Genomic DNA, 108,931 nt, shown 5'->3' with positions numbered 1-108,931 from the left:
CTGCCCCTCCCCCCATACCATTCTAGAGTCTATTCTTACAAGCAAGAAGTCCAAGTAAGTAAAATAAATTAATGGATTGACTTCCTTCCATACTTTCACCACTTGTGAGGGAAATGATCCAGGAGTTTGCAAATGTTTAACAGCTAGCTCTCTGAAAACGCGTAGTGCACTTTAAGTTTAACCTGTATTATTTGGCATTTCCCTGGTCACTTTCTTTATGTTTAGACACTCAACAAAACAATAAACCAAGTCTTAAGCTTTACCAATGTAAGCATAAATGTTCATGGGCAGCTTGGTGGCAGTAGATGGATGGAGTCCTGGGCCTGAAGTGATGAGGACCTGGCACTAGCTGTTTAATGCTGGGCAAGTCACTTAACCCTCTCTGCCTCTGTCTCCTCATCTGCAAAATGTGATGGAGAAGGAAATGGCAAATCACTCCAGTACTTGTGCCAAGAAAACTCCAAACAGGGTCACAAAGTCAGGTGTGACTGAACAACAACAAATAAATATGCACAATGAAAATTTAACAATTAGCTCCCTCTGAAATTACAATGAGCATAGTTCTCTAAAGTTATAATTAGTGAAGACAATGAGTTTATTGGGCAGTATTCCATATTTGATTGCTTTTGGTCTTGTGAATCAATCTGGTACATTGATTTATCAACCAGTACCAAATATTTTGACTATTACTTTGTATTAAATTTTGAGATCAAGTAACTCTTTAGGCTCTTTTGTTTCTTTTGGTCTCTCTCTTAAATGCCTCTTTCCCTTTTTCTCGCTCCCCACCTATTTCCCTATCAAGTTTAATATATTTTTACACCAAACTTTAAAAAATAGCAACCATAATATCCAGGTTGTTGTTTTAGTCATAGTTTTCAGAGGTCAGTGGTTGATCCAGTTTTCATGCTGGTTGTTTTTGATAGTAGCCACTTTCTTCTATTCTTTTAATCTTTCATTTGAATTACTGTTTTATTTGCCCCTTTCTAATTTTCTAGGGAATCCTCTACTTGAGTAAGGTTTTCTACCTTTTATTTATTCTCTTTCCATTTTTTTCCTTTCCAAAATTATTTCATTACTGATTTCATTTAAAAAATCTCTTGAGCTTCCACACCTCTACTGCCAGTCCTGTGTTTATATTCCCACCAAGGATGGCTGTCAGGCAAAAAGCTGTCAGGTTCTTGGTTACAGCTGAAGCCTGCACATATCCTATAATCCTGATGAAGCCACAGAAGTAAGCCTATGATGTTACTATTTATATGGCTAATTAGACAGGAGGACTTTTTAAAATTTTATATTATAACATTTTTTTGACAGTACATAGGCATGGGTATTTTTTTTTTACATTATCCCTTGCACTCACTTTTGTTCCAATTTTTTCCTTCCTTCGTTACACCCCTTCTCCCAGATGGCAGGCAGTCTTATACATGTTAAATGTGTGATAGTATATCCTAGATATAATATATGTATAATATATGTGTGCAGAACCGAATTTCTTGTTGCACAGGAAGAATTGGATTCAAAAGGTAAAAATAACCTGGGAAGAAAAACAAAAATGAAAACAGTTTACACTCATCTCCCAGTGTTCCTTCTCTGAGTGTAGCTGATTCTGTCCATCATTCATCAATTGGAACTGAATTAGATCTTTGTCGAAGATATCCACTTCCATCAGACTACATTCTCATACAGTATCATTGTTGAAGTGTTTAATGATCTACTGGTTCTGTTCATTTCACTCAGCATCAGTTCATGTAAGTCTCTCCAAGCCTCTCTGTATTCCTCCTGCTGGTCATTTCTTACAGAACAGTAATATTCCATAACCTTCATATACCGTAATTTACTCAACCATTCTTCAATTGATGGGCATCCATTCATTTTCCAGTTTCTAGCCACCACGAAAAGAGCTGCCACAAACATTTTGGCACATACAGGTCCCTTTCCCCTCCTCAGTATTTCTTTGGGACATAAGCCCAGTAGTAGCACTCCTGGATCAAAGGGTATGCACAGTTTGATGACTTTTGGGGCATAATTCCAGATTGCTCTCCAGAATGGCTGGATTCTTTCACAACTCTGCCAACAATGTATCAGTGTCCCAGTTTTCTCACAGCCCCTCCAATATTCATCGTTATTTGTTCCTGTCATCTTAGCCAATCTGACAGGTGTGTAGTGGTATCTCAGAGCTGTCTTAATTTGCATTTCTCTGATCAATAGTGATTTGGAACACTCTTTCTATGAGTGGAAATAGTTTCAATTTCATCATCTGAAAATTGTTCATATCCTTTGACCATTTATCAATGGGAGAATGGCTTGATTTCTTAAAAGAACTCAGTTCTCGGTATATTTTGGAAATGAGACCTTTATCAGAACCTTTAACTGTAAAAATGTTTCCCCCCTCTGTTGCTTCCCTTCTAATCTTGTTTGCATTAGTTTTGTATGTACACAGGCTTTTTAATTTGATGTAATCAAAATCTTCTATTTTGTGATCAATAATGATCTCTAGTTCTCCTCGGTCATAAATTCCTTCCTCCTCCACAGGTCTGAGATGTAGACTATTCTCTGTTCCTGTAATCTATTTATGATCTCATTCTTTATGCCTAAGTCATGGACCCATTTTGATCTTATGTTGGTATATGGTGTTAAGTGTGGGTCCATGCCTAATTTCTGCCATACTAATTTCCAGTTTTCCCAGCAGTTTTTCAGACAGGAGGACTTTGAAGAAGCCAAGAAAAAGTCACTGAAGTTTAGGATGACAAAAGGTGTCAGTAAGGGATATGGAGTTCATCTGACCAGCTGTCTAATTCAGTGCCCTGAATAAGAATCACTATCTCCTGGACACCTTCTGTGCTAGATTTTATATTATCCACACACAGAAACTGGACTAAGAAGGGATAACCTATGAGTCCCACAAAGCTACAGGAAAGCAGAATGACCACATGTGGTTTAAGCTCACCTGTTTCTCCTTGGCCTTTCGGATTAACATTTTCACTCCTGGATGATGTCTAAATGAACATATGTCCAAAAGATAGAATCACCTGATGAGGTTTACCAAGAAACATGGAATATCTCATAGAGGTGTCCAGTGTCAAAGATGGCAAATCCCACTGTATATTACTAGAGTTCTTCCCCTCTCTGAAACTGTAGGCAGACATGGGGTTGGCCAAATTGACACCGTGAAGAATCACTTCATTAGGATGAAGTCTGGTAGGTATCAATAAGATTCCAGGGAAATGACCAAATATGATCATTTAGAAACTAAGGATTTCACAATTGGAAAACATAAAAAAATCACACAAGGCCTAAGCTTGGAGTTTTCTAAAATGTATTGTTTATTTCTGGCACAGTTCAGAAGGTGCCTTCATCTGTCACTTCACTGCCAAGTCCCAAGCAGGGGCTGAGGGAAAAGTCCAGGTTTCAGTCATCCTGGGCCAGGTATATATCTTGGGCTGGGAGCCTCCCCAGTCTCTGAACAATAAAGAGGTAGTGACCATGATTATGAGCCTTCTGATGTCACTGGCTTCATCAACATCAATTCCCACAAAGGAAGAGCATCAGCTGCAGGGCAGTTACTGCCAAACACATAAAGAAGTTGTCAATGCTGTGGCTCCTAGTCACTTGCTGATTTCTCCCGATAATATCATTTTGTAATTGTCTTTTTTTTCTTTTGGGCTGCAAACTAGATAGGCTTCATTTCATGCTCCTACTGTACTTAGCAGAAGTTGTGAATGAGGGTGATATGTGTACAAAGATGACAACAATTATAAAAGCATACCTCAGGGGAAAAATATCTTGTTAAAAATGTTTCTGGCATCCCTTTTGGAAGAGCAAAAAACTGGAAACTGAGTGGATGTCCATCAATTGGAGAATGGCTGAACAAATTGTGGTATATGAATGTTAAGGAATGTTATTGTTCTGTAAGAAATGACCAGCAGGATGAATACAGAGAGGCTTGGAGAGACTTACATGAACTGATGCTGAGTGAAATGAGCAGAACCAGATCATTATATATGACAACATCAATATTATACAATGATCACCAACAATGAAATGATTCAGACCAATTCTTGTGATGAAGTAATCTGCACCCAGAGAGTACAGTGAGAACTGAATGACCACAACATAGCGTTTTCACTCTTTTTTGTTGTTTGCTTGCATTTTGTTTTCTTTCTTATTTTCTTTCCTTTTGGGTTTTTCTTGTGCGACTTCTTCTGGCTTACTTTTTGGATTTCTTAATCTGTGGGATTTTTGTTTCTCACTTCCTGCATCAAGTTCTTGAATTAGAAATTGGCACCAACATCATTTTATCTGCAGGCACTCTTAGAAAAGTAGGAAAATAGGTAGGCCCTCTTGGATTTTGTATCCTCTGTTATCTGTATGCCACTATCTTTGGTGGGCTTCTAATTAGACTTTATCTCCCTCCTCATCAATACTTGTCCTATGTCTCCATGTTGATCCTATCAAGTTTTGTTTTCTTTCAGTAATTATACTGTCAGTGGGTTATATCTCCTAACAGTCCCAGTTGGATATAGGAGATTGCCTGCAAGTTCCCTTAGGGGACCAGGCAGAGTTTACTGTACCTTTTGCCATTCCTCTTAGTGTTCCAAGTGCACAACAAGGAAACTGAAAACTAAAGGGACTGGTTCTATTCCCTTTTGTCCTGACAAACCAGGTCTGAGATCTGGCTTCAGGCTCCAATGATCAGCTTGCATTGGTTTGTAATGCTACCGGAGCATCATTATTTCAAGTCCATTTACTTGCACTCACTTTGGCTTACCTGAGATTCCTCCTCTCTCAGCCTGCACTAGCCATTAGACATCTTTCAGTACACTTTTGGACAGATGGAGAAGTCTACTCCTATTTCTCAAAAATATATTGTGTCATTCCTAAGAGGCCCTTTTTCAATAGATCTGTAGCTATGTGGGAAATTAGGCCATAAGGTTCTTGAAGGCAAGAATTGTGTTGCTTTTGTATCTGCAGTACTTGCATACCAAGTACTTAGTAACTGCTTTTAAACTGAATTTGTATCAGCAAACATTTAAGTGACTACTGAATACAGCACTGTGCTATGAATAATGACTTGTAGTCCCCATCTCAAAATTGTTTTGTCTATTTAAGCTTAAATCTCCCTCTAAAATTTCTATTAAAGGCTATTTGTCCCACTCTTTGGGGCCAAATTATATACGCTTAAGCCTTTAGTTAACAGCATGTCCAATATTTGAGAATTAAGACCTTTTTATAATCCAGCTAGTAATTCAAAGAAATGACACAAATATTTACTTTACATGTTTATCATATTATAACAAAACTTTAAAGTACATCAGACTTTCCCCTATGTTTTCTACTCCCCCATCCCAACTCGCTTTATTCTAGGCCAATCACTTTCTTCTGCACTGCTAAAATCATGCCATTGCTCTACTTTAAAAGATAGGTTTACAGATTTAGAAATGAGACCTCTTAGAAGACATAATGTACAATTCCTCAACTTATAGATAAGAGAATTTAAATAAAAATTAAGTGCCTTGTTTACCTAAAGCCACAAAGGGAGTGACAGAGCTTGTTATTTGAACTCTGGCACTTTTGACTTTAAATCCAGAGCTATTTATCCAATATTCTGCTTCCTCTCAAAGTAGCTATTCTATTAAATTGAACCATCTTTTGTGAAAAACGCATTATTTTAAAAAGTCCTTGTATATTTTACAAATTTTAAGAGGTTGGAATGATAAGCAACTGAAAGTAGCATTTAAAACAAAATCACTCAAACTATGAACAGAAAAATCATATAACTGTACATGATTAATGTATATAGATTGTGTGCCAAAGAAAAAATGGTTAACATAGGAAGAAAGGAAATGTTGTGTGGTGAACCAAAGTAAAGTCATATCAACTGTGAGAAGAAAATGCAATCCAATGTTAATGGCCCTTTATAGAATATTTCTATTACACTAAGAACTTGCTGTTAAATTTTGGAAAGTTTAAAGTTTAGGGAGAAGCTGCTTTATTATACTGCAATAAGAGTGCCTGAAAACCACAGTCAGTGAAAGAGAGCAGTCCCAAAGCATCCTTTTCTATGTTTGGCCAACTCAGTGTCTTCCCCAGTAACAAAGTATACACTTGCTATATGGTTATATCAAGAGACCCTGAATCACAAATGAACAGGTTTTATTCTTGAAGTCAAGATTTTGAAAATCAATTTTCACAGAATTAATGTATATACAATCTATAAAATTTCATTTGTGTAAATGGCTGCTCTCTACTATGATATAAAACCAAATATAAAATCATTTTTGTCTATCCCTACAGTCAATAATCTAGGGAGCTCCTTGCAAAGGTATTATTGCACCAAAAAAGACCCCAAACCACTTAATACATGAAACGAATTGGAAAAAGACAAATATTGCTAAATACTAAATCAACAAAGCTCCCAGGAAGCTTGAACCTTTTCTTACATTTTTTGAGCACTTCTCAAAATATACAGTACAGTTAAGTACTCTCTAGAGGAGCTAATAAAGAATCAGTTTGAGATGAAAAAAGAAAGCAGCTATTTCTTTGGTAGCAAAATTCTATTGTCAACAACAGAGGTATTTTCTAATCTTATTCTCTTATTATTCAAGGTCACTTTAAGGATTACTAATAATATTTAAAAGTAAAATTTCATGCATAGGAATCCCTCAATATCAGGAATATTTTTAAGAAATATGACTTCACAGAACCAGGAGAACATTATACAGTGACAGCAAGATTGTCTGATGCTCAACTATGACAGACAACTCTTCTTAGCAATATAGTGACCCAAGATAGTTCCAATATACTTGGGATGGAAATGAGTGGAAAATGGCATCTGCATCCAGAGATTGAATGTGGATACTATTTTCACTTTCTTTTTCTTTCTTTCTCTGGTTTTTCCCTTTTGTTCTGATTTTTCTTTTACAACATGACTTATATGGACATATGTTCAAAATGATTGTATATGTATAATTTATGTCAGATTACTTATGTTGAGGAGAGAGGGGAAAAAGGAGAAAGAAAATAATTTGGAACTTAAAATTTAAAAAAAATGAACACTGAAAACTATCTTTACATGTAATTGGAAAAAAATACTATGAGTTTAGATTCATATATAAAAGACAGTTTTATATGTCTGAAATATACTTAACTGAAACCCACCAGTTTTCACTAAAGCCTTTGGCGGAGCACATGATCACATAATATTATTCTTTGGGTGATGTTTAAATCACCACTGTATAAACCATAGAATATTTAACACACTCATTCTAAATCAAAATTAAAAAGAACAAACAATAGTCATTGTATAAGATTCGATTTTTTTTTTAATCTGAACAGAAAGTAAATGAGAAGTAGATAATTTTCTAAGAGAAGTGGTAAAAACATTGTTATGTCTCATGGAATGAGTACATCAAGTTTCACTTTAGTAGCCAGTGATCTGCAGAATTATGCAGGAACAAATATATAAAATGCGTCTTTCTGAGCCCTGGTCTGGATAAACTGATTATGCTAATTATATTGATTATGCTCAGTTGAAGTTCTCATTAAGTTAATATTTGTAACTTAAGGGAAGTGTGCAGAAACGTTATTTGAGGGGCAATCAACTTCTACATCAGGATACAGTAATTAAACATAATGATCCAAATATAATAAAAAGGCATTCAGAATTCACACATGTAAACTAGACCCTAGGACGCGTATAATTTCTCCCATGCCCACACTGTTTTATGATAAAAGATCATTTTTTAAAACATGAAATCATGGTAAGAGAATGAGAGACCACATTACCTATTCAGTGCAATACCCTTACACAAGGCATTCATTCCTATGATACCTTGGATTTGAGATTACAGAATCACCAGACTTCTAAGGAATGGTTTACTAGGATACACAAATTTGTTCAATTCTTTTTTTAAAAAAATCTTGAATAGTGGAGCTTGATTTCTAAGGACCTTCCCAAATACTGAAAAGGTAAGGCAGGTAAATAACCTCCTTTGTGTACAAGACAAAGTAGATGTCCCTACATCTGTAAAAATAACCCCCAAACCAACTCAACACTGTAAAGGGAAGGGGCACATTTGTTGTTTAGAAAAGGAGAAGTCAGAGAGGCTTTCAAGAAGTCAAAAGCACTCTGAGACATGAGGAATGAGTGTAAATGTGGCAGCTAAAGAAATCTGTCACTGTGCAACTAACTGCTATTATGCGATGGTGTGAAAGATTTTCATAATACACTATGATTTTTTTTGTGTGTTCCCCAGTACCTTGGGATAGACAAAGAAAACCCAGGACTGTCTCATTAGAATAGGAAAGGTGATGACCCCAATTTTAAACAGGGCTCTTCACTGAAGGAAAAGGAAGGTCCACAAAAGTCAAATTAGCTGACTTCAAATGGTTTACATCCCAGGATGAATCAGGTTACACTGATTTAAGCCCAATTTAATTTAGGCAGGTTTTTAACCACAAGAATAAGGACATTCTTAGTACATATTAATAATTAAACCAACATATACACAATTAGCAATATCCTACATAATAGTAAATGTTTTTAACCGCTTGTTTTGGATTTTTCTATACCTACAATTAATTGTTTTTAAACAAGCTTAATAACTGTATTTTACAATGTACTTTGTATTTCCATGGGTACTCTGAACTTATTTCAAAAAAGCAGCTGTAATTCTTCACATTTTAAGAGCCAAACTCAATTGTGTCTTCAGTTATCTGCTTGAACTCATAATTGCCTCTCCCATCCATATGTAGGTAATACTGTAGGAAAGAAGGAAAATACATTAATTGGGATAAAGTCTCCCTTTTATTTGCAAATCTTTACTTATTACAATAAAATTCTTGCATATTTCATGTCACTACAATTCAAACTTTAGATGTAGATGATTCTGCAAGTTAAGTTTATACTGAGAAAGAGTGTACTGAAAAGAGAGAAAACTTTTTCAAGTCAACTTAATTACTGCTTTATCTTGAAGACAGTGCCAAAAACAAAGCAAATAAACAAACAAACAAAAAAAAAAAAACTCAAACCAACATTCAGATTTTGCCTCTAAGAAAGTAAAGGGAAAGTTCTCAAGAACAGTGGCAAAATAAAACAAAACAGATAGAAAGCTCATTTCTATTTTGAAATTTTAAATGTCCCCTACAGACAGGGCTACAAAAGAAATAAAAGAAGTATCAATAGGTAAGGAGATATTTGTTATGATTTGCAGTGTGTTTTGTTTATTTCTAAATGTAAAATAATAGATTACTAGATGAGAAACTAAAAGGGCTGAAGGAACATTTCTTTTGAGTAGATTAACAGTGTTTCTTGAAGGAATATAAGAAATTCTTCAAGGAAGAAATACAAATGACTGATAAATAGCAGAACCTATTAGAAAAGCAGTCTTACTTAATTTTTTTATTTTTCACGATCTCATATTTTGGTTAATTTTGATTTTTCAGGATCTTGGATTCTCTCCTCCCTTAATATTGCCTTGTCTTGCAAGTAATGTCTTACTTCATTACTCATTGAGAATCAGGGTGTGAAACTCCTTGGCCGTTCAATCTACAACTTATCTATTCCTTTTCTAAACCTTTCCCCCCATTAAAAAAAATTGCTTCTAATATTTATAAACTACAGGTATACACAAAGGTTTCAGTATATTTTACAGAAACTTTGATTTGAATAGTTCTCTCTTCAAGAAAAAAACAGACTTTACAATTCCATTATATGTAATAGAAATGTTTCATTTTTATCATGATATTCCCATCTCCTAGCACAGTGACTTATGCATAATATGAACTCTATGTTAACACAAATAAAGTAATGTGGGATTGTATATATAGTTTTTGTAGTTACTGTTTCCAAAAACACAAGATCACTAAAAAGAAAATCCACAGCATTTAATAAATAATAATGAAATGATTATATCTCAAGGAATTTTATAGAACATTTTAAAAGAATGAGAAAGGTGAAATAACTCAAAATATCTGAAACCATTTTTATTTGGAAACAAGAAATTAAACAAAAAATCCAAAGTGAACTAAAAACAAAAAATACAAACCTCATGATGTTTCCAAAGGGATTTTCTATGAGACACAGTAAAAAGAGTAATGCCAACCTAAAATCAAGAAAAACAAAATATTTATAAATGATATAACTTCATTAATAAATTACATCTGCACAGCGTCTGGATTTTGTAAGTATAAGCCTACTACCAGTTCAGCTCTCTGTGATATGGAGATCAAGCCAGACAATTTTTCTGGCCCTATAAAGTGAGGAAGTTGGATCAGACAATCTCAAGATCTCTTTCCAGCTCTCCTGTTGTACTGAAAACATAATCATAATAATATCTAACATCAATCCTAATGATACACAGATCTTTATAATTTATAAAATTTTTTCCTCAAAAGAATAAGTGATACGAATATTATTATTCCCATTTAACAGCTGAAAAAACAGGCCCAGGGAAATAAAGTGATGTATTCCAAGTCACAAGAGTCACTAAGGGGCCAGGGCTTGAACTTAAGTCATCAGATATACACACAATACCAATCTCTTTTCAGTTCACACTGACTATTGCTAAAAGTGACCCTCTCTTCCAATAAAACCTAAGGCCAAATAAATCCTAAAGTGTCAGGTCATAATCTAGTAAATGTAATAAGTCCTTTCTATTACATTTCTAAAGACCTCGTAAATAATTTTCACTGAAAAACAAACTTCAAATCCAGTTATTTTGTTTAAATCTTTTGAGAACTATTATTTCATCAGTGAAAATTCTTCCAACTGATACAAGCTTTATCCTTAATTTAAAAATACATCAAATTATGATTTCTCCGTTCAGTGTAATAAAGTATAAAAGCTATTAGCACGCCCTCCAACCCCTTCCCCTAAAACTTAAGTAGGATCATAGTTTAAAGTTGAAAGGGATCTTAAGAGATCACTTTAGTCCAATCCTTTTATTGTTTACAGATGAAGAAACTGAGGCCCAGAGAGAGACCGAGTAACATTCATAGAGAGGAGTAAGAATCCAAATCCAGAACCTCCAATAATACCAAATCCTGTGTTCTTTCCACCACATCATAAAAACAAATAAATACCTAAATAGTAACATAATATAGCCTACCTATGAATAACTGATTCCTTTGATATTAAAACTTTTTTTTAATAATAGTGGTAATGCATATACCTGTCATACTGTGTGGTGATAATGGAGTAAAAAAAAAATCTCAATGGATTTTAAAGTTAAAGGATCTGTGTTTGAAATTATGACTTTGTAACTTAGTATCTGTGAAACTAAAGGGCACATTTATACTGGAACTATAGAACTTGTATATATGGCTTTTATTAAACTCAGGGAATAGGGGCAGCTAAGTGACGCAGTGGACAGAGCACTAGCTCTGAAGTCAGGGAGACCTGAGTTCAAATCCAGTCTCAGACACTTAACACTTCCTAGCTGTGTGACCCTGGGAAAGTCACAACGCCAAATATCTCAGAAAAAAACAAATAAATACATAAGTGAATGAGTAAGTATGTAATTCAGGGAATAGAATAGAGATTTTAAAAGTTTTTCCTGAGACAGAGATATAAAAAACCAAGACTACTCTAAAGCAGTCAATAAGGAAGGAAGTGATATGGGTGAGAGGAAGAAGTTATTCATAATGACAATTTAAGGCAACTCTAAATTTTTCTCTGGTAATTAATCTTAATTTTTTTAAAAGAGTTCCCAAAAAAGTTCAGTTTAATAAGTTGAATATACAACTAAGGAGGTATGACATAAGGGCAAAAAATTTACAAATTTAAAGACATTAAGATAGCAAATCCTCTTTTTTTTATTCTTTTGTATGTGCTTTCTGTTAGAATTCTGATTAAGTCACCATCTTCTACATTCTACATATATAAAAAGATAGTCTGTCCTTTGGAGAGTAATTTTATTCCTGGTTATCTCCTCTTTGCATGCCTGGTGAGACATATCTGGAGGTAACCACCATCTGATGGCTCAATGGGCAGCAAACGATGAAGGGAAAGAAAGAAACTTTTCTAACTCACAGTCCTCACAGGCTAAAATCTCTGACCCACTTCTGGGGGTGAAGGCACAATGAGAGTACAAGGAACAGCCCAGTTCTCCCAATATTCCCCTCCTCTCAGCTTTCAATCGAATTCTAGGGTGGCAAAGCCACCAGAGGGCTGAGATGAGACCAGAGACCCAAAGGAAAGGTTTGTGATGAGGCTGGTGGCTAGCTTGGAGCCATGTAGTGGCAGCTTCAAGAGCTCTCAAGACAGAGACAGTGAAGGGATCAGGAAACTGGTAAGATTATAGGGCAGCAATGGCGTGGGACAGGGCGCTGTATGGCAACTCTGCTGCCCAGGCCCAATTTCTGGGTCATAGTTCTAGGGCAGAGAGGAACAGGGCTTTGAGGAACAGTATCACTTTCAGTCACAAGGAAACAGAGATCCAACCAGAGGGAAAGTATCACTTCTGGTCCCATAGGAACATGACCACAGCTCTCCCCACATCACACCACCTTGGAAGCACCAAAAACTTTAACATCTCTAGAACTTGCTCTGAAAACAGCAGTGCAAAAAAACCTGAATCTTGGAATAGTGTCCCTCCACTTTCAAGTAAGCAGAGCCCAATTTTAATATAAAGTTCAAAGTCAAGAACTAAATTGGGAAAATAAGCAAATAACAAATAAAGATTTGACCATAAAAAGCTACTACTACAGTGAATTCCTAGAATACAAAAATTCCTGAAATTACTAAAAAAAATCATTTTCAAAATAAAGACTGGCAGAGGAAAAATTGAGGGGGAAAATGAGAGATGCAAGAAAATTATGAAAAGACAATTAACAGCTTGGTAAAAAGAACAAAAGAATAGTCTGGAAAACTCAAGCTTTTGGAGCTACCAAGTTATAGGAGAAGAGAGTTTTGAATATTATATGCCAGAAGGCAAAGGAAAGGAAAGGAAAGGAAAGGAAAGGAAATTTTTTTAGGGTTATTACCAAGAATAACCTTTTCAGCAAAATTGAGTATAATCTTTATGGAGGAAAAATGAACATTTGATGAAATGAACAACTTCCAAGCATTCCTGAAAAAAAAGATCTGAGATGAACAGAAAATCTGACTTTCAAATACAAACTTCAAGAGAAGGATATAAAGATAAATATTAAAGAGAAGTTTTACAGGACTCAGTGTTTCCTTTCCTATATGGAAATATGATATATTTAACTCTTTATATCATTATTAGTACAGTTAGAAAGACTCTACATAGAGGGTACAGAAGTAAATTGATTATGATAAGAGGATCTTAAAAAATGGATGAGAAAGAGAGATGCTTTGTGAGAAGGGGGGAAAAGAGAGGAAGAATGGGGAAAATTATCTTACATAAAAGAGGTGTACAAGGAAGAGCTTTTTTACTGGAGGTGGGAGGGTAACACTTGAACCACAGTCTTATCTAATTAATTCAACACACTCAATTGGGGGTATAGCAATCTATCTTACCCCACCAGGGAAGTAGGAAGAGAAAGGAATAACAGATGGCGTACCCCATTTGGATATTTACAATATCATTCATGAGCTCTACAAAATTATCAACCTAAAGAACTCAAGCAGTGGAAAATTGCTGTAGTTTGTGGTTGCCTTGGAAGGGTAAGACCAAATGATATTGAGGGCCTTATATTATGCAGCCAGACAAAAGAAGGGGTAGAAAGGTTATAATAAAAGGGAGGGAAATTTAAGGGAGAGAGTATTCAGAAGTAAAATATAGTTTTTGAGAAGGGAAGGGGTAAAAAGAAGAAGAGAGAAGGAAGGACAAAACAGAAGAAAACAAAATATAGAAAAATGTACAGTAAGTATTCATAATTGTGAATGTGAATCAGATGAATTTATACACAAAACAGAGGCAGATAAAATGAATCAGAAATCAAATTCCAGCAATTTGTTGTTTACCAGAAATACACTAGAAATAGAGAGGCACATATAGTTTTAAAAAGGGGTTGGAGCAGATCTATTGTTTCAGCTGAATTCCATTCCGCTAAAGGCACCACAGACAAAGAAGTGATATCGATACTAAATATACATGTACCAAAAGGCATAGCATACAAATTCTTTAACCAAGAGCTTAATGAGCTACAGGAGAAAATAAACAGTAAACTATACTAGTGGGGGACTGCAACTTTTCTCCTCTCAAAGCAAGAGGAATCTAATCTCTCTCTCTCTCTCTCTCTCTCTCTCTCTCTCTCTCTCTCTCTCTCTCTCTCTCTCTCTCTCTCTCTCTCTCTCTCTCTCTCTCTCTCTCTCTCTCTCTCTCTCTCTCTCTCTCTCTCTCTCTCTCTCTCTCTCTCTCTGTGTGTGTGTGTCTCTCTCTCTCTTTCTCACACACACACACAAACACACACACAATGAAAAGAATTTTAGAAACATTAGATATGACAGACTTCAGGAGAGAAAGGAGCTTACATTTTTCTTGATATACATTACACCTTCACAGAAATGACCCATGCATTAGGGCAAAAAAACTTACAGAAAATAGAAGAAAATTTAACTGCACCCTTTTAAGGTCATAATACAATAAAAATAATATTGGAAACAAAGATAAAAATTTAATTGAAAAGAAAATAATCTAATCCTAAAGAATGAATGGGTCAAAGAATAAATCATAAAAACAATAAAAATTTCACCAAAGAAAATGACAACATTAAGACAACAATAACAAAATCTGTGAGATGTGAACAAAGCATACTTGTACTTGGGAAAAATTTATCTCTCTAAATGTGTATATTAATAAAAGAGAGAAAGGGCAGATCAATGAATTAAGACATGCAACTAAAAAAAACTAGAAAAAAATTTTAAATTCCAAATTAAATACAAAATTGAAAATCTTGAAAAATCAAAGGAGAGATCAATAAAAGTAAAAAATCAAATCAAATAATTGAACTAATGAATAAAATTAGGACCTAGTTTCATGGGAGGAAAAACAATAAAACAAATAAACCATTAGTTAATTTGATAAAACAAAACAAAAGAAATTATCATTATCAAAAATGAAAAAGGTAAATGTACCAGCAATGAAGATGAATTAAGGCAATCATTAAGAGTTGTTACCCAATTACATGGCAATATAAAACTGACAACCTAAGTGAATGAATATTTACAAAACTACAAACAAACCCAGAATAACAGAAGAAGAAATAGAATGCTTAAATAATTCAATCTTAGGAAAAGAAACAAGCTGTTAACAAGTTCCCTAAGAAAAAAATACCAGGTGAATTCACAAGTGAATTCTACCAAATTTATTCCAATAGTAAATAAACTACTTGAAAAAGTAATAAACTACTTGAAAAAGTAGGTAAAGAAGGAGCCCTATTAAATTCTTTCTATGACAACTACTGTTTTGATATCTAAACCAGGAAGAGCAAAAATAGAGAAAAAAAACAAACTACAGGTCCTTTTCTCTAATGAATACTAATATAAAATTTTAAAACAAAATTCTAGACAGGAGAGGCTGGTTCAGTATTAGGAGAACTATAAGCATAATTAACTACTGTAACAGCAAAAACAACAAAAATAATATGATTACATGAAAAAATGCAGAAGCTTTTCACAAAAAATACCCAAAGAAAAAAAAAGTATAGGAATCAACAGAATTTTTCTTAAAATTATAAGGAGTATCTATCTAAAACCAAGTGCAAGAAATCTTACCAAGATTAGGGTGAAGCAAAGATATACATTATAACCTACTGTTATTCAATATTGCATTAGAAATACTAGCTATAAAGGAAGGTAGGTGGCAGAGTGGATAGAATACCAGACTTGGAATCAGGAGTACTTGAGTTCAAATCTGACCTCAGACAGTTATTAGTTATATGACGCTAGACAAGTCATTTAAAAAGATTGCCTCAAAAAAAAAATTAACAGAGTCGCTAGCTATGGCAAGAACAAGAAGAAAAAAACTGAAGGAAAAAATAACTAATGTTCTTGTCAACATGATTAATATGGAAATGTTGTGTATGACTTTACATGTATAATACCATATTCCTTGCCTCCTCAAGGGATGAGAGGGAGGTAGGGGAAGGAAGAGAATTTGGAACTCAAAAAACAAAAACAAACAAAAAAAACACCCCCAAACTCTAAATCTTACCTTCCGGCAATGACTGTAAATGTAGCCTTCTACATCAACACTAACAGCACTAGTACATTCATCTAAAATGGCAAACTGAGGTTTATGATAAAATAATCTTGCCATCTGAAATAGAAAACAAAAATATTATCAGAAAAAAAATCTAAATTGTCACACCTTACAACAGTACAAAGTACACTTAGTTTAAGGTATTTAAATGTAATTACTTTTTAAAACAGACAACAGTAACACACATTTGTAAGATGTACCCCAAAAAAATGTTAATGGGACAGCTAAATGGCACAGTGGAGCAGCTAGATGGAACAGTAGATAGAATACTGGTTCTGCAATCAGGAAGACCTGAGTTCAAATTCAGCCTCAGACCCTTAATATTTACTTCATTTACTGGGTAAGTCACAACCCCAATTGCCTCACCAAAAAGAAAAAAAGTTATTTGTTTCCAAGAATTAAAGATAGGTGCTTTGGCACTGAACATGAATGCATTTTTTAAAAGCTTTTTATTTTCAAAACATATGCACAGATAATTTTTCAACACTGACCCTTGCACAGTCTTGTGCTTCAGATTTTCCCCTCCCCTAGATGGCAAGCAATGCAATATATGTTATACATATTAAATATATGTTAAATCCAATACATGTAAACATATTTTGGGGGATTTTTTTATTATAGCTTTTTATTTACAAGATATATTAATGGGTAATTTTTCAGCATTGACAATTGCAAAACCTTTTGTTCCAACTTCCCCCCCCCCCAATGGCAGGTTAACTAATACATGTTAAATATGTTAAAGTATAAGTTAAATACAATATATGTATACATGTCCATACAGTTATTTTGCTGTGCAAAAAGAATCATACTTTGAAAGAGTGTACAATTAGCCTGTGAAGGAAATCAAAAAATGCAGGTGGACAAAAATAGAGGCATTGGGAATTCTATGTAGTGGTTCATAGTCATCTCCCAGAGTTCTTTCCCTGGGTGTTGCTGGTTCAATTCATTACTGTTCTATTGGAACTGATTTGGTTCATCTCATTGCTGAAGAGAGCCACGTACATCAGAATTGATGTGTAAACATATTTATACAAATCTCTTGTTGCACAAGAATAATTAGCTCAAAAAGGAAAGAAAATGAGTACAAAAACAAAGTGTAAGCAAACAACATCAAAAAGAGTGACAATATTACAGTGTGATCCACATTCAGTTCCCACAGTCTTCTCTCTGGATATAGATGACTCTCTTCATCACAAAATCATTGGAACTGGCATCAATCATCTCATTGTTGGAAAGAGTCATTGAACATGAATATTTTTAAAGTAATATTTTATTACTTACCCATAGCATTTGAGGAGCCCTTTGTAAAGGGACAAATGCACAGTTTTTTCAAACATTTACCTACAGAATATCTCTGCAAATCAATTAAAATCTCAATTTGGGCTTAATTTAAAATTTATGATGACAGCATATTTATCACAAAGATAGTCTGCTTATTCAAATAATGATTACAACATTATAGCGCATTTCTTTAATCTGTTTTGAATGTTTTTAAAAATACTCCTTCGTTTCCTCATCTGTGAAATGGGGATCATACTACCTGACATATGTATATTTCAAAGTCTTATTATGAAATTTAAATGGGATCATGTATATAAAACACTATATGAACCCTAAATTCTATGTAAAATCAGCCACCACTACTTCAATTTGTGGAAGAAAGTCTTTGCAGAGATATTTTTAGCTTTGATCTAAGAAAATATATCTTAAAAATTAGAGCTTTCCCAAAGCAGAATAGGTTGCCTTGGGAAAACATGGCTTGCCCTCATTGGAAGATCTGCACAAAAAGTTTGAAAACCTTGTTGCCCTTGCTGTAGGGAGCACTTTGCTTCTAGTATGGGTTGGGTTAGATGGTCTCCAAGTTCCCTTCTAACATTCTATATAAAGGTTTAGAGACTGAGGTTGTAAATGGGAAGAATAATTGCTGGCTTTGCATTAAAGACTTCTCATGGAGAAGAGGGATGCTCACTGCTGCTAAGCACAAAACTGGAGGCAATGCATTGAAGTTAGAGGTAGGCATATATTGGCTACATATAAAGAAAACTTTGTTATAATAGCTCACATTTATAATGCTTTAAGGTTTAATTTAAAATTTTGTTTTTAAGCATTTTACTATCATCTTTCTAGAGCTGATACCCAGTAAAACTGTCCTTTTTGCCATTATTTATACAAGTCACGCTCTGTTTCCTAACTGTATTTTTACTGGCTATCCCCCATTCCTGAAATGCTAAGCACCTTCATCTCCATCCTTGCTTCCCTGATTCCTTTAAGTTTTGCCTAAAATCCAATCCTTTTCAAGAAGTCTCTCCCAGTTCTCTTTAATGCTAATGATTTGTCTGTTTCATATACCTCATTTGTCCTACATATGTATCTGTCTGTACAGAGCTGTTTCCATGCTGTGTCTTCCATTGGACTGTGACCTAGTTGAGAACTGGTCCTAATTTCTAACATAGTCTGGCATAGTATGCACTTAATAAATCTTTAAGGAACGGTTGATACTACTTCCCTCAAGCTTGAACCTGACATAAACATAGCTCACTGTGAATTTCTTTTACTATAGTATATGTCTGTATTTCTATCTCCAATCTGTTGTTCTCCCTTTTGCTTTTTTTTTGGAGGGACTCTGTTGTGGATTTCTACTCCTCTAATGATTGCTGGTCTGTAGAATGTAAAATTCTGCCATTTGTTTCCTCTTAACTTCTCTCAAGGTTTTGAAGTGTCTCCTGCACCATTCTAAGCCTTCCTTTTCTAGTTCGACTTACTCTAGGGAATCCAGTCTTTTGTGTTTCTTTCTTTAGTGAATATTTTTAGTGTGTTTTTCCCCTCTTATATTTCCTGTTGCATGCTTTCTGACTCTCTTCTTTGACAGTAGATTTATCCATGGGATGAACCTTAAAACTTGTCTCAGCCTCCTTCCACTATAAAGAATTTCCTTTCCACTGGCCTCGGTTCCAATTCTAAGCAATTTGTGGGAAGCAAGGCTTGGCTTCAATGGCAGTCTCTTTTCCCTCAAGTCTACTACAGCTCCATACAATAGCCCACTGTTAAAAGTTCCTTCTATTTCTTAGTTCTCTAGCTGAGGGTCTGCCACTTTTTTTCAGGGTTGGAGAAGCGTGGACTAGATAGTTTCCTAACATAGAGTTCCTTAACCTAGTTGCCACGCCAAGAAAAATCACAGTTATCTATCCCATTTTCTTAGTTCTTTCCTCTCCCCAGAATTAGCCAGGCAGAGTTGAGGTCTGCTGCTTTTTGCAACAATGTCAGGGCAAGGACACAGATTAAGGGCAGTGTGCTAGCAGATATTGCTGCAGAAGAGAAATACCTGAATATATCTCAAAACAGAAGCATATCAGTTGGTTTCTGCTCTCTGACTAAGCAACAGAGGCCAAAAGGAGGGGAAAAGAAGGGAACTGAATAAATGACAGAGATTAAGGTTCTCCACCATTAGGCTGTCACTTGTGTAGCACTCAGATTTTTTCCTGACTTGTGGATTCAGGGTAATCATTTGATCACTGGAATATAATTCTTTTTCTAAGTTTTTTGAGAGCTAGTGGGTACCAGAGGAAAATGTCTAGCTCTCCATCTTGTTGGTCATGTGACATCTGCCTTTTAGACATTTCAAAAGATGTCACAGAAACATCTTTTGTGGTTGTTCTGGAAGACTGAGTCTTCCTAGTCTCAAACTGACTTCTTTCAACTTTTAAGAACCTAAAGGAAAAAAAATACTTCACCACTCCCCAAATAAAATATATTCTCAGTTTACCCTATGTTATCTAGACATAGTTGGTTCTCATTTTCTATTTAAATTACAACTTTCACATCTTGGATTTTCTGCATTTCATTTTCTTTAACATTATTCATATTGTTATTATTCAGTTGTGACTGCACTTCAAGACCCTACTTGGGATTTTCCTGGCAGAGATCTAAAGTGGTTTGCCATTTCCTTCCCCAGTTCATTTTACAGATGAGGAAAGTGAGCCAACAGGAGTAAGTGACTTGCCCTAGGGTCACACAGCTAATAAGTGTCTGAGGACATTTTTGAACTCAGGGAGCTGAGTGGGCCTGACACCTTGCTTAGCACTCTATCCACACCATTCATTTTTAATTTGCTTTTATATGATGAAGTTACCTTTAAAACAAAATTAACAGACTTCTTTTTTCTTAAACCTAATAATCACATGTGAGTTAAAAATCTGTCCTCAGACACTTACATAGCTGTATGACCCTGGGCAAGTCACTTAATCTGCCTACTTCAGTTTCTTCATCTGTAAAATGGAGAAAATTATAGTTCCTCCCTCTTAGTACAGAAAATGCTTTATGAATATTGATTCTTTTTTCCTTCAGTTTGCCATCTAAAACCTAAGTTGCCTGTACCTGAGTGTTTTTTGGCACAATCAATCCACCAACAGGCCCTGTTACATGCATACATACATTTACATTCATTCTCTCCTTCCCCTCCCTCTCTTTTTTTTCCTTCTCTCCCTCCCTCTCCCCCCCTGTCCTTCCCCCGCCTTTGCTTAGAAGCATTTTTTGGAGTTTGATACATATGTAGTATTCAACACTGATATAAAATCTTTCTGCCTCTTAACAGATTCACCAAACTATTCATTGTAATAAATTCACATTTGGCAAAAGGCAAGCTTCTTTGACTTATCATTTCTATACTGGAACTTTAGATATTAAAATAAATAAATAAAAGAATCCACTAAATTCTGCACAGATTGTATCAGATTCTTTCTGTTTTTCCTCTGAGGCAATGGGGGTTAAGTGACTTGCCCAAGGTTACACAGTTAAGAAGTATTAAGTGTCTGAGACCAGATTTGAACTCAGGTCCTCCTGACATCAGGGATGGTGCTCTATCCACTGTGCCACATGGCTGCCCCGTGTATCATATTCTTTTAATTGTGATTATATGTGTCAAAAATTCAAACTCTTCTATACTGGACTGGGGGGGAAGAGGGGAATAGGGAAGGTTAAGATTTGTTTAGACTTGTGATTTCACTGGTGTGTGGAAACTCTTTCCAAATATGAAGATATGTAATTTTATCTTCTATCCGAGAATTCTCTGGAACATTGAGAGACTAAGTCACTACAGCTAGTTGTGTCAATGAGAAGACTGGAACTGGTTTCCCTTTTTTTCCAAAGCCCATATTATGTCCACTAAGAAATAATACCTCTAATTAGGATAAACTTTGGAAATGTTTATGTAGAGTACTAATATTAGATCTAGCAACAATAGGACTCACAGAAAAAAAAATGAAATTTGTAAGAGTAAGAAAAGAATAAAAGAACAACAATCAAATCCAAGGAGTGTAGGAAATCAGAAAAAAAAAAAAAACTGTGATTAACTTTCATTCTGGCTATTATAACACCATAATTATGTATATCTAGCCTACCTCCAACCTCCTCTAGCAATATTTTTAGAACATGATCCTATAAGATACTAGCCTCAAGACTGTTTCTCTTATTGTCTATGTTTTAGAATTCTCTATTTCAAACATGTAAACATTATTCATCAATGGGTACCAGTTATATTATATTCTTAACTTTATTAATAAAAATCTTTTAAAATAATTATTAAAACAAAATTATATTTTTGATCATAAAAATGTTTATTGCTGTGAAGTCTCGGTTAGCTCCCTGGAGGCCTCAGGATCAGCCAGAGTAAAAGTAAAAATCCTAGGTCTTTAGGGGGAGAAGTGAAAGAAGCAGGCAAACTCCCCCAAGCCTGGATTCTCCATTAAAGTCACCAACTTCTCACCTCCTGTCCAACAGCAAAGCCACTCTCTAGCCACTCTCTGGCCCCTCTCTTACCCCACCCTCAAATCTTAGCCTAAAATTATCTTAACACCAAACATTCAGTAAGCACCAAACAGTGAGAAGAGCCATTTATCCAAAGCATATGCTAATAGAGTCATCGTGGAATAGGTAATTAACCTTAAGTACTCCATTGTCTGATTCAAGCACACCTTTTTCAGAGTTTTCAGCCCTTTACTTATTGCAGTACAAACAGTAACTTTCAGAGAACAGCTAAGAGAACATTCATCCAATATTTTCTGGAAAAGAGACATACCGCCATTCTTTGTTTTTCTCCACCACTGAGTACGTCCATCCAGTCCTGAACACTGTCCCAGCCTCCTTCCCGTTCCAAGATGTGTCCCAACTGGACATTATCTAAGTAACCTTTCAACACCTTTGAAAAAAAATCATTATAGATTATACTTGCTATCCAATTGGTCTACTTCATCTTTCCCCTTTTAGAGGATGGAATAGGAGCACTCTTCTATTGCCAAAGATATCTTTAATTTTTAAAAAATACTTTCCATTTTATCTACTGTCACATCAAAAATATGTTAAGCAGCTTATAGAATAATGGAACAATATAATGCACAGTTAAATGAAGAGTAAGGGGATGAGAAAGCAAGGAGCAATAACATTTCTAGATAACCAATTTCAGAGTTAAAGCTAGAATATTAAAGTATAAAAAGGGTCACTTTTTAAAATAAAAAGCTTGCTCCCTGACAGAGATGACAAATTGGAATGAACTACTTAATGTCAAGAATGAAAAAAATAAAGCAAAGACTGTCAAGTACTCAAATTTTTGCCCTACTGAATATGCATGAGATAGGTAATTTGACCTCAGGACTACTGAAGCAATAACCAAATGAGACAAAGAATCAACAACATCATGTTTTTAAATAAGACTAGGATATAAACACAGTCTTATGAAGATGGCAGAGTAAAGGCAGGAACTCACCAAGCTCTCCCCCAAACTGCTCCAAATTTCTTTAAATAATGGAGCTAAACAAATTTCAGAGTGTCAGAACACACAAAAAGATGAAGTAGAACTATTTCCCAGCTGCAGACTACTTAGGTCAACGGGATAGGCATCCAGCATGCAGTCTCAGTGAAGGTTGTGCCAGCACAGCCCTGGCCCCAGGCCCACCCTGGACACCAGCAAAGCCCTCTAAGTTAATGGCACTACTGATGGCTTCCAGGCTTCTCAGCTCAGAGACCAAACACATGACTTGGGAAGATCAGCAGGAAAGATTGTCAGTAGGATGAGAGACACTTGGGAAACCAGCAAACTAAGAGAGGGCGTAGGTGGTGGTGAGAAGGCCTAACTCAAAGGTCTTTCTATTAGCACTACCAAAGGACTCCTCTGTTGCTTTAGCATATTAGAATGTACAGCTACAGTGAAGCAGGGACACTCCTCACAGTTCCAGGGCAGCAAGGAGGGCTTGTGGTCAGATTGTCCTGGAAGATCTCTGAGAATAGCTACACAAAAGCCCTGAAGCTTGGGACAATGCATCTCCTACCCTGGTAACAGAGCCTTATTTGAACCAAGAGTTAAAAGTCGAGTAGTAGGCTAAGAAAATGAATAGAAAACAGAAAAAGATTCTGCCCATAGAAAGTTACTATGGTGTCAAAGAAGCTCAAAATACACACTCAGGAGGAATCCAAAACCTCCAAGAAAAGTAAGAATTGATCTCAGACCATGGAAGAGCTCAAAGGGAATTTTGAAAATCAAGTAAGAGAGATAAAGGAAAAATTAGGAAGGGAATTGAGAGTAGAGTAGTATAAAGGAAATGCAAAAAGCTAATGAGAAGAATGCCTGAAAAAGCAAAATTGATTAAATGGAATAGGAGGTACAAAAACTCAATGAGGAACATAATTCCTTAAAAATAAGAATTGAGCAAATGAAAGCTAATGACTTTATGAGAAATCAAGATACAATAAAGCAAAGCAAAAAGAATGAAAAAATAGAAACAATGTGAGCTATTTCGTTGGAAAAACAATGGACCTGAAAAACAGATCCAGGAGGAATAATTTTAAAATTCTTGATCTACCTGAAAACTATGATCAAAAAAAAGGGCCTAGATATATATATTCTTTCAAAAAATCATCAAGGAAAACTGTCCTGATATTCTAGAATCAGAAAATAAAATAGAAATTTAAAGAATATGCTAATCACCTCCTAAAAGAACCCTCCAAAATACACATTCCCAGGAATAGTAAAGCCAAATTCTGAAAATCCCTGGTCAAGGAGAAAATATTATAAGCATACAGAAAGAAACAATCCTCACTCAGGATAAACACGTTCTTACCTGATCAGAAATCCCCTTCCTTTTCTGGTCCTCTTTTCCATCTGGATAAATCACCTGGTCTCGAAGTGTTCCAAGAGTCATATAAGGTCTCTGATTTATGGCAAAGGTCAACAGAAATAAGACAATTATTGCTTTTTTAAAGACCTTCAAATAACAGATTGAAATAACCCTAACAGGGTCTTACCTGGGGAACATAAAACAATTTTCCTCTTTCAGGTTTAGTTAGACGCCCACCAAAGAGAGGCCACAGCTAAAAAAGGAAGGAGAAAAAAGATTCAACCTTCTTTTTTTTAACAGTTTGGCAATCCAAGCCAAAACTCTTCATTTTGAACTTAAACTGAACTTACTTCACCAAGAACACGAAAAAGTGAACTTTTTCCACATCCATTTGGACCACAAATCAAAACATTTGCTCCAGATCGAACCTAAAGTACAAATTAGAGGGATGTCAGCACATTACCACAAAAACATAATCATCAGCTAATGTTTCCTTACTGTTGAATTTTAAGCAACTAATGAGTAAAGAGGATTATGTTTACCCCTTCATATTCACAGTTATGATGCCTAATTCACAGACTTTCTTCTATCTTATCCTCATTTACTTTTCTTTCTTTATCTCTTGTTCCCTTCTTTACAAAGAAGAGAATGTTGAAAAGTGTGCCCAATGCTAGTGATCTCTCTAATAATAACATAACATTCACATAGGTACTAAGGTTTACAATTAATTTTATGTATATTCCTTCATTTGTTCCTCAAAACAACCTCATGACGTTAATGCAATTTGATCCCATTCCCTTACTTCTCTCTATTCTTGGGTAGACTTTGGTATAGGCTCCCATTACCCTTGTACTCAGTAAACAACTGCAAACTTTTAAGTTTTTCTAGCTTGCAGTAGATCCATACGCTGGAAGGCTTCCATGAGCTGTGCTCTTGGAACTAGACTTTTCTATTTAAATCCCTTCCTGAGTAATCAGACTTTTATTTGAGCAGGCAAGACGAGTAATGTACTTCCTCCTTGAAATTCTTGAGGTAAAATATTATTTTCATCAGGATCAAACAACAATTTTGAATACTTCCCTAACTGAAATAAAATTTAGAGCTGGAAGGAGATTTACACATTTCTTCTCCAATTACCCCATTTTAGAGATAAGTAAAGTAGCTTAGAAAAAGAAATTAGTTTATTGTTTAAGATTATCTAGGTACTCTACAAGGAAGCAGAGTTGAAATTTGAGTCCAGATTATCTGACTCCAAATAGTTTTTCTATCTATATAATACACACCTTTCATAGAGGATTCTAAACTCAGTTTCTACAAAATTTATCTAATAATGATATATAGACTTTATCATTTAATACAAAAATGCTCCTGTAAATAATGCAAAAAAGTAATCCTTAAAATAGCCTGCCTTACTAGCCAATTATAATCTTGTAAATTTAGACACTAAATTTATAAACAAAACAAAGAATGTGTATTTTTCCCATTTAGCTGATAGAAAAAAAAATTCACCATTAAAATGAACTTGATATGGGATATCATGACTTTTTATTTATAATTTGTTATTTATAATGCAGTCTTGAGAGTCGTAACAAAAAATGTTGTGGGTGTTTGTTTTTTTAAAAAGGTTAGAACTAGTTGCCTGATAGAATTTTAGTAAAACAAAACTTCAAATGATACTTCAGTAAGCTCAAAAACCTGCCCAGAATCTCATCATGTGTCAGAGATAGAAAAATATAACAGATTTTATATTTATCTTCTAGTTTTCTATTTAATAGTACAAAACTTACTTCAAAATTAAGATCACGAATTAAGATGTCTCCATTTGGTGTTGCTAAAGGAACATGATCAAACCTAAAAAGAAAATTTACACATAAAGGAAAATTTTGTATAAAATACATTAATGTTCATTAAAAAGGAGACCATTATAAAGTTAGTTATGTAAAAGTTTCAATTAAGCTCTATGATGCTTAGTTTTTTGTACATACTTAATAACATTATCTAAATTGATGATTTCTCCTCCACCAGGGATCAAGGGAATGACTTGAGCTCCTTCAGCATCTTAAATGATAAATATCAAAGGTTAGTAATGGATCTTTAAGAACATGAAATTATACAAATGAACTAAATTTTTATTTACCTTTCTCATGTTGAGTCACCATTGTGCGTTCATATTTGCCATTATTCAAGTCCTTTAGTACTTGCATTAATTCTGTAATCCGAGCTGTGAAACTTAAGAAACAACACCACATTTTTAGATTTGTATAGTTCCATAAAATTTGGACAGCTTCACAAAAATAATCTGATTATGAATTGAAGAAAAAATTAAAAACTAAAAGTATTAAGTCAGTAAGTATGTTTATATGAAAAAGTCATGATTTTGGAGACAGAGGATCTGAGGTTTTACTACCTATGTGACCTGTGACAAACTGTTTAACCAACTGAGCTTCAGTTTACTCATTTCTAATATGGTCTGTGAAGTTTCTTTAACCTCTATAGTTATAATCCTATAATTCACTTCATTTTCTCTCCACGTGCCTTGCCACCAAAATTGGTGTTTAGGCTCCTGAGGCTTTACCCTTTCTCAATACCAGAAACTACTGGCCAGGGAGGGCCACAGTCCTAAATAGTGGTTGCTTCAATTCTTCTTCATCCCTACCTCCTGGATTCATTGGTTTCCTTTAACCAAAAATAAAAAGACTTTCCCAGTCATTAGCATCTCTCAATTTACCTTGCATATATACATACTGTTCTTGCACAGCTATTAGCACGTGGCCTCCCCATCAGACTGTAAGTTCTGTGACTTGTTTTTTATCTTTCTTTGTATCCCCAGTGCTTAATACTGTTCCTGGTGCATGGTAAGCATATAATAAATACTGGAGGATTGACCAAACAGCTGTGTATGAACAAAATGGCCCAAGTGATAGTGTTAGATTTTAACTATAGGTCCCCTGACTATACAATCTGACCTCTTTCCACTAGACTACACAGCCTGATTGTAGTTAACAGAGTGAAATGTTATAAAGATAAAATTTTACAAATGTAACTATTAATTAATACAATAATGATTAAGTGATCATATAGAGAGAACGGCATCTTTTCATGTCTGACCCCCACTGCCTTTCTCTGGACTTCTCCATGAGTTTCCAGAAATCTATTCTTTCAGTCCCCTCTAGGTCCACCCTCTGTCTCCTCCAAGAACCTCCGTTTTAAGGAGGTACCCAAGTTAGCCATGTCCTTATTTCCCCACCAGGCCACACTGCTCCAGACTTCATCATATAAGGTACTTTCCTCCCTGCCCCTTTCAGCTTCATTTTATATGCTGTCTCCTCCTTCAGAAGGAAAGCTGCTCATGGGCAGGGATTTTTTTCTTTTTGCTTGTATTTGTATTCCCATTGCTTAGCAGGGCCTAGAAGAAAGTATGTGCTTACTACTATGCCAGGCCATGTTAGAAATCTAAAGTTTAGACAAAGCTTAAGTTTCTGCCTTCGGGGGAGTAGGGAGGAGGCAGGGCAGTAGAGGACAAGAATTTATTAAGAGCCTTGCTAAGTGTTCTACAAATATTATCTTGTTTGCAACTTAAGTCCACAAGTTGATTAAACAGTATTTGGTAGAACATCAGATTTTATAATTAGGACACTTCTGACCTTTGTGAGAGAACATTCAGTACAGTATTAGAAATGACAAATAAGGACACAAAAGGTTGAAAAATGTGTTCATGAAAGGAAGTTGTGGCAATGAATATTCCCTACTCTGCAATAAATTTGCATATTTGTATAATTTGCTTTTTAGTTTTCAATTTCCTATATTACTTTTTGATACAATAGTTTTCTAAGATAGGGAGGTTAGATATTATCAATTGTATTTTACTGATGAGGACTCATAGGATTAGGAAGGGCAATTACCCTTCCCAAGGGAATCAAACTGGAAAATGGCAAGGCTGAAATTAGAACACTCCCTCTTTCCCTACAACACAGATGAGCTTTTTCTTGCCTCTCCCACTAAACTAAGCTACTTGAAGGCAGAAATATTTTTAACTTTTCTTGCATTCCCAGCACTTAACACTGTACCTGGCATGGAATAGGTACCTAATTAACACTTATTGATTGAATGACTATGGCTATTTTTCTTGCAAGGAAAGAGAAAAATTGTTATAACTTAGCAACATTCACTACCAATACAATGGTAAAAATAGATTAGCAAGAGAAATTGATAAAGGAAAATCTGTCTTTGGATAATCAATATTTAAATATTTCACTATGCATATGGAAGATTTGCCTTATTCTGCTTCTGAGTCATTTCTGGAGCTGCAGCCTCTTCATTTAGTGCCCAACCCTCCCCATCTTCACATTTAGAGATCCCAAGCATCCAGCAGACTGAAGCTCAAACCTTATTCTTACTTGTAGTCTTCCTTGATTCCCTGAGCTGGAAGTCATCACTTTCCCCTTTTAATTTCCATATCAATGTGTTTTAATAATTGATAAAGCATTTATCCAATCACTCATCTACTTATTTCTAAAAATGTGTTATACACTCCATTAGACTCAGTTTCTTGGCTTATATACACATTTTCCAATCCCTCAGTACGCTGGCAATCAACAAATATTTGCTGAATAAATTATCTAAATGTTATCAATAACAACATACAGGTAAAAAAAAATTCTGGTATTGTCCATTACGAAGTCCTTACCCAGCTAATCTGGTCATTTCACGACCAGCCAAGACTATTCTGCCCAGAGCTTGAGACATTCTCAGAAGCATTCTTCCACTTTGGTAGTAATCCTTAAGCAGAAACAAAAGTTTATTTTCACCTTCATTGTTTAATTAGATAGGATATAACATATGTTGGCTTACTTCACAAAGTATTTACCTCCAAAAGTTCTGAATGGGAACTCTTAAGATGTCGAGGATGTGATAAATCCAGAAAAGGACGACTAACAACCAAGTAACCAACCACAGTGGCCAGATCTGTAACATAATATTTATACTTAAAATGTTAAAAAATAAATACTTTATGTCTTATTTTATAAATCTCATTCTATCAAAAATTTTTTTCTTACAAATACTTACATTTGGCAATAATGCTATCAACGAATCCCATGGAGAATCGAAATAAGATGAAATTATGTAAGTGTTCCACCTGGCCAAGATAAAAGTGAAACAAACAATGATTATTAACATTTCCCATGTTTTTAAAAAAATGACATGAGATTTAAAACACATGAATAAACAGATATAAATGAGATCAATTCAAGCAAAAGAGAAGCTAAAAAATGGGGAGAAACATGCATCAATTATCTGACAAGGGCCTGATACTCAAGATATATATAAGTATTTAAAATCAAAAGTCATTTCCTTGAGGATTACTCAAAGAAAATGATCAAACAATTCTTAAAAGATGAGTAAGATGAACTTATTATTATTAGAATTTGTTCTATTATTGTTAGAAATTGTTCTAAATCACTACTAATAAGAAATACAAATCAAAACAATCAGAATGTTTACTTCACACTCAGGAAAATAGCAAAGATAATAAAAGATGGGAATAATCAATGTTATTAGGATTGTAAGAAGTCTACAATCTATAAGATATATTAATATCCTATTGGTGGAATCTATGAATTGATTCAACCATTCTGGAAAACAATTTGAAATTATGCTGAGAAAGAAACGAAAGCACCCATGCGATAGATTTAAGGAACACAAATTTAGTTCTAGAAAAAAATTTAAAAGCCATCAAATCTTTATGCCCAAAGAGTTTAAGATATTTGCCCAAGATCACAAAAGTAGGGACAAGGATAGAAACTGAACCCAAGTTCTAACTCCAAATCTAATGATCTCTATCTTATACTGGAACCTTTGCCCCCAAAACACCACTCTGAGGCATGTATTACAAGGAAGTAATAGAGAAAAAAACTCTATATAGACCAAAATATTTACAGCAGTGCTTCTTATAATAGTAGATGGTGATTAATTGAGGAATATCTAAAATCTGACATATGAAGATAGGAAATGATGATTGTGAAGCAAGCAGAGAAGCAGGAAAAGATATAAACTGATGCAAAATAATATAATAAGAAATAAGAAAATAACATCCACAATTACAGCATTGTAAACAGAAATGACCAAAAAACTCTGAAAGTTGTTATAATGACCAAAGTTTGCCCCAAAATAAAGATTTTTAAAAATGCATCTTCATGTTCTCTTTGTCCAGCTGGAAGGACAACCTGGGGAACACTGTATTGTGAGACTAAACTGTTTTATTTTGTTCAAGTGCCTATTTTTTTTCCTTTGTAACAAAGGGATGGCTGTCTGCATAAGAAGGATATGGTGATCTATTGGAAATGAAGAAGTAAATACAAAAGATCTCAATAAACCCAAGTAAGATCATAGTCACCTTGGATCGCCTTAATTTCCAAGACTGAGATCACATCTTCTAAGCATCTAAGTCTAAGGTATCCCAAATATTTTAGTGCACCTTAGCTTTTGATACACCTTGTATATCAAGCTGATAGGACTCAGTCACCCACCTATTTTTGGTACCATAAAACATTCAGCTTCCAAAATAACAAAACACAGCAGTCACAACTGGATCTAATTCATCCTCTATCCAGAATTACAAGAGAATCATTGACAAACTCCTCCAAAGAAGCTGGTGCTCTACCTTACTTCATTCCAAAAATGAAGGGACATAGGAAGGTAACTTCCCCACCAAGCCAACCTACTTTCCAATTATCTACTCCTCCTCCTTCCCCTTGTGCTCATCTTCCTCCCTTTTCATACTGGGCTGATCACATTGGAAGAATGGAAAGCCACAAAGATTCCTTGGGAGTACAGTTCAGTGAGAAAATGTATTTGTTTGGAGTCAGAACACTTGCCTTGAAATTCTGGCTCTTTGGCAGTTTACTTAACCTCATTAAGTTAGGTGCCAGGTCCCCGTTAATAAAAGGGAGAATGTCCGGGAGAATATTCATACCAAGTAACATTTAAAGAGTCTTCTAGTCTGAAATCTATAGATGATGCCTCATAGGCAAAACCAGAATGCTGGTTAATACATTGCTGAGAATTGTCTTAAGGAATTTGTTAGGTGAGATAGTTTCTAAGATTTCTTCCATTCCTGAAAATCTATGATTCTATTATATTCATGATCTGATTAAACAAAGATTACTGACTCAAGATTTATAACTTGTTATTTCTTCTCTATTAAAAAAATTAGTTGTCATGTTGTTTTGATATTCACCAGTTTAATGCCTGAAATTATTACTATACATACATACATACATACATCTGTGTGAATGCCTACATTTTGGATAAAGTAATTGGATAATGAACCAGAGAGTAGACTAGGATGAGTAGACTAGGATGCCCTAGAGATTAAAAGCATATTTTCAATTATTCCAAACTGTCTCCTTGAAACAATGGCCCATAGTTTTAACAAGATTCTATGTTGCTGTGTGATTTTGAGTTAAGGAATGTCACAATCTCTTGTACTGAAGTTGAAGATCACCAATAGAGAAAAGGAAAAGTAGAGAATAGGCTAAGTTAAGTTATAAATATATTATCAAAGAAGGATTCTGTGAGAAAAATTGCATAAAATATATCATCATAAAAATGTATGCCTGCAAAAGGAACACCAATCATGTACAGAGAATAAGGGATAATTGATGGGTGATGGGATTCCACCTGTATTCACACAATGTCAAGACACTTAAGAGGAAGACTCCAAATATTTTGGGGGGCTTTCCAATTACTAACCACAGATAATTTATGGGAGGATATGGACAATATATAGAATATGGTAGGATATAGATGGCTTGCAATCTCTATTGTTGGAAGGGCTAGCCACACTGCTGACTGCAGATCTACTGTACCATCAATGTATATCAGAACATATCTAAATTCTGTAATAAAATTTTTCTTTAATAAATTAATTATAGTTGTTTTTTTCCTTACCAGTTTACGGAAGACTGAATGAATTGTTTGCTTTTCTTTTTTATTTCCATTGTAAAAGGCAATTTCTTCACTATTAAAGAAAAAAGGAACATTAATATATATTTTAAATCTGAGAGAAAGCATAACATGAATGAATTCAAATGTACCTCTTCTAAGAAAGATCGATACAGTATGTGACTATCATAGCTTGATTCATTATTAACCTTTGAGAAAAATGACCCTACCTTTTTTTAATAAGTTCACAAAAATAACACATTTTTATATAACTATGGTCTGAAGTTCACCTAACAACAATCTGTACAATATTAGGGCAAAAGTCTTAATTTCTGGTTTATGAAAGCAGGTTCCCACTCATTGTGGCTGGCTTAAATTTATTTCAAAATAGCTACAAATGAAATATCACCACTGAAATGAATCTCAATCTATTTTTCCCCTTTTATCATAATATCATGGATATTAATAACATTTCATATCATTAAACCAAATTTTTACTTTGCAAAAAGGAGTGCTGATTGTAGCAATACAATTTTTTAATCAAAGTCTAATTAAAATTAGAAAATTATGCTACTTAAACATTGAATTAAGTTTCTAAGAAAAGTGTTCATTGTTTCTGAATTTACTTGGACATTCATTGCAGGCACCATATGAAATAATGTCAAGATAAATATTTTCCTCAAATTTTACCCACATATATTGTTTTCTATATTAAAACAGTTAAAAGTTGTGTTAAAACATTGTTACCAGCAGAGTCTTCACTAACCAAAATTAATTTTATGCATGCCAGAACAAAAAACTAATTTTAAAAAATTAGTTTAAATTTAAAAAGTTTAATTAAAAAACTTAGTTTAAACAATATGCTTATTTTAAACAATATGCTTATCTCCTTTCTTTTTCCCCTAGTATGCAAGGTAGTCTAAGTTCCCAATGTATCTCCAACTGTACATAGGTAAATATCTATATGATACTTATTCCATATGCCTAAATCAAAAAGTATTTGTTCCTCAAATTTAGACAAGCTGCTAATATAACAACCAAACACTTTGTAATTAACCTCCCTACCCAACCTCTTTCTCTTTTACAAAAAAAAAAAAAAAAAAAGAATTAAAATAATCTTTTATTTTCAAGGAAATTTTTTTTTAATAATGAAAAACAAAAGGAAAGCAATACTGAGATTTAGAATCTCAAAAATTAATTAAAATTGTCAAAACTTGTAGTAGATTGATATGCTCATGTAGTTTCCTCGTGCTTCATTTAGGGTCAAAATAAGCTGGAGGGGAGATGAAAATAAATTATTTAAGTTATGAAAAATTTTATTCTGAAAATAAAAAATAAGTCATGGATAAGACTAAGGAAAAAGCATTAAACATTTTCCTTGAAGAGTTAAGACAATTATAATTTGTTAGCTTCATATCCTTAGAATACTATCTCTATTATGCTATTACTAAGTTTATATATAATCTTAAGAATGGAAAAAGAACATAAAAAAAAGTTGAAACTGAATACTTCAAAATTATAAAGACCAAGTTTGCCCCCCCCCAAAATGATATGAGAATTCAATTCACCAATCTTCTTGCCACTATGCCTTTGCTGCCTTCCCACCTTGGAAGATCCCTCCCTCCCATTAGTTAGTTCACTTCTGAAAGTCAATCCTGAAGAATACATTAGGCCAGTTCTCCATTTCTCTCCTGTGTCCACTTGTGATTCTTTGGCCTTTGTCACCAGGCCCCTATTTAGGTATCTATTCCTCTAAATCCCCCAAATTCTTTCCAGCTCCCTATCTTCCATCATAATAACTCAAGTGCACTAAGGGACAGGACTGCTTTTCTTTCCATCTGTATTTATACCCCGTGTTTATGTTATAGTATAGTTGCTGGCAAATAGCAAGTATTTAATAATAGTACTTAGTAATTTGCTATGACTTAAATGAAAATCAATTTTAACTATGAAAAGATATGGAAGTCATCATCAGGGGCACTATATATTAAATAGTACTGGATTCTTTAAAAAGGTTCTCTAAAATTTCATTTGTTTTTGTTCTCAATAAGCAATTAATCTGTCATCTTTAATTTTGTTCTTTCCCAATAACATTTGCAAAGATGCATTCCTAAACTTCTCTTTCACTAAATTCTATTTACCTGTTGGTGATGAGCCGAGAATTGACATATCTATATTCTCCTTCATATTTCTGTTCAGTCATTGTCATCTTACCAATGGGTCTCCTGAGGCGGGTCAGGAAAAAGCCTGAGACAACCAAATAGGCCATCATACTAGCTGGTCCCTGTAATTGTCAGGAGAAAATGTAAATACTAAAAAAAAAATTGTGTTATTTTAACTAGAAGAAAACTACTACACAAATCTGAAATTAGCACCTACAAAAACATTAAATAAAAATGGTTATGTGATTTAGATAGAAAAGAGAAAATAATAAAAGAATAATGGTTAATTTTTATTGAAAACTAAAATCTTGAATTATCCATGTTTATGCTTTGCAAATTCAAATTAAAATCATATAAATACACGCAAAACTCATAGTTTTTATGCATGCATAGTCTTTAGTAACAATTTTTCAGATGCCCATTAATTGGGGACTGACTAACCAAATTGTGTTACTGGAAAAAAGTAGATTACTGTACTGCAAAAAACAATGAATATAAAGAAAACAAGAAGTACAGAAAGACCTATGATTGAATGCAAAATGAAATAAGTAGAACCAAGAAAATAGTAGAACACGGTGCCTACAATAATGTTACAATAAACTAATTGAAACAAAAAACTGGGAAATTATAATAAACAATGATCCCATAGAAGATATCTCCCCCTCACTTCTTTGCACAATGGTAAAAATCACATAGGTGGAAAAATATATATAACTTCAGATTATTTCAATATATTGGTTATTTGTGCTCAACTTTTTTTTCTTTCTTTTTAAATTTTTTTTATTATTAGGAATGGTTCTCAGAGAGAGACATTATGGGAAATATAGATAATGCAAAAATATAAAATAACATTAAAAATTTTAAATGGCTACAAAAAGTTCTCAAGTTGAAAGAAATTAAATATCATTTCCAGGGAAAGCAAGAAGTTAGAAACAAAAAGCAAAGGCTAAATAAGATTCAAGATTTCATTCCCAGTATTTCCTTGGCTGACAAACACACAAAGCAGTAAAATTTTATAAAATCTTTTAGTTTACTGGGGTTTTTTGGTAACTCTATACCATTAAACACAGAGCTAATTAAAGCTAACCTTTAAATGATGAATTCTTCAATGTTCAAAAAAGTATTCTACTGTACAGTACAAGACCAATGAGGTCAGACTAAATGTTTCTAATGTTTTGAAAGATTGAAAAACATTTGGAAATATTCAACATGTAATATTAAACATTCTGCATTTGAAATCCCATAAGTCATCCCAAAAATCTATATTCAGAAACTACTCTGAAAAGATAGCTTCTCTTATTCATAAGTATTCAAGGTTTCTATAAACTTGTAAAATTTAATCTTATATTTGACTTACCACCTTGTGGTACTAAAAGTTGAAATCGGAGAATTTTTATAACTACAGGACCACATGATTACTATTAGGATTTTAGCCCTATCATATTATAATTCCTGGATACAATCTAGGTTCTCTGATATGTACCTTCATTTATTAGAGTACTAAGGAATCTATAATAAAATAAAATAAGTGATATGTTAGGTTACAACTTAAACTTACCTGAGCTCCAATTGCACTTGTTAACTTGAAGATATACAAAACTATATCTAAAAATGGCTATAAGATAAAAAATATATATCATTAGAATTCATTATCTGTATCAGTAGCTGAATTATTAAATATTTACCTTTATTTAGCATTCAATGTGAAACTTTCAACATATACAGCAATCTAATATATATAAAATTATTTTGGTGAAATGTATAGAGCCTGTCCTATGAAAAGAACAATGTAATAAGAGAAGATAAAACAAGATATAGTAAAGATTTGAAAAAAAAGGTTAATATCCACAAACAGGAGAGAGGGAAAAGTACATTTATTAAGATATTTTTATTTATTATTTGACAGTTTGATAAGACATAAAAGTAGCATGGTGGAAACAGATTTAGCTTAATGCTGTATTCTTGAGTTTGAGTTCTGATTCTTGCCACTCTGAAACAAGTTATATGCTTCAATTTTACTGGAAAGAATTCTAGAACATAATGCTCAGATCTAGATTGCATTATTAAAATTTAAAAAGCTAATATCCATAAAAATAATAACCGAAGAGCTAGCATGGCCTAAACAAGAAAAGGTCATGCCAGACTGGACTTCTCTCTTTTTCTGACAGTTACTAGATTGTTAGATCAAGGAATTATATATAGTTTATCTACACTAGTAGCTGGTAGTATTTGACAAAGTCTCTCATAAGGAGATGTGAACTAGACAAAACGATAGTTGGGGGTATTCAGAACTGGATAAATGATCAAATAGACATATAGTCAACATGAAAAGCAGTATTTCATAGTGCCCTAGTGACTTATGCATGTCTCTTAAGCTGTTGAATATTTTTATCAATGATTTGCATAAAGGCATAGATGGTATACCTATTAAATCAGCAATTGGTACAAAATTGGTAGGAATAGCTAATGTGTATTAAATGACAGAAGTGGGATTCAAACATATCTTAATAAAATAGGCAGTGGAAGGAATCTAAAATGATGAAATTTAATAAGGATAAATAATATTACACTTGGGCTCAAAAAATCAATTTCACAAGTACAATATGAAAGAGGGATCTTAAGATATCAATTCATCTAAAAAAGGTTTCATAATTTTGGTGGATTACAAGCTCAATACAAGTCAAAAGTAAAATGTCAACCCCCCCCTCAAAAAAAAAACACACAAAAAAAAACCTAATGGCAAACCTGAAATAAAGAGAGGTACAATATTCAGAAAGAATGAAGCATACTGCAGTATAGCTTAATCAGACAAATTGGAAAAGGATGTAAATCAGCTGGATGGTATACAGCAATAAGAAACTGGGATGGAAAAATGTCTCAAAATCATGTGATATGATTTTGAAAATTACAACAAAAACTTATAGATGCTTAATTTGAGAAGAAATTACATAAGGACATGATAGGCAACTTTAAGTATTTGAAGGGATATCACAGGAGAGAAATTTATTCTGCTTTCCCATATATTAAAAAAAAAAAGTTATGTGACTATATTAGTCTACTAAAAGTTCTTCCCAGAAATAATCCAAGTGGTGACAAATGTTTAAAGAACAAGAACATATGAAGTCTGGCAACAATATGTATTACATACATACATGAACTACAGAAGAATACATGCGATCAAAGGAAGGAAGGATGAATTATTAGAGTATTTATAACACTAAAGTTTGAAGTCAGCTAGAAAATGTTTTGGAGGAGGCCAAATTCTGAGCAGATTTTGGCAAAGAGATGTGGTCCTAACAAGGAAAATATGTTATAAAGAGAGATTTAGAGATAAAAGTAGAGCATAGATAATGACAAACCAGTTTCAATTTATTCAGAGAGGTAATAGACTAGGACTGAAAGATGAGTGAGAATTGGTCATTTATGCTTTGACAAATATAATTTTTACCGTTAAGTGAAAGATAGAAAAATTAGACTAAAGAGAAATCTGCTCAAAGAAACTACTGTGTTATTGAAACTGAGACAATCAAGTCCTAAATTTGGTGTAGCTACAGGACAAAAAAGTAGGCAAACAGAAGTAAACATAGCTAATATTTATTATTTTATGGATAGCATATAATTTCAAGAACTTCATGAATCAAGCTGGGGGTAAAAATCTGTAAGAAGTAAAAATAACCTTAGATATCTTTACCAAAAAAGAAAAAAAAAACCCACAAACAACCTTCTATGAAAATGCTATTTTTAAAAATCAAAATGAAAGGACTAAACAATTGTTCAAATTTAATTTAAAATTCCTCATACAAATGATACACGAAAATATTAAATACCACTTTGCTGCTATAGAACAAATTCTCATTAAAACTATATAGCTTAACAAAAGAAATTACAAAGTTTAAAATTTATTTCAGAAACTTACCTTACTAAGGTTTGAGTAGAGATCAACTACACTATTACAAAATTTTTCCACATCTTGTGTAAGTAGTTGGTCTGGATTTGCTATTCTGTTGTCCAGATTTCCCATTTTATAATATGTGAAAGCTCTGAAAGAAGATGACAAATACTTAGCAAAAACAAAAAAGTGGAAAACTTTATTTTCTCAAACTTGAATATTACCAAAGAAAAACAAAATGCTAGAACTTGAGAAGGCCTTGAGTTTATCTAATCCAATCTAATAATTTTGTAGATAAGGAAAACTGAGGCCAAGAAAGGTAAATTAACTTGACCAAGGTCATACTGCTGGATAGGAGCAAAATGGATGCCCTCTTGACTCTTGGTACAATGCCAATGCAATGTAGTATTCTACATAATGCTGCTTCTGAGAAATTTTTTTCTTGAAAAATATAATAAAGCTAAATCTCAGTTGGTATGAAATAGACATAACTGCTCAATTTAATTGCATGGTAGTTTAAAAAAAGAAAAGGAGAAAAATAGGTTATCACTTACTGGAGATATTCCTCATAGAGGTATTTAGTGAGCCTTACTCGGAAGCACAGTTTAAGTTCATTTAACCCAAACTTCAAAAAGTTATTCACCAGAGAGATCTAAAACAAAAATATAAGTAATTAGTTTTATTTCATTTCTAATTATTAAAACATAACTAGATCCCTGTAATTTACTCCATCTCTAAATTTTAAACTTTTATAACTGAATAGCTGATTAAGACACTGTTCAAATCAACATAAACCAGTTTTCAAACTTGCAAATTATTCAAGAACTTAAATATTTTGAGAGTCCTTAAATGGTAAATCACTTGCCTATAGTCACACAAACATTATGAGTCAAAAAGTAAACCATGGACCTAGGTCTTTCTCATCTTGAAGTCAGTAGTCTATCTAATGTCACCCCCCCCTTGTGCAAATCAGTGAATTTTTATGTCATTAAATCCAAGATATAAAGTACACTGATAAAATTGTGAAAACAGCTACTGACATAATAACCGTTATATTTTGCTTAGACCTTTACTTCAACATATACTACCAATTACTCAACAGACATCTAGTTCCTTCCTCCCGGTTAAAATTTTGTCTCCTATTAATACTAATAAAATTGACAAACAAACCTGTCAAATTTCCACTGAGGATTCTCACAAATTATTCCTATATTGTGACTTGAAGGGCTTGTGATCTTATCAGTATGGAGAGCTATCCATACATTTCCATCCAAAGCCACTTATCTATATTCTTTCAATAATTCATCCTAGAGATCAACATATTTTGCTAGAGACCTTCCTTTTGTTCACTTAGAATCTTTAAGAAAGAAATAAAGAAAAAAAAATAAAAGAGAAATAATAAATAAATAAATGATATTTATTATTTGTAACAATAAATAAATATCATTTATTTATAATTAAATATAATTTATTTATGATTATTTATAAAATTTTCAATAAAGCATTTGGGCTATTTATTTATGATTTTTTTTTTTTTGCTGAGACAATTGTGGTTAAATGACTTGCCCAGGTTCACACAGCCAGGAGGTGTTAAGTGTCTGGGGCCAGATTTGAACTCAGGTCCTCCAAACTTCAGGGCTGGTGCTCTTTCTACTATATCAACTAGCTCCCTCTATTTATGGTGTTTTTATTCCTACTACATTAATATGGCTTTAATCTAAGAAATTACAAAATTTTAGAGCTAGAAGGGACTGAAAAATTCAACCCAATCTCTTGATTATGCAACTTAGGTTAATCCAAGTCATGATTACAATCTGTGTCTCCTAATTTTCAGACCAATGTTCTACTAAATTTAATTCAAGAAAACACTGAGGCCACATTGTGTATGAGACTTATGGGTAAGGAAATAAATCACACACACACACACACACACACACACACACACACACACACACACACACACACACATATATATAAATCCTATCATGCTGAATTTCCTATATAACTATAAATTTTATACTTTTTTCTGGTAAAATACTGCTTGCTTAGTATTTTCTGAGTAGGCAGAGGGGTTCACTTCACACATGCTCCAGAACATTGAATACTTCAGTTTTTAAATAAAAAGTATATAATAAGTATTTAAGGTAAAATAGGAAGGATAGGCTGAAATCAAAATGTGGAAAGCTTTATATATCCAGTTAAATACTTAGCATTGGAAATATTTCTGAGGTTAGTGTTGTAATCTATGAATCTGCAAATCAGGAAAATTAATGTGGGAGCTATGTGCAGAATCAATTTAAGGATGTAAGGAGTGGAGAGAGAAGGTAAAGATAAGGAAGAAGTACATTCTCCCATGCATGTGAGAAAATCTAAGGAAAACAATTGTGGCAAAAGGTGGAATACCAAGTTTGGGGAGCAGTAAGTAGAATAAAATGACTGGATAAATAAAGCCATAAAACTAGATAAGATTACTAAGAGAAACAGCATAAAGAAATAAAAGATAAGAGAATCAGGGAATGACTGCATTTATGTCACCAGAGAAGGTAATGGAAAAAGTGAAGAAAACCAAAAAAAAAAAAAAAAAAAAAAAGCATAAACTAGAAGAAAAGAGAAAAAGAAAGTCTAAAAAAGTAAGAAATTGGTCAATGATAATAGATACTACATAAGTGTCAAAGAGAAAGACTTCTGAGAAAAATCCACTAGGTTAAATTTTGCCTCAGTTTTCTCTCCCAAAAAATGATCTTCAAAATATTATTTTAAAAAAAGAAAGAAAAAAAAAGAAAAGTGAAAAGGAAGGAGAACTCAAGGTTAATTGAGAAAGAAAAGAAAACCCTACTAGACCTAAATTAGGTCAAGACATTGGGGTATAAACAAAAAAACATCCAAGGGCACTACTGAAAGAATTTGTACGCTGCTTAACTGAGATCAGTGATTCTGAGAAACTATAGTGAATGGGTGAGGTACTCTAAAACTGGAGAAAGGTAAATATTACCAGAATTTCAAAAAAGAGGGAAAGAAATATATAACATGAAAAGCTATAAAACAGTAAAACTGATATAAATTCCTGGTGAAATTCTAAGAGAAGAAAACAATGTTAAGGCAGGAGGGGACTAGCAGTTCCTTAAGAACAAGTTATGGAAAAATAATTTCCTTTTTTTTTTTTTTTTTTTAACAGAGTTAACTGTGGCTACTTGATGAGTGGATGGGACAAAGAATTTAACAGCTTATTTTAGTAACATTTTAAAGTTTATTTTAAAAAAACCACTTTACATATTACCTTAATTACTTCAACAATTAGATGTGGGGAATAATGTAGGTATATTCAAGAGAGGATAAATAATTTGTTCAAGGTCATAAAGTTATTAAATACCACATAGATTTGAAAACAAATTTTTGAGCTTTATATTCAGCCCTGTTTCCACTATATTTTAGTTATTTCAGCCAAAATAGCTAAGTCTTACATAATAATACTACTGACAACAAGATGGAGAGATGCAGATTAACCAACACTTCAATTATGCAGGTCAAAATTTTGTTGAATGTGAAGATTCTGGGAAGATGGCCTATTATATATCTCTAAAATAGATCTTACACACACACACACACACACACACACACACACACACACACACACACACACACACACACAAGACAAAATAGCACTTCAAGGAGAGCTTGGAGTGGATAAAAATAAACAAGAGATGGAGCCACTAGAGAAGCTTTAAAGATCCAAAGACAGATATCAGGACAGAAATTTGGCCTACAGCAAGTCAAAATGTCCCCAGGTTAGATCCCTAAAAGTAAGAAGCAAGCCCTGGGGTTATCTGAGTTGGGAGACAACCTCTGCCTAAGTCACAAGGATTTTCACCTCCCAGGCAGTGTAGGGAATCTGAATCTGAAAAAATTATGGGAACCTTTGCTGATAAGGATCAGGTCCAGTATCTGTGCTGCTGAGATGTGGACTAGATGAAAAGAAAACAGCACATACATGGTGAGTGCAGAAGCAGCAGACCAGGAGTTGCTGTTGAGTGTGGGTACTTACTTACAAGAGGGCAAAGTTCTTGGTTTGGGGTTCCAGGCCAAAGGGAAGGACTGAAGGGAGTACATGAGAGTAGAGATACCATCCTCCATACCCAGGTGAACACAACAGCTGCTATAAATGATAATTTTTATAAGTGAGTAGGCAAAGTAGAAAGAACATTCCCATAGAAAGTTACTATGGGAATAGAGAAGATCTGGTTTCATCTTCAGAGGAGGATAATAAAGCAAAAAAAAAAAGTCTCTCCTATCTCAAAGAGTAGCATCAAATGGTTCCCTGCCCCAAAAGAATTCAGAGAAGAACTCAAAAATACTTTAAAAATCAAATGAGATTAAGAAGATTAAAGAAAAATAAAAAATATTTTGAAAAGAAAGTCAACCAACTAAAAAAGATCAAGAATTTTAAGGAAAAAAATGACTCTTTGAAAATGAGAATTTGGCAAGGGGGAAACTAGCAAAGTTTTAAGAGACTAAGAAATAATAAAACAAAATTTAAAGAATGAACTGAAGAGAACGTGAAATAGATTGTAAGAACAACAACTGATTTGAAGAGCAGATCAAGAGAAAATATAAGAATACAGACTATCTGAAAGCTATGATCAAAAAAGAAACCTAATATAAGAAATAATTTTTTTAAAACTGTCCCTAAGTATCAGAAGAAGGGAAAATAGAAATAGAAAAAAACACACTGATTACCAAAAAGAGATCATATGAAAAAAACCTATCAGAATATCACAGACAATTTCTAAAACCCCAAGGCAAAGAGAAAATATTATGAGCAACAAGAAAAAAAAATACAACTGAACTATAATTAGAATTAAACAAGACCTATAATCACAGCTATATTAGAAGACCACAGGTCTTCTCGGAGCAAAAGACTAGGGGTGAGGCCAAAAATATCATATCCAGCAAAATTAAATATAATCTTGAATGGAAAAATGGACATTCAATGAATTACCAGATTTTAAGAATTTTATTGCAAAAAGACTGACATCAAAGACTAATTACATGGGACTCAATAAGAACAAACTATTTTTAGTATGTGAAAAATGTAAACCATGTGACTAAAATTGACATCAGGGATTGGATAGTTTAAAAGAATGGGGGAGAGCTAAGTATGATGTAATTCAAAAAAGCAAAACCATATAGGAAAAGATAAAAAAAATTAATTATACAAATGAGGTGTGAGAGGAAGAACTGACAGAGGAATTTGATTGGGAGAGTACTGGTAGTTCTGGGACTGGGTTAAAGAGGGAATAATAAATACATACATATCTAGAAGGGTATAAAACTTCTAAATTCAGAAAGAAATGAGAGTAAGGAAATAAGAAGGAGGAAAAGGATAAGGAAAGAAGCAAGGGGAAAGAATGGGAAGAGAAGTTAAGGGAGGGATTATTGAGGGAGGAGCAGGTAGATTAAGTAAAAGGAGGAAAAGGTAGTGGGTAGAAATAAAGTAGAAAATTCAGGAGGGACAGGAACTAAGACATACACACAGATATGAAACAAAGGGTAAAGCTAGAATTTATTATGTAAAAAATGCAAGGGTAGCAATCATGTTCTCAGGCAAAGGTAAAGCTAATACAGATTTAATCAAAAGAGAAAGATAGGTAAACATACTATACATCAGCCATATTAATCAATATTGCTTTAGACTATTTAAAATAAGACAATATAAAACTGGAATATTGTTGTGGTATAGGAAATGATAAGTTGGTGGAGTTAAAAAAATATTGAAAGACAGGCTTATGAAGAAAGATGTTATCCACCTTATGAGAAACAGAGGACACACACACACACACACAAGAACAAATGTATATATGTGTGTACGTAATTATAGACATCTAGGTATATGTATGTGTATATATGTATATATATATACACACATATCATCTGTGTTCAATTGTAGCCTTCTTGGGGGAGGGAAAAGAGAGAAAAAAGGAATAAAGTAAAAAATACACAACAGAAAAAAAGATAAATTACAAGGAAGCAAAGAAAATACAGAAAGTATTGAACAGAATGTGTAAAATTTTTGTATAGCATTTTTTGAAATCAAAATTTATTGCTGTGTATTTTGAATCCTCTATTATATTCTGTTGTGCAAATGGTAATTTTTTTCCTTTTTTATTTCATATTTAAGTTTAAAGGAAAAAATCTGTTAAATGACAAGTCTTAATCGTATTATTATACTGTAGTGTTTTTTTTTTCTTTTGTTGTACTCAACATTTTTGCAATAATACTATTTAGATGAATTTTGGATGTCATGAATGTGTATTTTCCCTACTCCATTTAAAACTGCAATTCCTTCCATGCTTTTGCGTCATTATTTTTATTCTTATATTTCTATAAATGCCCTTAATAGGGACCAATCCAAGAAACTGAAGACATTCTACTATTTCTTTTAAAATTTTATCCAAGTTTGTCCAATATAGCTTTTTTGGACTTTGCCCATCTGATCTCTCTTCAACACATAACTTTAACTAGTGTATCCCTTTTCTGCTAACATATGTCCTTGATATTTACTCTATGCCACTTCTTGAATGCAAGTCATTACTACTAATATGCTATAGCTTATATCTACACATTTCCATTTGCCTTTTTGTTTACTTATAAATTTGATTATGGGATCAGTGTTCTATTTCAGAGACATAAACTCATCATAAAAATATCAATGTTGAAACGAAGCCATTTGGGAACAGTGAAAATTCTAAATAATTTCAGTTAAAACTCCACTTCCAACCTAATTCCTGGCCCAACTTTTGTATCTTTAATCATTCAAGATAAACACTTTTAAGGGAATAAAAAATAAACCACTCATCTAGGCCTCACATCATACAGTTTGGGCTCTTGTGTTTGGTTAAATTGATTGCTATCTAATGACCAGATTGTTTCTGAGGATTTGGGATAATTACATACAAATAATACAATGATATCTATGAAAACAAACATTAAGAAAAACTCAATTTTAATAGGACATCCTTGTGTTTAGAATCTACAAAGGTCATAAGAATAGAAGGATAGACTCAGAGCAATCCTCTAATTCAGGTCCTCCAGCTCTGAATTTAATGTTGTTTCTAATACCGGAATTTCACTAAATTTCTTAAGAAATCAACGACATTTTATTTGCTACCTTCCTGATATTGCCAACACAATGGTGAAAAAGAATCACAATGGATCTCTTCAATATCCCCAAAATACAATAGATATCAGTGATTCAAAATTTGTAAAAAGCTCAAAAGACAAGAATCAGGTTGGACAAACTGCTTAAAGCAGCAAAATGTAAAAGACTATAGACTAGGCTATAGAAGACATTTAAGGAAAACTTCACATTAATTTCTCACATAAAAAGGCTGTGAATTTAAGGATGTAGCAGTCATGAAAATCATATATGGTGCTTTTTAGTAAAATGTAATTTCCTAACATATCTTCTTTAAAAAAAAAACAACAACAAATCTTATTCAGTATAACTTATTTAAAATAATGATTGCTAGTTCTGCTTTTAAAGTCCCATTAAAGAATCATTATTATGATTATATTATATTATGATTATGATTATATTATGACTATATTATATATAGTATTTCTATAACATTCAGTATATGGCAGGCACTGTGCCAAGTGCTTTACAAACATTATGTCACTTGATCCTTACCACAACCCTGGGAGGTAAGCAATATTATTAGCCCTATTCTACAGTTGAAGAAACAGAAGCAAAGGTTAAGTGATTTGCCCAAGGTCATATAACTAATAAGTGTCTGATGTTGAATTGCAGGATTAGAACTCAGGTCTTTATGAAACTGGCTCCAGTATTCTACATACCATGTTGCCTAGATTTTGCTACCTTTATTTTAAGGCTATGAATATATTTCAACAGCATTTCTTATAAATAACATACTCTACTAGTCTATTCTATAAGCCTTTCAATCCTGGATCCAATCCTGAATTTTATGGATCTATTCATCCTAATGGTATTTCACAGTTATGATTATGTACTTTTCTCCATCTTGCCCTCTTTATTTTTTCTTCTCTTTTAAATTATAAATTAGAGAAAGAGAATTTGCTTGATACAGGTGATCTTATTAAGTAAAATAGTCATTTCCTCGAAATTACAACCTTCCCCTTCTCTCACTGGAATCTTTTAAAAACCAACTAGAGATGCTCTAATCAGTTTCATCATTTCATCTTTATTCTGTTAATTTGCTTTTGATTTTTAACTTTGTTCTAATAAGTTGATAATCTTATCTGTCTCCTGATAGGCAAATTCATTGCCTTCAAAATGCATTCTTGAAGTCATTAAACATCAAGATAAAAGTTGACAATATGTAAAACTTTTTGAAATTCCTTTTTTTTACTTCTTAATTCTCTATATCCAATATTTATGCATATGTGCAAATTATTTGACATGAATAATTATTTTCATTGGTAATATTATATATTATATGACAGCAATGATTGTGCACATGTGCATCTGACATGAGATGACACACAATTTTTGACTTGAAATTGGTTTGATTTTGACCAGATGAGGATTAGGATGGTTTCCCACACTTTAATTAGTTCTTTGTCAGTTGAACTGGGAACCCTGGGAACACATAAATATAAAGAAAAGTCCCTGCCTTCCAGAAGATTATGTTCTAATAGAGAAAAACAACACAAGGAAGAATATTATAGTCAGAAAAAAATAATAGGGCAACTGACTTATGTCATTGTCAGGATTGGTAGTACTGAGGGAGAGGGAAGAAGAGAGGGAAAGGAAAAGGGAGAGGCAGAGAGAGACAGAAAAGAGAGAAAGGAAGAGAAAATGAAGAAGGGAGAGGGGAAAAAGGTAACAATGTAATCTCCTGCCATACTCTTGGTACAGAAAACTTTGTCACATAGTTCATTCTTAAAGTTTTCTCTGATTGGTGGCAACTTTGAGTTTTTGTTTTCTCGAAGAACCTAGATAAAGCTCCATGCCATGTTGAGAAGCACAACAGGAGTTTTGTGAAGAAATAATAGGAGTTAAAGTCATAGATAATAGGTATATGAAATAAGTCAATAACATAGCCAGAAAGAAAGCTAACATATTAGCTTTCTAATATGTTATTATTAGACAATTAAAGTGAACTAAAATTATCCTGACAGATGAATGGAGAACTGAAGGTAACAAGATGAAATTTAACAGAAATGAATACTTTACAAGGAATTTTAAAATAAAAATAAAAGTACTGAACAGAGGACAGGGAACAGGAATAGTTCCAAAAAATTGTGAGGTATGGCATACTACTGAGTAGATGAAATGAGAGAGGAAAATCAGTCTACAGTTCAAGGACCTTTGAAACCAGAGAATTGATGAAGTATTGATATAAAGTGACTAATGTCACCGAAGAGGATTGTCAGGGGTTAAGTTAAAAAGAAACACCTTCAGGTACTTAAGTCACTAAAAAGTAAATGTCTAAGAGATTGTGGACTGCTATGATTAGACTGAAAGTTGGCAGTATAACCAGAGGGCATTAATTTTTTAAAATAAAATTTTATTGACTTCTTTTTTTCCCTTCTCAACTATCCTATACAATAAAACATTTTTTTAAAAGACAAATAGATGAGGAAAAAAAAAAACCAACAAAACTGATCAACACTTGTAAAATTTCTGAAAATAGCTAAAATCCATATCCATGAACTTCCCACCTCTCCAAAGGAGGATATATTTTCTCACATCTCTTTAGAGCCATGCTTGCTCTATATTAATTTTGCAACATTCATTTTCAATAATTTTGTGACTGTTATTCTTTCCATTTATATTGTTGAAGTCACAATATACACCGATTTCTTGCTTCTGCTTTATTATGGATCATTTCATGCAGATTTTCCCATGTTTCTCTTTATCATATTTGTCCTTTTTTATATCATAGTCATGTTGCATTGCGTTGATGTACCACAATTTGTTTTTCAATTCTGCAGTCTACAGATATCTATGCTACTACCTTACACAAAAAAGCTACCTATAATTATTTTGGTGTACCTGGGGGCATTCTTCTTATTCCTAAGCTCTTTGTAGTATTTGTCTACTAAAAGAACCTCTAAGTCAAAGTCTACAAACATTTTAATAATTTTATTTGCAAAATATTTGTAATCTATAGGTCAAGTAACAATGCATTAGTGTGCCTAACTTCAGAGAACATGCAAAAAGATGATCCTCCTCCTCAGATTTGCATTCAACATTTATTAAACACCATGCACAAAAATAAATAAATAACAGAGGCCTAGATTTAAAGGAATTTACGATGATGCATAAGACATATATGGGAAATGCAAATAACTGAAATAAAATAGTAAATAAATTCATATAAAAAATGATGTCCTAAAAGAGAAAGATAATTTCTGGGTAGGGGATAAAGAAAAATGTCCCAGAGAAGGCAGCATTAAGTTGTATATAAAAATATTGGTATAATATTAACAGATGAAGCTGGAAAAATATAATTCTACATATCCAATTTTATTTTCATATTATTTTCAGTACAAATTATGAGAAGTGGTTCAAAGAAAAGATATAGAGAAAGAGATGGAAAAAGTAGATAGCACATAGCAAAATATGTCTCATAATATCCCCACATTTCTCTTGCCAGAGTAAACTGGCAATGCTATCACATTAATGCAATGTGAACCACAGTAAAATATTGAAATGTTTTACCAGTATCCAAGAAAGATGACAGCAAAATTCTATATAATATTTCTAGTATACCTATCAGCATCCCTGACACAAGAGGAAAATCTGATATAGTTTAAACTGAATTCCTCAAGGAAAAGATTAATATTTCACTGAAACTTAAGTTTCATAGATACTAGGTTCATTCCTATTTCATCATTCCACTAAAGTAAAATTCTATGTATCAAGTTATCTTATTATTAGAGGATACTTATATGTGCCTTTAAGATCTCCTTAAGAAAATTCTGTTTTTTACCATAAAATCTCTCAAATAAGGGTATAAATTTTAAAGATCAGTTTTCTGGCTGACCCTTCACCCTGAGATTAATAATGTCAATACTTCAACTTTTAAAATAATGGTCTAAAAATTATTCTATTCCCATTTACTTTTTAATCCCTACCAATTTTTACTAAATCTAGGTTTCTTACAATTTAAAACGTGACTTTAAAATGGATATTTTATAATGAGTCTTTGCTTTTACCCTCACTTGAATGTTAAAATTTTCCTAGCTAATACCACAGATGATTGTAATTTTTTGAGATGAAAATTCAGGCCACAAGTCTGAAAAGATTTGAAAAGTTCCATTTATAATACATCATTAAAAAAATATATATACATATACAGATCTGATTTTTTTTAAGTACACTTACGAGAGGCATGGCAGCGATGAAGTTGAACAAATACCGCTTGAAATCTTTTCTGCTGCGACCAATGATACCACTGCAAACCACCACATGCACAGTGTTAGTTGCAAATGAAGCAAATCATCATAGTAAGTAGTCTCTGTATATTGCTTAATTTACTTTGAGGAATTTTTAATTATTCAAAGAATCCACAAGTTAAAAAGATGTGAAAACATTTTCTTTAGGGGGAAAAATAACCTGGTCACAATTTTTAACATGTTAATATTTTATTCGAACAGTTGACAGAGTTCTTTACCTGAGGGGAAGATGGAAAAACAACTATAACAATAACAATAAAAATAGCTAGCATTTATATATGTTTCAAGGTTTGCAAAGCTTTAGAAATATCATCTCATTTGCTCTTTACAACAACCCTGCAAAATAAGTGCTATTATTACTCCCATTTTATAGATGAGGACACTAAGACAGAGATAAAGTAATTTGTCCAGGATTTGAAGTCAGGTATTCCTAAAACTAAATTCAAAGTTCTAACCAATGTACTACCTATATGATGGTCTACATAACAAGAATGACAACCTGTTATTCCCAACTTCTATTAGAGACTGTATAGAAGGAAATTAATATTATGCTACTTTATGAAGTATTCAGAGAGGAAAAAAATATCGAATTCTTAAGGAAAACACAGAACTAAGGGAAATTTTTTAGAAACATGAATGGAAACTACCTGTATGAAAGGCAGTAAAGTGAATTTAAGACGAAGTACCAGTATAAGATCCCTTCTACTTCTCTAAGTCAAAGAAGTGATAGAATTTTAGAATTAAAGAATTCATTTAGGGTGGTACCTAAGAAGTTTATTAGCCAAGAATAAAGTATAATTTATGTCTTACAAATTATTATGTATTTTAAAGAAAAATTATATTTAATGGATTCTTTGGAATCAAAAACTAAAACTCTCAAAGTCTTTATGAAAACAAAGTAACCAGAAAAAATTATAGTGCCAAGAAGATTAACAGGAATTCTTAGTTTAAAAATGTTTATCATCTAGAATCATCTAGACATTATACCAGAAGGTAAATTTTTGGGACTATGTTGTTAAACTTAAAAACTAAATTTTTAAAATGACTCCTCAAATAGTAAAATGCAAAAATACAAATACATTGACTGTGATGAAAGCCATAAGTAAAAATACAATGTTATTTACCTTAATAAAAAACATTAGGAACATGAAACACTGAAAACAACAAAAAACTTAACAATTTTGGCTGGAATTTATGTAAAGCAAAGTGTCTTAGTGATGCTCAAGCTGTGAAACACACATTATTATAAAATATAATAAATGCATGCTTTTTTTAAGCAATGGTTTACCAGTGGAGTGGCAGCTATAAACTTTACAAAGTGTTTCTTGAATAATATCTTATTTCTGCTTATAATTCCACTGCAAAAGAAAAAAAATAATTTCTTTAATTAAAAAATACTGCAGGTGTCCTAATAACCATTTTTAAAAGTATTAGTTCACTTCATAATAATGCCAAACTCTTTCAATATGTTAACTGTAAACTTTTGTTTTCCTTCTTTTTTATTTATTGTAAAAATTTCTCTCTGAAAAGGGGAAAAATACAAAATATAGGTAATGTAAAAAACAAATTATGCCAACAAAAAATTATTTTAAAACACATTTACTAGTTTGTTTTAAAAAATAATTTTGCTTTTAAAATGTTCCATAAATTTCAAAAGTAGTAGAGAATGCAATGTATTTTTCTGTAGTTTGAAAAGAATAAAAATTTATTTTTTTGAAAAAGATCCTTCCTAAATTACCTATAAAGCAAGAGTATTAGCAATGCTATTGACCAAACAACCCTAAAGATATATAGAATATGACATTAAAACAAGATATAACAAGAACCATGTCAAGTTCCTTTTAGAATTTTTGGGGGGGCATTTATAACTAGAACAAAATAATTTTCTTTGAGAGAGGAAAAAAAAATCACTAAAAGCATTTGTACTACTGTTTAAAATAACAGGAACCTTAACTTCCCACTTCTATTCCCCAAATAATTTGCTGCTCAGTATTCTAAATTCTCAAGTTTTTAAAATATGTAATGTTTAACAAAACCAAAATTCTGAAGTGGCAGAAGCCAGAAATCCAAAAGTAATTATGATAGCTATGGTTAAAAAAACAGCTGAATTAAAAATGACAATTATAAAAATTCAGAGAATATTTGAGAAGTGTCATTAAATCCTTAAAAAAAAAAAACTCACATGAAAAGGCTTTTTTAAGAAAAGTTCTGACATCTAATGTCTACAACTGGGGTCCCAGTAACTTTTTTACTGATCTCTAAACCTGACATAGTTTTTCTGCAAGCCAGTAACTGATACCCTATATTCAATTAGTACAACTGGCAGAGCAGTACCTGATACTGTAGCTCAAACTAAGAACATAATTCACAAATATTATATTTTTACAGGCTTACTGCCACAAAAACGTAAGAAAAAGAAACCTGGAAGATACTTAAATAAAAACTTAATGATAAATATAAGTAACTATTACCTCCTGAGAATCTTGGCAACTCCAACATATTCTCCCAAGATGTATGCAAATAGAAGTCTCATCCTCTAGTATATAGGTGGAAGAAGTTAACTAGGAATCATGAGTCCTGATTTCTAATACCATATCTATTACTAACAAACTGTGTAACCTTTTCCAAATGATTTCATTAACTCTCTGTACCTTAGTTCCCTTATTTGTAAAAACAAAGGGACTAAATATAGATTATCTTTTAAGGTTATTCTAACTTCAAAACTGTATGATAGAGGCAGCTAGGTGGAGAAGTGGATAGAGCACCAGCCCTGAATTCAGGAGGACCCGAATTCAAATGTGATTAATGTGACACTTAACACTTCCTAGCTGTGTGACCCTGGGCAAGTCACTTAACCCCAGCCTGGGGAGTGGGGGGGGGGGGGGAACTGTATGATACTATGCTAAAGGGAAAGAAGTAGAAAGCAAATAAAACTAGGGTTAAATCTGAAGACACATCTTAATTATTTTAGAAGAAAGCATACACTATATATTTAATAAATAGTAAGAAATGGGCAATGAACTGAAGGGAAAAAATTAACAAGATATAATTCAGTTTAAGCAAGACATGATTCAGGATATCTAAAGGATGTGATTATGACTAATTATACAGCAAAGCTGGAGAGGGACGGGGAACTAGTCTGTAAATAGTGGTAGAATAGGGTGACAACCTAAGGTACCAATGCAAAGTTGCCAAGTACCAAAAAACTCTCTTGGTTTTATATAACCTAGGATAAAAGTACCTCTGCAAAGTAATCCCTGTAATTGTGTGTGCACACCAATGTGCAAGGAAATAAACTGTGTACCTATGAACCCTGAGGAATAAAATTAGGCTAAAATATTTGCACCAAGGTCTTGGCCATTTCTGGTACAACTATCATATCCTGAAAGATACACATTCTTCTACCCTCACCTTCTAATATAAGATCTATTAATAACAAGTTATGTAGCCTTTGCCAAATAACTTAATTAGATCTTTCTTCATCCAAAAAATGATCTCCAAATATACCCAATAGCCACAACAGGCTATTCCAATTCATCCTCTCTATAAAGCTGGGGCAAGGGGGGGGGGGGAGAGGAGGGAGAGAATACAAGTAGTTAGGAAAAAAATCATTTACAAAAGTTTTGCTTAATCATTTTTTCTTTCCTTCAGTTTACTTTTTCAAAACTACATCAGATTTATTTTAAGATCCAGGCTTATGGATAGAAAAATTTCAGGAGTCTCCCTAACCATCAGCACTCAACCAAAGAAAGGAATTTCTAAAAAATTATACTTCTTGATGTCTGCGATTTCTTGGAAAGTTGACAAAATATTCTCAACACCAATGGAAATAAAATTTAAATTCAAATTCCTACTTAAGCTAACAAAAAATTTGATTTACATGAAAAATGTAAATCAAAAAAGTAAAAAATCATAAAACTTTATTTTAATTTTGAATTTTGATAAGATGGAACTATGGGCACCCAAAGTAAGGAAATAGGGGTAGCTAATACATAAGGTTGTGTTCCACAGTTGAAGAAGCTTTGCCCCAGCTCACACTTCCTTTTATAGACCATATATCACAGGTGTAGAGCTACAAATTTCCTCACAAGTGATCTGGTCTGTCCCTTTCATTCTGCAGAGGTAACTGAGAGTCAGTGACTTCAACGTCATGTAGATTATATAGGAGAGGCAGAATGTGAACTCAGGTCTTCTTGACTGCAAATGCAGCATTCCTTTCACTGCACCATGCTGCCTTAGCAGGACATGGACTTCCAAAAGATAAAGGACTTATCCTGGGGCACATATTTACTAAGCAGTGGAGTTGACTTGGAATTAAATAATCTGGTTTCAAGTCCAATATTGTTCTAATTAATATCATGCTGCTTCACAATGCCACAGAAAAACAATGTGATGTATATCAACACTGCTTCTTAAAACAAATAAAATATATGTAAACAAGATTATGAAAGAGTTTCATTCCCATATGATGACTTTAATTGAAATACCACTGCACTAGAAAGGAACAAGATGCAAAGATATTTTTAGGAAGGACAAAACAAAATAAATTTATGAAGATAATATTCCATAGTTCAAATAAATAAAAACTGAGAACAAATTAAATTTTTTCAATTTTTATCACATCCTACAAACAACACTCTACTATATATATGAAATGTTGTAAAAACATAAACAAGTATTATTCTGCATAAAAGCATTATAATTCATCTGTGTATATGACACTTCCCTTCTGTAGCTTTTGCTACATATTCCTGAAAATCACATTGTAAAGTAGATTTTGTTATTTCAAAGAACAATGTTTAAAATCAAGGGTTGGTTTATCCAAGGAAAGAGCATCAAATAAGTTACATGATACAGAAATAGTCATAAAAGCAAAGACACAACCATAAAAACATATGATAATTTAAAATAACATCCAGATCCTATAATAAGTATAAATGCCTAGATGTAGTGATCATCCAAGAAACCTTTCTAAAGTCATGCAAAAAGCATAATTCTATATTTCATAAAATTGATCGACCCCAAACTAAAAAAAATTCTAGGTACAATAAACAATTACTAATTTTGTATTGTTGGATCATAGCTCTAGACCTAGAAGGAACCAAAGATTCCTTCATTTTACAGCTGAAAAATCTAAGGTACAGAGGGAGTAGGTGACTTGTCTAAGAAAGCTAGTGGTGTAGGGAACAGAATCCAAGGCCCAGAGTCAAGAAGTTTGAGTTAAAATCAGATACCTACTACCTCTGAGACATTAGACAAGTCACTTAAACTCTATGTGTCTCTGTTTTCTCAACTGTAAAATGGGAATAATTATAGCACTTATCTCACAGGGTTGATGGATCAAATGATATTATACTATAGACAGCTCAGTCTAATGTCTGGCACAGAGTAGGTAGGCTCTTAAAAATGACTTGTTTCTTCCCAAGGTCACTGAAGTAATAAACATCAAATGTCACATTTGAATCCAGGTCCTTTTAACTGCAAAGTTAGATTTTTTCCCATTATATTAATCTGCTTGTCTTCTTAAAACTTGAAAGGGCTTTTCTGAGATGATTTGAATAGCCCATGTTAAAATAATTAAAATAACTGAGGTCTTTTTCTTTTCTTCATAAGGTTTTCTAGAAGCTTTTAGAATCATTCCACTGAATTTACAAGAGCACCTAAAGCTGAGAAAACAGAACCACTGACTTAAAGTTGAAAGAGACATCACCAGTTACCTAATCTAGCTACCTTATTTTATACATGAAGAAATAGAAAAATATGAAATGTGACTTGTCTATGTAAAGCAGACATGAAATCTGAGCCTGGGAAGTCAGGCCCTGCACACAAACCACACCCACATGTAATTGGTAATTCAATAAAGTTGAATTTGTAGCAAAGTAGTTTTGACATAATAGAAGTGAATGGAAAAATACCTTTCAATGAGTGTCCCATTTTGAATCATCCAAACATCACAATATGTGCGAGATACCAGCATTACAGCAATAAGTATCAAATAACCTGTCTAGAAGAAAATAAATACAATTAATCTAAAAATGTTTTAAAACCCTAAGCAATAAATAATCCTAAACTTTGTTTCCCTTTATTATAAAAATGCTAATTTTAAAAACTAATACTTCAACTGGCAACAAATACCATTATTATAATAATTCAAACATCTACCAATCTTAACTTACCTTAAGACTGACATGTTTTCTTAAGGTGGAATTTATATTAAAATATTTATATATTATTTATATAAAATCTGCTAATGATAGTATTTTAACAATGGAGCAATAATAATAATTCTGCCAGCAAAATACTTTTTTATATTAAATTTTATTTTTTTCAAAAAGTAACTGCCTTTTCTCTCCTTCCCCTGACCCCAAGCCCAATACAATATTCAACAGTCAAGAAGTAATGAATCTATCAATATTTGCCCAGCAATAGTTAATAGAGGTATAGTTACTATACTTGAAGAATTTACCTCAATTGGTGAACAAACAGTGGAAAAAGAATACTATCATGTGGTAGAAAGAGAACTGAACAAAATCAAGACATTTAGTTTCTAAGTCCCAGGGCAGTTTCTTCAATTGTAAAACAATCTCTTAACTTCCTTTTTCATTTTATCATTCCATTTTAATCCTAAAATTTCAAATACTCTAGAGTTAAAAGTATATTGATATAAACTCTTTGAGGGCTCTTAAGAATACAGAGAAGGAAAAGTTCAACACAGGCAAGAACGGGTTGGTTGTTTTTTAACTTTTTTCCAAAGGTAAAACTTGAAAAAAATCTTAAAGAGGAAGATAGGTGATATTATGAAAAGGATGCCCGACCTAATCTAGTCTGAGACACTTTCTAGCTGTGTGAACCTAAAGGCAAGTCACTTAACCCCGCATGTCTCAGTTTCCTCATCTACAAAATGAATTGGAGAAAAAAATGGCAAACCACTCTAGGATTTGTGCCAAGAAAACCCCAAATGGGGTCATGAAAGGTCACTTAACTGAAATAACTGAACCACCACAAGTAAGGAGTCTTAAAAGACAGGCAGGATCTGAAGGCGCAATTATTTAGTCAAAGGAAAATTGGATAGTTCCTCTGAGTATCAGATTCCCCATCTATAAAATGATTATAATATAATATAGTATGCTATACTATATTATACTATATATACTATATATAATATATATAAAATGGTTATAATGCAGTATATGTATATTATATTATATAGAGAGGATATATAAAGGAAAGGATATATAGAGGGATTAGAGAAAGTCTCTATAAATGTTAAGGTATTATTTAAATGAGTAGTTGTTATGAGACCATGAAAGGTTTACTATGATTAAAATAATGCCAGACTTCTCCACCAATTACTGTCTGCTTAAAGAATACATTTGGAAGACTTTAACAGAAGTGAGAGAAGCTATGAAAGAGAGTATTAGTTTTAAAGCACTTTTTATAATAGCAAAGAACTGAAAACAAAGTAGAGAATAATATGTGAATGTAATAGAATATCAGAGCACTATAAAATATGAGGAAAGATAAAAAAATTCCAAGAAGCATTGCACAATAGTCAATTTCGTTAAGAGACATAGAGGAAGACTCCAAGTTAAAAAAACCAAAAAAAAAAAAACCTGTCTAAAGGATATATCCAAGAATTATAATACAAGGTGAGATTAAAAACCTACAGGTTGTAACCTGAGCCACCAGGAATATCACCTATGTGGGACATCACAGATTCACTGAAGTACTAAAATAAGATAGGAACTAAAAGTAAAGGTACCTTGAGTTTTAAACTGTCAAGCTGAAAGCCTATCTAAAAGAAAGTCTAAGCTATTATCCTCCCTGCCCATCCCTTTTTTACTCTCCCTTGTTCATATATGTAAGAATATCAGTACCCATGGAACATTCCCCTAGCTGCTCACAGGGTAGGACAGGACTCTTGAGTATGGATAACTCAGGAGCTGAAGGGCAACATGGATTAAACTAATTTGAAAAAAAGATTTTGATTTATTCAATGTTGGTCTAAAAGGTGTTAGGTACAAAGAAATTGAATTCAGTTCAATATATAAAGAATCTTCTAACAACTAGATCTAAAAATGGATTAAGCTTCCTAGTCAATGAAAATATTTTAATAGAGGATGGATAACCACCTGAAAACAACGTTATAGAGGAAATTTCAATAATGAATCAGAGACATCAGAGACAGAGTCCCTTCAAGTCCTTAAGAATCTAAGACATTTTTATTTCAATTAGATCTATTCCTCCTCTGCCCCATCTTTTATTTTTTGTTTTCACAATTCTTTACCATTTGTTCTTTATTCACTACCATGTAAATCATATTTATCTGCTTATTGAAGATAATTCAACATTAATTTTCAATATAAAGGACAATTTTACTGGCCTAGTTTGGTTGTAAGCTGGTATATTCCAGCTGTGAACATTTTTTTCCAAATGAGAGAGTAAAAGAAATGGAACCTCAAAAACATGTATACAAGTCCAATATGGTACATGCTGCAATAAGGTTGCAGAACCCTTGAGTTTACTGGGTTCTATACTCATTAGGCCCTTTTAAGTCCCCTCAAACTTCAAGAAAAAGAAAATATAATTATTGAAAATATGCTCTCTCTCAAGGTCCAGGCTGCTCAAAAATAAGTTATTCTGTACAAAATCATCATTATATATGGATAGCTCCCATCAGTAATCTTTCTAGTATTGTATAGTATTAACATCATTCCAACCTTAGTAATATTTCAATTAAGCAAGTCCATTTCCCTTGATTGTTCCTGTAAGAGATTTAAGATAGTATCCTAGACAAAAAAGAATATTATCCCGGGATTAATTAAAGGTTTGGGCCTTTTAATTCCCCTACCAATTGGTTCATTGATATATAAATTACATATCTGTTGCCACTTAATTAGGAACTCTGCTACATAGGTTATTATATAGATTTTAAGAAGTTGTTCCTCTTTTAAATACCTTTGTAGTGGCATGTTAAAGACTGAAGACATGGAAATCAGTAAGCATCCTTAACATCAAACACTTTGTTAATAAAGGGGATGAATAAATCTAGTATAAGCTAATATAACAAAAACTCTCTAGATCTTAATCTTAAGTGTGAAATTTTATTTTGTAATTATTATAGTATAATTAATTTCTTTTATAATCTGATTTCTAAAAAACATTTCTGAACATTTAAAAATATTAATTTAAGAAGAGTTCCATAGACTCCAACTGCTGAAAGAGTCTATAACATTGCTCTAGATAAACTACCCAGGACAAATAAGACTTGTATTATATTATTAAGTGTATGTTCAAAATATTATTTTCTCCTTTTGAACTAAAAGTTTCTGAAAACAAGAAATTATATTTAATTCTAGTGATGAAGAAGACATGAGGACTTCTAGGCCAAAGAGAAGACTTTCTGTTTCTCTTGAATGAATCATTTAACTTTTCTGGGATGCAGTTTCTTCATATAAAAAATTAAAATGTTAGAATCCCTTTCAAGTTCTAATAGCTTATTAGTCTATGAATCTATATATCTATATGTGCAATAGATGCAATTAAGCCGTACAGAAGACAGAGTTCTGGGCTTGAAGTCAGGAAGACTGGAGTTAAAAGATACTAAGGGATTTGACTCATGGTCACCCAGCAGGCAGGTAGCAGAAACCAAATTTAAATCTAAATTTTCTGAAGTCATACCTAATACTCTTTCTATGACACATATCAAAAGTTATTTATAACAGGGTCTATTTTTCCAAAATAAGACTTACCTCTTTACAAAATGTTCTAGGAACCATAATTTTCAGAATTTGTTGAATTCTTGAAAAGAATATCTTGTCCACCATAGCCCGCTCTTTCTTTCCTTCTTTCTACATAAGATCAAACAGAAAGTAAGTTATATCACAAATTAATAGTCTTTTATCATAAATTAATCAAAAATCATAAAACCAAAAAAACCATAAAAGAATGCCATCCTTGTCCAAGTTAACACTACTTATTTAAGAATACTATACTCATGTAAAAATACAAGAATCTCTTGTATACTATAATATAACAAAAGCTATTCAGCACACACAGAAGAATTTCAATAAAGGAAAAAAACTGAAGGCTATGATGTTGAAAGGCTAATTTACTTGGAAATTATTACTGGAATACTTGCAACAAAAATGGCAAGAATCCCAAAAGATTTTAGATCAAGCTAATAGAAAAGAAAGACCTCCTTTTGGGGGAACCTCTCCCCAGTTAGCATGAATTGCCTGATTGTCAGGAAGAATATTGAAATCCCTGAACCAGTCTTCATTTTTTTCTGTTATTTCCTGGGATGAAGATTGAAAAACTTCACCTCTCTATTTTCAAATATTTACCAATTTTACAATTATAATTTATGTTCAGAGTATGTTCAGCTACATTGTTGTTCATTCTTCATTTTTGAAAAGGCCATCATGAGTGATTTCTTGATTTGTGCATGAATCGTATTTAAGGGAGGCCAAATTGCACAAAGCTATCAGTCTCACTCTCTTTCAGAGTCATCAAAGCCAATGGCAAGACAAAAGTCAAGATTAGCAATCTTCTAAAATGACCAGGATGTCTTTGAAGTCAGACAAACCTTTAAGCACTCCATTGAGACTACTTCAGCTGCCTTCATGGATGTTGGAACAAACTGTTCTCATGTGCTCATTTCACCAAGGAGATCTTCCCATGGCTAGAATAGATATGCCCCTAAATTACTGATGACTTTGAAGCTTGTTATTAGCCTCTACCTGGTTTAGCCCATCTGCCAAGAGACAGCTTTAACAGGGTGTGGCCAATGCATATCCTTAAAGCTTCTTGGAGCCATATATTCAAGGAAGACTAGCAACCTCTTGCTTCATGAGACCTTTTCAGGATTGTTCATTTATCTTTGGTTTCCCCTGTCACTCAACTCTTAAACTGCCTCTTAAGGAACTGAGTCCTTAACTAATTGTGGTATATATAATGGAATACTTTTGTGCCATAAAAAATGATGAGACACAATCTCAAAAAATCCTACAAATATAAAATGATGCAAAATAAAATGAGCAAAGTCAGGAGAACAATTCATATAACTACAGCTATACTATAAAGAAAAAACAATCAAAATGATGACCAATTGTATGCGAGTATATATACACATAAATATATGTGTATCCACATGCACGCATGAGTATGTATGTATCTCTAAAGAAGATACATATTGCAAAATGAGACATTCATTTCTGGGAATGATCATGGTGTAGATTTATTTTGCTTAACTATACTTCTAACAAGTTCTTTTCTTCCTTCCATTCTTTTTCCCCCCCTCTTTCCTTCTCCTAGTTTTTAATTGGGGAAAAGCTTAGAATAGTGGCAGAGAAGAACAAGGGATGCCAAAGAAAAAGGGGACCATTAAAACATTCTTTTTTTAGTGCACAGAATGGAAAGAAGTTCAGAATGAATCACAAAAGCTATAGTTGTGAAACATGGAATTTATTATACATTTAAAAAAACTCCATTTATTATTTTTAAACAGTTCAATTACTTAGCATTTATTGCTTATTTAGCATTATTTTCTCTTTACATTCTTTTTTTCTCCTAAACACTTATCTTTTTCTCTCCTAAACACTTACCTACCACTTATTGAGAAGGCAAGAAACACATCAATTTTACAGATGAAATCGGGTAAAATATATTTCCAATTTAGCCATTTAAAAAAAAAAACAAGACAAAGAGAAAAGTTATACTGCAATTTGCACTCAGAATTCATCATTATCCCTTTCTTCCTTTGGAAAATAGCATTTCTTCATTATGAGTCCTTTGAAAATATCTTAGAGCATCATACTGATCAGAGTAGCCATCATTACATCATTACAACATTGCTATTACTGCCCACAATGATCTCCTGGTTCTTCTCACTTCATTCTGCATCAGCTTATATAGTTGTTGAGTAGTTTTTCTGCATCCATTTTCAACATTTCCCACAGCACAATAGTACTCTTATCACAATCATATGCCACCACTTGTTCAATCATTTCTAAATTAATTCCCTCAACCTCCTAAGTAACTACTGATTAGAGGAATGCAAATGAAAACAACTCTAAGGTACCATCTCACGCCTACTGGAAACAACAGATGCTGAAGGAGATGAGGGAAAAAGAGGTACCCTAGTAAACTGTTAATGAGTACTCCCTTGATCCAATCATTCTGGAATACAATTTGAAATTTTATTTAAAGGGCTAGAAAACTGTGCATACCCTTTGATCCAGCAATACTACTGGATATATAGATCTATATCCCAAAGAGATCAAAGAAAAAAGAAAAAGACTTCTATGTATAGATATTTATAGCAGATCTTTTTTAATTGGCAAAGAATTAGAAATTAAGAGGATGTTCAGCTATATATAATCCCACAGGAAACCTAAATTTAAGACTGAAAAGCATAGTAAAAAGAACAAAACCCAATTGTTCCCAAAGTAACCACTTTATCTTCGTGTGTCTCACACTAAGAGTGATAAGGCAAGGTTTGAAAAATACAAATCTTAGAATAGAAAAAGCTCAGGAGCATGTGAATCTTTTTGTTGTTGGCAACTCAAAATCCAGTCAGTAGCTAAATAAGTCTTGTTGATTCCACCTCTAAAATCTTACATCCATTTCTCTTTACTTATTGGCTATATTTTATTGGTTCAAACCTTAATCCTGTCTCTCTTGGCTTACTGCCAAAACCTGTTACTTGGGATTTCTGCTTCTATTGTCTCTCCTCCCTAATATATTCTTTATACAACTGCCAAAATAAGTATCTTATGGCACCAGTGTGAACTATGCCACTCCTTTGCTCAAGAGGTTCCATTGTTTCCCTACAACCTGAAGTTTAAAATACAGATCTCTCCTTGGCATTTTAAACACTTTACAATTTGGATGAAAAACCCTCTCCAGTCTAAGGTTACTACACACTGTTCCCTTTCACAAGCACTAATTTCAAGCCAAACTGAACTACTTACTGTTCCCCTAATTCAGCATTCCATCTCACATAATAAATTATAAACTTAAATGTATGTTTTATAAATACATCATAAATATATAAATAAATTATAAAATAAAAAAAATCACAATATGATACTTGTTTCAACTGTGCTATTTCAATATATCTTACAATTATCTCTTGGGTTCTGTCCTGGGCTCTCTTTTGGTAAACAATTTGAAATTATGCAAATAAAATTTAAGCTCACTTCTTAATTAATTCAAGTTTGTTGCATATTTTAAAATATTTTTTCACATTCTTTTCCTAACTCCATAAAGCAGGTAATTCTCTCAAGTTTTACTTTTGCTTCTCTTTTCTTTTCTCTCTAACTTCTCCCTTGGAAATTGCATTCATGCTATTGTTTGAAATATCACCTCTGTATATAGCTCTCAAATCTAAATTTACAACCCTGATTTCCAATATCTGCATTTAAAACTGTCCCACCTTCAGATTTTTGCTCGTTATTCCCTATTAACTGAAATTTTTTTTCTTTCCCCCTCTAACTATTAAATTCTTACTCATCCTTCAAAACCTAATACAAATATGATGAAGCCTTCCCTGATCCTTCCAATAGGTAATAAATTTTCATTCCCTGAACTTTACATAGAACTTGTTTTCAATTCTTGAATATATTTGTCCTACATTATTTTAGGAATTAAGAACTTTAAAGGAATTTTAACCAACTGATACATACTTCCAATACAGTTATAAACAATATTATATATATATATGTATATATATATATATATAATTAAATTTGATTTATAAGATGAGAGAGGAAGTCAAAGATGATTAAATTAAACAGAAAGCTAAACAGTGATGGGATACTAGAAAAGGGCTGATATAATGAAGAGAGATATCAAAAAGAGAAATGAATTTAAATGGAAAATTAATTTAGTTTTAAATATGTTGAATATGAATTGCTAGAAGTTCTAACTGTCTATTGGCTACAGGGTAGAGATATCTAACAGGCGATTAGAAATTCAAATTTGGCAAGTGATCTTAAAAGCTCTAAAATGACTTAATTCACATACAAAATTCTATTGACTTATTGTTGAAACTTGGCAGAATGCAATTCTCAACTAGAATGAAGATGCTTTAAGGACACATTGTTCAAATATAACCAATTAAGTAATACTGGGCTACAATAATCTGAGTGGAAATCAATTAACCTCTTTGGAGGGAAATAAAGTGGAAAATATTTGGAAGAAGCTCAATGGAGGGAAAAATAGAGATAATATGCTAAGAGTAAACTATAACAGAGACAAATATGGTAAGAGTAGACTAGAAGTCTTTAAATTAGCTTAAAAAACAGGATGAGGAATTTCCAGCATAAATCATAAAGATGGCAGAAATCAAGTAATCATAATAGTGATGGGGATAGCAATAAAACAGACATCTGCTGGTATTTTCTCCCTCTGCTAGAAAACAAAATGACTGAAAAGTTATGTGCCTTGCTGATAAATTTATCTTTCAAAAAAAAAAAAAGAAAAATAGATTACTATTATTCTGAACTTGATCATGAGCAATGAGAAGAAACTGGTTATTTGGAAATGCCAAGAATTATGAGAACCTGAAAGATAGAGAGGAACATTTAAAATAATTTGACAAATACCCATAGCCTTTAAGAAAGCAAATTTCAAAGAGTTTAGATATAAAAAAGGCAAATTCTCTTAAAAAGGAAGCTCATTCAAGAATAACAGGAGAATCAAAAATAAAATTCTGGCAATGTAATTAAAACTAATCCTAATGAAGTTAAATTGGCTGGATAGAAAGCTTTACAGGGAAGTTATGGGGTGAGGGTGAGTGGTGATGAAACAGCTGACAAGTGAAGACTAATGCATAAGGCAAGACCCACTAAAACTGGTAAAAGTTGATGTTTCTGATGAATAATAGAGATAAAAAGGATTTTTTTTAAAAAATCCCTTATTTTATCCTGAGAGCAAGAGTAATATTAAGGAAAGGATAAAAAACCTGCTTAGAGTTGTTGAAAAGAACTATGATGTTGATACCATCAAGGCTAGTTAGATTTCCTGGTAAAAACTAGAATTGCATTATTCAAGAAATAATTTGTATGCATTTAGAACTAAATCATATGTTGTAGAATGGGTTCCTGTTCAAGATGGCCTCTGAGGTTCCTGCCAATTCAGATTATGCAGTATCAATAGCAGCAGCATCTATCTATATAAAACATGAAGAAAAGGAAAATGCAGCTAAACAGAACTAAAAATTATTTGCTAGCTCCTTACAGAATCAATTAAACAAGCTGGTTAAGTTAGTTTCATTGTACATCCAAAGGTTCCCAAGAAAATCTTATAGACACCTGATGAACTTGTATTCAAATAAATGCAGGAAAAAAAAGGCTACTATGAATGTGCCATGTAGCTTAAAGATACCAAAATCTTTTGTAGAGAATGAGGAAATAGAAAACTTCTATATAGAATGTAATCTATCTCGAGACTAAGAGACATATAACTTAATGTTCACTGAATTCAATGCAAAGGTAAGTATGGAAGTAAAAAAATAAGTTGGAAAATATGGTTCAGGATTAAGAAAAGTCATATCTATATTTTATTATTATCTTCTTGGTGATGGTGATAAGTCTTGGTGATACCTTCACCAAGAAGTCTAAGAAGGTGATGGATATGTGAAGCAAAAAACAAAAACATTAAAGCAAAACAATAACAACAACAACAACTAAAAAAAAAATCCACAAATTTTAAAATTAATTTTATAATTATAACATTTTTGACAGTACATATGCATAGGTAATTTTTTACATTATCCCTTGTACTCCCTTCTGTTCCGAATTTTCCCCTCCTTCCCTCCACCCCCCTTCCCTAGATGGCAGGCATTCCCATACATATTAAATATGTTACAGTATATCCTAGATATAATATATATGTGCAGAACCGAATTTGTTGTTGTTGTTGCAAAGGAAGAATTGGATTCGGGAGGTAAAAATAACCTGGGAAGAAAAAAACAAAAAACGCTCACAGTTTACACTCATTTCCCAGTGTTCCTTCTCTGGGTGTAGCTGATTCTGTCCATCATTGATCAATTGGAACTGAATTAGATCTTCTCTTTGTTGAAGATTTCCACTTCCATCAGAATACATCCTCATACAGTATCATTGTTGAAGTGTATAATGAACCCCTAGTTCTGCTCATTTCACTCAGCATCAGTTGATGTAAGTCTCTCCAAGTCTCTCTGTATTCATCCTGCTGGTCATTTTTTACAGAACAATAATATTCTACAGCATTCATAAACCACAATTTACCCAACCATTCTCCAATTGATGGACATCCATTCATTTTCCGGTTTCTAGCCACTACAAAAAGGGCTGCCACAAACATTTTGGCACATACAGGTCCCTTTCCCTTCTTTAGTATTTCCTTGGAATATAAGCCCAGTAGTAGCACTCCTGGATCAAAGGATATGTATGCACAGTTTGATGACTTTTTGGGCATAATTCCAGATTGCTCTCCAGAATGGTTGGATTCTTTCACAACTCCACCAACAATGCATAAGTGTCCCAGTTTTCCTACAGCCCCTCCAACATTCATCATTATTTGTTCCTGTCATCTTAGCCAATCTGACAGGTGTGTAGTGGTATCTCAGAGTTGTCTTAATTTGCATTTCTCTGATCAATAATGATTTGAACATCCACAAAATTTAATTTTGCTGATATGCTGATAATATATATAACTTAAAAGACTGAAAATGACTGGTTATTGATATGTTGTTTTCAAACTAACAGTATTAATCAGACTTTTGATTTGTTAAAGATGAAAATCAACACCAATGAGAATGATGATGTTGAGAAGATAAAATTACTACATTGTCAACCTAGCCTATTCAAAGAAGGCACTAAATCCAAAAAACAGGAAATAAAGAAGGAAACCGACCCCAACATATAATAAAACCATTTAACTATGGAAGTTCTATCCTCAAATTGCTAAAACTGCCCAGGAACTCCCTAAGCCTTAAGGTAACACTTTCACTTTTTGTCAAGCAGAAAACACTGGCAAGTAAAAAGCAACATGATAAAAATACTAAATCATTTTATAACCTACAGAGGAACATGATGAAATACCATAAGCATTGCTTCAAAAACAATAAGAAAAAGAAGGAAAGATTTATTTTTTGCTCTATATTCTCAACCATCTGTATTAGTCTAGATCTTTTCCTTGCTAAGCTATACTTAAGCTTGAAAACAAACTCCCTACTGTTCTTCAGAGGTGATCTTTGTTAAAAAATCATCCATCTGTCTCTTTAACTTATTTACTTGTGCTACATGCACAGCTGTGTCCTTGAGCTTGATCATAGATTTAGATCCATAATGCCTCTCTGCCTTCCCTCCCGGGTGGGGAACTATAGTGTCTTCCTGATTGATTAATAGGGATCTGGCAATTTACAGCACACCCCAAGTTTGAGCACCACTTGTGAATGCCAACTCAAGGCATTCACTACTGTTGTGAATACCCTTGTTAATGCCCACTCTGCATTCACTATTGCCAGTCTCTCCTAATTCCCAGGCCCTCAGAGAAATCTCTGGTCACTGCCTTTTGCAGTGCTTAAACCAATTTTACCAAGCTTACCTCTGTCTGAGGTCTTCAGAGATCTCTGGCCATCATTTCATAGGAATGATGGTTTAATCATGATAGAGTGCTCAAGAACAGCCATGTGCAAGCTCAAGATCTTTTATTCACATATTTACATCCTGCCTAGCTGACCTCCTGCAGACTCCCAGGGAACTCCTGGTCAAAGAGAGAAACTTCTTCCTCCCCACAGCTTAAATAGGGACTATGAGGTCACATTCATAGCCAAATAAAGGAGACGCCTCCCATAAATGATTCAGCCTCTCTTTAAAGATGCGGATCTAAATGTGACCAGAGTTCCCACCCACAAGGCAGTCCCTAGTTCACAGAAGACCCACTTCAGAGGGTCTCAAGCTTTAGTGTTTCTTTACTTCTTGTTGCACTGCACGTGACTCCTCCTCCTCCAACCCTTACAGGGAGGTAAAGGTACATAAGTATCTTTAATTGAGATAAAAACCTGGCTGCTACATAGCATTTTGACCTTTTTTTTTTTTTACTTGTAAACTACAATACTTACTAGAGATAGAACAAAAATAATCTTAAAGCACATCTCTGAAGTAGCAATAAAATAGCATTTCTTTTTAAATTCCTTTCCAAGTCTTAAGTTCCTATGATATTATAATTAATATAGTAGAAGTGAAATAGTGTGGGTACAAAATATTAGAGCCAATCTATTAAATAACAATCAACATATATTTTGAATGTTGTTAACAAAAACGTAATAATCTCTGACTGTATCAGAACTTTCTTTTGTCTCTTTGTTTCCTAGAGATGGAGAATAAAGTCATAGACAGGAAGAACAATAAAAGATAACACTATCAGACTTTTTCCTAGAAAATTTTTCTACAGTGTTTTTATATGCATACTGTTGGATTCAAGGCAAATACAAACTGGAGATAAAGGCAGAACCTAGATTTGAACAATCTATATATAATTAAAAAAAAGAATTTGAGAAAATAAGAGAAGGGAAAGAGAGCAAATTCTTTTTATTAAGTGCCATTTGTAAGACTTCAAAAATGAAAATGTATCAAAAAAAAAAAAAAAAAACAAGTTCAAAGAATAAAGACTAGGAAGTGATATTTGAAAACTAAATTGCTGAGAAATACTCCAATCCAAACTCAAGTTAAAAATAAGGTCCAGAACGAAAACAAATGAAGAAACACCAGTTATTTACATTAAACTTAAGCATCGGTAAAAAAAAAAAAAAAAAAAAAAAAAAAAAATTTGATAGTAAGGTAACGGGAAGAAGGAATATAGAACTATCCTCACAAAAAAATCAAAGAAAGAGGAAAAGAAGTCAGCTGTACAAGAAAGTTTATAGCAGTTCTTTTTATAGTAGCAGGAACTGGAAATTAATAAGATGCCTATAAGTTAGGAAATGACCACACACATTTATAGCACATGAATATAAGAACGTTGTTGCATATTAAAAAATGATAAAAAGGGATCATTTTAAAGAAATGTGAAAATATTTGTATGGATCAAGAAACTCCCTCTTCTCCCCTTTTCCTAATCTCACATCACCCTGATGCATTCTGCCACTAATATCATCTTTACTCCTGGATCACATTAGAAAAAAGTTCTCCCATGCCAAGACAAAATCCTCTATATAGACAAGTGATTGATTCCATCCCAACTTCTCCAACAGACTGCTTCCTCTATTATTTTTTCTCACTTATCTTCCATTTATCTTTGTTTACTGGCTGCTCCCTATTACCACCAATTAGTTACCATCCTACTGAAGGCCCTTATCACCTCAATATGGACTACTGAAATATCTTGTTTACCATAAGTTTCTTCCCACTGTGATCCATCTCTATTCATCTGTCAAAGAGATCTTCCTACTGTCTATAAAAATGCCCGTGTTATTTCTATTCTCAAAAAACTTTCTCTTGATCCTGCCAACATGACTACCTATCATCTAATATCTCTCATCCCTTTAGTGAAAGAACTCTTTAAGAAAACCATCTATAATCAATTCCTCATTTCCTTTCTTTTCATTCTCTCAACACTTTTCAGTTTGGTTTCTGACTTCATCACTGAATTAAAAATGCTATCTTGGAAATTATCCCTTCTCCCTCTAGACCTTCAACTGACAATCTCATCAGCAATCATGGATTCAATTATTATTCTTATGATGATCATTCTCAAGACTACTTATCCAGCCCTAACCTCTTTGTTGACCTCCAATGTCACATCTCCAACCATCTATGGATATCTAAATTGTTCTGTATACCTACTAAACTCATTATCTTTCTTCAAAACCCCCTCCTTCTTCTCATCCCTCACTTTCAAACTTCTTATTGTCAAGGGCACCACCATCTTCCCAGTTACCCAAATTCAAAATGTAGGGGTGATTCTCAATTCCACTCCAATCTGTTACAAAGCCCTGTCAATTTTACTTTGGTAATCTCTCCCATATGCTTCTCTATTCTGCTGACATTGCTACCACCTCAGTAAAGGCCTTTATCACAACAACCTGGAATACTGAAATAGTTTGCCCATAAAAAGTCTCTCCTCACTACAATCTATCCTCTATTTTAGTTATCAAAGTGATCTTCCCAAAGAACAAGTCTAATCATGCCATTCAACTATTCAGTCAACTCCAGGGACTCCTCACTTCTAGGATCAAATATAAAAGCTGTTGTTAGGCATTTAAAGTTACTCATAATCTACCCTCCCTCCTCTGTCTAGTCTTTACATTTAAAACACACACACACACACACACACACACACACACACACACACACACACACACACACACAAAATCCTCTCAGAGATGACTGGAAGTTTTCTACAATGATAATTCTAAGGAGAAAAAAAATTTTGTTTAAAGAAAACCATAATTTCACAGAGAAACCACTGAAAACTAAAAAAGACATGGAGAACAAAAAAATGGATATATAAATAAATATCTGAAGATGGCTATTAAAGATTGGAATGCTCCTGTAAAATATTAGAAAGACTAAAATCCGAAATAAGCAGATGCTTAAAAAGAAGGCTAAAGAAAAAAATTGGAGGAAAGAGTAGCATGGACAACCAGATGGCACAGTGGATAGAGCACCAGCTTGGAGTAAGGAACAACTGGGCTCAAACTTAACCTCAGACATTTACTAGCTGTGTGACCCTGGAGAAGTCATTTGACCCCAACTGCCCTTTCCTCACCCCACCAAAAAAAAAAAAAAAAAAAAGGACGACTAAACAAAAAAGGACTTTTTAGATATATTAGGGGAAAGAAAATGATAAAGGAAAAAACAGAAACTCTTCTTAGGATAAATAGGAAATAATAAATGATCCTAGAGAAGAAAAAACTACTTAACTCCTATATTACTCATGTTCCCTCTAACAAGAAAGGTCTAGAAAAGAGAATAAAATTGGCTAACAAGAAAGTAAAACTCAAAAGAAACGGTAAAAAGACTTACCTGACCTAAAAAGCTAAAGTCACTCACTGGATTCAGAAAAACTACATGTGAGGAGACTTAAGAATTATAAATGTGATAGGATTGGGTCAATGAATTTCAAAATTACAATGTGATATGAGAATTACAATAGAAATATTAAGGACTTAAAATGACATCATATTCAAAATTGGTAATAAAATAAATCCTTCAAATTATATGCCAGTGAGAGCAATGTCAATTTCTAATAAAAATCACAAGAGGTAATATTGAAGGGATGGTTAGCAAGCATTTAAAAAAAAGTAATCTGTGAACATTAAGAACTAACATGGATTCATAAAGAAACAGTTATTTCACAATAATTCTCATATGGGCAGCATGAAAAGATAGTACCTAGATTACAAACTGATTTGAGGTAACTCAATTGAAAGACTGTTGGTAATTAATGGATTGATATCAATCTGGAGGGAAATCTCCATTAGTGTTCTTGTAGCTGTTCTGTTAAATAAAGATGCCATACTTATCAAATTGGCAAATGACAAGAAGCTTTAAATTCAGTCATCAAATATTTAAAGGGCTACCATCTGGAAAAGGAGCACAATTTAGCTGTGTTTCTTCAGAAGGTAAAACTGATACTACTAAGTACAATTCAGAGAGACAGATCTGAGCTCAACCTAGGATGATTTGAGCTATCCAAGAATGAAATGTGCTTCTGTTTCAAATTTCAAGAAACAAGCAAGCAAAAGCTAGATGGCTATTTGTCAAGTATGCTATTTGAAAGGATTCCTATAATGGAAAAGGAATTACATTGGGTGAACACTAGGTTCAACTCTAGAGTTCATATCAGTTCATGCTTTTATTTCAAAATTTCTTAAGTGTTATCTCAAAGAAAATATAAAATATTACCTCATTGCTCTGTAATGGTGGTTTTCCACTTTTCTTACTGCAGAGAAAAAAAAAAGGAATTGTTTACTTTATTGGGTTTTTTGTTTTACTGATGTGTTTTTAAAACATTTAAAGATTACTTTCACCCCAAAAGTCTCACAACAAATTAAAACAATTACTTTATCTAAAAGAGCATGCATTATTCCATATCCAAAGTACCCAATGACTTTATTTTTATTTATCTTTCTGATAAATAAAAAAATATAACCTCACCCTCCCACTTCCACCCATCAGTTTAGAAAAGACTTCAAATTTTTGTTTTTGTAATATAATGTTAGAATACAAATTATTCTACTGGTTCTGCATACTTTAAATCAGTTGATTTACCTCCATATCTCTTTGAAATATTTTTTAAAAATATTTTATTGATGTGGATTATTTTTATATTACATTTACAGATTACTTCAAATTCATAAGGGTCTTAAATATTTAACAAAATAAAATTATGAAGTAAAACTAATGATACAATGACCCCAGCTGCAAATGCATGCACCATTTTTGCACAACACTCTTCCCATCTCTAATTTTTTAAATGAACAGAAATATTTTCTCTCCTCCAATCTCATTTAAATATATGTGTATATACATATGCATACGTGTGTATAAAGATGCACACATATATAGTTACCTATTACAGAGATACACTAGGATTAGAGTAGAAAAGGAGATATATACGTATATATATATATATATATATATGTGTGTGTGTGTGTGTGTGCGCATTTTTGCACATGTATACAGCCATTGAAGGAATTTCTTTTGCTTGACTATGCTTATTTCACTTTATTATTGTAAATTTTATTCAACATTAATACTTTTATTTAAATTTTTGTAATGTTTTATAAATAATAAAAATGTCAAAAATAAGATTAAAAAACCCAATGTTTATGATGAAATGGAAACACTGGTGTCTGTTTTATAAAAATGTTTTATCTGCAAATATCATGACACTTAAATAATTTTTTTGCAAATGTACATTCACAACACAATGGTAGGCCAAGAAGAGATTTTTCTCCCAGAAAAAAATAAGATACTTTTAAATAAGCAAAAATAAACTTCAAAAATCATGCCTGTGACATCAAAAGAACTGCTTGCATTGTATAAAGGCGTTTACAGAATTACTAAATATAATCTCTTAGTAGCCAGAAGAAATGTTGCAGCTACATAAAGCTAATAAGTGATATTCATAGTAGAAACAATGCCTGGTAGAAAGAAATATCACCCTTAAGTCTGAAGACATTTGCTACAAATTAAATGAAAAACAAATCTTCCAATTTAGTACTGAAAGAGTATGAACAACAGATTTTAAAAAATGTTTCTTTGTTTACATATATATAATTCCTAAATGAAAGAAAGCATGCTACTATGCAAATTTATTGCTGATTGAGCCATAGTAAAAGAAACCTTCAAAGTAACTGGCAGGTTTGTTATTGTTATTGTTTTTTAACGAAAATGATAATGTGGAAGAAATATATTGGCTTCTTCATTGAGGCCTCAAACAAAATCAATATAAAACAAAGATTAAAAAGCATTGTTAAAAATGTAGCCCCTTATGAAATCTGAACATATGATATGTTTCACGATCACCTGGATGAGAAATATAAATGAAGAGATACAATTTTCCAACTGTTACAAGTATAATCAACTTTATTAATAAAGAGTCCATTTAAAGGAAGGGTTGGTTTTTTTTTTTTTGAAAATTGCATGACAATATGGGGGTAAAACATATGGCACATTTATATAATTGTGAAACACAATGACTTCTCAAGTCTCAGAGAACATTGAAGTAAAAGAAACTGACATTTTTCTTAGCAATAATCTTTAATTAAATTAAATAATAACTTAATCTTTATTATTAAAGATGAAGCAAATTCATTTCATAAATTTTTAAAAATCTGAAATGTGTTTGATGAATATTTTCAAAATACTAAATATTTTAAATGAATCAGTGCAAAGTCATCAAAATGACAATGAAATGAAAAAAAAAAGGAAAAAAATTAAGAGCTATAGATAATAAATTTACAACATGGTATTTCCCTAAGTCTAACGATTTGTATCCTTTGAACAAAATGGAAGTAAAGATTTTCTTGATAATCAAATTACAATATAAAAATTCTCAATTTATTTTAAAGACCTAGAAATATCTATATATGAATGGATACAAAACAAATATTTGGCCTTACTTCATCTGAATTACAATGGTTAGTAGATTTGTTCTGTAATAGCATGTAACCCACATAACCCTTATGTTTTGGCTAAAAAAGTGAATAAAGATTTGTCTGGTTTATCAGATAAAACTATAATTTTTTTGCTATTTATAATATCTAATTTGTACAAAACAAGCTTTTTCTGCTGACAGATATCCTATCTTTATAAATTCTGATTACTGTTTGAAAAAATTACTATCAACAAAATTAATGATCTGCTTCAAGAAATTCTAAAAAACCAAGTCAATATATTACATTAATATTTAATATTTTGTTATGAATATAAAAGATGGAAAGAATTTGTAACTAAACATGTTGATCATTTAAAGTTTGTATTCTTATAAACATGTAATAAATCCTTACCTTTATTTTAATAAAATGTGATCTAAGAAAATTATTTGTATAGACTGCTATATGAAAGGTTTATGTAGAGAGAACAATATTTGTTGTTGTCGTTGGCATTTGAAAAAAAAAAGTTTGTAAACCATTGCTCTGCACTAAGATCTCTTTTTGCTGAAGCTCAGTGGGCTCATTCAGTCAGTAGTGAGGAGCTACTCATTACTTTTCTTAAGCTAAGCATTTGCAACACAACACTTTCAGAGCCTAGGCAGCCAGATTATTATCATCTTCATTCAGAAATTAAGGAAACTGAAGCTCAGCAGGTCTATCTACTTATTGGGAACTGAACTCACTTGAACCCATTCCAAGATCAATGAGCTTTTCACTACAGTATGCTGCTTCTTTCTGACTGACTTACTTTTGTCCACCACCCTGTCAAACCCTGACTGTTGGCTCCTACTTGCCTAAATTGGTCTTGATGACTGGCTGCCTATCTTGATGGCATGTTTTTTCAATCAATTCTATATTCCTCCAATCACAACAATGGCCTTACAAGTACCTCCTGGTTTCCAAATGTTCAGTTTTTGTTGTTTATAATTTTCTAGTCAAGTCTAACTCTTTTTGATCTGCTTTAAGGTCTTATGGGCAAAGATACCAGAGTGATTCGCCATTTCTTCTCCATATCATTTTTTTTTAACAGATGAGGAACTAAAGCAAACAAGGTTAAGTGTCTCATAGGCAATACAAGTCTGAAGCCACATTTGAACTCAGAAAGAGTCTTCCTCACTATAGACCCAGAACATTGTCTTAGAATTCCTTTTCCTCCTCCTTTAATATAGAGCTCTATGCAGATTAATTCAAATCTACATTTCCAGCCCTTATTTTTCTCCTAAATTATAGTCCCATATCACCACTTGACTGTTGAGCAACTCCATCTAGATGTTCTACAGATATCTCAAATTGAGTATGTTTAAAACAAAGATAATGACTTTTCTTCCAAAACCCTGCCCTCCTATTGTAGGGGCAGCTAGGTGGCACAATAGAAAGAGTATTAGGTCTGAAGTCAGGAAGATTCATCTTCCCGAGTTTAAATCTGGCTTCAGAAACTTATGAGCTCCATGACTCTGGGAAAGTCATTTAAACCTTGTTTGCCTGTGTCCTCATCTGTAAAATGAGCTAGAAAAATCACTCCAATATCTCTGCCAAGAAAATTCCAAAAGGAATCACAAAGAGTTGGGACACAGCTAAAATCTCTAAACAATAACAACAACAATATTATCCTAACTTTCCTTTTTCTGTCAGGGACAAGTGTATTCTTTCAGTCACTCAAGTTCATAACCTAGGACTACAGTCAAAATTCTAACCGTATACACAAGAAGTTACCATGTCTTGTTCATTCTACCTCCATAACATCTTTCTTCTTCATCACTTTCTAACTATTCATATCACTACCTGGTTTAGACTCATTTTCTCACTCTTAGACCCATGCAATAATCTCTTAAGGGTCTGTTCTGTACTAAGCCTTTTCTTTGTAACATCCTTCACACAGATGCCAAAATAGATATTCTTGAATGCTAAATAAATCTAATTATGTCTCTCCTCTGAAGAAGTTTCACTTGTCTATGATCAACAAAACACTAAGCATTTTCTATGTATCAGACACTAAGCTAAATGATAATATAAGGATGAGGCAAAATTATTTCTGCCTTCAAAAGAGTTTACATTCTAATAGTGGAAACAACATGTAAATATTATTATTTGTCCTTTGTCCTGGAAGAGGACCATAACATCATAAAGTAAATGTCTTAACTTGCAAGCAAACTAAATTTAAGTGAGGGAAGTCTGTGCAAAGTCACCAAACTCACTCTCTCCTCCAGAATCATCTGGGTTGAGTGGCAAGTTATAAGTCAGGACAACTGAAAATGGCCCCAAATATAGTGAGAGACCTTGGTCTTTTTAAACTAAGGTCTTTCCCAAGTCTCAGACTGACTGAAGCAATGCCCATTCAGTAATAAACGCTAAGTAAAATTGAGCCAAAGAATAGTCTTTTTAAACTAGTCTATTATTATTATTATTATTATTATTATTATTATTATTATTATTATTATTATGGAAAAGATCCTCAAGGTTTCAAGCCAAAACATAAATAATTATTCTTTACACTCACTCTGAGACTTCAGAATCCAAAGAATGACCAAGTGAATCTTGGGCTAGGACTTACTGTTGGCCATTCAAAGAAAAGCAGGATGATTTGGGTTTAAGGCATGGACCATAAAAAAGAAATCTAGTCTATAAACCCCATGATATCTTGGCTAGGTTTTAGCAATCCAAATACTATTTCTTTGGGCAGAAAATCCACTATTTCTTCACAATGAATGTAGACTTTGAAAAAGGGTGGGATAATGTAAAATGTTTGCCCTATCAGAATAAGTGTTTATATAATGGAATTCCATCCTAACCTCCAGAATTTTCATTTAATTCTTTCAAAACAGACGTTATAACAATGAATATCACCTATTATGATATCTTGCAATAAAAAAGTCTCAATGGAGCTACATCACAACAAATTTATGCTATATTATTTAGTTTTTTTCTATTACAAGGATAGCTTGTCTAAATGAACATACATTTTCCAGGTTTTAATTCTTCTCAAAAGTTAAATGAAAAACCCATCTCATAGTTATATCTATGAATAAGACTCGAATATCATAATCCTATTTCTATGTTCAATCCCATAATGCCTGGAATGCTCTCCTTCACCATCCATGGAACCGCTAGCTTTTTTTCAAGGTTAATTTTGAGCCTGTAACAAGGCCTCCAACTTTCCTGATTCCAGTCTTCTTCATGTTAATGTTTGCTGATTCGAGGAAATGTCTATTTGAATATATTTATCTGTGCACATCTTGTTAATCTCCACTTTTCACAAAAGTGTTCTCTTGAGGACTTCAGGTATTTGTTGAACTGAAAGTTAATAAACCATGCCACAATCTAGGCTAAAACTTTAAAGTATCTATCATGCAAAAATCTGTATTCAGGACACACTCTAAACCCTTAAATTATATTTCCCCAAAAATTTAACAGTTCTACTACTTAAAGTAGTCAGTACTTACCAAATTATTTGTACTTTTTCTATTACTTGTTTATGCCATAGCACTTTACCGCTTGGAACAAAAATCTTCACCATAACAGTAAGGGAAAAAAAAATTTAAAAACAGAAAAAAAAAATCTAAGCAGTAAACTAAATAAAGATGATAAACAAGACAGTTTCTATTTAAAAACAAAAATTCCCACCATTCTGGATTTATTGCCATTTGGCTGAGTACAGTGCCTGGCACTGTTGACTAAGAAATCCTCTGAACGCTAATTTACTTAATCATGTTGCTTATTGGGTACACTGATATTATTCCTCTGGAAATGTCTCCTACAAAATCATGTTTTCTAATATCATTAAATAAGATTTTTTCTCTTCATAAAGAGGTTGGGAAACTACACACTTGTTCCAATGATTTTAAACTTCTAGACTCATTTTAAGAATCCAAGTCACTTCAGAAGTGACAAATTTTCATCTTGTGGGAGTGGATTTGTTTTTTTTTTTTAATGGCCAAAAGTAATTTAGAATCAAATTTGATGAATAAGATGATAACTAAATTCAGTGTCTTCCAGTTTAAAAAAGAGAAATTTCCACAAAAAGTAGTTATATAACCCAAAGCAATAGCAACAATGAAGAAAGCAATTATTGAATCATAATTTATGACTCTGAAATTACGATTTTCTCAAATACTTAAAATTGATACATAAATATCTAGACCGCCCTTTTGAATTATTTCAATGTCAAAAAAAAAAAAAACAAAGCAACATTGCATTCACATGTGATTCATTCATAATAATAGTTCACATTTTGCAATCTTTCATGGTTTACAAAGCATTCTCTAGAGAATAACCTAGGTGTTAGTAATCCAAGTATAAATAACTTATAAGATAAGGAAATTGCTCAAAGAAGTACAAAGTCATCCATCCAATTAGTAGGTGCTAGGACCAGAACTCACACCAATGAGTTTCTAAAGAGAATATTCCTGCCCTTGTTATACTTACTGTGGCCCACTCCAGTGCTTTCTACAATACTCTAGATTCTGTTATAGGTTTTAAGATTAATGTTTTCCACTGCAGACTTTGATACTTGGTAGGTTTTTAAAATATATTTAATTGATAACCTTATCTTTGCTTCATTGTAACTTTCCAGTCCTTTACTAAAAACTCTCCAGTGACAGAAGGGAGCAATTAAATAGAACAAATCTGACACTGAAATCTAGTCTGACAATGTATCATTCTATTCTAACAGTCTTTATTGTGATGGAAATACATTTTAATCCCTTCTTCTCCATTTCTGTTTTCCACTATTCAGAAATTTAATCATCTTTTGCTAATATTTCAACTTACACTGTTACAATCATTATAAATATCTTCTTGGTTCTGTTTATTTTCCTCTGCATCAGTATATAAAATTTTTTTCACGTTTCCTTGAATTATCTTATTTTCTCAGAAATATATTCATTCATATGCAACTAGGCTTTTTTGGGGGCGGGTGGGGGGGTAATTTCTCAATTGATAGACAACACTTAGGTAACAGTACTTTTCTATTATAAAGAGCTGCTATGACTATTTTGATACATGTTGAAGGCAGCAAGAAAAAATTTGAATCCTGCTATAGACATTTACTAGCCTAGTCATTAGTACTATATCTAGGGGTAAGCTACTTAACCATTTATCTCTCCTTATGTGCAAAATGAAAGTAGCATATTGTAAGAGAACTAGAGTTCCTTGTTTTTCCAGCCTGAAAGACAGTAAAACTGTCCCTGGGACCTTGACAACCCCCTTGATTCTTCTTTCTGGTCATCCAAGGGCTTAAGACCACTAAATTCACTATACCCTGATGACCTGACCAGACCAGATCCCAAATGGAGCCTTTGTCTATATATGCTAAGTGCCATTTTATCTTTGTTGCATATCCTTGCAGTGTTAGGGCAAAGATCTGCATCACAGAATAGTCAAGAGAATTAAATGAGATAATATATAAAGCAATTTGCAAATCTCAAATCATTAGACAAATGATAGCTATTATTATTATTAGACTTGATTTTTTTTTTTTTACTTTCTTAGGGTGATATACCTACTAGTGGGATTGCTGGGTCTGAATAACAGAAGTTTAATAAATTGTTATTGATTGCCAAGCCATAAAGTACAGAAATCTTAGTCACTCTTCTAATTCCAAAGGAAAACAAATATGGTAAGACCACTGCAGTTCTATAAACAATCCATTATTCCCATAACTCTTCTACCTATTATTTCTCGCATCTTTTTTCATCTTTGCCAACAGAATTTGTGTTTTGTTTTTATCTAAAATATAATCTCCACCAGCCATCATGATTCCTTAGAAAGGCCTACATTTGTCCAGCTTCCCTAATTCTTTTCAATTACTCAAAACAGCATTACAATTTTTCAAAGAAACCTGACTCATATTCATACTCAAAACTTTTCTCTCCTTCAAACTATGAATCCATTTCATAATTAACTATCTAAATGAATTAAATTTCTTACCTTTCAACATTTTTCTAGTACTTTGAAATAGAAAACACTTTGTATACAGCATTCCTACCTTAAATTTTCTGTGCTAATTAAAAAACCTTTTACTCCTGACTATATCCCATCCACATAAGCTTTTTTAATAAAAAGAAGTAGAAAAGATTTCTGGGTGTAAAATCAGAGTACCAGGATTCAAATCTCAAAACTTCCATTAATTATTCGGGTGACCCAACAAGAATTGCTTCCTTTCTTTGAGATTCAGTTTCCTCATCCGTAAAATGAGAGGTTAGAGTAAATGAAGAATAAAGTTCATTCCACCTCTAATCTATGATATTACAATCCTCTGTGAATTTAATTTAGCAGAAAAAATTCTATATTAATTCTTGCTTTACAAAATAATTCAATTTGTAGTCAGTTTGATCCCAAGTGAAAAAGCCCTTCATTCAATCAACAAGTATTTATGCTAAATATTTACGAAATATAAAATTCTATGCTAACAACTGAAGGAAGTAAGACTTAACTTCCCCTACAGTCAGTGTTAGAAGCCATCTGATCTTTTAATTCTTTGTCTGTCTTGGAATGGATAAAAGTTTGTTCTGCCAATAGCAGCTGCTGTTTCAAAAGGAGAGGAATATCGTGATTTTCCACTGGAGACTGGTAGAACGACCAAAGAAAAAAAGGCAAAATCGATAATAAGAATGCCACACCAATCCAAAATATTTCAAGTATGTGAAACTTTCTGACAATATAAATGTTTGGAAATGTCTAGAATTATAACTTTTTAAAAAAAATTAGTAGATCTCACAGCATAACATTCTCACTCTTTTTGATATTAGCTTGTATTTTGTTTTCTTACTCATTTTCTTTCCTTTTTAATCTGATTTTTCTTGTGCAACAAGAGAATTGTATAAATGTTTACACATATTGGATTTAACATATATTTTAACATGGACAACACACATTGAATTGCTTGCCATCTAAGGAAGGGAGTGGGGAAGAGGGGAAAACCTGAAACACAAGACTATAAAGGTCAGTGTTGAAAAATCATCTGTACATTTGTTTTGAAAATAAAAAGCTTTAAAAATAAATAAATAAAAGCAAAAATTACTAGATCATACACATTCAACTTACTTATGAAGCTAAATAATGGTTTAGAAATTAAGCAGAGGAAAACCAAAATATATTAAGATGTAAACAATTTTCAAAAAAATATTCAAGACTGAGAATGCAATTACAAATAGGCACTTCATAAACCTCTCCTAAGTTCCAGACTAGTATCTGGAAACTGAGAATTATATCAGTGAATTAAGATGGCCCAACCAAGGCAGCTAGATGGCACAGTGGAGAGTCCCTGATGTCAGGAGGACCTGAGTTCAAATTTAGCCATAGACAATACTTAGTTGTATGACTCTAGGCAAGTCACTTAACCCCAATTGCCTCAGGAAAAAAAAAAAAAAAAAAAAAAAAAGATTAGCCAACTGCCACATACAAAGGTGAGCAAGTCAGCCTAGCTGAAGCAGCAAGGTACTCCGAGATTCATATAAATCAAACCACCACTATTACCTTGACCACTGAAAACTCCTTTCAGCCCTGACTGAGACAGCTTAGGGACCTAAGAGAATAATATTAGTAATATTCATATTAAGAAGATTCAAATGGCAAATAATGACGTTTAAAAAGAGAGATTGACTTCTGTTTTGACACTGAAGCCCAAGGACCATGGGTCTTTTCCAATTAATTTGCTGCTGAAAACTTTCACATGTTTCTTCCCCAGTGGATAGTAGCTCTTTGAAAGGGACTAGCTTAATGTGTGAATTCCCAGCACTTAGCATAGTGCCTTGCACACACTGTTTAATAAATGCTTTATTTATTCACTCATGACTAAATATATGGAATTCTGGCAGTACAAATGAGAAATAGTTATTCTTGTGTCCCCATTCATAAATAATCACTAAAAATTTTGAGGTCACTAACTCAATTCAACAAACACTGATTTAAGTACCTACTACTTGTCAGTCACTGTGCTAAAATATTTTTAATGTTCGTACACATATCTATTGGTATTCAGGTTCTTAAGTATAAAGCCAGACCCAAGAGAAGACAGCTAAAAATATGTTGGAGAACATGATTCAGGATTAAGTAAATATTTCAAAGGTCCATGATAATAATCAGGAGACTTATACTTTTGTTATGAAGAAAGTTAGAAAGTGCTATTACAAAGTTCACTGAGTCAAAGGACCTAAAATCTAAAACACAGCTCAAATATTTACTAGATGCAAACTCCTCACTATAGGTCTTTTAATTGTAGAAATACTTTTAACTCTCAATTACTCAGATTAAGTTGGAAGGACCTCAGAAGCTATCTTCTTCAATTCCTATCTGAATAAATATGTATTCATTTGCCTTTAAGACCTCCAGTAAGACAACTTACAGTAAAAAGTATTCTGGGGTAGCCCATTAATTAAGCTAATGTTACAGTTATTAGAATATTATAGTTATTAGGAAATTTACCTTTGCATTTATCCAAAATCTGTTTCTCTATATCTCCTTTTTTCTTTTTTTTTTTTTTTTTTTTTTTTGGATAATCCAAAATGCAAAGAGTATTGGTGTGAACAGGTAATTAGGAAGTAGAGAAAAAGTACTCAATGTAGAGAAATATACCATTTTCATGGAGTCAAAATCAAGCAGAACAAGTAATGGAAATGAAATGAATTATAAGGTTCTGAGGTCTGTATAAAAAGAAGCTTTAGGGAGTTTATTGCTCTGCTCTCCAGCACTACTTTGGGAGGGAGGGGTATTGATATCAAAGTTGTATCAATCTGAGATTTCAGATGATCAATTTATCCTGCAGAGGGCATGATGTTCCTAGAGCAGAAACCAAGCAGAGCAGCTGATGGAAAAAGTGATGAACTCTTAAATGTGTCAAGATGTTATTAGTTCATATCCTCAAAGCAGAAAGAAACTCAGAGACTATCTAGATGCAACATTTTCATTTAAAGAATATAAGGAAAGGAAATTGAGGTCCAAGGAGCTGCAGTAATTTGTCCCTTCAACCATATGGTTGTTATTCTATCAACTGAGCAGCTTAGTTGTCTCCTCCATGCAACAATAGAGGTGGTTAAATCTCAAAGCCAGAATTTGAACCACATCATGCCTTCATAGCCAGTATTCTTCCTCCTATACCAAGACACTGGCTAACCTTAAATAGCTTTATTATTTACTCTTTTTTATTCTTTGTTAGAAAATCTAGATCTTGAAGAGGGGAAGGAGAGCTACATTGAGAAATAAAGATGAAACAAAAACTAAAGTAATCAATACAATTTCAAAGAAATTTTTATTAATGACTTTTGCCTTTACACTATAATAATTTTAACTACCTCTCTTCCCTATTGATTGAAACCTCCTTTGTGACAAAAATGAAAATTAGGAAAATGGAACAGATGGCTTCTAAGAATCTTCCCAGCTCTAAACCTATGGATTAGTCAAAAATATCATATGCAATGACCAAAATTTCATAATGTATCCTAAAGTATACAACAGACTATATTCATCCCCTGCTCATAAAACTCTAGGGACTCTCCTTTGCCTCCAAGATTAAATATATAATCTCTTTTGTTTGACAAGTTAAAACTTTTCAGAACCTGGCTCCAAACTATTATATAGACTTTACCTTGCTTTGTGGTCTCCCCAAAAAAAATGCTGCAGGGCAAAGACTATTCTATTACTCCCTTTGTATTCTTAGGACCTGAGTGCTTCCTTACCAGTCAACTGACATTAATAATCTTAGTATGGTCATGAGGGAAGTGCTTATCTTTCTCACCAGTCAAATGACATTAATAATCTTCACAGTAAGTTAATAGATCCAACCAATCTGGAGAGCAATTTGGAACTATGGTCAAAAAGTTAACAAAGTGTGCATACTCTTTGATGCAACAGTTTCTACTGGGCTTATATCCCAAAGAGATCTTAAAGGAGGGAAAAATGTTTGTGGAAGCCCTTTTTGGAGTGGCAAGAAACTGGAAAATGAATGAATGCCCATCAATTGGAAAATGAATGAATAAATTGTGGTATGTGAACATGAACTGATACTAAGTGAAATGAGCAGAACCAGGAAATCGTTATCCACAGCAACAACAAGACTACACAATGATCAATTCTGATGGGTGTGGCTCTCTTCAATCATCCAATGAGATCATTCAAACCAGTTCCAGTTGTTTAGTGATGAAGAGAGCCATCTATACCCAGAGAGAGGTCTGTAGGAACTGAATTTGGACCACAACATAGTATTCTCACTCTCTCTTGTTGCTTGCTTTCATTTGGTTTTCTTTCTCAGTTTTTTTTTTCCTTCCTGATCTGATTTTTTTTCAGCAAGATAACTGTATCTACACACACACACACACACACACACACACACACACACACACACACACACACACACATTGGATTTAACATGCATTTTAACATATTTAATATGTATTGGATTACCTGCCATCTAGGGGAGGGGGGAGGGGGAAGGAGGGGAAAAATTGGAACAGAAGGTTTTGCAAAGCTCAATGTTAAAAAAAAATTACTCATCCATATGTTTAGTAAATAAAAAGCTTTAATAAAATAAAATTTTAAAAAATAATAATCTTCACAGTATGATCATGAGGGAAGTGCTTATTAAAGTCAATGGCCTATAATGGAAAAGGCAGTAGTTAGACTCTTGAGTCAGAAGGGATCTGGATTCAAATTTTGCTGTCAATAGTAAAGTAAGCTGGACTAGATGTTCTCTAAAGTTCTTTCCAAAGGAGAAGCATTATACAGTATACAGTATAGATTTGCATACTTTCTCTCTGTTCTACTCTGTGTATGAAAATGTCTGGGGGGGGGGAGTATTTGTTAAGACAGGTAAAATTTTAAATATTTTTCTAAAATTTAAAATCCTTTCCAGTTTTAAGCACTGTGAATCTCTATATAACAGTTGTGATTACTTACTTCACAAACTGCAATGAGGATATAGCATTAATATCTTCTTACTTTATTTCATTTTTATGTGAATGTCTTGTCTTCCCAACTGTAGTTTAAAATTATTTAGTATTTGTAATGTATCAACTGCATTTCTGAATGTCCCCTCCCTAGCAAGCTATCTCTTGTAACAAAAAATAAAAAAAGAGGAAAAAATGTTTGGCAAAAGTAACCAACACATAAACAACATATGAAAACATATGATGCTCCATACCCAAAGTCCCTCAACTCCGCAAAGAAGGGAGGGGAATATATTTTCTCACCTTTTCTTGGAACCATGCTTCATTCTTATAAAAAATTTGGGTAGCAAAAAAAATTATAATTACAAATTATAATTACAATTACATTAAAATTACATTGTTTCCATTATTTTGTTTTTTCCATTTCCATTGTTGTTGTTGTTGTTATGTATATTGTTTTTCTTGGCTTTGCTTACTTCATTTCAGATACACCTTCACATACTTTGAATTCTTCATATCCACATCCTTCTCTTAAATTATTTAAGCAGAGACTGGAAAAACAACTCAGCCAAATACCAATGGAGTATTCCTTTCATGGATAGGTTGAACCAGATGGTCAATGAGGTCCCTTCCAACTCCAATTTTGTATTTGTGTGATTTATCATTTTACAGCACCCAAATATTACCATATGCTCATGTAATCACAATTTACTTAGCCATTCTGATGAGCATTTACTTCATTTTTGGTTCTTTGTTACCACAAAAAATATTTATTTTGATCAATATGGAACTTTACTTTCCAACTTTGACCAATTGCTGGGTTATACGTCTAGCAATGGAATCTTTGAATCAAAATGTATAAGTCTTTTAGTCATTTTTTGACATGTATTCCAAATTGGTTAGACTTGATTCATAACTCTACCAAAAGAGTACATTTGTACGCCTTTCTTTTGTCCTGTTTCCTCCATTACTGACTGTTCCCATCTTTTATCATCTTTGCTAATGTGCTGGGTATGAAATGAAATGTCTAACTACATCATAAACCCCTGAATCAGGCAGGTAATTGTGTCTTCTACTTTTTTTTTTGTCCCCACATCATTTATTATGACTCCTTGCAAAAATTAAGCCCTCAATAAACAGGAGCCTGAAAAGAAGGAAAGGTCTGGCAGCAGGAACATTAGTTAGAAAGCAACTATAGAACTATGATGAATTAGCAAGCGTTTAGAAGAGAACAATAACAGTGGAAAGAGTAAAGAAATGATGAATAAGAAATATTAACATGTAACAGCTGACAAAATGTCCAGATGAAACACAGGGAAAGTGGGCAAGGTCAAAGATGTTTCCTGGGAAGAGAAGTAGTATAAGTGCCACAGAGAATCTATTAGAAAAAATAGATTTTCAGGGAAAAGATGATGTGCTTTCTGAAGTTACACTCAAGACTTACAATCAAAAGGGACCTGCCTTGTCCAATTCCTTCATTTTAAAAGTCAGTGGAATTGAAGCCCAGAGAAGAGAAATTATTTGCCTTAGGTTCACACTACAAGTTGACAAAGCCTGAACAAAGCTTGGGTCTTGTGACTCCTGAGCCTGTGCTTTCCATTATGCCATGTTGTCTTGAATTTAAGGTGATCCCAACAGCTTTCTCAAATAAGGACACATTCTAATGGTAAGTGATAAAGAAGTCTTTAAGTTCTTCATAACATGCAGTTGAAGCCAGAAAAGTTTTAGGTCAATGATTTAACCTTTGTAAACCTTACTTTCCTCAAGTATAAAACAATGAGATTGAACTAAATTATTTCTATAATACTTTATAGCTCTAAAATGCTAAAAACTCTCCATATGAATTTTAAGGTGGAAAAAATGTATACAGTGCTAAGTACTGAGCTTAGGGATTTAATATACACAGGTTGAAGACAGACACATAAAGAGAGAAAGGTATAAGAACCATAAGAAAAAAGTATCATGGAAGGCAAGTCTTGACTTTTGATTAGCTAATCTGAGATGTCTAAAACATTTTATCATTTTTATTGAAGACTTGGGGAGTGAAAGGGTCAAGGAAAGAATAAAGGTAGAGAAACCCAAATATTTCAGGATTACATACTCCTGTATCTTAGGTCTTTCCTGTGAGAATTTTGCCTTATAATTATTTAATAATAATCATTCATAAATGACAAAATTACTTGTTCATATTTTAGCAATGTTATTCCCTACAAATTAGGTTTAATGAACCTAAAGGAAATTTATGGTAGATTTTATATAACCCTCCCCCAAAATGTCTAAGGGAATAAAACAGATAAGAATTGAAATGAATAAAACTTAATAATGTGTTTCTTCCATATAAAAACATATCTAAAATCCTATCCCTTCTTCAAGGTCCCAATTAAATCTCACTTCCTTAATGAGGTCTTCCTTGAGTACTCATTCATCTCTCCTGAATTCTATAACATCTATTATTTATATTGCTTATTGTTCCCTAATCATAAATTTAACTACTATTTGCACATTCTGTGCTAAAATATGGAGATGGAAAGAAAGGCAAGGTGGCCACTCTTTCAGAAAAGAGAAAGGTGCATATACAAGAAACATGGCAAGAGATTAGATATGAGGGGGATGAGGAGAGAGAGTGAAGAGATAAGGCTGATGTCTAAAGTGGGAGGCTGAATGACTGACAGGATTTCGGTCCCCTGAACAGTAATAATAGTTAGGAAGAGGGATGGGTTTTAGGGGAGGCAGTGGGTGGGGGGAGAAGATGATGAGTTCAGTTTTAGGAAAGCCTTACTAGGTAAGACAGTAAGGCATAGATAAGAACTCCAGGTGAGGGGGGCAGCTAGTTGGTGTAGTGGATAGAACACCAGCCCTGAAGTCAGGAGGACCTGAGTTCAAATTTGACCTTAGACACTTAACACTTCCTTAGCTGTGTGTCCCTGGGAAAGTCACTTAACCCCAATTGTCCCAGAAAAAAAAAAAAAAAAAAAAAAAAAAAAAACTCCAGGTGAAAATGCCCAAAAGGCAAGACACACTATATCACTTACACATTTTTTATAGCTCTCTTATCAAGTAGGTGGTTCCACAAATACTTGTTGGATTGTGTGCCTTCACCAAAAGAAATTCCCTTTGAACCAAAAAAAAAAAAAAAAAAATAGGACTTAAGTATTTACTATATAGAGAGTATGGTGCTAAGTGGGTAATAAAGGAAACTTAGCTTTAGACAAGGTAAGCCATTTTCCCTCAAAGAGCTTACTCTGTGTGGATGCCAACTACCTTTTGGCAGCATGATTTATCAGCTCAGTCACTCAGTCCATTTTCTAATACTTTCACTGGAGTATTAAATTTAAAAAAACAATAATTTTTCACTTTACAAGAGCTCAACTCTAGAGGCTTTTTGTGTCTAACATGTTTAACTATGAGGAAAGCAATGACTATTGGCCTTTTTTTGATTAATTTTATATATATATATATATATATATATATATATATATATATATAAAATTAGCCACTCCTGAAGAGATTCAAAAAGACAGTTAAATATAAGTACTCCATTAAATAGGCAATTTTTACAAGTTGTAACACAAAAGGTTCATTTATCTTAGTTGGTTACATAAAGATAATTAAAACAATTTAGACCACAGTATACTCATAAAGCTTTACAAAAAGGTATCCTGGCATGGCAGAGCAGACCAAGAAGACCAGAGTTCAAGTTCTATCTCTGATTCTAGCTAACATTTCAGTGTTCTAGGCAACTCTTTTAAAAAGAAGGTAAAGACCTTTACTGGTACAGAGGGGCTTCCTCATTGAAGAGTTATTTCTACAAATGAAATTCACAGATCCTGGTCCCACTCCTATAAAGCAGATTTGACCATTTCATCTCCTCTTCCAAAATAACATTTTGAAATCCTTATCAAGTTTAGATATATTTTGAGGGATATGTCATGCTTTGTGTTTCTTTTTTTTTTTTTTTTTTTTTTTGCCAAATGCCGATTTTATCTATTACCTACAAATCTTTTTAACTTCCATTCAACAGATCATGAAGTATCGGTTTCTTATTCAAATAAATTCACCAGGGTACAATTTAATTTCCAAATGCTTGCATAATTTCTGATAAAAGGATGTTCATTTTTGAGTCAGTTTAATAAAAATTCTATATCACTAATGCTAGTGTTAAAGTTTCCAGTCAAATGTCTAAAATTTTCATCCAGATCTATCTAGTTCTGCTATGTACTCTTGAAACCCTAATGTATTTATTCTATTCATTTAAGCATTAAGTCTGAGAGAGCATTAATGCAAAGTCATTTTGTATTTTTATTTTTGCATTTTTAAATTAGTAACTTTGTAGGTAAGAAGTAGAATCAAATAAGGTTTTGTTGTTGTTGTTTTAAGGTAAAGAATTTCAGGTTTTTCCCCTTGTGAAAATTTCTCAATAAACTAAGTCGCTATTTAAGTGAGAATTATTTCCTATTAGAAACTACAATTAACAGCACAGAATTGAACAGGTACTATGGTCTCCATACTTCTTCCAATTACTCCAGATTTTCGTGGTAGCAGTTTTAATGAAATAAAATAGTGATTGAAAAAACACAACAGGAAGATGAAGGCACGGGACATTAGATTGTAGGACAGTAACTTCAAGACAATACTCCGTTTTAACATCCTCCTCCCACTGCTTTTCTTCAGGATCCACACAGACCCCCGTTATCCTCCAGTTTCCCTAATCCTAAAAACAGGAGCCAAATCTGCCAAGTGACTCCTTTTCCAGCGGAAAGCACCAGATCAGGACCTGGCCGCGGCAGGGGGAGATTTCCCCTTTCACCTGCTGAGCGGGAGGAAGCTGAGAAGAAACTCGGGAATGGGACACCCTGTTCAATCAAGTTCTTGGGTCATAGTTTCGACCAGTCTCGATGACAGGCCGCTTGCCAAGTCCACAAATCACTTTCCTACAAGACTTTGCCAAGTGGGTCTAAGGGAGTTTTAAGACTCGCCCTCCTCCTTTCAGCTTTGGGAAGACCCCCGACTCTTCTGGGGCTCAGGAGCAACCACGGACCCCGGCGGAGGGGGTTCACAGGCGGGACTCCCAGCCGAGCCGGCTCCTGCACCCACCTCGCAGGGGGCGGAGTTCGCAGACACCCCCCAAAGTTGGAGCGAGGGGAGGGGACGCGAGCTCTTAGGGGGCGCCGCCGCGAGTGCCCGCGGAGGGGGAGGTGAGCGGGGGAGGGAGGTCAAGGGCTCGTGCCAGGCACGGCGCCCCCGCCTACCCCGGATCGCGGAGACCAGCGAGGTGCCGGGGCCGGTCGAGTTTGTTCAGGCTGGCCCCGGCAGAGGGCCAGGGGAAGCCCGGCAGGACCCCGGAGCTTGTGCTCCAGGCACCGGGGTGCGCGACACGGACTCCCGAGGAGGAGGCGGGCCCCGCTTACCCGTGCGGCGGGCCTCCGGCGCGGGAAGCGGCGGCGACAGCAGCGCGACGCCTCTTATGAAGCAGACAGAGCACTAGGAAGGCGGCCCCGGCCAGCGAGGAATTCCGCGCCGTCAGGTACTTGCTGTAGGCCGCCATAGCACTGAACGAGTCCGGGACTGGGACGCGCGCCCGCTGCTGCGACTGCCGGAGCCGAGGAAGCGCGGGGGAGGCTGGGAAACCCGGGTAGGGCTGGGCGGGGGAGGGGAAGAGAAGGGAGGAGAGCAGAAGGTAGGGCCCCAAGCGGGTCCGCCCTTTGGCTCGCGCTCGGTCCTGCCCCGTGCCCGCCTTGGCCACGCCCCCTCGCTCGTAGCTGCAGAGAAGCCTTCGCCTCGCGCGCTGCCCAGCCTTGGCCACGCCTTCGTCAGTATTCGCTTCCTGTAAGACCTAGCCCCGCGTTCTTTGTACGCATCTCTCTCTTGTTCTGGAACCCCTCGGTAAGTCCTCCCACTCTCTCTCCCCACCTTCCTGACACTCCCTTCAAACTCCTCAGGCGTTCTGAAGAACTGGAAAAGCACGCCCATTACCCCGACCCCTCCTCCCTCCAGCCCCCAGCCAGCCCACACACCGCTAGAAAGAGACTTGAGATAAGAGCGTGCGGGTCAGGCTGCTGTTCCAGCGAGCCACCCTCCCTCCCCACAAAAGTTTGCCTGAGGAGGAGTCTGGACGCCTCGCGTGCACATTGAGGTAACCCAGAGTGTTTTATAGCTTTCGCTGACCCTCCTCCAAGAAGTGCTGAAGGCTTCCCAGACAGAACCTTTTTTTCATTGTCCCAGCGGCCTCCTAGAGGATGTTGTTTTAACCAAAGGGAACAAGAGGAAGCCAGTTTAGGAAAAGAAATAGTTCGGCACACCTCCTTCAATCCACAAAGAAAGAAACACTTAGGGAAGGTGACGCTGGCAAGAATGTAGAACAAAGGTCACTCCTTTGCTCTACTCCACCTCTCCAGTCTGGCTAAATGAAACGCTTGAGTGATCTGCTCAGCCCTGGCCCTAACCACACAAGCTAGAAGGAACGGGAAGGAAAACCTTTGTCACCTTAACTCTTAGAGTAGGCAGGCCTGGAGGAGTGATCATTGAGGCAAAAACATAAAGCATTTCTAAACAGACTTGACGGAGTTCCAGCAAGCTGAATGAGTGGGTGAAAGTCTGAATGGCAAAAGAGCTGACTCATACAGAAATCAGAGCAATGAAGCAGTAAGGGAGAGGGGATGTGCAAGAGCCACCAAGAGCTTGCTCTTCGGTGATATCTACCTCTGACGCCCTTTTTGTGGTTATATTGACAGAAGCAACTAAAGTTACTAATGAAAATCATTACCTGTAACTTACGAGTCTTAAATTAAGAGTTGTCTGAAACACTGAAACTTACATGACTTGCTCAGTCTGGCTTACTTTAAATGCCTCTAGTTAGAAATATCCAAGAAATAATTGAAAGGTACAAGATTAGAGCTCGGAAGACTGGGGTCGGATATATAGAGCTGGAAATCATGCATAGAAATGATCATTTACAGCTCTGGGAGCAGATGAGGTCACCAAGAGAGAGAGCATAGAGAAAGAAAGAAATAGAGCCCTGGAGAACACCCACAGTTTAGGGGTGTGGTTTTGTTGATAAGATTTCGAAAAAAAGCCGACCGGTAAGAGAACTAATAGAGAATCATATCAGAAAACTCCAAAGAGGTAAAAATATTCAGGAACAGAGAGTGGTCAACAGCATCAAATAAAGCAAAAAGTTCAAGAAAGTTAAGGAATGAGAAAAGACTAATCATTTTGTCAATTAAAGAAATCGAAGTTTCAGCTGAATAATGAAGTCAGAAGCCAGATTACAAAAACTTTGAGGAATGAATAAAAAGAGAGGAAATAGAAACAAGGAGCCTGAGAAAAGGAGAGATTAAATGCAGTATTTTAAGGTGATTGGTCGTATATGGTGAAGGAATTAGTAGATAGGGAGAGTGGCAGCCACTCTCAGGGGTTCTCAAACTACACCTCCTTGGCCACATGTAGCCGCTGAGGACGTTTATGTAGCCCACCTGGTTATGGCAAATGGGCTGAGGGGCTGAGACAAGAGTGTGAGTTTTTGTTTTTACTATAGTCCGGCCCTCCCACAGTCTGAGGGACAGTGAACTGGCCCCCTATTTAAAAAGTTTGAGGACCACTGGGCCATATTTAAGCTATAATCTATTGAAGAAGACAAGAGGGAATGGATTCCAGGGTACATGTAGAGGAGCAAGATCTACTTCATTAACAGAGCTTAGAGTATATTAGGGATGATATTAAAGGGTTTTTGAGATGAACTGGAAGGATGAAGATGTAGGTTTTAGGGAATGGTTTCAGCAGGCCAAATTGACCTACTTCCTATCCTCCCTAATACTATATTCTGTCTCCGAAGTCATTAGGAGCTGCCCTGCCTGACCACATCTTCCATCCTCCCCTCTGCCTCTTGAACTACTTAGCTTTCTTGAATTCAATTCAACAAATATTTGTTAAAAACCCACTGTGTAAATATATATATGTGTGTATATGTGGATATTGTGTATAAACATATACATTTATGTATATATACATGTATATACATACCCACACACACACACATTAACAGAATAGGTCCTAGGGATATGGAGAAAAAAAAGTAAAGCAATCCCTATCCTCCAAGAGATTACATTCTATTTGGAAGATATAACATATAAAGAAATAAATGCAAAATTATAAAATAATTCCAAAACATTTGAGCATAAACAAATAAAGATGGGGGATGGGAGTGGGAGTAGAGGAATAAGGAAAGGCCTCTTAGAAATGGTTATCCCTGAACTCTATTTTGAAGGAAGCCAAGGATTCCATAAATTCCAGGTATTTTAAATTGTCTTCATTTAAGTGCATCTCTTTAAAATTACTACTTTGTATATCATCTCTATATACCTTCATCTTTACATATTATCTCCCCCATTAGGATGTAAACTCCTTGAAAACAGAGACAATTTCACTTTATTAATAAGTGTTTGTTTTTGATTGATTGGCAAATAAGTTTAAATTTTTGCAGTTTATTTTTTTATTTAATGTGGCTAGATAATAGTGCCATTTAGGCAGATTCATAGCTCATTCATTGAACAACTATCCAGAAATAGTGTTTATCAGAGGCTTATAAATATATCATACTATAGGACTTTGACCTTGCCTATGACTTATTCATCATTTTTATAAATTACTTAGATGAAGATTTAGGAAGCTTGCTAATCAAATATATATATATGATACAAAATAACTAATGTTAAATTAGCGAAACAGGATCCAGTTGTATCTTAGAGATCAGATTAATGGACTGAATAGATAAAATGAAATTTAAAAGAAATAAATATAAAGAACTGAATTTAAATTAAAAAAACTAATTACATAGATAATAATAGAGATCTATTTTGATAGTAGTTCATGTGGAAAAACTAGGACTTTTACAATAACACATGGCACAATATGAGCCAAAAATGGTGCTTAAAAAAAAAAGCTAAAATAGTCTGAGGCTTATTAATCAAAAATAGAGTCCAGAAAAAGGGAGGTAATAATTCATTTGAATTCTTTTCATTAGTAAAACCAGGTTTGACTATGATGCCCAGTCTGATAAACATATATGAAATATATTGACCGACTTAAGAGTGTCCAGAAGACTGATAAAAATTAGAAAAAATCTTTAAAGTATGTCATTGACTCATAGATTTAGAGAACATTTGGTTCAGAGCTATCATTTTATTAATGAAGAACATTGGCCCCAGCAGATTAAGTAATTTGCCCAATATCCCTCTGGTCATATATGGAAGAACCACTATTTAAACCCCAATTCTCTGAATCAATATAGAGTATTCTTACCAATAAACCACAGATGTCAGTTATATATGAGGAATCTTTCAGGGAACAGCATGTATTTAACATAGAGAAGGAAGAACTTGAGGGGGGTATAACATCTGCCTTTTAAAAACTGGAAAGTTGTAATATGCCAAGAAAGTTGACTTATTCTATATAATTCAAAAGGGCAGTACTAAGATCAATAAACTAACATTGTAGAGAGACAGATTACAGCCCAATATACCTGCTTCATTGCTATTTTGGCCTAACTCATAGGAAACATACTAGCTGCAGAACTAGAAGAACAAGTAACAATGTGATAAGCAATTATGATAGACTTAGTTCTTCTCAGCAATTATCCAAGACAATTCCAATGGAGTTGGAATAGAAAATGCCATCAGCATCCAGAAAGAGACTGTGGAAACTGAATGTGGATCAAAGCATAGTGTTTTCACCTTTTTTTTTTTTTTTGGTTTTGGTTTTTTGTTTGCTTTGTCTTTCCCATTTTTTCCCTTTTGGTCTGGTTTTTCTTGTAAAACATGATAAACACAGAAATATGTTTAAAAGTATTGAATATGTATAATTTATATCATATTGCTTGCTGTCTTAGGGAGGGAAAATAAAGGAGGAAGGGAAAACTTTTGGAACACAAAGTCTTACACAAGTAAATGTTGAAAACTGTCTTTACATGTATTTGGAAAAATAAAATACTATTGAGGAAAAAAGAAAAAATATATACTAGCTTAGTCTTTTAAAGTGTACATAGACTGTAATCAGTCTAACATTTTTAGAGTGATTACAACTCATTCAATATTAATAGTTCATATTTATATATTGTTTTAAAGTTTGCATAGTTCTTTACATATATTTTCTCATCTGATTTTCACAAACAATCCTATGTGGTAGGAGTTCTTTTTTATCAACTCCATTTTAGAGTTGAGGAAATTGAAACTGATAGAATTCAAGTGACTTGCCTAGGATCCCAGAGATTGTTAAGTACTTGAGATATGATTTGAACTCAGATCTTCCTCACTCCAAGTCCAACACTCTATCCATTATGTCACCCAGCTATTTATGTCTCTCCTCCCCTCTCCACACCTCCATCTATTTCCTCAACCCTCGGGCACACAAAACAAGTGGGGGCTCCCCACAGGCATTCACTTTCTCAAACAAATATATAGAAAAGATTCTTCCCAGGGTTGCCTCAGCAAAAAAAATAAAAATTTAAAAAAAAAAAAAAAAGATTCTTCCCTTCTAATTCTAACTTGTAGACAAAATACTTAGGAAACCACACTGTTACTCACCCAACAGGTTAATCCACGGACAAGTCCTGGTTCCTAGGCAGTACCTAAGTCTTACTTTCTTGAATTTTGTATTAGCAGAATTACAGCAGCAGACTCAGAAGAATCACCCCCATTGATGGACCAGCCCTGCTTGCCATACAATGCCAGTGATTGTTCCAAGAAGTATAATCATCAGCCACTGATACTATCCACCTCCTCCTCAGTCTCTTGTGCCTTGCTCAGCCAAATGTTAGAGCCATGGGATTTGATTACCCTGACAGTGTAGTATTTCTTGTCATAACCTTTTTAATACAGAGAAGCTGGAAAGTTGTACTACCCCACTATTAGACACCCACATTTTCTGATACAATAGAAAGAATAACTTTCTAACAATTAGAACTCCCAAACAATTCTTATCTCTTTGATAAAAGAGTTTCCCAGGCTTTTGAGTTGAAGCTCAAGCTAGGAGAAAGTTGAGATAGTAGCAATGAGAACACCATCCCCATATTACTCTGATCTCAAAGCAAATGGCATACTTTGAGCTAAGGGTATCCCTACAACAAGGGCTGGAGCAGAAAGAACCTTTAGAAGTAAAACATCTCCCAAAGTGTGAATGGGAATGTAGCAACCTAGATAATATATTATTATAAATAATGTTACATTACTCAACATAAAAACAATAACAACAATCTTATGATTAGCGATATTGTGTAGCAATATGGATAGGTGGGTTTGAATCTGTCTGACATATGTTAGCTGTATGACCCTAGGCTAGTCACTAAACTCCCCTGTCTCTTTAAGACTATAAATTACAAAATAGTTGGCAATCTTTTTTTGGTAGAAATAGTTTCCTCAGTGAGAGATTTCTATACCAATGAAATCATAGATCTCAATTTTTTAAACTTATTATTTAGTAGAGCTTTTCAAAATGAATTTTTCATGTCAGTGAAATCAGATATCTAACCAAAACCAAAAAAGGGCAAAAAACTGATATTTATATAGTCCTGAGATATCAAATACCCACCTAAACCGGATTAAAATATAATTGGGAAATATTTGATAAAATAAAAATATACTCAAAAATAGATAAGATTACATTTTTAAACAAAATCAATATGCAGCCTGGAGGAATCCTTATGTATGAATTATTGCCTCCCCTTCAAGTGCCCTTGAGTTTGACTCCACTGATATAGCACTTTGCTTACATTATTTCATCTGATCCTCACAGTAGCTATGTGAGGTAAATATTTCAGGTATTATTTTGCCAATTTTTAAGATGAAGAAACTATGGCACAACTGAATTTAAGTGACTTCCTATAGTTACATATTAGATAGATAAATAGACACACTGACAAACCAATGGACATAGATAGAACATTAATTAAGTGCTCACTACTTGTCAGGCACTGTGCTTAGTAATGTCGATACAAATAAAAGGAAACACCTCAAGGGACCTTCTAATGGGAGGAGACAGTACATAAAAGGAAAGTGGGGGGGCTGATCAGGTAAGTAGCAAGAAGGCTGGCTCTAGATAGGATGACGCAAAAGCTTACCTCTCTCTTCAGAGACCGGTATGGTTCCAAGGGCAAAGTACAAGAATTATGTGGGGAGGAGTTGGGGATGATTACAAAGATGGAGGCAGCATGTTGTAGAGATGGCTGGGAAATCAAACACAATTTCTTTTGATTTTAAGTCTTGCACATGAGCCACTATACTGTACCATCTTTAATGTGATGTTTTATCAATATTAAATGTTGACATATTTGATTTTGCAATACATCTAAGGAATGATAGATTTAAAATAGCTTTTAGTAGGTCTCATAAATTAACTTCTGTATAATAATAGTAGACTATGTAAAAATATACATAAAACATATGCACATATATATATTTTTAATCGGTTTCACCAGTTTGCAAATGTAGCTTTGAAGACTCTTATTAAACAGAGTATATCCCCCTCAAATTTATTGTAAATTTATTTAATATGCCATGACAAATAAAACTACTATAGAGATAACTTGACTTCCATGAACCAGTGAGTATTACTATTAAGCAAGGTATAAAACAGAGTTTACTATTAAGGTGTTTTCCAAGGTCATGTAAGAATTATGCACTATGAATAAGGTTTTCCAAATGCCCTTATTGCTAGATAACATAATCCTAATTGCACAGAGACTTGCAATGTTACATTCTCTTCCATGAAATCTACAGTAATTGGATTATTGGAGATCAATGATCGCAAAACTCTTTACAAATATCTCATTTGGTCTTTGAAATCACATTATGTGATATTACTGCAATTATCATTTCCATTTTATAGATGAGGAAATTGAAAGAGGCATCATGGTACAGTTGAAAAGACATTGAACTTAGGATCTGACTTGAAAATCCAGCTTAGCCACTTACAATGTATGGTTTGGGGCATAATCTTCCTGGACCCTCAGCTTGTTTGTATATAAAATAAGGAGGTGGAATGAGATGATTTCTCAGATCCTTTCACCTCTAGATCTTATGAAACTTAAGAGGTTAAATTATTTGCCCAGGGTGACACAACTGGTAAATATTTGAGATATAGTTCAAATCTGGACCTTCCTGGCCCAAAGTCCAATGCCTCATCTGTTGTTTCACGTATGTATGAAATACTTGGCAACTAGGTGGCACAGTGAAGAATAGCACATTAGACTTGGAATTAGGAAGAGTCATATCCATAAGTTTAAATCTGTCCTCAGACTCTTTCTAGCTCTGTGACCCTTAATCCTGTTTGTCTGACTTCCTTATCTGTCAAATGAACTGGAGAAGGCAATGGCAAACTTTCAATATCTTTATCAATAAAACCCCAAAATAGGGTAAAGTGTTTGGCAAACCTTCAAGTACTCTGTAAAAAAACAGCTCTTCTGATGACCATACCAGGTCTTTTTAGAGATACAGCAATAGAGAAAATGGGATATGATGGCTTTGTTAACCAATAGTTATCATAGATTAGTCCGTTATATAAAACAGTCATCTTAAGGGAGGTCTAATTCAGAATCAAGGACCAATAAAGTGAATAATGAATCTGATACTTGGGGCAGGAAGTAAAGGACTGAGTTTAATAAATAAGTTAAAATTGAAAATTAAGGGAAATTTGAATAAAAAATTGTTTCCAGGCAAAACTTTAAAGCAAGCCAGACAGGTTTTTCTTTACCACATCTGGCTACTCACATTTAAGTTCAGAAAGAACACCAAATTGGATTGAGTCATTGAATTCCTTGTAAAACCTTTATAAAAACCCTTTACCTTGAAAGTAAAGTACCTTAGAATAGATACTATGGTATATATTTCTGAATCATGTGACTGTTTCTTAATATGAAAAAATAATATAAGACCAGTTTTATATTTAATGTTTATCACAACCAATCTATATGTATTAAGTGCCCTTACGTGCTGGACACTGTACCAGGTAGTGGGGATACATGTAGAAGGAATGAAACAATACTTGCTATCAAGGAAGTTATATTCTAATAGAGGAAACAATAGATAGATAGATAGATAGATAGATAGATAGATAGATAGATAGATAGATAGATAGATAAACATAAAAATATAATATTATGCCTGAATAATTTTAATGTTAACTATAGTTTTTCTTTAAATATGTAACTTGAGCAATTTGAACAACTTAATTCCATCTCCCCACCCCCACAAAGGAAGATATTTTGAGACATTTTGGGCCATTGTTCCAAAGGCTTATTTATTGTTTGAGTCTGAGATTTCTTCCTCCTAGCATCTTATTACTATACTTTGTTTTCCACTGGTCAGTTATTCTTAGCATTTTATATACGAAATTGTTACTGTGAAAGTATGAAAGAAGGATCTGTAACTTGAAACAAATCAGAGGCTCAGAGAAGGATGTTTGGCAGGCTCACAGTTTTCCTTTTTGGAAGGGACAACAATGTGTTTTCAGCAATGCACAATGCCCACTTATGAAACTGTAAGCAGTGTATTCCCCCCCCCCAATAAAATATTTGAGAACCATTATAGTTTTACATGTTATGATGTTAACTTTTAGGGGGAAAAGAAGTCTTGGAAAGCAAAATTAAAATGTTCATTGGGTTTGAACATATCCTTTCTTTTGTTCATGTTTAATCAGTGATCCCTCCAGGGTTAGCTCAAAACTGGCATGTTTTCTTCAGTCCTTTAGCTTTGGGGGGTTTTTTCCAAGCTTAATTGAGGATTATAGGTTTTAAGGCTTGGTTTAAAATTCAGCTATACAAAGTTGCTGACTAAAAAAATAATCAAAAAATTCTAGCGGTAACAAGGTATGGTGGGAAAAACCAGAGGACCCAGGTTTAATTCAATTTAACACAAATTAATCAAGTGCTTGCTGGGTAGAAAGCACTATTTTAGCACTTACTAACCATGTGGTCTTTGAAGTTCCTGGCTCAGATTCTTCATTTATGAAATTAGGATTTTAGACTGAATGACTTGTAAATCATTCTGTGTTTTTTTAAATGCTTTTTGTTTTCAAAAACACATGCATAGATAATTTTCAACATTCACCCTTGCAAAACCTTGTGTTCCAAATTTTTCTCCCACTCCTTTCCCTAGACAGCAAATAATCCAATGTATGTTAAACATGTGCAATTTCCCTATACATGTTTCCACAATTATCATGCTACACAAGAAAAGTCAGATCAAAAAAGAAAGAAAACAAAAAGCAAGCAAACGGCAACAAGAAGAGTGAAAATATTATGTTGTGATCCACACTCACCCCCACAGTCCTCTTTCTGGGTGCAGATAGCTCTCTCCATCACAAGTCCATTGGAACTAACCTAAATCAACTTGGTATTGAAAAGAGCCAAGTCCATCAGAACTGATCATTATATAATGTTCTTGTTGCTGTGTACATTATTCTCTTGGTTCTACTCACTTCACTTAGCCTCGGTTCATTTATGTAAGTATCTCCAGGTCTTTCTGAAATCAGCCTGCTAATCATTTCTTACAGAACAATAATATTCCATTACATTCATATCATAACTTATTCAGACATTCTCCAACTAATGGGTATCTACTCAGTTTCCAGATCCTTAGTACTGCAAAAGGGGTTGCTACAAACATTTTTTCACATGTGGGTCCTTTTTCCTTTTTTATGATCTTCTTTGGGATATAGACCCAATAGAGACTTTTCTGGATCAAAGAATATGCACAGTTTGATAACTCTTTCAATATTTTGCCATATTGCTCTACAGAATATTTGAATCCACAACTCCACATATTAGTGTCCCAGTTTTCCCATATCCTCTCAAACATTTTTTCCTGTCATCTTAACCAATCTGAGAGGTGTGTATTGGTACCTCAAAGTTGTCTTAATTTGCATTTCTCTGATCAATAATGATTTAGAGCATTTTTTCATATGACTAGAAATGCTTTTAATTCATTCACCTGAAAATTGTTTATTTATATCCTTTGACCATTTATCAATTGGAGAATGGCCTTTATTCTTTTAAATTTATAATATAACATAATATAAATTTACAAATTCTCTATATATTTTAGAAATGAGGCCTTTTCAGAACTCTTGGATATAATGTTTTTCTCATTTATTGCTTCCCTTCTAATTTTTTTCTACATTGATTTTGTTTGCACAAAACCCTTTTAACTTAATGTAATCAAAATTATCCATTTTGCATTTCATAATGTATTGTAGTTCTTCTTTGGCCACAAATTCCTTTCTTCTCTACAGATCTGAGAAGAAAACTATCCTTTGTTCTAATTTACTTATAATATCATTCTTTATGTCTAAATCATGAGCCCTTTTTGACCTTATCTTGGTATGGTGTGTTAGGTGTGGTTCAATGCCTAATTTCTGCCATACTAATTTCCAATTTTCCCAGCAATTTTTGTCAAAGAGTGAGTTCTTATCCCAGAAGCTGTAGTCTTTGGGTTTGTCAAACACTAGATTACTATAGTCATTGACTATTATATTTTGTGAACCTAACCTATTCCACTGATTGACTACTTTATTTTCTAGCCAATACAAATGGTTTTGATGACCACTTCTTTATAATATTACTTAGGTCTGGTACAGCTAAGCCACTTTCATTTACATTTTTTTCATTAATTCCATTAAAATTCTTGATCTTTTTTCTTCCAGATGAACTTTGTTATTATTTTTTCTAGCTCATAAAATAATTTCTTGAGAGTTTGATTGGTATTGCACTGAATTTAGATTAATTTAACTAGAATTGTCATTTTTATTATATTAGCTCAGCCTACCCATGAACACTTGATATTCTTCTAATTGATTGGATCTGACTTTATTTATATGAAAAGTATTTTGTAATTGTGCTCATATAGTTCCTGACTTTGTTTTGACAGGTAAACTCTCAAATATTTTATATTATCGACAGTTATTTTAAATGGAATTTCTCTTTGTATCTATTGCTGCTAGAATTTGTTGGTAACATATAGAAATGCTGATGATTTATGTGGATTTATTTTGTATCCTGCAACTTTGCTAAAGTTGTGAATTATTTCTAGTAGTTTTTAGTTGATTCTCTAGATTCTCTAAGTATACCATCATATCATCTGCAAAGAGTAATAATTTGGTTTCCTCATTACCTACTCTAATTCCTTTAATTTCTTTTTCTTCTCTTATTGTTAAAGCTAACATTTCTAATACAATATTGAATAATAATGGTGATAATGAGCAATCTTGTTTTACTCTTATTGGGAATGGGTCTAGTTTATCTCCATTACATATGATCTTGCTAATGGTTTTAAACCAATGCTGCTAATCATTTTAAAGAAAACTACTTTTATTCCAATACTCTCTATTGTTTTTATTAGGAATGAGTGTTGGATTTTGTCAAATGCGTTTTCTGCATTTATTGAGATAATCACATGGTTTCTATTAGGCTGATTGTTGATATAGTTAATTATGCTAATAGTTTTCCTAATACTGAAACAGCCTTGCATTCCAGGCATTAAATCCTATTTGGTCATGGTGAATGATCCTGGTTCTAACTTGTTGTAATCTCTTTGCCAATATTTTATTTAAGGTTTTTGAATTCATTGGGAAAATTGGTCTATAATTTTCTTTCTGTGTTTTGACCTTATCTGGTTTAAGTATCCACACCATATCTGTGTCATAAAAGGGTAAATTCTGTGACTCTACAATGTCCAAAGAGGCAACATGGCATGGAAGAAAAACTCAGTACTCTTCCATTGCTCTGCTGATGTCTGTCAGAAACAACTCAGTAATTATATCCAAGTAGTAGTATTGTTTGGATAAAGATCCAAATCAGGGTAGAGTTTCTCCATACTTATTAAAATCCTTTTCACAATCAATATATTTTCATATTTTATAGAGATCAAAAAACAAAGACAAAATTCACAATCAAAGTTAAGCTAGAGTACAATGTTACAAAGTTAATTTTAAGGTTTGAAGCATCAAATAGAATAATAGAAATGGAAAATAGAATTAAGTACAATGTTAGCAATAATCTGTCTTCTGGGATAACTAAAATAGAATCAAGAGTATGATAAAAAGCCTCCACCACTACCACTTCACCTTGATTTAAAACAAAATAACTGAGAGACACTTCTTTGTTAAACAAATTGATATTCTCTCTTGAATCATATTTTGTAATTAATGACTCTTTTCATAGGTCAAAGATGACTAATCAAAACATAAGATAGATACATACATATAAATGTATGCATATGTGCACTATATATATATATATATTTTTTATGATTACATATATGATATACATATAATTTGTTTAAATCAGCCAAGATACACTTCTTCACCCTCTCATTTAATTTATTTTTAAAATGTATTTATTTACTTAAAACTTAAATACAAAATAGAAAAAGAAAAAAAAACTTTGTCATGTGCACAACAGAATATGAAAGGATTCAAAATATGAACCAATAAATTTACATTTCAAAAAAGCCCATATAATCAATACTACATATTGTATTGGGGAAATATTTTTACAGTTAAAGATTCTGATAAAGGCCTCATTTTCAAAATATATAGAGAACTGACACTAATTTATAAGAAATCAAACCATTCTCCACTTGATAAATGGTCAAAGGATATGAACAGACAATTCTCAGATAATGAAATTAAAACTATTTCCACTCATATGAAAGAGTATTCCAAATCACTACTGATCAGAGAAATGCAAATTAAGACAACTCTGAGATACCACTACACACCTGTCAGATTGGCTAAGTTGACAGGAACAAATAATGATGAATGTTGGAGGGGATGTGGGAAAACTGGGACACTGATACATTGTTGGTGGAGTTGTAAAGAATCCGGCCATTCTGGAGAGCAATTTGGAACTATGCCCAAAAAGTTATCAAATTGTGCATACCTTTTGATCTAGCAGTGCTACTACTGGGCTTATATCCCAAAGAAATGCTAAAGAGGGGAAAGGAACCTGTATGTGCCAAAATGTTTGTGGCAGCCCTTTTCATAGTGGCTAGAAACTGGAAGATGAATGGATGTTCATCAATTGGAGAATGGTTGGGTAAATTATGGTATATGAAGGTTATGGAATATTATTGTTCTGTAAGAAATGACCAGCAGGATGACAGAGAAGTTTGGAGAGACTTGCATGAACTGATGCTGAGTGAAATGAGCAGAACCAGAAGATCACTATACACTTCAACAACACTACTGTATGAAGATATATTCTGATGGAAGTGGATATCTTCAACATAAAGAAGATCCATTTCACTTCCAGTTGATCAATGATGGACAGAAACAACTACACCCCGAGAAGGAATACTGGGAATTGAATGTAAAATATTAGCACTACTGTCTATCTACCCAGGTTACTTATACCTTCAGAATCCAATTCTTAACGTGCAACAAAAAAATTGGATTTACACACATATATTTATCTAGGTTATACTATAACACATGTAATATGTATGGGATTGCCTGTCATCTAGGGGAGGGAGTAGAGGGAGGTAGGAGAAAATTTGGAAAAATGAATACAAGGGATAATGTTATAAAAAATTACTCATGCATATGTACTGTCAAAATTTTTTTTATAATTTTAAAATTAATTTAAAAAATACTACATATTGTATTTCAAAGCTATCTTTTTTCTTTGTTTTGGTTTCCTTTTGTCCTCTACTGTGCACAGTCACTACTTTATTACTTTTTTTCCTCTTTTCTACACCCAATATACATATAGATTCATATACAAATAGATATATATCTATAATATCATGTACATATAGAGCTATGTAAGGCCATACTATGCTTGTTTGTCCTCTGTTTCTTTTAAGGTAGATAGCATCTTCCTTCATAAGTCTAAGTCTTCATTATTTTCTAACTCTACCAACTTATCATTTCCTATACTATAGCAATATTCCTACCTTATACTGTCTAATTTTTTAAAATAGTCTAAACAATATTGACTAATATGCATATATTGTAGTTGCCCTATTTTTCCATTTTGATTAAATCTATTTTATTTTTAACTTTGTCTGAGATCAATGGTTACTGTCCCACTTTTTCAATAAACTCTACTCCTGATCACTATTATTATGTTTGTACTTCTTTCCTAATTTAGAATATAAGAAAAATAAATCCATTGCACACCCATATGGATCATCAAAACAAACTTCCACAATGACATGTCTAAAAGTACATTTGTCTTATTCTACACCGAGCCCTTCACTTTCTGTCAGGAAGTGAATAGCATATTTCATCATTAGTCTTCTGGAATTTGGTCAGACACTATCAGAGTATATCAGAAATAGTATACCATCATGTTTATAAGTCATAGTTTGTTTATCTATTGCCCAATTGATCGGTCTTTCCTCATTCTGTGTCATCTCACAAAGAACTTTAAATATTTAAATATTTTTGCACATTGTTAGAGTTTGTTTGTTTGTTTTAGAATTTCTTCCTCAGTGTCACACTGAATAGAACACAGGACTTTGAATCAGAAAAACTCTGCTTCCTGAGTTTTGAATCTGTTCTGAGACACATCCTAACTATGTTACTCTGGATATCTGTTTGTCTCAGTCTCCTTATCTATAAAATGAGCTGGAGAAGAAACTGGCAAACAACTCCAGTATCTTTGCCAAGATACCCCAAATAGAGACACAAAAAATCAGACGTGAATACCAAATTCTTTCTTATTTTTCGTTATCTTCATTTTTGTTTAGTTGTTTTCAGTGATGTTTGACTATTAGGGACTCCTTTTGGTCAAATCTGGTCTCGGATCTTTACTGGCTGTGTGACTCTGGGAAACCTTATTTAGTCCATTATGATTTCTCATCCATAAACCTTCTTATTATCCTTTGTTAGAATATCATATTTTCCCCACTCTTCTCTTTTCATCAGAAATTCTTTAAAGTCCTTTATTTCATTAAAGATTCCTCTGTATGATTTTATAGTTTTGCTGAGTAGATTATTGTTGGTTGCACTCTGAGATCTTTTCTCATATTCTAAGCTCACCATTTCTTTATATTAGTATCTGCTAAGTGTTGTGTGATCCTGACTATGGCTTCACAGTACTTGAATTCTTTGTTTTTTCTCCTCCCTCTAGAAACTCTGAATTTTGATTGTAATATTCCCCAGAGTGTTTTAGAGTTCATTTATCTTCAGTTTCTACTTTGCCCTATGATTCTAAGATATATAGACAGGGTTTTTTTTTTGTTTGTTTTGTTTTGTTTTGTTTTAATGATTTCTTTAAACAGGCTGTCTAGATTCTTTTTTGTTGTTGTTGTTGTTCATGGCTTGTAAGTTTTCAATCCATTATCTTCTGTGTTTGTGTGTTAAGCTTCTCTATTACCATAGTAGCTCTTTGTTTTGGGGTTCTGGTTTTGTTTGTTCCTTATTCCAGCCTTTTTGACTTTGGACTTTATGATAATACTAGAGTCTGTACAGTTCTGGGAGCAGGGAATATCTGGCCTGAATTTCTGTCCTTTTATGTTCTGCTGCTTTCATAGCTTAATCTGGGGCCATCCCAGTTTTCAGTGATCCCAAAGTGATTTGATCAGGGGATAAATCAGTTCACTGCCCTCGCTTTCTGAGCTCTAGAAGTTTGTGACATAGGTGTGGGTTTGTTATGAGTTGCATTAAGTTGCTTTTAGCCCAATGGGAGTTTCTACAAGTTCAGAGAGACTGAAATGCTAATCCTCTGTGGTTTAAGACTTCTGCCCTGGTAATTTTACTTCAGGCTAACTTCTGGGCTAAAGGCTAACACTGAGACACTATTCTGCTTCTATGTTCATAGACACATAGTTGCATCAGAGAAAGTTGTTCTTTGTGTCATATTCAATTAAGGCTCAGGTTGCATTGTTGCCAAATGCTTATCCTGAGATCCCTACACATCTTTAGGCATCATATGATTATGGAGAAAAAATAGTAGAGGACCAAGTCCCTTACAAGTCATGAAGAATATGTCTTCAATCTGAAAACACCTAAAGGACCTTTGGCAACTTTTTCATTCCCTTTATTTGCTATTCACATGAAATCTGGCTAATTATAATTATATGTCCCAAGAGAGTGTACTATTATATACATGAGTGATACAATGGATTTTACTTTCACCTTTTAGTGGTGAAACACTAGGTAGCTTAATAGGTAACATTTACCACACACACAGCCATTTAGAGAAATTTTGATGCTAAATTTTGGAGAAGGGGCAGATGAGCCAGATTACCTCACCAATCCTATAATAACCCCCCAAATCTTTTAAAAATACATCCTGAAGCATAATATTAGAATCCAAGTGTGGTGGCTATGTAATTGATGGTGAAAAGTTTGTTATAGAATCTTTGAGGATGTTTCATTTTTTCCTTTGCTTATTATTTTACCATTTTTGTCCTTAGGATAATGTTGCTTAATTGGATTTCTCATAAACATTTCTTTAAATCTCCACAAAATCTGAGTCTGATACTTCATCATGGCATGAAAATGACCCTATTTCTTAAGTGCTATGCCAGTGAAGTATAAGATTTGGCAGATTCTGCCATACTATTAATTCAGCCCTTTTAGTTATGTCCAATTCTTCATGATGCCATTTGGGGGTTTTTTGGGCAAAAATACTGAAATGATTTGCCAGTTTCTTCTCTAGCTCATTTTACAGATGGGGAAAGTGAGGCAAATAAGATTACATGATTTGCCCAGAGTTACATCACTAGTAAATGCCTGAGGACAGATTTAAACTTAGGTTTTTCTGTCTCTAGGCCCAGTACTCTCTCCCCTGTGCCACCTAGCTTGTTATACCAGAAAGGCTTTAGATTGGTTCTTGAAAACACACTGGATCTTCAGTGCTGAGGACAAATTTAATAGAAAGTTTTATCTCCAGTAGATGGGCTATTTGTTGATAAATTATTTGTTCATGCCAATCTAAAAAAGAAAGAAAACTACATGGCCTCCAATTCTATATGTCTCTGTAGTTATAATCACAGAGGAGTAAAAAAAAGAGCAGTGTATGCTAAGAATTGTATTTTTATATTCAAATAGCTTATAATCTTTGGCTATAATCTATTGGCTCTATCAATACTCTATTAATACTACACTATACTATAATAATAATAATAATAATAACACTATTATTAATACTCTATCAGTTTATCCAGTTATCAGAGAATAAACATATAATACCAGAAGAATTGCCAGTCTTGACATCTCAACTATAAACAAAGTCCGAAGAATAAAGGAAATTAGAGCTAAGTGCAAAAATGTCTCATAGACATGAACCATCATAGCCTACTTTTTGGAAAGGATAAAAAGGAAATGGTGGGGCAGATTTTATTATACATCTAAAGTCAATAAAAAGCATTATTTCATGGAACATTTGGTCATTCTCTATTGCAATGTTCCTGGTAAGTGTTTATAAAAAGAACACCATGAAGATATTTGCAGTTTATCTTCTAGCATCAGTTACAGGAAATGAAGAGATAGGGAAATTCTATTTTCATTGAGTTTAACATAAAAATGGGAATAGGTGAGGATGATGAGAATTATGTTGAAAATTGGGGATCAGGAATAAGGAATGAGAGTGGCCAAAGACAGTCTTTAGAAAACTCTTCTGCCAATCCTTTCTATCCACCCTGCAGCTAAGCCCTCCTAAAAGTGTTGTCACCCTTAATTAAAATAAACATATTGAGAATAGGGGCTCTATCAATTTTTTATTTGTATTCCCCAGTTTTAACTCTATACTTGGCGTATAGTTTGTCAGTGGTCATGGATTGGAGGCTTTTGGCTGAGCAGAACTAATTATTCCCTCACTGGCTCTCACCCTTTAATGGGAAACATCACTCTTCTTTCTAGACTATCCATTAAGACAACTTTCCCTTAACTAATATTCTCACTTTACCCTTCAAAGAGGATGAAATTTGTAGGACTAACTCCTATTTACCTCCTCCCACCAGAAGATTCTGGTTCATCCCCTGTCTGGTACAATCCAGGGTTGTATATGAAATGATCAATCTATTACATATAGCTTTTTTAAGGTATATGTTAAATTGGACATATAGTACAAATGGGCTCTGATTGCCCTTACCTCCTTCTGAGCTTCCTTTTTCTGATTTATGTATTTTTTTAAAAAATTTAAAAAACATTTTTAAATGTTTCATTGATTTTCTTTTTTTTCCCTTTTCTTCT

At 33.5% G+C, this 108,931-nt stretch overlaps 1 protein-coding gene across 1 annotated transcript; it reads right to left on the bottom strand.

Moving 5' to 3' along the window:
- Positions 1-7,304: 7,304 nt before the first annotated feature.
- ABCD3 (ATP binding cassette subfamily D member 3) lies at positions 7,305-90,386 on the bottom strand. The gene is made up of 23 exons (XM_074262742.1): positions 90,151-90,386; positions 71,611-71,647; positions 59,464-59,562; positions 55,627-55,715; positions 49,641-49,710; positions 38,824-38,921; positions 38,297-38,420; positions 35,939-35,995; positions 34,360-34,502; positions 32,225-32,294; positions 29,342-29,411; positions 29,142-29,239; positions 28,962-29,053; positions 26,412-26,503; positions 26,260-26,332; positions 26,062-26,125; positions 24,625-24,702; positions 24,462-24,527; positions 24,278-24,367; positions 22,243-22,362; positions 16,122-16,226; positions 10,047-10,103; positions 7,305-8,760 (listed from the first exon to the last, which is right to left on the bottom strand). Exons 1-23 carry the CDS (start codon positions 90,285-90,287, stop codon positions 8,683-8,685), a joined length of 2,007 nt encoding a protein of 668 aa, XP_074118843.1. The 5' UTR covers positions 90,288-90,386; the 3' UTR covers positions 7,305-8,682.
- Between the last annotated feature and the right edge of the window lie 18,545 nt (positions 90,387-108,931).

The sequence above is a fragment of the Sminthopsis crassicaudata genome, chromosome 4 (assembly GCF_048593235.1).
Source record: "Sminthopsis crassicaudata isolate SCR6 chromosome 4, ASM4859323v1, whole genome shotgun sequence".
Taxonomy (NCBI): domain Eukaryota; kingdom Metazoa; phylum Chordata; class Mammalia; order Dasyuromorphia; family Dasyuridae; genus Sminthopsis; species Sminthopsis crassicaudata.
Note: the sequence above shows the minus strand (reverse complement) of the source record. Positions and strands in the feature narration are given on the sequence as shown.

What these genes read in the sequence shown, in the direction of transcription:
- ABCD3 (XM_074262742.1), bottom strand. Translation starts at nt 90,287, where the DNA reads ATGGCGGCCTACAGCAAGTACCTGACGGCGCGGAATTCCTCGCTGGCC. An exon ending in CTAGAACATTTTGTAAAGAG is followed by an intron (nt 55,716 to 59,463) that starts GTAAGTCTTATT and finishes ATTTTCTTCTAG; the next exon opens with ACAGGTTATTTGATACTTAT. An exon ending in TTTTTCGTGTTCTTGGTGAA is followed by an intron (nt 24,528 to 24,624) that starts GTAAGTTCAGTT and finishes TTCCTTTTTTAG; the next exon opens with CTGTGGCCTCTCTTTGGTGG.